This window comes from Camelus ferus, chromosome 10, assembly GCF_009834535.1.
Source record: "Camelus ferus isolate YT-003-E chromosome 10, BCGSAC_Cfer_1.0, whole genome shotgun sequence".
In the NCBI taxonomy this organism is placed as follows: domain Eukaryota; kingdom Metazoa; phylum Chordata; class Mammalia; order Artiodactyla; family Camelidae; genus Camelus; species Camelus ferus.
The window spans coordinates 63265230-63385576 of record NC_045705.1 but is presented as its reverse complement, the minus strand read 5'-3'; the positions used below and the strand labels follow the sequence as shown (position 1 = coordinate 63385576).

The window sequence follows — 120347 nt, the reverse complement described above, 5'->3', positions numbered from 1 at the left end:
TTTCTCCCCAGGGCATAGGAGAGCCTGGAAGGAGTTTTAAGCAGAGGACTGAAGTGCTTGCTTTTGCATTTTATAAAGCTGGGACAGGCAGACAAGTGACTCCCATCGTCCCACCACATCTGCAGATTCCACGCCTATGCAGTCAACCAACCAACCGGACTGAAAATATACTAAAAAAAAAACCCCAAAAAACATAAAGTTCCAAAAAGAAAAAGCAAAACTTGAATTTGCCACTTGCCCAGCATATTTACCCAGGATTTACATTGTATCAGGTATTGTAAGTCATCTGGAGACGGATGTACAGTACACAGAAAATGTGCGCGGGTTACACGAGAATACTATGTTGTTTTATATAAGGGACTTGAGCATTCTCGGATTTTAGTATCTTACAGGGGTCCTAAAACCAATCCACCACAGACTCTAACGGTAGTTAGACAGGGGCGAGGCTACAGGTGGTAAGAAATTGGGGGCTTGGGACGCTGGCAGCAGACACAGGTTGTCTAGGGCCTCTTCCACGATAACGATGAGGTCTTTTGGGTCCTGACCCTCTCTCCATACACTCAGGACTCCCCTCTGCTGACCACTGGGCTCCATCCGCTGGCCCCACCTGAAAAACTAGCTTGTCCAGACTGCACCTAAGAACCTTCGCTGGAAAGTCGGCCAGCTGCTCCGCCCGCTGCCTCAGTCTGTGGCCTCCCAGCTGGGTTGGCCCCAGGCTGCTCTTTACATCAGCCTCCTCTCTGCCCCAGCTACGGACCTCCCAGATTTCTAACAAGCTTCTTTGTCTTTCCCGGCCTCCCACCCTCGGGGTCTGTGCAGCCTGAAAACTCCAGCTCCTCCCTCACTCCTCAGCCGCCTGGAGCAAACGCAGGACTGCGTTTGCGCAGTTCTCCTGCCCCACCCTGACCTTCCTTTCCCCTCCCCCTCCTCTCTCCCCTCACTCCCCGTGGAGGTGTGTGAGATCCACACCGTGAGAGGCGACCCTGACACCAGCCTTCACTTCCACGAGGAGACACCGGCAGCCCTGCAAAAGCAGGCGTGCCACCCTTCTTCCCCATCTCGCGGGGCCAGGCTTCTCCTGATTGGCCGTGGTGGGCATGGCTGAGCTTGGGCTGGGTGATGTGGGCATGCTGTGTGTGTGGCTCATGGCATCAGCTCGTGGGGTGCAACATGAATCATGGTGACAAAGGCCCCCAAAGTGTGTGGGGGTGGGGACCCCAAGGTAGCCTAGGGGAGGGCTGACTCCAGAGACTGTAAATAAATACAAGAATCAAAGTTCAGAAAGGCAGGTGATCTCTTCGAAGCTTCCAGAATGTGGGCACATATCCAGGGGGTCACTTGGAAGGAGACAGCAAGAGACCATGGAAAGCAAGATTTTTCCCCCCAGAGGCCTACAGCCTGAAAGCAGGGACGAGATATTCCACTGGGCATGGTGATTCCAGAGGAGGGCTCTGGGCTGCAAACTACTGGAAGGACCCGCAGGCTGTGCTACAGATGAAAATGGAGCTCAAAGTCCAGTGGGAAAGCAAACAAGCAAAGGCAGCCAGGGCCCAGGGCCCAGGGGGTTAGGTCTCCGGCAGAGGTGTGGTGCACTGGGCTCTCCCAGAGGGGACTCCTACAGGGGAGGTGAGGCCTGAGCTGCCTTAAAAAGTGGGTCTTCCTTTGATAACTATGTACGTTTAAAAAGCTCAGGCTCTAAACTCTTCTTAGAAACAATGAACAGTACGTAAATGTAAATTTTAAAAATATGTGCAGTATATTGTATATATGTGTTTATAAGCAATATATTGTACATACATGTGCAGTCAAATTGTATCAATTCTATCCTAATAAAACTGAAAAATGAAAAAAAAAACCTTTTTGTTAAGTGGGCCTTCCATTCTGTTATCCTCTAACAGCCCAGGTCATGGCTCTTGACCTTAATCTTCTAGAAGAGGGCGAACCTGAGTACCTAGACTTTGAGTCTACATTGCCGGATGGGTTTTCCAGAAATGGCTTTAGGACAAGCTCCCTGATTCAGGGTTGCATCATCCAGAAAGGTACCTGAATCTGATTCAGTATTATTTTTTCCAATTTCTGAATTTCTGAACTCTGATTTCCTGCATGCTTCAGTTTACTTAACTTCAGGGAAATTCCCAGACGCTTAAAACACCAGCTGTTCAATGACAACATCACTTAACCTATTCTTTCCCAATCCCCATCTATGCCTCCTGTCCCATGATTTTTCTTTATTATAATCAGCTTTGTGTAAACCATTTTGAGCTCTGCTTTTTCTCATAACATCATTTCATATTCACATTCCAGCAACAAATTTATCGATTTTAAAGACCACGCTGTATTCCTTCATATGCCCTGTCCTACATTTTCAGCTTGTGTTTCTGCCAGGGCTGACGGCCTTGGGCAAGCCCTGGCCTTCTCTGGGCCTCTCACCTCTTTACCTGTAAAACACAGTGATTTGGAAACTCTAAAGTCCTTTCTAAGCCTTAACATTCCACATGCCTCTGATTTCCCAGTTGTGGAATCCTAAATCGTAACCCTAATAATCCCTAGAAAGGAAAGGGAGATTCAGCATGTGCTGAGAACTCACAATGAGGCGAAAAGGCTCTGAGGAAGAAATGGGTACAGAAAGTGACACTTCTCCTTTCCAGTAAAACACCACCTGAGGCCTGGGGAACTAGGGTGAACTAGGGTGAACTAGGTTCCTTTGTTTGTGGTCCAGGCCGAGCACCCAGCCACACTAGGAAATAGGGGGAGGGGTGCTCTCCCTCCCTTACCCTGTAGTAAAGCCCTAAGGCCTTCCCCTCCCCTCATGACAAAGCACTTTTGGAGTCCAAGCCCAGCCCCTGTGGACCAGTCGTGTGCTGAGTCACGGTGGGGCAGCAGTTCACCACGTCCCCCGCCTCTGCCCCCCTCCAGCTCTCGGGATGAGCCAGTATCCTCCAGAAACAACAGGCCTGGCTCTTCTCTTGCCTGGGGCTCCTCCCTGCCGCTGAGGCGGCTGTTCTGGGAGGCCAGCCAAACTCCCCACCTCCTCAGTCACGAGGAGCTGGGGCTGGAAGGGAGGGGGAAGTGGAATCCTGCTCAACAAAGGTCCAAAGACCGGGCCAGAGCTTCAGAAGAACCTAGAGGCTTGGCAGTTCTGACACCCCAGGTACCAAGAAAGTGTGGAACAGACCCAAGCAAACACACACACACTAGCACAAGATTTCCCTTTCATTCCTCCCAGCCAACCTCCCCCAGTGACCTTCTACATCCTAAGCTGTCCCAGTTTTGCTGTGATGCAGCTGCATGTGTTTAACAAAGCAGGGAGCCAAGGAACTTCCTGTCTGTAACACAACTTACTTCCGGTGGGTCCAACTTCATGCTGGCTCCGTCCACCTCGATATCCAGTCCTGGGGGACCTGAAACTCAGCACATCCAGTATGAAACCAGGCTGGCCTCCTTCAGCAGCCTTTGCCCCCAAACTGCATTTCCTCCTATGTTCCCATTCTCAGTGAAGGCAGCAGCAACCCAGCTGCTCCAGCCAGAAAGTTGGGGGCTCTCTTGCTCACTTCCTACCCCTTACCAACCTCCCCCTCTCCCAACACTAATCAGCTACCTCAGCCCACCTGTTCTGTCGTCCCCATATCTCTCAGATCTGCTTTCTATCTCCTCTGCTCAACGAGAACTAGGGCTGCTACCTCCCAACAGGTACTCAGCCCTCTTTCCTGACTTTAATCCATCCTCCACATACAATCATGCATCCATCGATACATTCAACAAATACTGCACACCAATGCACCAAGTTACAAGCATCTTACAAAATGTTTGAAGTGCAGGATAGAGAAGACAGAACCCATGCCTGCCTTCCGGGATCTTACATATACAGTAACAGGGAAGACAATCCAAAAGTGATTTATAGGTCTACAATACACAGTTATACATATGAATATACATTGTATGGTATGGTTATTAATCTTCACTACTTAAAAGCTACAAATATCAACTCAAAGTTCATCATTTGTATTTTAACTTTGTTTATGGTATCTTTTGTCTTATGGCTTTTCATTTTTGTTTTTGTATGATTTCATTTATATGAAACTCTAGAACATGCAACGTTACCTGGTCAACATTGAAAAATATCAGAAGAGTGGTTGTCTTGGGGGATCCAGGGGAAATCCACTGGAAAGGGATACAAAGGATCTTTCTGGGGTAATGGAAGTGTTCTGCATTTTGTTTCAGCTGTATTCAAGTGTCAAAATGTATTTAATTAAATACCTAAAATTCTGCATTTTATTTAATTATACCTTAATTTTAAAAAATTAAATCACTCATTCTTACAAAGAAAAGAATAGTTTTGTCTGTTTTTTACCTACTTGATTCCAGTCAGCTTCATATTCCAATAACTGTATTCATAATTTTTTTTCTAGATATGCCTCTCAAAGATTTAACTTCATGTATTTTCAATTTTTCAAGCTTTTGTAGGACCACATCCTTTATTCTTTTTCCCTGAGTGCTCTGTCCAACTGAAAGGACTTACTAGAAACTACCTTAATCCATTCATACATTTTAAACTGTGTGACAGCCATGTCCTTGACTTGGTCATTACCCTGAGGATTCATCTTAATCAGCCTTTGTTACTCCAAGGATTTCTCGATTTTCTCGATTTCTCGACTTTCTCTGAAAGTCTGGGGAATTTTGGATTCATGATTTTCCTCTTCATTCCCACTTGCAAAGAGGCCAATTCTGTTCTAAGTTCAACTCTTTCTTGTAATCAAATGCTCCTGATAGTCAAGGCACTCTAGTAACATTCCACTTTGCCATCTTGTTATGTTTTAGAGCTCTTTCAGGAATTGTAGTGTCATTGATTTTCTCTCCTTTGGCAGATTCTTTATTTTCTGAAGATTTTGGCTTTTTTCTTTGGTGCAGTTCTATAGCTGGTCCTTCCTGCTCCACCATCATCTCATGGAGGCTGGGGGTGGGGTCGGGGGCCCCTCTGGCTCCCTCACAGCCCAAGAGTCTCCTGCCCTCCTTGTCGGTGAACCAGTCAGCCACCCAGATTTTCATCTTTAAGTGGTTAAATCTGCCAGTTGGCTTCTCCAAGGCTTTTGACAGCCTCAGAAGAACACTCCCTATCCCAAAATTCTAAAAGATAATCTTCTATATATACTCTTCTAATAACTTTATAGGGTTATTTTTTTAAAGGCTTGGATGTTTAATCCATCTGGAACGTATTTTGAAACAGAGTGAGTCATTTTTCCCCACATGACTATCAATTGTTTCAACAACTCTTGTTGAACCCATTTTTTCTCTCCTAATTTGAAATGCCAATTTAGCATCTACCAAGTTCCCATTATGGGGGTAGGGCCGTGTAGTTGCATTGATCTACTCCTCTCTTCCTGTGCCCATACCAACTGCTTTACAGTACTTCGTAGGACTTTCTCTTTTAATATCAGGGAGGGCAAATCTGTCCTCATAACCATTTTTCCCCCAAGTTTTATCAGCTCTTCTGCACACTCTTCCACATAAACTTTAGAATCATTTGTCAGGATTCCAAAAGACCACTGAGTTTCATAGAAATTGCTTTGAATGTATAGGTTTGTTTGGGGAGAACTGATATCTTTATAAAACTGACACTGGCCATCTAAAAACATGGTGACTTCAGTTATGCAAGTTTTCTTTTCGGTCCAGCAGTAAACATTTAAAGTTTTCTTCACATGTTTCCCATGAACTTTATTCCTAGGTACTTTAAGCTTTTGCTGCAAATATAAGTGCAAATTTTTTTTTCTTTCATTAGGTTTTCTAACTGGTTTTTACTGTTATATAGGAAAATTTTGCATCTGGTGACTTTGTCTCTCAACCTAATAGTTTTTCTAAAGGTTTCTGAGAACAAAACTCACATGGGATTTCTCAGGCTAGAAATCCTTTAGTGTTTCACTTCCATGTCGGTCCAGGATAAAATTTAACCCCTTTTTTACTGCACACAACCCTTCCTGACCTTGCCCCTATACTATCCTTCCAGTCCTCTCCAAGATGGACTTCACGTTCCAGGCCAACACATTTTCTTACAGTGCCTTGGACAGGCCATGCACTTCCACCCCTTACACCTTTGTATATGCTGCTGTCTCTGCTTGGAATTCTCTCCTCCGTTTCACCTTCCTTTTTACTTTTCCTTCAGCCTTAGCTAAAGGGTCACTTTCTTCGGAAGCCTTCCCTGACCTGTATCCCAGACTGGGTAAGGTGCCCCTTGTCTGTGTTCTCCCACCCTCCTTCTTTTTACTTCACTATGCTAGAGTATGTAGCTCTTGCCCCATTAAAGTTTTTTCTCCCTTAAAGTAATGCACATTCATTTTGAAATGAATCAAGACCCAGACATGAGAAGTCGCCGTAATTCCCTCAGCAACTTGTTTTAATATTTTAGTAAAATTCCTTTTAAAAAAAAGTTTTTAAGGTTTGGAAGTACAGGTACACGTTTGTGAACATACTGAAAAGGGTCCTGGGTAGGTCTTCTACGTACTGAAGGACCTGGCTAAGAAAAGGGAACCTCAAGGTCAGCAGACTAGGGGTAGGCGCTGGGCCTAGCTCCTGTTTGCCACCGGCGAATTCACATCCACTCAGTGCCGGGTACACAGCTGCAAGCCACATGCAGTGCCCCCGCCCCTTCAGGGTCCCGCCATCTGTCGCGCACATTCAGCGCCATCAGATTCCCTCCAACGACAACCCCGGGAGTGGCTCCCTACAGGGCCTCCTCAGCCTGAGGCTCCTGGGACTGGGGCCCGATAAAAGAGACCTTTTCAAAATGGCCTCGCAGCATCGTTTCCAGATCCCAGAGCCTTCTTCCCTCTTTCCTAGCCCCCAGGCCTCTGAGTTTTAAGCTACGGCGATTTTCTCAGAACCCATGAGGCTCAATCCCACAACTCCCTCGGGAAGGCAGTTTCCGCGTCTCTCGGGAAACACAGCCCGCCCAGCCTTTGTTGTAGAAACTGCACGAGGAGCCATGTTTGCTTTCAGCAAAAGGCGGACAGGGTGGCCAGAGCCTGAACGGGCAGCCGACCCGCGACCGGCCGTGGGCCCCACCCCGCCTGCATTTGGCCGCTTCCTAAGCTTTGCGGAAGAGAAAGCGAGCCCTTTCCCAGGCTCTGACTCACTCGGCCTCCCAGGGCCCATGTTCCCCCTCCAGGTTCCGTATTTGCAATACGAGGTAATCGCCTCGGGGTGCGGGAACTGCTGCTTTACCGCTCATTTTAAACGAGCCCTTGGCCAATAGTCTCGGGGTGCCCCTTGGGGCCGTCGAATAGCCCCGACGTCCCAGGGGCCAGGGGCAGTTTCCCATCGGTTCCAAGGCCCAGGAGGCCACTGGGGTCTAAGCTCTGAGCTAGGTTTCCCGCCCCCGATCACGTCTTCGGTCCATCCCACGCGCCGCGCCCCAAGCTCCGGGATCTAGCCGCGGCCCCTTCCCCGCCCCTCCCTCCCCCCACCTCCCCAGCGGGACGGGGGGGCCGCGCGCCCACCGAAAGGGGCGGGGCCCTGAGCGGCGGGCGGCGTGATTGGCCGCGGCGGACCTGACGCCCGCTCCGCTATAAGAATCGGGCGACGGCCACCTGCGCCACAGTCTTCGCGGAGAGTCGCCGCGGTTTCCTGCTTCAACAGTGCTTGGACGGAACCCGGCGCTCGTCCCCCGCCCCGGCCGGCCACTCAGAGCCAGCCCTCGCCACCTCTTCACAGCGCCCTCCGACCGCCCCAAGGTCCCCGCCGCCGCTCCAGCGCCGCGCAGCCGCCGCCGCCGCCACCGCCACCGCCTCTTCTCAGCCGCCCGCCATGACGACCGCGTACACCTCGCAGGTGCGCCAGAACTACCACCAGGACTCGGAGGCTGCCATCAACCGCCAGATCAACCTGGAGCTGTACGCCTCCTACGTCTACCTGTCCATGGTGAGTGCCAGCGGGCCCGCGAGCAGCGGGCGCGGCCTCCCTGGGCGGCGGGGCGGGGGTGTGGCTACCGGGAGGGCCCTCCCGCCTCCCGCCTCCCGCCTCCCGCCTCCGGCCTCCCGCCTCCGGCCTCCGTGCGCCCTTCTGGAAAACGGAGGCTACTCGAGATCCCCCAGGACTTCTGCGCAGAAATCCTGAGCAGGTGGCCTTTCCGACTGCCCCCTAGGAGTGCCACCTTGTATGCCAGGGCCGCCTCGGCGCACCTTTTTTTATTTAAAGCGAGCCTAGTTTCCTCCCGGGGTTGCCACCAGTACAATCCTGCAAGTAGGAAAGTGGATTTTCGCGTTTCCATCCCTTCCTCTGCATCCGATCACGTGGTCCGGAGGGGGCGGAGAGGTCCAGCTCCGGTTTCCCTTCCCCCCCGTATGGCGGTGCCTGCTGGGTAATGGTGTCGAGTGGCAACTATGGGGGCTGGGGCGAAGTGGTTTATCTCGTGGGCCGACCACTCCCGAGCAACCGTCTCCTCCTCTCTGCTCTGCTTATCTCTAAGTCCCACTTGAATTGCAGCAGATCTCTAGATACCTCCCCATGTGCTGACACAAAGTTGTCTTAGTCAACCGTCTTTGTGCCTGGGTACTTAATTCTTTATCCTTTTTGTGTCAAAGAGTTGTGGCCCAACTGAACCCTTAGTTCTTGGGTAAGGTCCACCAGCAGTTTTGAGGCCAGGCATTTTTCCATGCAGTAATCGGTGGAATCCGGTTTCCAAAATACTGGTTTTAAGCGGTGTGGCGGGAGTCTTAGAATTGTTTTACTGTTGTGCAAATCACCCAAGAATAGACATGTTCCAGATGGGTCTGGAACAGGCCTGGATTTTATGACTGTCATTCCATTTCAGGAACACCTGAATACAGCAAGGGTCTAAAACGGAATCAAATTTTTCTTTCTACTGTTAATATATTTAATTACATTAACATTGCCCACAACTGTCACCTTGCTAGTGGGTTAATTTTAGAAATCCATCGGTCTGCTGTGAGCTGGCAAGCTCATGTTTTAACATGGATTAATCAGGGAGGAGAGGAAGAAGGCCCTAATAGTGCAGGGTAAATACTCCAGCATTCTCTCTTCAACCACATTTGACCCTGACTGTAAGAACTTCACTTTGCACTAATACAGATCCTTCAGATGGTTCATGGTGGAGGCAATTCCCATGGTATTTTAAATGTTCCTTGTATTAAACTTTTAATTTCAAGGACCACGTTTCATTTTTGTGTTTCAGATTAAAAACTGTCTACTGTTGTGTTCAATTCAGGAACACAACCTGCCTCCCAGTCTCCTTAGGCCCAGACCCCTTCTTGCTGGGCTTTAAGAAAGGAAGCCTTGGTGAGCAGATGGCCTTCCTTTAGGAATCCCTAACATGTTCATGTTCCACTTTAAGTCATACTACTTTGACCGTGATGATGTGGCTTTGAAGAACTTTGCCAAATACTTTCTTCACCAATCTCACGAGGAGAGGGAACATGCTGAGAAACTGATGAAGCTGCAGAACCAACGAGGTGGCCGAATCTTCCTTCAGGATATCAAGGTGAATGAAAGGTCCCAGGTTTGTCATGCCTCATCTATCTGTTAGGCCTCAGGTGTCAGAACTCATTGAGAGGAGCAGTTGCCCTTATCAGATGAGGATGCTTTTGTGCTATTTGGGCCTACCACCTTAAGCTAAAGTGGGTAAACAGTAATGGGCAAGGATGTTAAGTTGGAAGCTGTTGTCAAGGGAAACTTGGATGTTCCTTTTGCCAGAGCGCAGTGGTTACACATTGGGTGCTTGCTGATTTGTGACTGAAGTGGTAGAGACTGTAGATACATTGACCTAACATCCTCTCGTGCAGAAACCAGACTATGACGACTGGGAGAATGGGCTGAATGCAATGGAATGTGCGCTACACTTGGAAAAAAGTGTGAATCAGTCACTACTGGAATTGCACAAACTGGCCACTGACAAAAATGACCCCCACGTGAGTATCAGCAGCCTGGGAGTAAATGCAGGAAATATTTGCCTTAGAGGCTGGGAAAGCTTACCGGTAACTTTCTTCTGTATTCTGTTTTCTAGTTGTGTGACTTCCTTGAGACGCATTACCTGAATGAGCAGGTGAAATCCATCAAAGAATTGGGTGACCATGTAACCAACTTGCGCAAGATGGGGGCCCCCGAATCTGGCATGGCGGAGTATCTCTTTGACAAGCACACCCTGGGAAGCAGTGATAATGAGAGCTAAGCCTTAGGCTGGCTTCCTGGAGCCACAGGGGTGACCTCCCTGGTCACCAAGGCAGTGCATGCATGTTTGGGTTACCTTTACCTTTTCTATAAGTTGTACCAAAACATCTACTTAACGTTCTTTCCTTAGTACCATTCCTTCAAATAAAGTAATTTGGTACCCAGCTGTTGTCTTCAAGTTCTTGGGATGGGCTACAAATGTATCTAGACCATCTTTGTTAACTTTGTGAGTGCCACAGCTCAATCACACTAATGAAAATGAAACTTAGGATTTATATTTATTAAATTCCTTAGTTTGGGAAAGATACCAAGGCTTCAGTTTGTTGAATTCAGACAGGATGTAGGACTTATGATTCTGAATTAGGTGTTTTATATTACATGTTTCCAGCAGTTGTTACCTTTCACAGTTTATATGAAACTAGTAATTTTAGTTACCTTTTAAGCTAACCATTTAATTCAGGCTGTCATGGGGACATATTCTTCAGTGTGGACAGCTATATGGCTATGGCTGGATCAGTGTCCTGCTGGTGTACACGCAGGTAGGACCAGGCCGGTGAAGCATCCCCCTTGGAAATGGGCTAGGAATGTGCTTCATCCCTAGTGAGAATTAGAAAGTTTACAACATGAATATGGAAAGATACCTTCATTTCAAAATAAAAATAGCTGCAGTAGGGGGGCAGAGGTAGAATCATCTTAAATGTTAACCAGTGAGTGGTGCTGGGAGACTGCAGAGCCATCTGCATCCTTGCTGGCAACTACATTAACATCCTTCCCTAAATCGGCCATAGTGATTTGTAAGTTTCTGGCCCTAGAAGCAAGACAGGTGGTAGCCCTTTTCAGTTTTCAATACAACGCTCTGTCTGACCACAGAATAACTGCTTGAGATTCTGAGAATAGAAAGTTACACTTCCTAGGTCGTGATTAGGGGTGGGGTAGGGTGTATCTAATTGGTGAGTGTCCAGGAAATCTGGAATAAAAGGAGATACCTAATGGTTTTGGGACAGCTTTGGGTCTAAGGAAGCAAGAAGAGCTCATTTAAATTGGGAAGTTTTGGTGAGGCCCCCAAAGCAGTCAGGTAACTCAAGGGACCTGGATGCCCCCACCTTACCATCTGCCAGTTCCCAGGGATGCGGTACCCTTCCCAGGAGTGCTTCAGGACCACCGTCAAGGGCTTAGGGCTGTGCTCGTGCGATCTCCCTACTAAGCCTGGGCAGTAAGTTGAGTTCTTGGGCTACAGCCTCGAGCCCTCAGTTCTGCCCCATGTTTCTGTGTCAGCCACCCCTGCTAAAAGTGAGCTGAGCCCATTGGCAACATCAGCCCACCTAAGCCTGGCCTGGTGGTCCTTCAACATCACTCCTGTCAGTGCAACCTCATCTTACACCTGGGTCCCAGAGAAGCCTTGGTGATGTCAGGCTCTTGGGTAGAATAAGCAAAAGTCCCCGACACTTCCCTAGGGCCCTTGCTGTGGCAGCCAGCTGTGTGCCCCAAGCCAGTGCTGGGCAGAGGCCCAGGATGCTCCGGCAGCCATAGTACGAGAATTGTGAAAGAAAGGTAGGCTTCAGAGCAAGGAAGCTGGTGGGGGCCACCCATGGGGGCTGGGGGTTCAGTGGCCCTGGTTTGGGTGGAGGACAGACCTGTTTTCCAAGGCCCAGTAGGGGTCTCCATGATCTTCAAGGATAGTGTGTAGGTTGCTTGTTGATTGTTCCAGATGTGGTTCTCTGAGATGTTCAGGGGCCTCTGACATATCTGTCAAGTTAAACTCAACAGTTTTCCTCCTCACGTGACCCACTTCTGGGTTCTCGGTCAAGGCCTCAGCACTCTCTGGGAGCAATTCAAAACTCTTCTTGGTCCTGGGAGTCGCAGGCTGAAGGCTTTGGTCTTTGACAGTGTCATCTATGCCTGAGACCCTGCGAAGACTTGCTGACTGTCCAGGTGGGAAGACCATAGGGGTGTGGCTGAGGGGTGTCTGTGGGGCACTGTGGTAACCTGACCACCCATAGAGTCCCACAGACTTGAAGGCATCCTCCTCCTTAATCTTCCAGGCCTTGCCATCTTCCTGGTCACTAGAACCATGTTCGGCTCCCCCGAGGTTCTTGGACTGGCCCTCATGGAGAAGGGCCTCTTTCTTGGGCCAGAGTAGTTTGGTCTTTGAGTTTGTCCTGGGGGGCTGGCGGTCGTGAGATTGCAGCCCTAGGAAGCGGCCAATGATGCCCTTGTGAGCACCGTCCTCCTCCTCCTTCTCTGGGTCTGGCTGAAACTCCATATCTGCCTTACCCAGACTGGAAAGAAGCAAGAGACTCAGGGGTTAGTGGAGGGATGAAGGCTGGAAGCCTGGCTTGACTTCTTAACCCCCTCGTCTCCCTCCTGCTGGCCCAAGGCCAAGAATGCACAGCCTCCCTCTGTTCCCCAGGTACAGATGGTCATGTGAGGCCCAGAAGGGACTCTGGGTAAGCCAGGGATTTGTGGTTCCAAGTGGGGAGCAGCATCCACACCCAAGGAGAGAGGTCTGGCTTCCTGGGAGCCCAGGGTCTTTCCTCTGCCAGAGAAAGCCTATCTGCCCCAGAGTGTGGCCTGCCCTCGCCCGTGTCCAAATTCTCCCTGTGCTTCAAGGCCCAGCCCCAGGTCCAACTGCAGGCCACCTCTCAGGCAGCCAAAACTGATCTCTGGTCTATACTCTGTCTCTTCCCAGGGATCCAGGACTTTGTACCTTGTATTCAGAGCTTGAGCCTTTGGTTTGAACTCCCTCACTAGATTGTGCGTTTCTTGGCAGCGAAGTCTATGTGTTGTCATTCTCTGTTATCCACCCTCCCCAGCTGCTGGACTGCAAACCAGGTAGAACTCAGAGGCGACCTCCAAAAATGTTTCTGACTTAAGCAAGCCTCCATCCTTGATCATTTGATCACTTACCCAAACCTTCCACACACCAGTTAGAGACTAGCTAATTCTAATTACGGCTTACTCAGTTCTTAAAAAGAGAACAGTCGGGGAGGGTATAGCTCAAGTGGTAGAGTGCATGCCTGGCATGCACAAGGTCCTGGTTCAATCCCCAGTACCTCCTCCAAAAAATAAATAAATAAATAAACCTAAGTACCTCCCTCCCCCAACCAAAAAAAAGAGAACAGTGCTTTTAATACTGTGGAAGAAAACCTTGATGGTACGGACCCTGACATGCAGCAAACATTCTCTCGAGGCCTCACCACTCTGTCACCCTGGGGAGAGAGGGCTACAGCTTGAAAGGGATGCTGACCAGATCAGGACCCACAGGGGGAAGCTTGGCTGCTGAGGCCTGTGCACTGCAGTAAGAAGTCTACTCAGCAGGTACCTGTGATGGCCCAGCCTCCTGCTCCCTTGCCCAGGGGACCCCATCCACTCCCCATCCAAACATCCCAGCTTATCAGAAAACAGTTCTGAACCAGAGCCAGGAACCAGGCCCTGACACCCCAGCTGCACCACTAATCACTGACTGCCCTCGAGTAAGTCCCTTCTCTCTCTGAGCCTCAGTCTCCAACTCTGGTCACAGGGGACTTAGATTGGAGGTACCAAAGGGCCTTCATAGCCTTAAGAGTCTTCACACAGTACAAGGTAAGGGTTGAGGGTGTGGTGTTGGAACTAGACATACCTGGCCCACGTGTGCTGCTCACTAGCTATGTGACCTTGGGTTGGGCAACTGACTTAATCTCTCTGAACTGGACTTAATTATCTGAAAACTGGAGATAACAAACCAAGGTTATTGGGAGGAAAAAAAATAGCTGAAAAAATATATAAAGAGCTTAATATAACGTCCAGCCCTGACTAGGCACCCACTATGCATGAACTAGTGCTATTACAAGGTCTTGGGCAGGCCCTTGCCCTTGGAGTTTTCTACCCACCAAAGTGGTTCCCTGGCACTTCCTACCTGATGTTGAAGGTGGATCCAAAAAAGGAGGGTCGGCGAGACTGGGCAGAGGCAGCTGTGTAGGGGGGATGTGGTTCTGGCTCGTTCCAGTACATGTCCCGCTCCATGGGGGGCAGGTCCTGGTGCATCTCATCTACAGCCAACAGGGACACCTGGTCATCAGGGACAGAAGGAGAAGTCCAACAGAAAGGTCAGCCTGAGCAGGAGGGTGCATTTGCCAGGTGGCTTGGAGAGCTCATTTCCCTCTCTCTGGGCCTCAGATTCCCTGCTTGTGAAACGGGGAGACTGACGCCTGCCTGCAGCCTCAAAATTCAGGCTGAGAATCCTGTGAGTGAATAGGCCAGGGGCAATTCACTGTGGGGTCCTCCCTACGGAACTGTGGGGTCCCCCTCCCCGGGTCTAGTTTGGGGAGGGTCCATGGGGACAGGCTTTCTTCCTCCCTTCATACCTGCAAGCTCCTGTCCACAATCCAGTTGGTCTCAAAGTCATCATCATCCTCTCCAAATGGGTTGATGAGCTGCTCTGCCACCTTGATAGGGTAGGTGAGGCTCTGGAAATCCTCAGATGGAACCCCTCATAGCCTTGCTCCACTTCTTAAACCTTGGCTCCTGCATTTCCACCCCTCTGACCCCCTCAACAATGCCCTTCCCTCCTGATCAGTGTCTCTGAAGCCACTGCGTATGGACCCTCCTCTCATGGCTGGCCACGACCCTCTGGGCCACGCCCACAGCCGGCTTTGTCCCCGGAGAGGCTTACCTTCAGCCAACCGGCATAGAAAAAGAACTGCAGGAACGTGAAGAGGGGCACAACAAGGTCCATTTCGTGGCCGGGGTAGGCTTTGGCTGGGTTCAGAAACTGCCGCCCAATCAGGCAAGCCAGGAAGAAGCTGTAGACCGCCACGGTCACCACCTGGGAGGGAAAAGAGACGGTGGCAGATATGGGCTGGGTGGGGAACCTGGGGTCAGGAAGGTCCCTAGGTTGGGGGCACAGGCCTTGCTCTGACTTGCACACTCGCGTGACTTTGGGTCAATGCGGTCTCCTCTTTCTTTTTCTTTCTTTTTTTCTTTTTTTGGGGGGATGGGGATGGGGGAGATAATTCAATTGATTATTTATTTATTTGTTTGTTTGTTTATTTATTTATTTATAATGGAGGTACTGGGGATTGAACCCTCCCCACTCTGTGGTCTCCTCTTTAAAATGAGATAATCACACTGCCTCCACTACCTGGACAGGCAGGGGCTGGACACTTTGAACTTGGCACTAGAGCAAACCTGCAAAGTCCAGACCCGACTCCCAGGGTGAGCCTCTTCTTCAGCCTCTAAATGAGCCCTTCCCATCATAGGCTGCTTCCTGAGTCCTCCTAGCCTCAACTTCCCAAAGGGGCTGCTTCACCAGCCTAGTCCTCACCTGAGTGTACACCAGCGGGACACTGATCCAGTCGTAGGCATACAGGTGTCCACACTGACTACGCAAGGTGTTCATTTCCTAGGGGGGCAGGAGGGAGGATTGGGTTTTTGACCACCACCTGCTCTCCTGGGCTCCCCTCACCAGCTCTTCCAGGTCTGGTGCTCATGGTCCAGCCCTGGCTTTGTGGTCATGGCATCTCACTTAACTACTCTGTGCCTCAGCCTCCTCATCTATCAAAAAGGAACCAAGATCTCAGAGGCTCAACTTAGAGAGGGGATGGGAGAGAAATTGGAAAGGGGCCACCTTGGGCTATGGAAGTCTGTTGGAAAAGATCCTATAGTCCCCAGGCAGGCTCTGGGAAGACCCTCAAGGACTCAAGCCTTCTCTTTGGAGGAAACCTTGTTCCACGTGGGACACGACCCTCCCCGCTCCGCAGCAGCGTCATCTGGGTAGGGGGCTCACGTTGAGCAGGCTCTGGAGCAGGACAGGGTCCCGGATTCGACCTTCAATCCAGGCCTTTGTTGACAGGTTGGCAAACCATACCCAGGGCATCCAGAACGAGTTGTGTGGCAAGCTCAGTTTTTCCAAGTGTTTGTGTTCCAAAGGGGTCATAAAGCCTGCGGGGTAGAGTGGAGAAGGCAGAGGGTAGGGGAGCCTGCAGAAGGGGTGGCTGGCCCTGCAGGGCCCAGAGTTCAGGCCCGAGTCCATGCGGAGCCCACAGGGACATCAGAGCTCCTTTGCCATCCTCTTTCTTTCACCAAATAACCGCTGAGTGTCTACTCTGTGCTGCTCTGGGCTGAGCATGCGAGAGGGATCTTATTAACCAGGATCAGGCAAGGCCAGAGGTTGCTGTATAGACCGAGGTTGCTAATGTGCAGACTGGAAACCGGAGAACAGGAACGCGGAGGGCAGAGAGAGGTAGACCCGAGTTCCTCACCAGTTCCCAAAGCCGCACTCTGGCCCTCAACCCTCACTCTTCCCTCATCCCTCAAGAGTCCTTAGCCTTGTCTCAAAGCCCTATCACCCAAAGGTCGGTTCCTGGCCTCTTCCCACCTTCAGACCCCTGACTCCGCCCCGCCCAATTCAGGCTTCTAGGTCTCCACCCGACCCGGCTCCTGGCCCCACCCAATCCTCTGCACAGGGGCCCCTGGCTCTCCCCCCCGCCCCCGCCCCCGCCCCCGTCGGCCTATGGCCCCGCCCGCTGCCCCGCCCGGCCCCGCCCACCTGCTTTCACCAGGTGTTGGGGACTGGGAAAACGCTTGTAGACCGCGGCGCTGACGCTGCGCAGGATGAGCACGTTGCCCAGATTGGCGTAGCGCATGAGCGTGCGCCGCAGCAGCCGGCCTTTCTCGTCCTTGCCCTCGACGAAGCTCGACACGAGGTTCATGAGGCGGTCGGGCCACGGCAGGTTCTCGTACTGGTTCCACCAGCGGGTCACGACCAGCGTCACGTAGAAGCCTGGGCAGGAGGGGGAGGGGGGCGAGGGGCGAAGGCCCAGGCTGCGGCCAGAGCCCAGCGAGGGCGACGCCTCGGTGTCTCCGTCTTTCTAATGGGGATGTCAGGCGCTCGGGATGGGGAGACCATCAGACCCTCGCATGAAGGAGCAAGCCTCGAGTTTTCTCTCTGGGGGCCCCACTGCCTTACCCAGGAATCCGCCAGACCCCTCCCTTCCTGCGCAAGGCTCCAGGGACGACTATCATGTCAGTGCTGCCCTTAGAAAGTGGGGTGCAGAAAGCTAACAGCACGACGTCCTTCCTGACGTCTAACTTCAGTCCCTCTGGCTTCAGGCTCCTCATGTCCCTCAACTACCAAGAGACACTGACATGCCACTGGCCTTGCCCAGATAGCTTCCCCTGATCCTGCCTGTCTGGAGCCTGGAGCAGCCACCCGGACCCCAACACGCAGAAGGGGGAGCTCACCCAGCACGAAGGAAATAGGGATGAGCTGGATGTAGCCATCACAATACAGAGTCAGCTTCTCAAAAATCACCTGCTGTTCGTCAGTGAGGGCCATCCTGGGGGGTGGAGTCAGGGTGGATAAAGATGTGAAGACACTGGGAGGAGATGACTCGAGACTGGTCCCGTCCAGCCTGGCCCAGCGTAGGAGTGTGGCTGCCTGACCTCCCCACTGTTCCTTTCACTGGTCCACCTCCGGACCCTCCTGTGGCCTGAGCCAGGTCCCACTCCTTCTCTGGCAGCCCTAAAACCCCAGTGAGTCCTCTTCTCCATGCCTGGAGGAGACCCCCTCAGAAGGTTTCCAAGGTAGTCCGGCTGAAGGAGTCAGTTTTAGGCACCACTGACCCTTTTAAAGAATTCAAAAGACAGTTGTTTGAAAACAGGTTGAAAATAGAATGTTTGGTCAGGAAAGATGAATAGGCAGAGCGCAGAGGGCTTTTATAACAATGAAACTCTTCTGTAAACACTGTGACGGTGGCTATATGTCTGTACACATTGTCCAAACCCACAGAATGTACACCAAGGGTGAACCCTGGTGTCAGCTATGGACTTTGGATGATAATGGTGTGTCAGTGTGGGTTCACTTATTATCACAAATGTCCCACTCTGCAGTGGGATGTTGATGGGGGGGGCTGTGTGTGCGCGGTAGAAGGGGTGGGGTACTGCGGACTCTCTGTATCTTCAGTTCTATTTTGCTATGAACCTAAAACTGCTCTAAAAAATAACATCTAATTTTTTAAGTGTGTGGGTTCCCTAGTAACAACCAAAGGAAACCAATGTGCTTTGTTGTCAGAATCATCATTATAAACTGAAGAATCTCATGTATTTAATATTTTTCAATTCATTGTCATCATGAATGCTTTTTCCATTTCAAGTGCTATCATATATTCTGTGGTTATATATGTTTTATATTTTATTGTTTAAATAAACATTTTAATTAGAAAAAAAAAAAGTGTGGTCTGGACCTGCGAGACTATGTGGGATTCAGGAAAACAGGCTGAGTGGGACCAGGTAAGGCCTGGGTTCCAAGGCTCCTCCCTGGGTTGGAGGAAAGGGTGTTTGAGATGCTTCTGACCTGCCTTGAGCTGCTCTCCCCACCTGCCTCCTCTTCTCTCCTCCCCAGTCTCCAGGGCTTGGCCACAAGCTCAGCTCAGCCCTATAGGTCTCTGTGCAACGGCCCTCCTGGATGGCTGGGGGCCCCGGAATTTCCCCTGGTACCTGTAAATGAAGCGGATGATGTAGTAGCAGAGCAGGAAGATGAGGAACTCGCCATAGAGCAGCTTGTAGATGCTGCCCCGCCAGCACAGCAGCAGGCGGGAGAAGGAGCCAAAACGGGCATTAGCCACTTGGCTTGAGTAGGTGACAGTCATGGCCAGGCACTGGGCTGTGGCGGATGGGCCTGGGTCCTGGTGGACAGATGAGAGGATACTGATGGGGGTGGGAAGGGACAGGGACCTTGGTCAGAGTCTGTCCAGGACTCATAAGTGACTTTAGCTGGGACCCTTCCCTGCTCTGGGCCTCAGTTCTCCTATCTGGATACTGGGAGGGGAATGGGGTGACCTCTAAGGAGCCAGGGAAGTGAGCTCAGAAGCTGCCATAGCCTTGGTGTGGAAGACACAGAGAGGTCTGTGCCTTTACATTGTATGACCAAAACAACGACAGTAATGTCCATGCACTAGGCTCCATCCTGTATCCCTGTCCCAAGTGCCCAGAACAAAGCCTGGCCAATGGAGATGTTTACTGAATGGTGGCCCCAGGGCCTTTCCACCTGCTGACCCTCCTTCCTGAGGGATGCTCTTCCTAATCTAGCTGTATGGCTCACTCCCACTTCAGGTCACCTCCTCAGAAAGGTCGTCCCCAACCAACCTACCTGGAAATACCATCCCTGTACCACCAGCACTCTCTTTGCCTTGCCTTACTCGATTTTTCTACGTAGCACTTACTGTGTTATACTTGCAATTATATGTTGCAGGCTATCTTCTTGCTCACTGTCTATTCCCTCTTGAGAATGGAAGACCCTATTGTGTTCTCGGAGGAGGTGCTCAGTAAAAACTTACTGAAGCAATGATTGGCACCCCAGCCTCCCCCAACTCACTCTGATGCAGCCATACTGGCTGTCTCCGTGCCTGGTGAACACTAAGTTCATTCCCACCTAAGGGCCTTTGCACAAACAAGTGCCCTCACACCTGCACATGTGCTATCTGTGGGTATCCATCACACTCATGTCATCCACCCCCAAGGCCCTCAAAAGCCCCAGCCCAGCCTGTAGGTAACCCCTACTCACAGGTGGGGCTCCAGGCTGGTCAGGAGATCTCACAAAAGTTCTGGCTTCAGGACTGGCGGGACCCTCTGGGGTCCTGTAGCCAGTGCCTCAGCTCATACTTAGGGGCTGGCACTGCCCATATGTATCCTAAGCGGTCACTTGACTCCCTAAGCCAAGGCCTCCACAAAGGAGCCTTTGTCTTGGCCCCTCCTCCATAATCTTCCCATAAGCAGCAGGCACCTTGGTCCAGCCAGGGCCCCTCTAATTCCTTCCGGTGAGGGAGGGCGGTTGTGGGGCTGAGAACAGGGCTGGAATTGGGGGCAACCCCCCTCCACCATGGGCCCTGCCGATTCTGCAGTTTCCTTGGGGCCCTAACCGCCAGAGATTGAAGGATCTGTTTCTTGACGTCTTGCAGGGTGAGCTGTGGGGAGGAGGGGCCGGGGCCTTGGGCCTCATCTCCTGGGCCAGGCGCCATCCAGAGGCGCCTCTGCCCAGGCCCTGTGGGTACCCAAAAGAACATTGGACCACAGTCAGAAATCCTGGCTTCTAGTCCTGGCTCTGCCACCTGATGTGGTAACCCTGGGTGGGGCCTCTGCTCATCTCTAGGCTTCAGTGTCCCTCTCTGGAAAAGGATGGCGTTGCATTAGAATTCCATCACCTCAGTAAGATGATGGAATTCTGCCTATACTCGTGAGGAGCTCTGATTGGCTGCTGGTGACATCATCGGTTATTCAGGCTGTGATTGGCTGGCAGAATCCAGTTAGCAGGTCGGCTTAGAGCTACGGAAAGAGGCGGGGGGGGGGGGGGGGGCGGGAACGAGGGGACTGCTGTGTCGGGGCCTGGCCTGGTGCGAGATGACACAGCAGCTCTGAGGTTTATGCCGCTGGCTCCCTCCCAGCCCATGCAGTAGTGGAGTGTGCCCGGGTCCCCAAGGGCAGCTGGTTAATACCTCAGCAACTGATTCCATACATTTTAATACATCAGTCCATACGTGAGAGCCCTTCTAAGCCGCTGGAAGTGATGGGTGTCTAGGACATACCTCCTCTTATTTTAAGTGAAAGCTTGAAGCTACAGTGGCCCTTGGTCTTCAGTGACCATAAGAATGGCCTGGAATGTTTACTAAACATGCAGCTTCTCAAGGTCTTTCTCCAGAGTCTGATTCTGCGACCTGAAGGATGCTGCATTTCTAACGAGCACAGTGGGGATTGTAATGCCAGTGGTCTTTGGACCACACTTTCAGGAAGCCCTGATTTACGATATGATTTGAGCCTTAAAATAAATCCACTCCTTCCCTCCTTCACTCTCCCCTTCCCTAACCCCGCCCCGCCACCTGGGCCCCATACTCCTTAGTGTTTAACAGTGCTGAGATTGCAGGTGATTGTTGTACATATCATTTTGCCTTTATAATTCTCTGCCTGGAAAGAAAAATTATTTCACAACAACATTGGGTGCTTTTCCAATCACAGCAATCAGGCCATTACTATTAGAAGGGAGTCTCTTCAGATCAGAGACCATCTTTCTGACGTATTTGCTGCATCCCAGCCGCCCGTTCTGTGGGAGACATCATTCCCATCACTGTCCTTAGCTGAACTGGGGAAAGGGGCAGGTTCACTTGAGCCTCAGTCTCCTCATCTGTGAAATGGGACAATAATTCTCGGCAGCTGCAAGAGAATGATGGATGAGAAACGTTTTAGTCAACTCTCCAAACCAGTCATTCTCGTGCCTGACTGCCTGTTAACTTTTCCAGGGGAACATGTACAAGCCCCTAGTGCCTCTGCCCCACCGCCCAGATTCAGTTGGTCTGGGTGGAGCCCTGTCGTTGGTATTTGTTCTAGCTCCCCAGGTGAGTCTAATGGAAAGTGTGGGTTGAGGATCACCGCTCTGACGGAATATTTCCCTTTTTTGTATTCCCTCTTTCCCCACCAACACATACCAACACTCAAGAGAGAGCTTTCCATTTAGCAGATGATTAATAAATATATTTTGAAATTAATATTGAAATATATGCCTGGCACCACACCTGGCATGGGGATGCTCACTCTGTGTTAGTTGAAATAAATGAGCCACCTGCCTTTGAGGGGTCACGTTCCTGCCTCCCCTATGATGGCCACTGGAGGGCGCCCTTGAATAGCTGACTTTGGCCTGGAAAGCCTGGTCCGCAGGCAGTCTGTGTGGATGGTGGAACTGGCACTGGATGGCACCTTCATGTCCTTGACTCTGACCAGCAGCTATAAGAACCATGAAAGGGAGACACTGGAGTCCTCTCTGTCTTTCCCTAAACCTCAGATTCCTTGGCAATATCCAGCAGGACCAGCTGACTCTGCTGCCCCAGCCCCCTTCCCTTCCACATGCCCCAGGATATCCCCAGAGACACCCCGTGAGCAAGTGCTCCTGGTCCCACCTGAGGCACACCCCAGGTACAAGTCATGGTCTTTTCCACTGGGTCTTGGTCATGAATATGTTCCCAGCCAGCTAGGCATGACTCAGGTATACAGAAAGGCCACAGCAAACACTGATCCAAGCCATGCTTGGATGAAGGGCCCCAGGATTGACCCCTACAAGGATGGGGCCCAGCCTCGTCAGGGTTGGCCTCTTCTGTTTTCCATTCTGTAAAATAACGAGTCAAAAAACCATTTCCAACTCCAGAACCTGAATCTAATCCGACTTCTGCCTCCAAGAATTCATAGATAGCTAAAAACCAGGGACACACTTAAATAGCTCTATTACAGAGTGGCAGGGCCTAGTAGCTGTGCCAAGTGTATAGAAGTCAAGGAAACCTTTACAGAGATGGGAGAATTTGAGCTGGATCTTGAAGCATGAGTAGGAGTTTGTCTGAGTTGAGAAGGATGGAAGAGCATTACATATCAGGGGAACAGCCCATGAAAAGTCACAGAGACATTACTGAGGGACAGTTCAGTATGGCATTATTATCCACATTTTATAGAGGAGAACCCTGAAGTTCAAAGCCAGTGTTGTCCAAGGTAACATGGCTATAAAGGGCTAGATTGGAACTGGAACCTGGGTCTTCTAATTTTGGAGCCTGTGACTTTTCTACCACCCACCATCACCTCTTCAGGGGTGGTCCGTTTCTGAAGGATGGAGTATTACTTGTTAGGGTAATGGTCTCTGTCAGGGTTAAAGGGAGGTCCAGGGGATAGGGGATGCAGAGAAGAGATTTTGCAATAAAGCCCATGCTCTCGAGCCCTCCAGCAGAGAGCCATCTCTGGGGGCAGGCAGAGCAGAGCCAGGCAGATGGGTGGAGGTTCCAGAAGGCAGAATGATATGACTTTCTCAGCTAGGATCACCATGGCAACAGGAGCATCACAGAGGGCCTGCCACTGTGCCCTTCCAGGCCCTATCTCAGCCGGGCAGAAAGGAGAGGACCCAGCTTGGCTGGGGGGCAGTGGGCAGGTGGCCCTGCGGTGGGCCAGCCAGGCCTGGATGCTGCCTCCAGGCTCTGTGTAGGGCACCTGCCAGCCCACACCCCTCTCTTAGGCCAGTCACAGTACAAACAGGACAGAAGCCAAGGGAGAAAAGAAGAGGTCTTGGCACAGCTGGACAGGGAGGAGAAGGGATACTGCCAGCCCAGGGCCAGGAAGCAAGACAGACTACAACACCTCCACCCTGGGGCCAGGCGGCCCTGAAAGGCCAAACAGAGTCATCATTCAAAGAAATGAACACATAACCTGTGGCTCCTGCAGGAAGACGACAGGGACCAGGAGAGGCAGGGAGAGGCTGGGACACACCCACATCCAGCTTCACCAAGCCCAGTCCTGCCAGTGACAACGGAATAGCATACAATAGGCCAGAGCTGGCCCAAGGGCAGATGCAAAGCGAGAGGATTCACCACAGCCTTGGGGAGAACACTGGCATCTCTGAGTTACCCCGTCCCCATGGACTCTGCCCCCCTGAGGCCAGCCAGGTGAGGCACAGACCCTATCCACAGCCCTCACCCCACCAGCTCCAGACCAGGGCTGAAGGTCAGGGGAGGAGGAAGGGGAGCATCCCAGATTAGGCCTCCCCTAGAGAGCTGCGCTGGGTGTGAGAGGACAGGACGCTGTCACACCTTCACTGCAAGTCAGTAGCCTCAGCTTTCCCAATCTGTAGAATTGGGCACGTAAGCAGTTTCATGTACTGTAGACAAATAAACCAAAGTGTGGAGAAAGAAGGTGACTTGCCTTGCATCACAGAGAATTACATTCAGAGCTGAGGTATAAGCAGGTCCCTGTCTAGGTCAGAGCAGCGTGCCCCTTCACTGTTCCAAAAGGTTCCTGTGGTTCAGTTCCACAAGCAAGCACTAAATGCTGGTTGAGATGAGCACAGTGTTGGGCACTATGGGAGGAAAAGGAGAGAAGAAACAATGGTTTCTCCCATGCCTTGAGCACTTACTGGGTGCCAGGCAGTGCACTAGGTGTTTTCTATAAGTGATCTTATCTCATCATCAGGACTGGGGCTAGAGGAAGTGTTATTCACCTGTTACAGGTGGATGTCAAGCCCAGGGAGACGGTAAGTAACATGCCTAAGTCTCCGCTCAAACCCAAGTCTGCCTGGTCCCAAGCCCTTGCAGTAACAACTGTGTAAGCTGCCTCCTGGCCCTTAGTTACTGACCACAGGGTTGGGGTGGGGATGCCTGACAGGGATGCCCAGGAGGGGATTTCTGTACCGAGTGGGCAGTTGGACCAGGCAGCTTGCTTTGAGTGTCAACTTCCAGGAGAGCCTTCCTTAAGAGGTGGTCAGACCCAAGGGCAGTGGGGGAGGTTGGCACAAGGGGTAAGCCACGTGGGTGACTGTCTGCCGGGCCACAGGACCACCAAGCAAGCCGCCTTGTGTTGCCATGACGGGCCTTTTGCACAGGTTGTCTGGCAACCACAGCTCCAACCCTTCTCCATTCCAGGCCAGGGCTCCAGAGTTAGCAAATAAAACTACAGGACAGTCAGTGACATATGAATTTCTGATAAGCAATGAATAAGGTTTTAGTGTAAACATGTTCTACACTACACAGTCTTTTGGGGGAGGGCATCCAGAAACTCCGGTGTTCTCCGTGCTGGCCCCTCAGCTTCCGTGAATTGCTCCGTCCATCCACCCGCTTCTGCTGCTGACCTCTAGAACCTGGCTGCTCAAACAGCGGCTCAGTGCAACAACATCATTTGGAAGCTTTTTTTAGAAATGCAGACTCTCAGGCCTCCACCCAAGACCTACGTATTTAGAATCTATATTTTAACAGAGGCCCCAGGAGATGTGTGTGCACATGAAAGTGTGAGAGGCTTGCTTCAGATTGTAAGAGGGATACGAGAGATTTAACTGTATTACTGATCAGCCATGTTTATTGTAAACAGGAAAATGTAGAGCAGCAAAAAACCCTAAAATCGCCAAAGGTATCATTTTGGTGTATCTCATGCCAGTCTTTTTTTCCCCTTAATATTGAGGTAAAATTCCTATACTATAAAATTCACCATTTTAATAATTTTAAGTGAAAAATTCAATGCCTTTTAGTTCATTCAACCATTCACCACTATTACACAGTACCTATTATGCAGTCACTTCCATTTACCCTTCTCTACAATCCCTAGCAACCATTAATCTGCTGTCCATCTCTATGGATTGGTCTCTTCTTGGTGTTTTATATAAATGGAATCATGCAGTATTTGTCCTTTTGTGTCTGGCTTCTTTCACTTAGCATGTTTTCAAGATTCATCCATTTTGTAGCATGTGCTAGCACTTCATTCCTTTTTTGAGTTGAATAATATTCAGTTGTATGGATGTACCATGATTTGTTTATTCATTCATCAATTAATGGACATTTGGACTGTTTCCATTCTTTGTCTATTATGTATATTCACACACAAGTTTTTGTTCAAACTTCCATCTTCAATTCTTTTGGGTCTCTACCTAGGAATGGAATTGCTGGGTCGTATAGTAATTCCATGGTTCTATTCAAGGAACTACCAAACTGTTTTCCACAGGGACTGTACAATTTTACACTCCCACCAACACTGTATGAGGGTTCCTATTTCTCTACATCCTCTCCAACACTTTTTATTTTCCTTTTTATTAAAAAAAAAATAAAGCCATTCTAGTGGGAGTGCAGTGGTATCTCACTGTGGTTTTGATTTGCACTTCCTTAATGACAAATGATTGAACATGTCATGTGCCTATTGGTCATTTGTATATTTTCATTGGGAGAAATGTCTATCCAAGTCCTTTGCCCATTTTTTAATTGTTGAGTTGTAAGAGTTCCTTTATTCTGGACACTAGACTCTTGTAAGGTATATACGCCTTATATGATTTACAAATGTTTCCTCCCATTCTGTGGTTGTCTTTTTACCTTCTTGAAAATGTCCTTTGAAGCTTAAAATTTCTTAAATTTTGATGAAGTCTAGCGTATTTTTTTCTCTTGTTGCTTGTGCTTTTGGTGTCATATCTAAGAAATCATTGCCAAATCAAAGATTATAGATATTTACCCTTAAGTTTTCTTCTAAGAGTTTTAAAGCTTTAACTCTTCCATTTAGGTCTTTGATCTATTTTGAATTAATTTTTATGTATGTTGTGAGGTAAAGGTCCAACTTCATTCTTTTGGAATGAAGATATTCAGTTGTCCTAGCACCATTATTTGTAATTAATATTTTTATTTTCCCATATTGAATGATCATAGAACTCTCGTTGAAAATCAAGTGACAATAGATGTATGGGTTTATTTCTGGACTCTCGATTCTATTCCATTAATCTGTGTATCTATACTTACGCCACACTGTTTTGGTGTAGTTCTGTAGAAGTTTTGGAATTAGAAAGTGTGAGTCTCCAACTTTTTCTGTCTCTTCAAGATTGTTTTGTCTATTCAGGGTCCCTTGAAATTTCATATGAATTTTAGGATCAATTTGCCCATTCTTGCAAGAAAATTGCAGGTGGAATTTTGATAGAGGTCGCATTGAATCTATAGATCATTTTACTTTTTGTTTTTACAATATTGTAATTACAATTTTCACTCCATGAGCATAAGAAGCCTTTTCATTTATTTAGTTCTTTAATTTCTTTCAACAATGTTTTGTAGTTTTCAATGTATTTGTTAAATTTATTCCTAAATATTTCACTATTTTTGATACTATTATAAATAGAATTGTTGTATTAACTTAATTTTACGATTTTTCATTGCTAGTATATAAAAATACTGATTTTTGTATGTTGGTCTTATATTCTGCAACTTTGTTCAATTCATTTATTAGCTATAATAGTTCCTGTGTGGATTCTTTAAGAATTCTCACACGTAAGATCACGCTATCTGTGAACAAAGATTGTTTCACTATTTCTTTTCCAATTTCGATACCATTTAACACTTTTTTTTTCCTTGCCCTGGCTAAAACTTCCAGTAAAATGTTGAATAGAAGTGGCAAGATCAGACATTCTTGTATTACTTCTTATCTTAGGAGGAAAGCTTTCAGTCTTTCACCATTAAGTATGATATTAACTTTGGATTTTCACAGATGTCCTTTATCAAGCTGAGGAAGTTCCCTTCTAGTCCTAGTTTTATGAGTGTTTTTATCATGAAAATGTGTTAGGCGTTTTTTTCTCCAACTTTTTTATTGTGGTCAAATACGTACAACATAAAATCTAACACATTAACCATTCCTAAGTGTACAGTTCAGTGGTATTAAATATACTTATAATGTTGTACAACCGTCACAACTATCCATCTCTAAAACACTTGTCATCTTGTAAAACAGAAACTCTATACCCATTAAACAATAACTCCTCACTCCCCCAACCCCTGGCAACCACTATTCTACTTTGTCTCTGTGATTTTGGCTACACTAAGTATTTCATAACAAGTAGAATCATACAGTATTTGTCTTTTTGTGACTGGCTTATTTAACAGCATAATATCCTCCAGGTTCATTCATAAGAGTGTTGGGTTTTATCGAATTATTTTTCTGCATGAATTGAGATGATAATGTGGTTGTTTTTCTTAATTCCTTTAATATTAATATGATATATTGCATTGATTAATTTTTGTATGTTGAACCACCCTTGCATTCCTGGGATAAATCTCATTTGACCATAAAACATGATCCTTTTAGTATGTTTCTGGATTCAATTTTTTAGTATTTTGGGGCTATTTAGGGGTAGGAGGAGAGGGGTTATTATGGGATTATATGAACTCATGTGTGTGAAACTTTTGAAAATTGTAAAAGCACTATAGAATTTAATGAATCTGTCATTCAATAAAAAATAAAAAAGGGAAAATTTTCTGAGGACATTTGTATCTATGTTCATAAGGGACATTGACCTATAAATTTCTTTCCTTATGATGTCTTTGACTTTAGTATCAAAGTAACATTGGCATTATAGAATAAATTAGGAAGTACACCTCTATTTTTTGGAAGAGTTTGAGAAGGATTGGTGTTAATTCTTTTTTTAAATGTTTGAGAGAATTCACCAATGAAGCAGTCTAGTCCTAGGCTTTTCTTTATTGGACTTTCTTTTTCAGTTACCAATTCAATCTCTTGTTATAGATCTATTCAGATTTTTATTTCTTCTTGAGTCAGTTTTAGTAGTTTGTATGTTTCTAGGAATTTGTCTTTTTCATCTAGGTTATCTGATTTGTTGATAAAAAATTATTCATAGCATATTCTTATAATCCTCTTTATATTAATAAGATTGATAGTAATGTCCCTCCATTCATTCCTGATTTTAGTAATTTGAGTCCCTTTTTTCCCCCTTGGTCTAACTAAAGTTTCATCAATTTTGTTGCTCTTTTTCAAAGAAGCAATTTTTGTTTTCACTGATTCTCTCTGTTGTTTCTCTGTTCTGTATTTTCTTTATTTCCACTCTAATATTTATTATTTTCTTCCTTCTGGTCACTTTGGGTTTACTTTTTTCTTCTCTTTCTAGTTTCTTAAGTTAGAAACTTAGGACAAGACTTGAGTAACTGGTATGAGGTTGGAGACTCCATAGCCATCTTGCTCCCAAGAGGGAGCACCAATCTGAGAATACAATCAAGCCAGGATGAGGACAAGAAAGACACTGGATCTGGAGGACAGTACTTAGCCCCTAAATCAGTCCATGTCTGAAGCAAGTTCTGCTCAGACACTCAAGTTACATGAGTCAATAGATTTTCTTTGGGCTTATTAAAAAAAAGAGATCTTTCTTCTTTTTAATATAAGTGTTTTCAGCTAGAAGTTTTCTTCTGAAAACTGCTTTTACTGCATCTCATAAGTTTTGGTATGCTGAGTTTTCATCTTCATTTATCCCACCTAATTCCCCTCATGAATTTTTTTTTTATTCATTGTGCATTTGAGCGTATTGTTTAATTTCCACATGTATTCAAATTTTCAGTTTTCCTTTTTATTAATTTCTAGTTTCATTTCATTGTGGTCAGAGAAGATACTTCATATGAGTTCAGTATTTTTTAACTTATTGAGACTTGTTTTGTGGTTTAAGTATGGTCTCTCCTGAGGAATGTTTCTTGTGCACTTGAGAAGAATGTGTTTTCTGCTGTTTTGGTGTGGAGTTAGGTCTAGTGGGTTTATAGTGTTGTTCAAGTCTTCTATTTCCTTGTTTATCTTTTGTGTAGTACACTTGATCCTTGAATGATGCAAGGGTTAGGGGTGCTCACACCCCATGCAGGCAAAAGTCTATATATAACTATAGTTGGCCCTCCGTATCCAGAGTTTTATATCCACAGATTCAACCAACACATATTGTGTAGTATTATAGTGTGTATTTATTGAAAAACATCCACATATAATGGACCCACATTGTTCAAGGGTCAACTGTAGTTCTTATCCATTACTGAAAGTAAAATATTGAAGTCTTTATTATTGTTGAAGTGTCTATTTCTCCCTTCAGTCCTGTCAGGTTTTGCTTAAAATGTTTTGGGGCTCTGAAGTTAGATGAATGTATGTTTATAATTATTATCTCTTCTTGATGGATTGAGACTTTTATCATTACATAATGTCTCATAATTTTTGCCTTAAAGTCTATTTTTTTATATTAGTACAGCCACTTCATCTTTTTGTTGTTGTTGTTGTTATAAATCTTCATCTTTTCTTTCCTTTCACTTTCAACCAATTTGAGTCTTTTGAGCTAAAGAAAAAAAATCTTAATAATAATAATAAATTTTTAAAAATAAAGAAAAGTCTTATAGACAGCAGAGAGTTGGATCATGTGTTTTTTAAAAAATCCATTCTACCACTCTCTTTTAATTAGAGAATTTAATCCATTTATTTAATGTAATTACTAATAAGGACTTACTTCTGCCATTTTGCTATTTATTTCCTATGTTTTATGTCTTTTTTGATGTTGTTGTACCTCAATTCATCCAATAATGTCTTCTTTTGTGTTAGGTATTTTCTAGTGTACCATTCTGAGTCCCTTCTTGTCTCTTTTATTAAATATATTTTATATATATATTTAGTGGTTGTCCTGGGAATTACAATTAACATCTTAATTTATAACAATCCAGTTGAAATTAATATCAATTTGCTTTCAGTAGTATACAAAACTTGTGTTCCTCTACGGCTCCTTTCCCTGTCCTTTACATTGTTATTATCACAAGTTACATCTTTATACGTTGTTTTCTCATCAGCATAGTTATGTAGTTATTGTAGTTGGCTTTTAAATCATATGGGGGAAAAAAAGAAGAATTATGTTCTAAAAACACATCAGTGCTGACTTTTATATTTACCTATGAACTTATTTTGGCCAGTGTTCTTTATTTCTTCATGTGGATTTGAGTCACTGTCTAGTGTTCTTTCATATCAGCCTGAAGGACTACCTTTAAAATTTCTTGTAAGGAAGGTCCAAGAGTGACAAACTATCCCAGGTTTTGTTTATCTGGTAATGTCTTCTTAATTCCTGAAGGATAATTTCTCCAGATATAAAATTCCTGATTGACCTTTCCAACTTCCTTTCAGAACTTCAAATATATTTTCAATAGACTTCATCTCCCTACTTTTGAGCCTCCAAGATTTCTGATGAGAAATCAACTATTAATCTTATTGAGATTCCCTTGCACACTTTTGCTGTTTTAAGGATTCGTTTTTTTTGTTTGTTTGGGCCTTTTACCATTGAGTATTTCTTGGTGTTCATCTCTTTGGAGGTTATCCTAATTGGGGTTAATTGAGCTTCTGGGATAAATTACATCTTGGGTCAAATTTAGAAATTTTCAGCCATTATTTCTTCAAATATTCATTCTCCCCATTTCTCTTCCTCCTCTCTTTCTGAGACTTCCATTATGCACATGTTCGTATGCTTGGCAGTGTCTCACAGATTAAGCTTTATTCATTTTCTTCATTCTTTTTTTTTTCTTTCTTTCTTTCTGCTTCTCAGACTGGGTAATCTCAATTGACTTATCTTCTGGATGCTGATTCTTACTCCTGCCTGCTCAAATCTGCTGTTGAACTCCTCTAGTATCCTTCAATTCTAGAATTTCTATTTGTTTCTTTTTTATAACTTCTGTCTCTTTATTGATATTCTCTATTTGGTGAGATATAATTCTCATGGTTTCCTTTGGTTCTTTGCACATGGTTTCCTTTAGGTCTTCGAATATATTTTAAACAGTTGATTTAAAGTCTTTGGCTACTAAATCCAATGTCTGTACTTCCTCAAGGACAGTTGTTTTTCCTCGTGTTTAGGTCATTCTCTCTTGTTTCTTTGCATGCATCATAACTTTTCTAAACTGGACATTTTTAGTACTATAATGGAGCACCTCTGGAGATCAGATTCTCTACAATGCTAGGGCTGATTCCTGCTGCTTGTAGTAGAAACTGTTTGTTAGTTTAGTGACTTTTCTGAACTTATTTTGTAAAGTTTTTTTATTGTCTGTGGCACTGAAGTCTCTTCCATTAGCTTAGTGGTCAATTAGTGATTTGGCAAAGATTTCCTTAAATGCCTGGAACAACAACAACAATCTCATTCTTTGCAGATGAGCCCTATGTGTGTGCTGGGACATAACTTTAGCCCTCAGCCAAGCAGTTCACAGCTCCGCCTTGACCTGCATTTCCTGCTCACGCAGAGCCCGAAGGTCAGCTGGAGGTGAGACGCTAGGGCCTTCTCCTGTCTTTTCTGAGCATGCATCCAGCCCTGAGATGGACTTCTGTTCCCGGGAATAGGTTGGCATTTTTCAAAGTCCTTATTCCGTAAGGCCCCTCACTCCTCAGCCTTTCCTCCTAAGCTTTTTTTGGTTGGTTTGTTGTCTTCTCCAAACTTTATCCTTTGTCCCAGGTGACAGCTTCTAATACAATTGCCTTTATATATTTTCAAGAAGTGCCCCCCAAGGTAGTCACCTCAGCCCTGGGAGAGTTCTAAGCTAGGCAAACTAAAGGCAAGCCCTTTGAGCCAGACCTTCAGGGAGCCGCCAGGGAGGTCAAAACAAAAACCACAGCTATTTCAGCAGAAGGTCCATTCTGCTCCCTCTAATACTAGGAATTTACACCAGGAATGCAGGCTGTTGTCTTCAAGGCTGCTCCAGAGCTGGGGAGTGGGGGATAGGCCAGGGTAAGTTAAAATATCATGCAGTTCTCTTACTGAGTTTCAGCTATTTATTTCTTGGTTAAATGTTCACCTGGTTGCTGTAAACTTTGTTTCCAGAGTTCTGATAAAGCTGATTCTGACAGTTTTACCAGTTTCTTTTTCTTAGCTTTTTTCTTGGAGTTCCCTACTCCATTTTCACTGACACCTTCAGTCTTTTTTTAAAAATTGAGGCAGAGTTGATTTACAATGTTGTGTTGGTTTCAGGTGTACAGCATTCAGATCTCTATATACACATACATATTATTTTTCAGATTCTTTCCCATTATCGGTTATTACAAGATATTGCGTATAGTTCCCTGTGCTATACAGTAGATCCTTGTTGTTTATCTATTTTATATATAGTATATTTTATATATAGTAGTGTGAATCTATTAATCCCAAACTCCTAACATATTCCTCCACCTCTTTCCCCTTTGGTAACCATAAGTTTTGATTTGTTTTTTTAATGTTTGAGTCTGTTTCTGTTTTATAAATAAATCCACTTGTATCTTTTTTTTTCATATTCCACATACAAGTGATAACATTTAATTTTTTCTTTCTCTGATTTACTTCACTTAGCATGATAATCTTTAGATCCATGTTGCTGCAAATGGCATTATTTCATTCTTTTTTATGGCAGAGTAATATTCCTGTGTGTGTGTGTGTGTGTGTGTGTGTGTGTGTGTGTGAGAGAGAGAGAGAGAGAGAGAGAGAGAGAGAGAGAGAGAGAGAGGACACATCTTCTTCACCCAGTCATCTGTTGATGGGCATTTAGGTTACTTTCATGTCTTGGCTGTTGTGAATAGTGCTGCTGTCAATACTGATGTGCCTGTATCTTTTTAAATTAGAGTTTCTATCTTTTCTGGATATATGCCAGGAATGGGATTGCTAGATCATATGATAACTCTATTTTTCTCAAAATAGTCTCAGTACTGTTCTCCATAGTGCTTACACCAATTTACATTCCCACCAACAGTGTAGGAGGCTTCCTTTTTCTCCACACCCTCTGCAGCATTTAATATTTTTAATGACGGCCATTCTGACTGGTGTGAGGTTATACCTCATTGTAGTTTTGATTTCCGTTTCTCTGATAATTAGCAGTGTTGAGCATCTTTTCATGTGCCTGTTGGCCATCTGTATATCTTCTTTGGAGAAATGTATATTTAGATCTTCTGCCCATTTATTGATTGTGTTCTTTGTTTTTTTGATATTGAGCTGTATGAGCTGTTCATATATTTTGGAAATTAAGCCCTTGTCAGTTGCATCATTTGCAAATATTTTCTCCAAGTCCATAGGTTGTCTTTTCATTTTGTTTACTGATTTCCTTTTTTTCTTATAAAAAATTTTTTTATTGAAGTACAATTACAATGCGTCAATCTCTGGTGTACAGCACAATGTCCCAGTCTTTCACATACATGCATATGTTTTCATATTTTTCCGTTAAAGTATATTGCAAGATATTGAGCATAGTTCCCTGTGCTATACAAAAGAAACTTTTTTTAAAATTTATTTTTATATATAGTGACTAACATTTGTAAATCTCAAACTCTCAAATTTATCCCCTCCCACCTCCTTTCCCTGGTAACCATAAAATTGTTTACTAAGTAAGAGTCTGTTTCTGTTTTGTAGATGAGTTCATAGTGTCCTTGTTTTTCAAGATTCCACATATGAGTGATATCATATGGTATTTTTCTTTCTCTTTCTGACTGACTTCACTTAGAATGATGATCTCTAGGTCCATCCATGTTGCTGCAAATGGCATTATTTTAATGGTTTCCTTTGCTGTGCAAAAGCTTATAAGTTTGATTAGGTCCCATTTGTTTATTTTTGCTTTTATTTCTTTTGCCTTGGGAGACTGATGTAAGAAAAAATTGCTATGATTTATGTGAGAAAACATTTTGCCTATGTTCTCTTCCAGGAATTTTATTCCATTATGCCTTATATTTAAAACCATTTTGAGTTTATTTTTGTGTATGGTATGAGAGAGTGTTCTGACTTCACTGATTTACATGCAGCTGTCCAGCTTTCCCAACACTTTTTTTAAAACATTGAGTATTTTTACATAAAATAATTATTTGGTACATAAAATTTTGCACTGTTTTTTCCCACTTAATGTCATATCATAAAAATTTCAATTTGGGGGGAGGATATAGGTCAGTGGTAGAGTGTGTGCTTAGCATGCACAAGGTCCTGGGTTCAATCCCCAGTACCTCCATTAAAAAACAAACAAACCAACCAACCTAATTCCTCCCTCCAAATAAATAATTTTTAATTCTAGTTATCTATATTTATAATTATTCATTTTAGTAGTTCATTTATCAGATATTTATTGGGTACTATTTATCTAGTGGTCACTCTTCAAGGACCAAGTAAACAGCAGTGAGTAAAACATTGTCCTGCTGTCATGGAGCTTACATTCTAGAAAGGAGAGAAATACGAGGCATATAAAGAGTCACTTTTACTGCTGTGTAATATACTAAGAACATAAGTGTGATAGTATGAAAACGGTCCCAGCAAAGATATCAGGTCCTAATCCCTGAAACCTATAAATGTTACCTAATATGGAAACAGGGTCTTTGCAGACATGCTTAAGTTAAGATCTTGAGATGCGGAGATGATCAGCTTTATTGGGGTGGGTCTTAAATGCAACCTCATGGGTCCTTATAAGAGGGAGGAAAGGGTGGTTTGACATGTACAGAAAAGGAAAAGGCATATGACAATGGAGGCAGAGATCAGAGTAAAGCCAGCAGCCACCAGAAGCTGGAAGAAGCAAGGGATGGAGAATTCCCTGGAGCCTCGGAAGGGAACACAGACCTACAATATTTTGACTTGGGCCCACTCATACTTAATTTGGGGATTTTGGAATTTTGGCCTCCAGAATTGTGACAAATAAATTTCTGTTGCTTAAAACTGCCTAGTCTGTGGAAATCTGTTACAGTTACCATAGAAAGCTAATACAGATTTCTGAAAATGAGAGCAAGGTGCTACTGTAACAGGTAACTAAAAATGTGGAGATGGCTTTGGAATTGGGTAATGGGTAGAGGCCGGAAGAATTTTGAGAAGCACAACAGAAAAATCCCAGATTGCCTCGAACAAACTATTGGTAGAAAACTGGATGTTTAAGGCTCTGCCAGGGAGGGCTGAGGACAAAATGAGGAAAATTTAACTGGAAACTGAAGGAGGTGATCTCTCTTATATAGTAGCAGAAGTCTAGCTGAATTGTGTGGTGGAAAGCAGTACTTTTAAAGATGTGGCCTGGTTTCTTCTTGCTGATTACAGGAAAATGTGAGAACAAAAAGATATTGAGAACACAATTATTATGAAAAAAGGAACTGACACTTGATGATTTTGGAAATTTGCTGCCTATTTAGATTGCAAAAGATGCTAAAATTAGGCAATGTACGTTTAGAAAAGTGTGCTCTAGAGAGAAGGCCATGGGTGTGGTAGGTTTTGCTAGTGTTGAGGATTTTAGATGTATGATTCATGGACCCACTCAACCATCTCAGCAGAAGCCAGGAATAAGAGAGGGTATTTTCCAGGAAAGATCTGTGGGGGACTCTTATTTAAATGACGTGAGTCTCTGTGACATACAAAGGAGAACCATAAAGCCTTGGAGAATGTTATACCACAGAAATACTGCCAGCTTGAACTGGAAGGAACAGAGGCAAGGAAATGAAGGAAGGCTGTTGGACTCCCAAAATTCTGCAGGAAGGAAATAGGCTTATAAAACTCAGCTTCCACCCTGTGCTTACCTTTATGAAACAGGAAGAATTACTCAAAAGGAAGAGCCTCAGGCCTAGAAATCAGAGCTAAGGATGCAGAGGCTGGAACTGGGAATGACAGATTATTCCTAGGCCTTGGAAAATCTAGTGAAATTTGCCCTTCATCTCTTCTATTTTCTCTTTTTCTATAAACATTTCTAGGAATGTTTATAACTATTATACTATGCCTGTCCCACCATTGTATCTGGGGAACAGATCACTTGTTTTCAGTTTTACAGCTCTAGGGATGGAAAGGAAATTTTTCTTCAGAGCAGAGGATACCCAGATTCCCACCTGCACTTGGTTTAGATGATGCGATTAGAGATTTCGAGCTGATGACATTTAGATGAGATTTGGACCTGAGTTGATATAATGATAGATCAAGACTTTTGGAGATACTGGGATGGGATAAATGTATTTTGCTTGTGTGACAGAATATTTTGAGGCCAAAAGATATCAGATCCTAATTCCTGAAACCTGTAAATGCTACCTCATATGGAAACAGTCTTTGCAGATGTGATTAAGTTAAGGATCCTGAGATGTGGGGATTATCTTGGTTTATCGGTGTGGGCTCTAAGTGCAATCTTAAGAGGGAGGCAGCAGGAGATTTGACACAGACAAAAGAGAAGAAGGCAATGTGAAGATGATGGAGAAATGGTGAGGCCACAAGCCAAGGAATGCCAGCAACTGCCAGAAGCCAGAAGCAAGGAACAAATTCTCTTCTAGCCTCCAGAGAGGGCATGGACATCTTGATGTCTTTATTTTGGTCCAGCGATACTAATTTTGGATTTCTGGTCTCCAGAATGTTGGACGAATAAATTTCTGTTGTTTTAAGCCTCCGAGTTTATGGCAACTTGTTACAGTTGTTCTCGGAAACTAACGATAACACAATACATTTATCCAGTCTCTGTTCATTGGACGACTGGGTTGTCATTATGAACAGTCTTGTACATGTTTACATGTACAAATGTGCTACAGTTGCACCAATTTACACACCTACTAACACTATACGTCCTGTTGATTCCTGTTTTGTTCATCATTTGGCATTATCAGGTTTCTTAGTTGTTGTCGATCCTAGTATGAGATGGTGTGTCATTGTGGTTTTATTGGAGTTTCACTGATTGCCAATTTTATTAGGCCTCAGTATTTTTTCAAATTCTCATTGGCCATTTGTAATGCCTCTTCTGTGAAATTGCATGTTCAGGTCTTTGCCCATTTTTCTAATGAATTATTTTTATTGACTTACGAGAATTTCTTTTAGAGTCTAAATGCTAAAGTTTTGTTGGTTTTTACTAGCTGTTCCTTCCAGGATTTATATATTTTCATATCTCTAAATAATGTGTATACTGACAGCTTTTTATTTATCATTTAATTTATTGACTTCTTATTTAATAGATAAGGATTTAATTCTCTGATACCACTGTGTGTTAAATCATACTGTTTAAGGGAATATTTGATGTTTACATTTTTGTGTCTTCTCAAATATTATTCACAGCTGAGCACTAATAAGATTATATTTTGTACTTTCGGCTTTCCCTAAAGTTAGTAATTGTCATGTTTTTCGTTTGTTTGTTTTATGAGGGGGAGGTAATTAGGTTTTTTTATTTATTTACATTTGGAGGAGGTACTGGGGGTTGAACCCAGGACCATGTGAATGCTAAGCATGTGCTCTACCACTTGAGCTATATATGCCCCCGCCCTGTCATGTTTTTTCTTTAATTGTTCAGGTTTCATTGTCCCTATTGCTAATTCTTCCACACTTTCCAATATCTTCAGTCATATCAGTTAATCTATCCATTCCAATGATCTTTCTTGGAGACATTATTCCTGGTGAGCATCATTCTCCTCTGTCTGGTCTGGTTCCTCTCCATGCTGCTACACAGCCATTGTCCTGGGACTTTGCTGTTGACCTTGGAATAATCTTTCTCATTCTCCTGGGTTGGAGTCCTCGTGTTCCTGTATCCCTTGTCTTTCATACAGTTAACTCTTCTGTCTTGGTGGAATACACCCTGTAATAGTTGATTAATTCAAAGTGGTTGTACAGTGGCAGAAGGTGATGACTCTTCTTTACATACCAGCTTCTTGATCTTCTCTCTTCCAGTTTGGTCTGATTGCCATCTTTGCCTACACAGGATCCCAGCATCTGCCCTCACGATCAGCCTGAAGATTCCCTTCCCCTTAATCCTATGCTGGCTTTCTAGTCTCCTGACCTATAGAGTATTTTTTTCTCTTGGTTCCCCCTTCATTTTGTTGGAGTGCATCCTTCAGTGGTTTGTGAGAAAAAGAGTATGTAAAAGTTAAAGTTTTTGAGACCCAGTGTATATACTTGAATAAAAGTTTGGTTGGCATCGAATTCTAGATTGGAAATAATCTTCAGTCAGAATTTTGAAGGCGTTTATTCCCCATTGTTCTCTTGTTTCTGGTGCTGCTAGTGCGAAATCCAAATCTATTCTGATTCCAGGTCCTTTTCTGAGATTTGTGTGTGTGTTTCTGGAAGCTTGGAAGATCTTCTTTTTGTCCCCAGTTTCCTGAAAACGTACACCGATGCAGCTTAGTATTTTCTTTGAGTCTACTAGGCACAGTGTGGACCTCTTCATTTTGAAAAAAATCATGTACTTCAATTTGGGGAAATGATCTTGAATTATTTACTTGATGCTTTATCTCCAGTTTCTTCTGTTCTCTCTGGAATCTTTACAATGCAGATATTGAGCTTCCTAAATTTCTCCTGGAATTTTCTGATTGTTTTTCTATTCTTCATTTCTTTACTTTGGGGGATATTCCCTCAGCCCTTCCTCAGCATTGTTCATTTCTACCATCATGTTTTTTGGTTTGTTTGTTTTTTAAATTAATTTCCATGAGTTCTTTTTGTTCTCTCAAAGTTCACTTCTATAAAATCATGTTCTTGTTTCATGAATGCAATGCCTGATTTTGCTCTCTCTGAGGGATATTAATGGTGGGTGTTTTTCTTCTTCTTCTTTGTCTCAGAGTTTCTGTTTCCTGCAAGTTTTCTATCTGCTTACTAGGTTTGATTCCTTTTGTGTTAAAGGTTCTCCTTAGCTGTCTAATAAGTGGTTTTCATTGCTAAGAATGGGAGCTTAGAAACTGATGGGAAGCTCTAAGCATGCTGAGTTGGAGCTTTACAATATGGTGCTCTGGCTGGGCATTTCGTGGGTCACACTGGTCTTAGGGGCTTTAGCTCTCTCTTCTTGGACTGGTCTGTGTCCCAGGGAAGGCTCTTCCAACCTGCTGCCTGGAAAGTGAAAATCTGGCTGTCACTATTCTGGTTGCCAGGTAAGGAAGAGAGTTGGGGTGGGGTCTCAGTGTTTCAACTTGTACGCAGTTACTTAATCCCCTTAGTCACTTCCTGGCCCAAAGACTCTCTGTTTTACCATCTCCAGAGAATGAATTTTCAGTCTTAGGCTAGACTCAGAAAGGAGAATTTGCTCAGTGGCATGAAGTAGGGGAGGGGATGTAGGATCAAACGGCTTTTCAATCGGCTTTGATCTAAAGCTCCACATTTTGGCCTTTACTACCAATGCTAGGGGTCTCTGTAGCTGCCAGTTCCTGATTGTTTGCTTCCGTGACCTACTCATCATTGGGACAGACTTGTTGATACCCCATCTTATAGTGACGGGTTTGTCTAATTTCCCCCGTCACGCTAATGATCTTTGCGTTAAATATTTTTAGACTATTTTATTAGGCACATATTAATTTAGAATTTGTTATATCTTTCTGGTGAATTTAATTTTATTTTACTTAACTTTGTCATCACTTTGTTATTGCTGCGTAGTGACCATTTCTATGCTTAATAAATAATGCTTCTTGTCTTAAAATTCAGTTTTTATTTTTTTTTTGGTGGGGAAGGTAATTAGGTTTGTTTGTTTGTTTGTTTGTTTTTAAATGGAGGTAATGGGGACTGATCCCAGGAAGTGGCTTTGGAAATCTTGGTAGACAACAGGTCCTCAAAGAATCATGGCCTCTCTTTGCAGGATGTTCTTTTTCTGTAGCAAGAAAGTTCCTCACTGCTCCAAGTCTACCACATGATAAGCAGCAGAAATTCTCCAGCCCATTCCATACACATCCGTAGGAGCCTTCTTTTTTGCCGTGTAGTTCTGATCACATCATACTCCTGCTTAAACCCTTCAACAACTCTCTTCCATCCTTAAGTATCAAGTTTGAACTCCTCTCCCAGCTTACAAGGCCCCACGTGTTCTGGTCTCTGACTCCCATTACAAACTCATTTCTTTCAATAGTCCCCCTTTCCACTCTCAAACTCTTTCCCAGACCACAAGTCTAGGTTAGGAGTTCTTCAATGTACTTGTCATCCTTGTACCTGTCACACAGTATTACAATTTGATGTTTGAACTTACGGTTACCAGGAGGTAAAGTGGGGGTGGGGGTAAATTGGGAGTTTGAAATTTGCATCTCTTGGGGAGTGATGGAAATGTGAGCTATCTTGATTGTGGTGGTGGTTTCATGGGTGTATACATCTATCAAAATTCATCAAATTGTACATCTGAAATATGTGTAGTTTACTGTACAGGAATCATACCACAACAAAGGTGTTAAAGATAAAATAATAATAATAATAATAATAATAATAATAATAATAATAATAATAATAATAATAATAATAATTCGATGTTTGACTCACCCTACACACTCCTCCCCCAAGCTGTATACTTCATGATTGCAGAAACTTGGTCTTGTCCACTAGTATTCTCTCTCGGCACCTCACCCAGCTGCTCATTAAATATTTGCTGAATGAATGAAGCACATTTACTGGGCTCCCAGTATTTTTCTTATTGATTTCTTGAATTCTTTACCTTACAGATGTTAACATTTTGCCATTAGCTGGGAATATTTTCCCCAGCTATTTGCCTTTTAATTTTGGTTGGTTTTGGGGATTTTTGAGGGGTTTTTTGGTGGAGGGAAGAACATAGAGAAGTTTTAAATTTTAATGTCAGCAGATCAATTGACTTTTTCTTTTGAGGTCTCTTCAGACGTTTCTAAGCTTAGCAAGTCTTTCCCTCTCTGGATATTTGATAAGTGTTCACTTTTATTTTCTGTGTACACTGCTGTCAGTTTCATCTTCCCAAAGCGCGGCTCCAATCATGTCACTCTCCTGCTTAAAAATGTTTAACTGCTTCCTTGGAGCTTTTAGGATAAACTCCAAACTCTTTAACTTGGACCCCAGGCTTTTCATGACTCATCCCAAGCTTGCCTGTATAATCTTTTCTTTACTGTCTCCCAGCTTAGCCTGAATGAAGTGAGGGGATTCCTTTTCCCTGCGCCCTGCTCTGTCCCACCTCCAAGCCTTTGTTTCTGACGCTCCTTCTATATGGAATGCCCTTCCTCCACTTCTATATATTTAATAATTATTATATTCTATATATTAATAATTATTTTATATAATAATCCTGCTTATTCTTCAAGCCTGGTTTTCTTTTTTTTTTAACCATTTTTTTTTTTTTGGCAGGAGGAGGTAATTAGGTTTTTCTATTTAAACAGAGGTACAGGGCATTGATCCCAGGACCTCATGCGTGCTAAGCACACACTCTACCACTGCGCTATACTCTCCCCCTATTTTCTCTAAAAAGCCTCCTTTACCCCTCCTCCTGCGAAGATGAATGGTGGAGGGGTAAGAACATGAGTTTTCAGAATCAAACAAGTCTGGATTAACATCCCAGTTCCTTCACTTGTTCACTGCTGCCAAGTCCACACCTCAGTTCCCTCATCTTTAAAATGGGAACAGAAAGCAATGAAAGGACCACATGGGTGGTGGCCAAGGTGAACTAAAGTCTGATACCAAAGATCCTAGCATGGTCCCCACCCCATATGCTGCCATACTGGAAGGGAGTCACCTTCTGGCTACCCTGGGGTCATACCCTCCCCCTCTACTCATATTTGTCCCTCAAGGTTTGGCTGGTTCTAATTCCATTAGGTGGCTGAGCTTTCCTGCTCTGGAGCAGGGAGTGGGCAAACAGGTTCCACTTCAAGAAATCCAGCCCCGGCCCCCAGGCACCTTGGTGGGACTCTCACACCCATCTGGGCCCAAAAGAATCCCCTTTCCTTTCTTTGGAATTTCAGTGGTTTTGTCCCTGGGAAATATTAAGTCTCCTAAGAGACCTGCCATCACCCTCTGCCCCTTGCCATCAGCACCCAGGACGATGAGGAGTCAAGTAGAGTGAAGATAATACTCCCAATTTTAAGGTGGGTAAACTGAGGCTCAGACTGTCTTCCAGATCGTTGGGTCTAGAATTGGTGTGTCTTCTTAGCCTTACTCAAGGGGCTCTGGGAATCTGGGGGGAACTCTGGCCCCAGAGTAGGAGATGGTGCAGGAATCCTGGTGCTCAATGGGTTAATGCCACTCTCAGAAGCTGGCAGGGAGGCTGGCGGGGAGCTCAGTGTCTGTATCTTGTGAAACTAGAGTCCAGCACTTGAGTAGGATATTTTGCCTGTGTTGTTTGGGGAAGGATGACAATTCACTGGCTGGGGTGGGTGTGTGTTCTGGGGGCTGGGGGTGAGGGTGGGGACAGTCTGGACAGTGAGAAGAGCAAGCTTAGGATCAGGAGCCTTGGGTTCCAGCCCAGTTCTACACCCAGCATGCTATGTCACCTGGGACGAGTGCCTGCCCACTCTGGACCCCAGTTGCTTTCTCTGCAAAATGCCAGTCTTGGTAGACAGATAGATCACAGTCGTGTTATCAAAATGCCATCCTGGGCCTGGGCCTTCCCTGAGCCCAGGCTTTCCCCTGGGCCCGACTTCACCCAATTGGCCCCAACAAAGCTCTGACACCATTCCACTGCCTCCGCCCTCTGTCTTGTCCTTCTCCCAGGGGCCTGGGCTGACTAACCCCCCCCCCGCCCCCACCAGTACTGGGGCTGGGCGGGCAGCGGTATTGGTCAGGCCTGATTGGGGGGGTGGTCAGCAAGCCCACAGATGACCTCTTAAGCCCCTTCCTGCAGCCAGCATCCTCTATTCCCTCCCTCTTGAAATGGAGCTCAGGGATCCAGGGAGGACTCTCCCTGCAAAACATTCCATCCAGTTGTCCAAACACTCTGCACAGCTGGCGGAGGGAGGGGCCAGGGCCCGGCTCTCAGGGAGCCCTTGGGCTGTTGTTTTCATGGAAGTGGCTGAGTCCTCATTCAGAGGGCCAGCCCTGGATGCCCTGTGGGGATTCACAGGGCTGAGAGGATAAAGGAAGAGCCTCCCCGACCTGCACCTTGGGGCTTGCCCAAGGCCTCCCCAAGTGCCCAGCCCCCAGTTGGGTAGAGCCAGGTCTGCCTGACCAGGTGTGCATGGCCGCCTTATGCCGGGAGGTGGCTGGGCAGCGAGCTCTGGCTGCCTTGTGAGCATCCCCTCGTGACTGAGCTATGTGCGGTGACGGGGGAAGGGCAGGTGGAGAATGACACAGAGATAGCTGCTCGGGAGGTGCCTTAGGGCAGTAGCTTTTACTGGCAAGCGGCCCCAGACCTGGCTGCCTCTTGGCTTTGACTCACCAGGGACCTGGGATGAGTGTCTGAGCCTCAGTTTCCTCACCTGCTAACAGGAGGTGGTTGGGCTCCTTCTGGCCCTGATTTTTCTAAGTCACAGCCAAGGACAAAGTTCCCATAGCTCCCCACGCAGCCCCAGCTATGCCTAAATGTCCAAAAAGTATCAAGATTTTCTAAATAGTGCCCAGAACCTCTTGGACTCAGTTTCCCCTCTGAGAGGATGGCTGGGCTTGGCAGGGAGGCACCAAGGCTTCCACACTTGTCACCAGCCAGGCTGAGCCCCTCCTCCTCCCTCCATGTCAGGGGTGATGGGGAGACCCCTCCCTCCTATTTCACACTTCCTGTTTTTCATTAATTGTTTCCAGGTGGGCCCAGAGGTTGCCCTGCAGAGGAAGGTGGAGGCCCTCGAGGATTTAGCAGGGGGATGAAGTGAGGAGCAAAAACAGGAAGGAGGTGGGAGCAGGCCATGGAAAATTCATTGCCAGGAAAGAGAGGCCAGCATCTGGTTTGCATTAGGCTGGGAGAGCTTCGAAGCCCAAAGCCTGAGTGGGAGATATCCGCAGGGCAGGCAGGGTGTGACGACTAGGCAGGAATTGGCAGCTTCTCCCAGCGGGAACTCTGAACTCAGAGGCTGACAGGAAAGAAGAGGGAAGGCGAGGGAGAAGGAAATAGGAAACTCATTTCAGTCTCCATGGTGACTGACACTCCATGAATGTTACCTTCTTTGATAGTCACAACTTCATGGGGTGGGGGGCGGGGAAAATTGTTCCCATTTTCTACTTGTGAGAACTGAGGCCCAGAGAGGTTAAGTGACTTGCCGGAGGTCACACAGTCAGGGGATGGTGGAGCTCGGATTAGAATTCAAGCCAAATGAGCTGAAGTGGAACATTCAAGGCATCCCATGGGTGCACTGAGGCTGATTGTGTGCCAGGCAAGGGGGCACCACGGATTTGGTGATGAGCATGGGCCAGCCTCTGCCCACGGCTTACTTAGTTTGTGTGAGGGGTGTCTGACAGTGCCATGGGGCTCTTGTCATGACATAAGGTGGTCCACGTGTCAGAGGGCTCCAACCCAATGTCTGCAGAGGAAAAAACCAAAACACAGGGGAAGACTTCCTGGAGGAGGGGGTATGAGCAGAAGACAATTTTATCTGAGGGCTTGGGATGGGGTGGAGGCTGCAGAGAGTGGGAACAGTGTGAGGAAAGTGGGGGGGGGGGTTATAGGGCACGTCTGGGCAATAGCAGCTGGCCTGCTGTGCCTTAGAGGGTGAGGTGCCATTTCATAGTTAGGGAAACTGAGGCACAGAGAGCCTAATGTGCCCAAAGGTTCACAGTCTGGAAGTGGGGTTGAATCCAGCCTGTCTGATTCCAGGTCTGTGTTCCTAACTGCTACACAACTGGTCCATTTTTGTTGGTGGTTGAAAGTTTTAAGGGTGTTTTGAAGCCAGGGACCACGGGGAGGTGGGGGACCTTGCCCAAGACCACACAGCCAGCCAGTGACAGGGCCAGAGCTGGACAGGCTCTTTCCAACTTGCCAACCTGGGCGGGGAGAGGACAGGCAGCCTTGTCCCATGGGCTTAGTTAAGCCTGGGGCCTTGGACACGCAGAGGAAGCCTCCCATTTCCCTTCAAGGTATCTCAACTTCCCTGGCTCAGGCAGGAAGGAGGGCCCAGCATTCTCTGCTGCCCGCTGAGCCATGGGAGTTAATAATTACTGGGTTTAAGGAGATAGAGGTCTGTCTGGGAGGCGCCTCCCTCACAGGCTGCTGCTCCTCGGAGATAGCAAAGGTTAGTGTGAGTCTCAGCCTGGGGGTGGCGAGAAGGCTCCCGCCACCTCCCCACCTGGCAGTCTCTAGGGGGACTCTCGATCTGGCCCACCAGCCATGGACGCTGCTAATGAGCGCTCTGAGTGTCCTGCCCGAGGAAAATGTCCCGTGTTCCTGGCAGTGAGCTCAGGGGCTGTCCGCTATGCCCCTTCAGGTCTGGGTCCTGAACTTGAGGGGCACTTGGGAGAGCAGCCCTGGGCCACAGACAGGTGAGCTAGTGGCCTGGGAGGCGGAGGGGAAGGAGGAACCTTGTCACTCTGCAGGGGCCTTGGGGGAGGGATGAGAAGCGGGGCACTGGACAGTGGACTGGCATAGAACTATGAGGATATCATGAGCCTCCTTCAAGGTCAGCACCAGGGGTGGCCCTGATTGTCTTGTCTAACTTGGTTGTTGTAAGATGTAGAATCTAAGGCTCAGAGAGGGCAAGACACTCATCCTGGGTCGCACAGTGAATCGAGGGCAGACTGAAGTCCAGAATCAGGGCCTGGGTTGTTGAAGCTGGCAGTGTCCTGGATGGGTCTGTGGCCAGGGCTGCCAGGCTGCGGATGGCCAGGGTGAGGGGGGAAGTTTGGGGAGGACAGTGGCTTGGAGGCAGAAGACACACCTTTTATTTTTCCCTCCCAACCTGCCAACCTCCCAACCTAGTAGGGTCCCCTTGTTGCATGTAACTGCCATTTCCACAGAGCTCTTTGGTTTCTGGGCTGTCTTTTCAGAAAACCGGTGTAAGGGGTCTCAGCCCCACCATCCCTGGCTGTGTGGCATCAGGCAGTTTTCTTAACTTCTCTGAGCCCGTCCTTTTCAGCTAAGGAGCAGAGCTCACTGGGCTGTGGGAGGAGCTAGTGAGGCCTTGAGAGCCCAAGGTAAGAGATCATGGGATATTTTTGGCTGGTAATTGGGGTGGTGACAGTGACCCCACACTTGTCTTTTGAAGCCTCACTCAAGGGCCTTCCAGCCCACTAGTCCTCCCGGGCTGAGGACTCTTCCTCTGGGCCTGTAGCCCTGGGCTGATACCCCTTCCATCCCTTATCTCCCACCAGTCTGGGTTACCACGACTTGGACCAGGTCTTATCTCCTGCCCGGGCTTGTGAAGACTTGGAGGGTAAGCGTCCTGTCCTGAGCTCCTTGTGTGTCATCCCCTCCTGGTTCCCCTAACAGTGAACAGAGTAAGGTCCAGGAAGACAGCAGTTGCTCAAGACTTATCTGGTGAAGGATTCGTCAACAAATACAGAATGACATCTCCTTTGGGCCAGACCCTAGGCTAGGCTGTGGTGGGTGGAGAAACACAGCTCCAAGGAGGAGCTGGTCCCTGCCCTTGGGAAACCACAGTTGTGGAAACAATGGCCCTGCAGAGAGAAGGATATGGGAGGCCTGGGCAGAATGAAAGGGATGTCACAGAGGGCTGGTGCAGGTTGCTCACTGAGCAAGGTGCCAGCCACGGGAGCATGTGAGCATTACATCAAATCTGGTCTGCCCTCCGCTCACCAAGTCCTGTACCTTGGCATGGGCCATGTCCCCCAAGGAGAGGAATATTGTCCTCTATTTTGAACAAGGACATCATTCATTTAGTAAGGTGCACCCTGGCTGAGAAGTGGCCCTGGAAGTGGAGGTCCTTGAGTATCTCCCCCACTGCCCATCTCCCCACCATACTGGAACCCCAGGGGGTACAGAGCCTGTGTCTATGCAGTTTCCCTTTGGGTCCCCCAGTCCTTGGACGGCCCATAGTTTGTGCTCAGAAGGGGTGGTTGAATGCGTGCACAAATGAATGAAATGTGTGTTCCCAGATGAAGATCTGACAAACTTAAGCCTGGGGTCCCGACTCTGGATCTGAGAGTAGCACCTGAAAGGGAAAGTACCTGCTCCCAGACTCCTAGGCCTCCTCTAGATATGGAGGGTGGGGGTCATGGTCTCTGGCAAGAGAGAAGCAGGGTTATGCTCTCACTGGTTGAGCCCAAGGCTGAAGTTGAGTCAATGGTCAGGACTCAGGAGAGGTCACAGAGGGACAGAGGGGCTGAGGGACAAGGAAGACCAGTGATCTAGCATCCAAGGAATGGTTTTACAGACGTGGGACCTAATAGGTGTGTATATGGGGTGGGGAGGGCGCATTCTGGCAGAGACTAGATGGTGGGCAAAGGCAGGGATGGGCAGAGTCTGTTCAGAGCAAGAAGGGTGGCCCCTGGTTGGGAGGAGAGGCTGGGGCTGGAGACTTGGGGCCAAAGGTGGGATCTCCCACAAGATAAGCCCTGAGGAGGAGAGAGAAAACTTGTTTGGGGGTCAGCCCCCCTTCTCATCCGGAAGGATGTTGCCGGGAGAGACACAGAGCAGGGAGCCCAGGGAAGGAGTGCCAGGTTAGGGGGTGAGAGCGTGCCTGCTGGCCTTGAGAGACAGTCCGCTAAGAGTCAGGGAGCTGAAAGCCAGAGAGCCACTGTAGGTTCTTGGGCAGGGGTGGCCCTGGGAGGGTGCAGCGTTGTGCCGCGCGGCGGGTGATTGGAGGGGAGTCAGCTGGGAGCGTCCGGGAGCTGCGCTGGCCGCAGGATGATGGGGACCGGCTCCTCCCCCACTCTGGCCGTCGCACTGTCCCGGGGAGGGCGGCCGGAGCGGGACTGGGCTCCGAGCGCGCGCGAGCTCTCGGCGTCGGTGGCCGGAGGGGCGGGGCTGGGCACGTGTCCTCGGGCCACCCCTCGGCCACGTGACCGACCGAGGGCAGGGTCGCGGCAGGCTTGGGGGCCGGGGCGCGGGCCGGGGCCGCACAGAGGGACAGGCAGCGGGCAGGACTGACAGGCGGCGGGGCAGCCCGGCGGGCCTGGGCGGAGTCGGCGGCTGGCGGGGACGCGGCGGGGGCGGCGCGGGGAGATCGCGGCGGCGGCGGCGGCGGCGGCGGCGGCGGCGGCGGCGCGTGGAACCGACTCCCGGGCGCCCCGAGGCGCCGGGATGTGGAGCGGGTAGGTTCGCGAGGGGTCGGGACGCTGCTGCCTCCCGGGGTGGGACGTCGGGGAGGGTGGGGGTGGGGTCCTGGGAGTGTGTGCACCCCCACTGGGAGGTGCTCTGCGCCTCTATTCCTGCCCTGTTGGAAGCACGAGGACAGGCAAGGCGACTCGCAACTGAAGATGGAAGGACACTCCGCGTGGAGGTGTCAGGGGGTCTCTCTGGAGGCAGAGAGTGCGAAGGGTGGGCTGCAGACCGTCCTGCCATGACAGCGCCAACTTCTAATTGATCGGAGAGCAAGTGAGCTGGGGTAGGAGGGGTAGAGTGCAAGCCGGAATAACTCTGCTATGCACCTAGAGAACGGGAACCCCCCCCCCCTCCAGGCTGGGTGAACCCTCTAAAAGCAGTGCATTTGGGAAGGGGGAGGCTGGGTCTTTGCCAAGGTCACTTGCAAGTTGGTGAACCTCCATCTAAGGCTCCTGGCGCCTGCTGGGCTCAAAGGTGTGGTGTGGGACTTCCCTGCAGCCTGGACCAGGGCAACACAGACCCTGGGCCCTGGGTTAGTGGCTTCAGTACCCATATCTGTTCACTGATTCTCACGGGTGGCCCCAGTCCCTGGCCAACCTGGTGTGGGACCCTTTCTCTGTATGTGCTGTGGTCTTTTCATGCAGTTTGGTAAACACTTCTTCCCCATGGCCTGGGAAGATCAGGTCCTAGAGGAGATGTGGCCAGAGTGGGAGTGGGTTATATGTATTCCTGTAAAGAACTGGGCCAGATGGGAGGTCCCAGGACAGGGCTCCTTCTCAGCCACAGCTGGAGAGTGAGGGACACCCCAGTGGGGAGGCTGGCGGGCTGGAGAGTTCCGATACAGGCTGAATCCGCCTTACTCCATGGCACCAAGCAAAGCATGAGCTGAGATGCTAAGGGAGGCATGGAAAGTCATCCCCAGCAGGGGCTGCTGGGAGAGTGGGCTCCTGGTAGGGGTGAGGCGTGAAGAAGCCCTAGACACTTAAAAGGAGAGAGTTAAGTGGAGCCTGGATTCTTTGGAATTGTGCCCTGGGGGAAGGAGACTGAGTTTAGGGAGAAAGTGGTTGAGTTGGATTGGTGACATCCGGAGAGGTTAAGGCGATCCTGCCTGAGGTTAATTGTCTTTGAGGAGCTGGGGGAGGAAGCTGGTGACCCCTTGTGTTGGGTACACCCAGGCAAAACTCAGCCACCTGTGTGATCTTGAGAGTACAGCCTCACTTCTCTGGGCCTCTAGGTGACATGTGTGGATTGTGGTGGGGAAGTGATCCAGGCCCAGAGATTGTCCTTTCCTGGAGGCACCCAGGCCAGGGCCAGACAGACAAGTCTGGGGGCTGCTGGTAGACGGGTGCTGACTTTAAAGAAGGGATCAAAAAGTCCCAGGACCTTTCTGGATGGATCAGGCTGCCAAGTCGAACCCAACTCAATCCTCAATATGGCTCACTTCCTGGAGGTAGATTTGGATCCTCCAGGACCTAGCCAGGTGCAGAGCACGTAGTGGATGCTTCATACGTGCAGATGGAAGGCACGAGGGGCAGAGTGAGGAGCTGGGCACCTGGGGAACAAGAGGTAGAGTTTGGGGGTTACCTTGAGCACTGCCTTTTTATGGACCTCTCACTTGAATATTGTTGGAGGCAGGGATTGAAAGATCAGGGGCCAAGCTGCCAGCACCCACTGGGGGACTCTGTCCTAGGAGCTCACCCAGACTCCAGCAGCAGCTGGGAGGGACGCTGCTCGGGGTCACACTTGCCCAGGTAGCAGACAGAGCTGCTGTGATAACTTTGGGCAAGTGTATCCTTGGGATCCGTCCTCCTAGACTGGGAGGAATCTGGCTGAGCAGTCGGTAACCCTGGCTAAGCCTCTCATGACTCTAGGGCTTGGTTTCCTCATGTGGAAGATGCCTGAGATAGGATTCTTGGATGACTGCTCTGTTAGTGGCTGGGTCAAGGTGCCAGCTCGGCTTCTTGGCTCTAGACCAAGGGCTGCTCCCCTGGGGTGGGAGGCAGCGGCAAGACTTTTCAGGAGCTCAGGTGGACCTGCTTCATGGGGACTCCTTGAGTGTGGGCCCTGAACTCTGAATCCAGAGACGCCTCCCCACAAAGCAGGCTGCTCCCTTCCCATCCCCCACAGCATCCCATGTCCATAGTCTGGGGCACCAAGCCAGCTCCAAGGTGATGGGGTGGGCAATTTGGGTACTTCTGTTGCTCACACAGTGCTGGGCACTTGCGACTTGGTCCTCAGAGGCCAGAGTTTGGGTTCTGGGCTAGTTTTCTGCCACTTGGTGGCCAGATGACATTGGTGTAGCCCCCAGTCTGTTTCCCTGTCTGTCAGATCATGCCTGTCTCTAGGCAGGGACAGACTGTTGGATGGCCTGGGAATGAGAGAGACCACCCTAACCTCCTAGGGATGGGGGACTGTGTCGTTGCTGCAGGCATGGTGCTGGGGAGCTCCAGGGCTACAGATAGGCTGTGTGATCTTGAGAAAGTCACCTTAAGGCTCTGGGCCTTGGGCTGGCTCCCGGTGGAGGCAGGGCTGGCTTCCCTTCCTCATCAGGGCAGAGGCTGGGCTGGCGGGCCTGGGTCTGTGGCAGGAAGAGGCTTGGCCTGGCCCACCTGCTTCAAGGGTTCCAACCATCCCGAGGCTGTTCCTGGCCTCCTCCTCCCTCCTGCTCCGTGTTCCTTGTAGGAACAAGGCACTGCTGCTGCTCCAGCCTCCCGTGCACACACCTACCCTTCCTGGAGTGGTCCAGACGCACCCTCTCCTACCCCGGGGGTCCTACTCGACTCACTTCCCTGGACAACACCATTGTCCATTCTTCTGGAACCCTCAGCTCCTCTGTCACCCATCCCCTCATCCAGGCTCGGGCTGCAGCTGCTCCCTGTGGGCTGCCACTTCCCAAATGCTTCAGCCACCCCCTTCTCTTCCCTGAAAGACCCCTTCCCAGTTCCTCATTCCACTCACGGGCACTACTGTTCTCATTCACCTTGTTCTTGGTTTGTAGTTATCTTAACTACTGCCATTTTGTCTTGTCCCCCTCTCCAGCCCCTGGTCGTCCCATGATTCCCCCGCCAAGTCTTTCTCTGTGTTTCCCCTCTGCCTATCCCCTCCCAGGCCAGAGCCTACCCAGCTAGAACAGCAGCCGTGGGTGGAACCCCACCACCACCACCGTTCCCACACTGCCTCAAACTTCCTCAAACCTCCATCTGCGTCCTGCCTCACTTCTCTGAAACCACCATTCATCCCCTTTCCTCCTGTCCTGACTCTTCTGGGTGACAGTTCACATGACACTAGAGCCTGGTTTCTGGGTTCAGGTCCCACCCTGCCACTTCCTCATTGTGTGTTCGCCAGATCGCCACCCCTCTCTGAACCTCGGGCGCCTCTTCATTCAAACTGGGTTGGAGAGAGCCTCTCCTTGTCGCAGTGTAATGAGGTGCACGCGTGATGACATCTGTGGAGTGGGGGGCTGGCACAGATGGGAGTGGGAGCTCGGGAATCTGATGTTTGTGGGTCTGGAGCTGAGGACTTGGCCACTCTCTGTGGGCTGAGCTTGGCTGGGTTTGCGGGTCGGTCAGGGAACCAACACAGGAAACCTTTCCTGGGACCCCGCTGGCCCCTGGACGAGAGTCACTGGGCTTCAGCCTCAGGGCTCTCAGGGCTTACTGGGCTGCCTGTAAGTGTGTGAGTGTGATTCTGAACCCGGCCCCTGCGCTGCGGCACTGTCCCGGAGCTGGGCCCAGGTCGGGGTTCCTGCAGACCAGACAAGCTTCAGCTGCCCTGGAGCCTGGGCTCTGTGGCCCGAGGCAGAAGGTGAGGGTCCCAGTGTGAGCCCTGATTCCTTTCTCTCCCCTGGTTTTCAGAGTATCCCATGCTGGCTCCTCCCCCTGCTTGAGTAATGAAGCCGTCATGTCTGTTAGCACACAGGAGGCATCTTTAACTCAAGGAGGTGACCTGGGCACTGGTGGGCAGAGAGGGAGAGGTTCAGGGCATGGTAGGCTGGCTGGGCCAAAGCTGGAGGAAGGTTCACAGGACCGGATTTGGGCCCTTCTGGCCCTGGGTGTGGCCTCCGGGCAGGCCCTCCTCGTCCAGTGGGGGTTGCTGGGTGACTGGGGACCACTGAACCCAGAGGTGGCCCTCATGTTGCCATGTTTCGTAGATGGGAACAAAAGCCCCAGGGGCCCTCTGAGAAAGGGCCTGGGGGTTGCTGCTTTCCCCCAGCCCTTGTGTGTTTCCTGGGGAAGTGACCCCGCAGCGCCTTTCCTGTGTGAACTGCCCTGGGCTCTAGGCAGGGGAGCCGGCTTCGGGATGGGGATGTTGGCTGCCCCCACCTACCCGACCTTGACTCTTACTATCTCCTGCCGCTGAGCAGACCCCTCCGTAGTGGCATATCCTGGATGTTGGACTCTGTTTCTGTGGGGAATGGGGACTGAGAAGGTTTGAGCAGAGCACTGTGGACCTGGACTAGGGGCCGAGGGAGTAGGCATAGCACAGAAGAACTTGATAGCTCATGCGTGCCCAAAGAGTGAACTCCCTCCACCATAGATGTTCACGCCCAGGATTTTGGGCCTCTAAAGTATGTAGAAGATAATGGATTCTGAGTTGGCTGGACCCAAGGGGCCTGGGGTCTCCTCTACTTCTGAAATTTGAGTCACAGGAGCTGGCCTTATGGCCCAGAGTGTAAGCAGGAGGGTCTACAGATTCCAGCTTCCCTCCCAGTGCAGAGTGGGCCCTTCTTTCCCTCCTGCTTGTGCACCCCCGGCCCAGGCATTGGGCTGTTAGGGACTCCCCAGCCATCCATGCTTTTTGCCATGAGGATTTATACATTGGGCTTTTCCACTGGGGAGAGGGGGACGAGGAGGGAGAAGGGGAAGGTATCACTGGGACTCTGTCTCAGGCCTCCCTGGGACAGTTTCCTCTGGCTGCAAAATTGGGCCCCATCCCCCTAGCAGTGGGTTGAAATGAGAACCTGTTGGGAAAATGATGGGAGCTGTCTGGCCACACCCCCAGCCCATGCCCTGGGGACCAGCAGGAGAGTGTGTGTCCTTCACTGTGGCCAGAGGCCAAGCCCACACCTGTGGACGAAGCTTATTATTCGCGGGAGGTGTCTGGCTGCCTTGTTCCCCTAGGCAGGGGATGCAGGTGATGGCTGGGGTGGTCCTTGCCATGGGGCTGGGGATCTGAGACCTGGGATCCTGCCTTGTGCCCTTTGCTGTCCCTGGAAGTCACCCCCTGCCCTTGGCCTATACTTGTTGCTCATTCTATCGTAGTGGGCAGTCCCGACGTGGGGTCTGACCCCACCAAGCCTGAATGACTACTTTGGCCATCTTCTCCACTGAGGGGACGGTACTGGACTGCAGGCCTCCAGTGGGGGAACCTCCTGAGGGCCCACAGTTTTAGCTGCAGGATCCAGAGCCTGGGCAGACATGATGGGGGGCGGGGTAGTGGGGGTCCCTGCCAAACATAGCTGCAGACAGTCCACTGTTCTCCCCGTGCCTTGTCCAGTGACTCAGTTCCATTCTTAGTGCGCTTCCTGCAGGTTTTACCCCCAACCCACAGATGGGGAGGCAGGCTGAGAGAATTTCAGTAACCTTCCCAGGGGCTCGCAGGTACCAAGGGTCGGAGCCTGGCATGGACCCATCCTTGCCCGACTGGCCTGTGTGCTCAGCCACAGCCCCCCTGCCGCCAGCCCTGGCCTCCTTTCTCGGGGGCAGTTTCTGGGCCGGAGCAGAGGCTGAGAAGCCAGTTCAGGCTGGAATTGGGTCAGATTTCCCTGCGCAGCTGAGGAAGAGCCTCCTGGGTACCCCTGGACCCAGTGGCCCTTGATCCAGAGGCAGATGCACGATGCCACCGCCCACCCACTGCCCACCGCCCACCGGTCCGCTGTAGCTGGGGAGCTTTGGGAGCCTGGGCTGACGACCTGGCCACCATTCCTAGCACTGCTGCTGACCAGCTGTGTGACCCTGGGCAAGTCCCATCACCTCTCTCATCTGTAGAATGGAGACAATACCACAAGTGCAGCTTCTGTTTGTTTGTTTGTTTTGAGGGGTAATCAGATTTCTTTTTTTTTTTTTTTAATGGAGGTACTGGGGACTGAACCCAGGACCTCATGCATGCTAAGCACACGTCTGCCACTGAGCTATCCCCTCCCCTCCTCGGCTGAGAGTTTTAAGTGAGATAACATGAGCAGAGCACCTGGGAGTCCCCTGGGTGCAGACTCAGCCTGGGGCCACCACAGCGCTGCCACAGCTCCTTAAGCCTCAGGGACCCGCTGGCCAACAAGACCCCTCAGACAAGGGTATTAGGAAAGATCCCTGTCCAGCATAAATGCTGTTAATGCAGTGATGGGTGTGTGTTCCAATTTTAGTCGTCAAAGCCTGCGTCCCTGCTGGGCAGGACCCAGCCCGAGGAACCCAAGACCACACTCGGCTAGTTCCAGCAGAGGGCAGGCTGGGTTGGTGGCTGGACTGGGCCACTTGGAGGGCTGGGAATGGGTTCATTGCTAGGGTCCCTGGGCACCAGGTCCTTTTGTGTTACCGAAGGGGAAACACAAAACATAGGGGGCTGCTTAAGTGATGGTCCCTGGGTCCAGAGGACGGGGAGGAGGGACCAGACCGCAGCCCTGTCTTTCCCATTTCCTCTTGGCAATTCTGAATTCCACGACCCCTTGGACTTGTCTTTCCTCCCTCCTGTGTGGGCCCCTCTGAGCCCCTTCCCCTCCACTTCCCCTTTCGATCAGCAGCCCAGCCCCCCACCCTCAGTCCAGCCACTGCAGCTCAGAAGCTGCTGGCTCAGGAGCCGCCAACTTTTGCTGAGTGAGCGAGTCCAGAGGTGCTGTCTTGGCACAAACCACCACTGCCCAGCCCTCTCCTTCCCCCACTCCTTAGGGTCTGCTGCGAAGAGGGGAGCGTGGACAGGCGGGGGGCGCCCTGCACTGCCTCCGGGTTCCTCAACTTCAGGGAGAAGAGTGTCCTGAGGCTCAGAGAGAGGGGAGTTTGCCTGAGGTCACAAGGTGGACCAGTGGAGAACTGGGATTGCTCCCCACAAGGTCCAGAGGGCAGGAAGTGGGCTGCCTTCCCCGGGGCCATTTGCAGAACCTTCCTGCCTGAGCTCTGCCTGTCCCCGCTGGTCCTTCCTCTCTGGTCCACCCTGACAGTAGCAATGAAGGCACTTCCCACTTAAGTGTCTCGTGTGCCAAGGCTTTCTGCACATCTCTGATCTAGTCAGTGACCCCTGTGGTAGGGCCGTTTGGATCCTCCCCATTTTAAAGAGGCGGAAACGCAGGCCCTCACCATTGATGCATTTACAGTATCTGTTGGGCGAACCAACAGGAACACCTGCTGTGTGCTGGGCACCTACTGTGGGCCTGGGCTGGAGCGGGTGGTTGACATAGATGAATGAGCCCTGTCCTTGCCCCCAGGGGACCCTGTGCTTGGTCATTCTGCCCTTGTGACAACCCTGGTGATAGCCTATTTTACAGATGGGGAGACTGAGGCCCAGAGTGGCAGGTGTGTTGCCTGGGCTTGGTCCCTGGGCTCAGCTCTCCAGGCCTTAGGACCCCACCCTGTATCTGCTCTCTGCCTGGCAGCCAGCCCCACCCGGACGAGGGCCACCCGCCACCCCTGGAAGCTGTCCCAGTCCCCTGGAAGAGTGTGGGCCCCTGCAAAAGCCACAGGGAGTCCCCGGGAGGCCTGGCGGAGACCCCTGCAGGGGAGGAGGTGCAAGGCGAGGAGGGTCCTGTGGCTACCCGGCTGGACGTGTCGCGCCTGCGCAGCTCTTCCATGGAGATCCGCGAGAAGGGCTCGGAGTTCCTGAAGGAGGAGCTGCACAAAGCCCAGAAGGTGGGGCCTGGGGGTGGGGTGGGGGGCCAGGGGCCGGCCTGGGGAGACGTCATGCACCTGTCAAGGCCACTTGCATGCCAGGCCTGTGCTGAGCATGAGGGCAGCACAAACAAAGGGGAGACCAGTGCTTCCTGTGACTTTTAATCGACTTTTAGAAGTCCTGACTCCAACCTCATGCTATAAGCTAAATGGAAAACACATGGTAAACTGTAGGGCCATGGAGGAAGTCAGCTCCAGAGGCCCACGGAAGATGACCCCAGGGAATGGGGCCTGGTCAAGTGGGCCTGGCGCCCCCAGTGCCAGGCCTGGGGTCCCCCAGTGGGGCTGACGGCTCTGTCCCCTGTGCCCCCCAGGAGCTGAAACTGAAGGATGAGGAGTGTGAGCGGCTGTCCAAGGTGCGGGAGCAGCTGGAACAGGAGCTGGAGGAGCTGACGGCCAGCCTGTTTGAGGTACGGGGCCTGGGCGCAGGCTGGGGAGGGAGTCTGCAGGGCATCTGTCAGCATGGCCCCACTCACTTGGAGCCTGCCCTCTTCCCAGGAAGCCCACAAGATGGTGCGAGAAGCCAACATGAAGCAGGCAGCGTCAGAAAAGCAGCTGAAGGAGGCGCGGGGCAAGGTGAGGCCCTCCTACCTACTCGGCCAGCCCAGAGCTCCTGACCCCCTCCCAGCCCTGCCATTGGCCAGGGGATGGATGCCGGTTGGGATGGGCCAACCAAGGCCCAGAAGGAAGGGACAGAGGCATCTGAATGACCCCGCTGGAACACAGCCCGCTGGGGTGGAAGTCCAGCTCCCTGGGACCCCAGCTGTGCTTCTGTTGCACCAAGGAGATCTTTCTGGGCCCTTTCTGGGTCTGGGAGGATCTTGTAACCGTTGTAGTTTCTTTTCCCTCCTCCTATGTCCCCTTTGCAAAGCAGAAACCTCAGTTTGGCTGTATGAGCCTGGGCAAGGAGCTTTAGCTTTCCAAGCCTGTTTGCCCATCTGTAAAATGTGTGGGCTGGGCTGTTCCTGGCTCCTAGGGGCCACTCAGTGGGAGACCCAACCAGCTCTCAGACACGTGTATCAAACAGAGTCCTGGCTATCAAAGTGACCTAAGCCAGGCCATGTCTTCTTTCTGAGCGTCAGTTTCCTGATCTGTAAAATGGGTATCTCAGCTCCCACTTCAAAAGCTGTAACAGGTAGAGTTAGGTACTAGTCAGGGTGGGCCATCCTGAGCTGGGGTGACAGGTGGTGGCAGCCAGGGCAGAGTCAACCCTGGGCTAACACTTACAGCCATCTCATTCCGGCCAGATCGACATGCTGCAGGCAGAGGTGACAGCCTTGAAGACACTGGTCATCACGTCCACACCAGCCTCTCCCAACCGCGAGCTCCACCCGCAGCTTCTCAGCCCCACCAAGGCCGGACCCCGCAAGGGCCACTTGCGTCATAAGAGCACCAGCAGCGCCCCCTGCCCTGCTGTGTGCCCTGCTGCAGGACACGCCCTGGCCCCGGACAAGGAGGGCAGAGAGGTGAGAGGCTGCGGGCAGACAGTGGACACCAGAAAGAGAGACAGCGCCCACTGTCAGCCGGGCAGTGATGCCCAGTGGGGACCTGCCTGACTCCTGCTGTGTGACCAGGAGCCTGTCCCACCCTCTCTGGACTTCTGTGTCCTTTGGCTATGAGGGCTCCTTTGGGCAGGTTCCTTGTGATATGAGGTGTTTGGCCCTCAGTGGGGTACATGGGGGTCTGGTCCAGGCTGGACAATGAGCTGCAATGTCCTTGGCTGTGGGTCCTCAGGAGTTCACTCAGGGCTGCGCCCAGTGAACACCCATGAGGGATGTAGTGGGACTCAGCTTCCTGGGGTCTCTGATGCCAAGGTGGCCCCCAGCTCCATCCTGCCCCAGGCCTCCGGAGCTTCCAAGGAGGAGGCACGGGGGGGGCCTTCAACCCTCTTCTGGCTCTAAGCTTCCAACTGGACACTAACATCTCCTTCCTTCTGTCTCTGTGCACCTGTCTGTCTGTCTGCCCTGTGCGTCCAGCCCGGGCTGCCCCCCCTCCTCTCTCTGCTCCTCTGCGTGGTCCCCAGCAGGGCGGTTCACCTCACCTACGAGCCGGCCTGGCAGCTCCCACCTGGTGAGCTGCCTGTGGGCCCCACCTCTGCCACCTCTCTCTCCTTTTCCCGACAGGTAATGGCTCCGGAGAGGGGCCGCCCCGCTCCCGCCCACCCAGCCTCTCACTGCATGTGCTCCGGGGGGGCGTGTGTCTTTCCTCCCGTGTACCATGCCTGTGTGTGCTGCGGGTCCCGGCGTGTACCCGTGGGTCCCTGCGGGGTCACTCTTCAACTTTTCCTCCTCAAGGAGGTGGGGAGGGTCTTCAGGACGAGGCCCCGGACCCAAGTCTGTAATTCTCTAGTGCCGAGAAACTGAAAACACGCCTGAAAGTGCAACTTTGAATTCTGCATTCTCGGTGCAGCGACAGGAGATGAGTTCTTTGGGACTTGGCTCCCCTGCGTGGTCCCCACTGGGCCTGCCCTGCGTCCTCCCTGGCTCCCCACCACCTTCGGCTCTGCCTGTCTCTGCTGTGCTGGCCCCCAGCACCCTAACCCCCACCCACCCCCCTCGCCCTCCCCTACAGGTGGATGCGACCCTGTTTGCAGAGTTCCAAGCCTGGAGGGAATCACCTTCCCTGGACAAGACCTGCCCCTTCCTGGAAAGGGTGTACCGGGAGGACGTGGGCCCCTGCCTGGACTTCACCATGCAGGAGGTGAGGTGGGCAGAGGGCGGCCAGCTGGGGAGGGGAGGCCGGCCCCCCAGCCAGGGACCAGCCTCTCACCACCTCACCCACCGCCCTGCTCTGGAGCAGCTCTCGGCACTGGTCCGGGCCGCCGTGGAGGACAACACGCTCACCATTGAGCCTGTGGCTTCGCAAACACTGCCCTCAGTGAAGGTGGCCGCTGTCGAGTGTGGCCGCACCAAGTAAGCTTAGCTCTGCACCCTTCCAGGCCCCTGGGAAACCCCTGCGTAGCCTTGGGCCCCCGCCAAGGGGGTGGCCTGGGAGGACTGAGCCTCAGGCCTGCCTGCTGGGGCCTGGTGTGGGTGGGCCAGGGCACCTCACTGGGTGGGGACTGTGGCTGCCCCCACGCAGGGCAGGGAGGCATCTTTGGTAGAAATTCCTGCCTTTCGTCACGGAGCCAGGGTCTCTCCCTTCCCGGCTGCCCTGACGTGCCTCCCTCTCCCACTCCCTCTCTCCCACAGTGGGTTCCGGGCCCCGATTGACACGTAAGTTATATTGGTTGTTGGCTCTGCCTCCTGCCAATAACCGGACAGCCCTGGCGTCTAGTCCTCCCTGCTTCTCAGCTGGCTTTGGGCGGGGCCAGCAGCCAAGTGAAACTGCCACAGTGTGGAGAGAGCAGGGACTGGGGAGCACTTCCCCTCAGCAGCCCAGGATCTGGCCTGAGAGGGAGGTCCTGGGGTGGGAGCCTTGTCACTGAGGGGAACATTTGAGCGGGGTTTTGAAGGATGAATAACAGTCTGCCAAGCAGGGAAGGACCTTTCAGGCAGAGGCAACGGGATAAGTGAAGGTATGAGAAGCCAGAGTATTAATGGAGACTCCCCTGGGTTGGTGGGTGGAGCATTTGAGTGAGTGGGCAAGGAGCTGGGGCTGAGGCCACAGAGGGTGTTTGGGGCCAGAGTGTAAAGGGCCTCGAATGAGGCTGGGGCTTTGACCCACTAGACCAGAATTTCACAAATCATCGATAAATGTTCCCTGAAAAGAAGGTTCCCAGGTCCAATCAGAGAGACACATTGAACCTGGAGGCAGCAAAGGCTCTGATAAGTCCTGCAACCAAGGAGCCTATTTATCCTTCATTTACTCGGGATTCTCCATAGCCATTTCCTGGGCAATAAGAAGGCAGCAGGGAAAGATTGTGGGCTAGATGTGGATTTTTGAGGAGCCCTTGGCTGTAACAATAAAGAGTAGAGATAAAGCAAAAGGCTCAGTGGAAGAGAGAGCAGACTCCTGCTTAATTGGGGGAAGGGGTGACTGGGTCTGAGGGCCCCAGTAAAGTAGGGGGGCATTTTCAGGGCCTTCAGAGGGTGGAGCTTTGGTACACCTGGCATGAAGCTGACCAAGCTCCCCTGCCCACCAAGGGTGAGGTGAGGGGCTTAGGGATGGGGTCCAGCTTGGTTAAAGGTCCCTCGCAGGGATTTCCAGGACTGCCCCTACTCCCGCTTGGCCTGGCTGCAGACTCCTTGGGACGCCAGGGGAGAGGATGTCAGGCCCCACCCTGCTGTCTGCCTGCCTGCCTCTCCCTCTATGGCCTCCTCCTGGCTGCCGCATCCTCCCTGCATGAGCTGAATGGGCAAGCCCCAGTCAGCCCCCACAACCCCCTCTGCTTTCCCCTAGTACATGTGCCCTGAGTGGGCTGGCCTGTGCCTGTCGCCACCGAATCCGGCTTGGGGACTCCAAGAGCCACTACTACATTTCGCCATCTTCCCGAGCCAGGGTGAGTCATCCAATGGGGGAATTACCTGGCTCCTTAGGGCTCCCTGAGCTGAGACTCCAGTCCCCAGGCCTAGGAGCACAACCTCTATCTCCAGAGTAGGGCAGGGCACAGGCTCAGAGAGCTGCAGAGATTGACTTGGGCTACACAGCCAAGCCAGGTGTATTGGTTTGCTATTTCTGTGCAACAAATTTCCATGAACTTAGTGACACTCATTTATTATCTCAGTCTCCCTGGATCCAGAGTCCAGGCACAGCTTAGCTAGGTCCTTTGCCAGGGTCTCATGGGCTGCAATGAGGGTGTCAGCAGCTGCGTCCTTTCTGACGATCAGGGCCCCCTTCTGAGCTCACATGGCTCTTGGCAGAAGTCAGTTCCTTGTGGTTGAAGGACTGAGGTAGCCATGTTCTTGCTGGCTAAAAAGTAATCGTGAAAATGACACCCATCACCTGTCATTTAAAGTAACCTAACCAAGGGAACCACACGGAAGTTCAGGTTAAAGTTCCAGGCTCCTGACTTCTGGCTCCAGCTCCGTCCGGCCCCAGGTTTTGGAGAATGTTCTGAGACTTGTCTGTCACATAAAGCTGACAGTCAGCTGTGGGTGCTGAGGGGCCTCCAGGAATCCCAGCTACTGTCCTCACCTGCCAAGTGACCCAGGCTGGATCAGGGGACCTACTGAGCTGGGATGAGGGTGAGGTGGTCCCCGTTCTTCTGTCCCTTCAAAGACAGTAAAGATGATTGGAAGAAACAAAAATTTGGAAAACAATGAAGCTTGGTGCAAAGTTGACACAGTGTGGACGGGCCCTCTTAGAGGAACCATCTCCTCCCCTTGACCTCCCAGAGGCGCCTCCTGGGACTAAAGTGGACAAATGGCCCCCATCATCAGGCACCAGACTGACAAGCAAAGGCAGCTTATCTGGTCCTGAAAGCTTCTGCAGGGTAGCCCAGCATGATGTCCTGGCCAATCCCACAGCAACAAGCTGGGCCCCCATTAGAGACAGGGAGTCTGAGCCTTAGAAAGGAGAGGGGGCAGGGTGTAGTTCCATGGTAGAGCGTGTGCTTACATGCACAAGGTCCTGGGTTCAATTCCCAGTTCCTCCATTAAAATAAATAAAATAAACCTAATTACTCTCCCCCCCAAAAAAGAAAGGAAAGAGGTATGCCCCAGGCAACTCATCCTAGACCCAGGTCTCCCCTTTCTGAATCCAGCCTCCGCCCTGTGCATCTGTGCCCACGGCCTTGTTCGATGGCCATTGGCCCTTTGTGTTTTCTGATACCAACACCGGGGATCCATGCCAGACATTCCCATGCCAACAAAATGACATCTAGAACGTCCTATCTGCCAGGCCTGTGTGTCCACGCTGTGCTGGGCAGAACTGGGTAGATGAGAAGGGTGTGAAGTTTTAGGATGTGGTCTCCATCCTGAAGAGACCACGGAGTGTGGAATCCACAGGGAGAAGAGAGTTCAGTCCCCAAGGAGCAGCACTGGGGGGAGGCCCGCCACTCCTGTCATCCCCTGCTCCCGTGGGGCCCACTGGCCACTGCACATCACCATGGCCTGAGATGCGAGCTTCTCCTGTCCTGCTTGCACCCCACGCAGCCCCTCCTCGGCCCTCCCAGGTGGCACTTCGGCCACGCTGGGTCAGTCCCCTGACCTGGCTTTCAAACCTCCCTGCCTCTGACCCACTTTGTCCTCCTGGCAAGGGCTCCTGGGTGTTTGAGGGCCTATCAGAAGCACCGCCTCACCCTTTGACCGTCTCCGCTCCCTGGCCTGTGGCCCACACACACTTGACATCCCTCCCTCAAAGCACTTGGATATTTAGCAGGAGCAGCTGTGGGCACAGCTGCCAGCCACCTCCCACCCTGTCTTAGGTTGGGTTCCCTAGAAGCAGAGCCTAAGATGGAGATTGTGTGCAATTCTCAGGAGGCGAGTGGGAGAAGCAGAATGGGGTGAGGGAAACAGGCGAAGGTGTGGCCTCAGCTAGAGTCTGGCTCAGCCTGATCCACAGGGACTGGAGCCCAGAGTGGGTTCCACCCTGGGGTGGGCTGGCCTTTTACATCTCAGATGTCAGTCAGTCATTGGTTGAGGCCTGTGGGGGTAGAGGGTACAGAGGGGCAACACTCTGAACAGCAGGGAGATGGGGCCCCAGCCTGCAGAAGTGGCCAGGACAGTGCACCAACAGCACTCTTTCCACGGTATGAGAGTCTTCATGGCCAGGCTGGGGGCTTCAGGCGAGGGGCTCCAGGGCAGCCAGGTGAGCACCTTCTGATCCCCTTGCCTTTCCTGGCATTACAGATAGCCCCTGGTAAGGCCTGGCTGGCCAAGGCCTCCAGCATCCAGGGCAAGCAGGCCCCTGGTTGGGGCGAGGGTTGGGGGTGGGGGACCAGGGAAGTGGATTCTTGGCATCCTGCCCAGTTTATCTTCCAGCTCGGCCACTTACAAGTTCTGTGACCTCCACAGTTGTTGTTAGGTCGTTCTTGGAGCCCCCGTTCTCCCCACGTGCAGCATGGGAATGATGGGCATGTCTGCCTCGTAGGATACGCCTACTTGAACTACTTGATTACGCTTAATTGTTGCTATCATTTTTTTATTAGGTGTGATAGTATTGGGGCTGTTAATTACAGTTTTAGAGCCCAGCTCTGGCTCTGATGTGGGTTTTCCCGCTCTGCCCTGTCTCTCGTCTGCGCTGGTTTTTTTTTGCGGGGGAACCCCAAGTATGAGGCCGGCGGATCACACCCTGCCCCCTCCGCCCACAGATAACTGCTGTGTGCAACTTCTTCACCTACATCCGCTACATCCAGCAAGGCCTGGTGCGGCAGGACGGTGAGCGCCCCCTGGTGGCTGGCGGTGGGTGGTGCCCTGGAAGGGGCGGGGCGGGCCAGCGGCGGCAGGGCCAACCCCAGAGCTTTGCTGCCCGGGTCCGAAATGAGGATTCTGCGAGCGGGAAGGTTGTGGGTTAGTAAAGGGCTCGTGAACCCCTGTTGTTGAGTTCTGTGGAAAGACTAACAGCAGAACGGTCCTCTTGGGCCCTGCCTCACCAGGAAAACAAGCCTGACCCCCCGCGTTCCTGGATCCAACTGCTTTCTCCTGCCCAGAAACCTTTCCCAGCCCCGGGGCCAGTAGGGACTGCATTCCTGTTACTGGCCTGGCATTCGAGGCCCTACGGAATCTCCTCCCCTCGCAGTGTGGTCGCCTGAACACAGGCTCATCCACCTCCCTGGTACCCTTGCCTGACTTGAGTCCGTCCACCCATTGTCCCCTTGCCCCATTCTGCCAGCAGGGGATGGACTTTGAGGGCCCTGATTGACGCTTTGGATCTGTCTACTCTCTGGGTCGCTGGAGAGCCCGGGGAGATGGGGTTGGAGAGCATTTGCAGCCTCTCAAGTGTGTGGCAGTGGGTACATGAATGCCCACGTCAGGCTCTGGGGGTGACCGTCACCTCCATCTCTCCCATGTGTTCAGCACTCAACAGTTTGCAAGGCCTCAAAGTGGAGCCTCAAAGAGGTCCAGCCACTCACTAAGGCCATCGATCCTGGGAGACTGGGGAGCCTCAGGGTGCCCATTAGCTGCCCTGCCCAAAGCCAGGGAAAGGGGCCAGGCCGTCTGCTTGAGGTGATCCTGAGTGGTCACTGAGCTGTCCACGCTCTCTCTGCCTGCAGCGGAGCCGATGTTCTGGGAGATCACAAGGCTGCGGAAGGAGATGTCGCTGGCCAAGCTTGGCTTCTTCCCCCAGGAGGCCTAGGGCATGGCCCAGGCCTGGAGTGGGGCTCTGAGCTGGAGCCAACACCCACTCCATGATAGACAGACATACAGCAGGACAGGGTCCTTGAGCCAGCCCTTAGCCAGAAACTGAACAGAAGGACAAATGGCCAGGCAATGGAGGCAGCGCCGAGCTGGCACCAAACGTCCATCCCTGGACAGGACCTCAAGAGGTGACCTCTCTTCCCTAGTGGTACTACAGCCACTAGGAGACTTTCAAGAAAGCACCAAAGACCAAGGAGCTTGGAGCCATACAGAGAGGCTCAGCCCTTGGGAGGGGCCCCTGGGGCAGCCAGCACCCCCTCCCCAGTCCCAGGAGCTGCTGCCTGCAGGCGCCTTGTTGGCTGGATCTCAAGGGTATCCGACAGGCTAGTTCCCAAGTCCCTGGGCACCAGCACCCCCTTGTGGCCATCCTTCACCACTTTCCCAGGAGGCCTCCGCATCAGAAAGCCCAGCAGGCCTGCAGTCCCAGGTGCCCACGGGGCCGCAGAGTTGTGACTGCCAGGGCCTCCCTGGCTGTCTTCTACTCCATCCTATGTCTGCCTGAAAACTGCCCCCAAATGTTCTCAAGATGTAGCAGGGTCCCTCTTCCTGCCCTCCCTCTCAACCTTCCCCCTCCCCTCCCCATCCGAGCCCTATGCTGAAGAAGTCCTGCCCCCACCGCTCCTGGAAGGATTGGGGCACTCATCTCCCAAAGTAAAACACAGTGGACGCCCTGGCCTGTTTACAGCCGTGGATGGCCATCCAGAGAACAGGGGCAGAGGGCGCCCTGCACCCAGGACTGGGGTGGGGTGGGCAGGCCCCGGGCCCCTCCTCACCTCTCACAGCCTACTCGGTACCAGGGTCCAAGGCCAACCTGGACACATCCCTCACCACGTCTGATTTCCTCCTCTGAACGGAATGTAATGCGATCTCTATTTAATAAAGGACGGCTTTGTTGGTAGAGGCGGGGTGGCCACGAGCCTTTACTCCTGCGCCCTGGGGCTTGGGCCAAGGCTTGGGCCTCTGAAGGAATGAAACAAAATCCTTTCCTCGCCCACCCTCGTGCTTGGGATTAAACCCAAATCCTGAAGGGATTTCTGCAGGGAGCATCACTGGAGTCCTCCCCAGGGTTCCCCAGGGCTTGGGTTACTGGAGGCTGAGCCTGGCTTCCTCTCCATGTGGAGCTGCTTGCTGTCAGGAGAGTGGGGGCTTTGCCGCTGCCTCACAGAAAACCTTGAGCAGATCCCCTTCCCATCTCCCTGCCTAGTCTAACAGGAGCCTGGAGCTCAGTCAAGGTGTCAGGGCTGCCGAGCACACAGGATGAAGGCAGGATTGATGACCGGTGATGTCTGCCAGCAGCACAGGCAGGGACTGTAGTAACCCTGACTCCCCCATGGATTCTTAATGAGGGACAATAGTGACAGGTGTTAGAAGTTGGGGTGGCCCAGGCCCCTGAAGTCCTGGGTTGCAAGCCCTTTAAATAAACAAATTCACTTAATCCTCACTGCAGCCATCAGAGGTACTAGTTCTCCCATTTTGCAGATGAGTCGACTGAGGCACCAAGAGGAAACAGTGGCCCCAGGATAGGGATGAACAAGCCCAGTTCCAGAGCGCATAGTGTTGGCCAGCATCCTAGACTCTAAGAACCAGAGGGGAGAGTATGGCTCAAGCGGCAGAGTGCGTGCTTAGTATGCACAGGGTCCTGGGTTCAATCCCCACTACTGCCCCCTAAAAGTAAATAAATAATGAATACACAAACAAACCTAATTTCCTCCCCTCCCCCCCAAAAGAACCACTGCTGAATTAGGCCCTTCCCTGTTTTTCTGAGATGTAGAAACTGAGGCTCGTGGCAGAGCTGGATTTTAATCTAGGTTTGGTGCCCAAATTGTACCCCATGAAAGCGCCCCTACCCCTGATCTGCAGGCTTCTGGGGTTGGGTTGGGGACGCCCCAGGACTTTTGCTTTTGGAATTGGGAGGGGAAGGTTAGCTGACAACAGCCACACAGGAGCTGTTCCTCTTAAGTGAATTTTCTAGATAACCCACTCAGATGGCCACCACTTAGAAGCCAGCACCAACCACAGCCACTGAGCCTGAGCCCAGCCCCACACTGGCCTCACACACTGCACTGCTGTGTCACATTTTACCATCTGTCAAGCCTGTCTTGATTTGGTCCTGCCAGGGCTGTGTACCTGGGCAAGTTTTTCCTCTCCGGGCCTCAGCTTTCTCATCTTTGAGTTGGGAATATTGGACTGAATGACTTTTCTAACTCCTTCCCTTTTTTTTTTTTTTCCCATTCATTTTGTGGTTTAAAAAGACATAAAATTTACCATCTTAAAAATAAAGTAAAATGGGGGGTGGGTATAGCTCAAGTGATAGAGGGCATGCTTACTATACACAAGGTCCTGGGTTCAATCCCCAGTACCACCTCTAAAAATAAGTAAATCTAATACTTCCCCCCTCAAAAAATTTTTAAAAAGTTAAAACAAAAAATTAAGACAAAGTTTACTATCTTTAAAATAAATTTTAAAAAAAAGGAAAAAGGTTACTCTCAACCATTTTGGATTGTGATTTGAGCGTACAGTTCAGTAGTGTTACGTGAACCAGATCTCCAGAACTTTTTCACCTTGCAAGTCTGAAACTATATACCCCTAAACAAGTCCCCACCCTCCACCCCTGGCAACCACCATTCTCTCCTGTAGGTATTTTATATAAGTAGAATCATGCAATATTTGTCTTTTGGTGACTGGCATATTTTACTCAGCATAATATCTTCAAGGTTCATCCGTGTTGTAGCATAGGACAGGATTTCCTTCCTTTTAGGGCTAATTAATATTCTGTTGTATGCAGAGACCACATTTTGTTTATCTCTTTATATTCATGGACATTTGGGTTGCTTCCACCTCTTAGCTATTGTGAACAATATTGCTATGAACATGGGAGTACAGCTACCTCTTTGAGTCCCTGGATTCAATTCTTTCGGATATTTATACTGAGGTGGGATTGCTGGATGATATGGTAGTTCTATTTTTAATTTTGTGAGGAACCTCCCTAGCATTTTCCATAGTAGCTACACTATCTGACAATCCCACCAACAGTGTACAAGTGTTCCAATATCTCCAGATCCTTGCCAACATTTGTTTCGTTGTTGTTTGGTTTTTTGGGTTTGGGGTTTTTTTTTGTAATTTGGGGGGCAATTAGATTTATTTTATATATTTACTTATTTTTAATGGAGTTTCTGCAGATCGAACTCAAGACTTCGTGCATGCTAGGTGCACACTTTACCACTGAGTTTACGCCCTCCCCTCTCCGTTGGTGTTCATTGATAATAGCCACCCTAATGTCTATGGGGTGATGTCTCAATGTGGTTTGGACTTGCATTTCTCTGATAATTAGTAATGTTGAGCATCTTTCCATATGCTTGTTGGCCATTTGTATGCCACACCCTCTTGTTTTTACTAAGGGGTATTCTAAGGAGCTCTGCTGCTCCATCATCGTGATGCCTTCGGAGAGAGTCTTTCATGGCTGGTAGGGCCACAGCGCGTCAATAATTCATTTGAATAATAACTCTTCACTGATCAGTTGTGCCCAGGGCCTCATAACCAAGCTCGCAGCGTGGTGAGCTTTGACTCAAAGCCAAATCGTAAATTTCTGACCTGGGACCACTTTGTGTGTCTTCTGCAGAACCAATGACGGGGCTTTGTGACTGTTCTACCTGCTAGGCCCAGAGCTTTTTTGTAAAGTTGCCTGATTGGGCCGCTGCTGCCCCTACACGGCTTGCCCTTGCCTGAGCCCCCACTGGCACAAGCATCACTTGGCTCCAGGACCGTGGCTGGCGGCACCATAGTGGGCGGAGACTTCTGTGTGTCTGAGATGCCTGTGTAGCAGCTCAGGGCGCAGAGAAGCCCAGCAGCAGCTGGGACAGGGGCTGGATTCAAGTGGTTTGAGGGACTTCCCTCAAACCTATGTGCCCCCCCCCCCCAAACTGCTCTAGCTGGCAGATCCTCTTTTGCCTTTTGGCTACTTCTCCCCTCCCGTTGCCTAAACCCAACGCCATGACAGTGGCCCCACGGCAGCTCAGGAATGTCAAGTGGTACCTCTCTCTTTCCAAGCACTCTAAGAGGCCTCACTGTCCTGCTGGGGGTTTGGATGGACAATGGAATCCCAAGTTCCTCCAGGGCCCCTGATTCCAGGAAATTTGCCGGGTCCACTGCATTGAAGCCCAGAGAGGCTACGGAAGGCCCTGAGGCCCGTGGAGAAATGTGGGAGACTGAAGTTTAGGCTGTGGGGAGGAGACACACTTCAGGCTTCGCAGCAACACAACTCCATGTAGCAGGAGGGCTCAGCCACCTCTCTCCCTCTGTTGGGATGAAGCAGCTGGAGGCAGTGGTCTAGTCCTGAGCCTATTTACCTCCTATGAGATCCTGCACAGGTCTTCATCTTCCGCATCTCTCTGGGGGCAGCTGGGGGCAAGTGGAGGTTCTAACCCACCCTAATTCCCACTACCTCACATGAACTGAGATGAGGTTGTTATGGAAATGACAGGCCAGCCAAGAAGCAAACACGACTCGGAGGGTTGGAGTACTCAGGTTTTTTACGCTGGCAGGCTCAGAAGGGCTATCCCTCCGGGGCTCTGAGCACCTCTAAGAAGTGTAAGTGAGGTTTTATAGGGTAGATTACAAGCTTGGGGTATATTGGCCAATAAGGCGCAAACAGCTCAGCAATATCACAAAAGGGAAGCAGGGTATCAGTAAACCAGAACTTACCCAATAAGACCTGATCAGTTACCGACACTAATTAAACTTAGATTTACGAGTAGGCCCAGCAGGAAGCAGATCAGTAAACTGACACTTAGATTTACGAGTTGGTCCAGCCTGGCTTTTCCTTCTCAAGGTCAAGGCCCAGGGAAAGGGTCAAGGGTCAGCAGCTGACCACCGAGGGCTACTGAAGACAGGGTGAGGGCCATGCCTCCTCCATCCTTGTGCCCATGTGTGAACATGATAGAGGCAGGGGTATCTGAAGTCACCTCCAGGCTCAACTGCCAACCACACTCCTCTACCCCAACACATGCTCAGGGAAGGGGTTTGAGGACGCCTCAGTGGAGAGAGCTCAGGCAGCCCACAGCTCTGGTGACAGCAAGGCCTTACTGGTTGTCCTGGTAACAGAAGACAGGTGCTCCTGGTACCAAGGAGAACCCAGAGGCCCCCTCACCCCTTCTTTGGACCCTGGCCCACCTGTCCCACCAATATTAGTGACAATGATTTCCTACAAATTGTTAAACCAAGATAAAATTTAGGATTCTCAAAGTGTGTTCTCCAAACCAGTACATCAGCATCACCCGAGAACTTGTTAAAATGCAGTTCTCCGCCCCCAAAGCAGACGTGCTGAATCCCATTCTGGGGGTGAGCCCAGCAGTCTGTCTTAACAGGCCCTCCAGTGATTCTGAGGTGCTCTCAAGTTTGACACCTGCTGCCCTGTAGTATAACCTTCATCTCATTTCATTCCAAGTCAAGTGTGAATTTTTAACTTTTAGAAACAGGTATCTTTGTCTCAAAAAAAAAAATGTAATCTGGGGAGCAACCTACACTCTCAAAAGGGATTTAAGTGAAAAATAAGAGAAGGTACTATCACGAGTAAGCCAGCCAGCGGAGCATCAGCATCCGGTGAATGACAGCACCCCACTCCCCACTCAGGTGCTCCTGCTCTTCTTCCCCCTTCCCCGGTGGCTACCCTGCAGCATCCCCAACCCTGTAGCCCCGACGGCAGGAAGTCCAACGACCTCCCCAGATGATGCCCTCGTGGGTGGGGGCTGCCAGGCCAGTAACCTCGGCCCGATGGGGAGGCCTCGCTGCGCCGATGTTGGGGACCCGTGGTCTGAGAGCTGTTTACTGTCAGCCCAGGGTACTGTCCCCACCTCTGTGTGCTCAGGATTTAACGTTCTAGGAGGCGCGGCCGGAAGCCCATTATTCGCAGACTCGGTTGTTCTGGGGGTCCCACCCGGAGCCGACTGGGCCCCGCCCCCGAGGGCGCGGCAGACCCCGGCTCCTGCCCCGCCCCACCGAGACGCGAGCCAGGGCGGGGTGGGGGTGGGGGTGGGGGTGGGGGTGGGGGGGCGGCGGGTGCGGACAGTGCTCCCAGCAGGCCAGGATGTGGTGGCCTAGGAGTCTTGAGGGCGGGGCGCCCCCGCCTCGACGCCGCCCGCCTCGCCAGCCCCGCCGGAGCGCGGTGCAGCCAATGGGGGCCGAGGCGCTGCGCCGGGATTGGGGCGGGCGCGGGGACAGCGGCGGGAGGGGGCCGGGGCGCGGGGAGGGGGCAAGGCGAGCGCTGTCAGCGCGATTATAAGGGAAAAGTTGCCCGCCGAGAGCCGGGCAGGCGCACGCTCGTACGGCGGCCGCAGCGGCTGGGCGGGGCCGCGGAGCAGCGAGTGGCGGCGGAGGAAGTCCCCGGGAACGCTCCCTTCAGAGTCTCGCTCCGGCCTCAGCGAGGTCCCGGGTTCGCTAGGACTTTTGCACGCAGTCATGGGTGGCGTCGGGGAGCCCGGCCGGGGGACCCGCGCAGCCGGGGGCGCCTCTGCCCACCTTCCGCTGGGAGCAGATCCGCCCGCACAACCTGCCGGGCGACAAGTGGCTGGTCATCGAGCGTCGCGTCTACGACATCAGCCGCTGGGCACAGCGGCACCCCGGGGGCAGCCGCCTCATCGGCCACCACGGCGCTGAGGACGCCACGGTAAGGTCGCCCACCGCTGGCAGGGTGGAGCGTGGCGCTCGCTAGGGCCTGCTCCACCCGCCGGGCCGTAGCATCCTTCCTACTCTGTGACCTTTGACCTCCTGGCTAGGGACCCAGAGTTGGGATGGACTAGCCGGGGCTTGATGTGGAGTTAAGAGGCGACGTCCTGGCGTGAGGACCCGCAGACCAGGCCATGGACCAGGGCTGGGCTGGAACAGATCCATGCGGGGGGGAAGGGGCTCTCAGAGGTGGGTGTGTCATGGCAGCAAGCACTTGCCCTAGATGAGAGTCCTCCCTAATTCTCTGAGGTTCCTCCTCCTCCTCTCCCAGACCCGATTCCTCGTGCTGGGTGCTTGCTGGATGCCAGCGGTAGGGCGGGCTCCCCACAGGCTGGCAAAGTGGTGCCATCAGTGGCTGGAGGCTGGGCAGCAAAGCTTGGGCAGGGCCTGGAGGTCTGTGGCTTTCCCAAGAGCTGCTGTAAATGGCGCTGAGGGGCAGTGACTCACCTCTCCTGGGCTGGCAGCTGCATGTGGGAGAATTTTGCCAGCCAGGCTGGGAAAGGCCTCATCTCGAACCATAGTCACCCCAGGAACAGGCTGGCTTCTGTAGACCCCAACTTCCCCTTTCCAGCCATGTCTAGACATGTCTTAGTTAAGGAGGAAAGTGGTCTGTCCAGTGGGACCATTTGGCAGAGCAACTATCAAGACGAGACTCCTACCAACCCCTTTCCCACAGTCCCCCATCTGGACAATAGGACTTGGGGCCATGATACTCTGTCCTTGACCATTCAGAATTCTGGGTTGGTCACACTGGGTATCAGGAAAGTCTTTGAGATTCCAGGAGAGGAATCCCTAACGGGCAAACTTTAGATAAGAAAAGAGATTATGTCTGATCCCTGAAGGGGTCAGTGTCCCTGTTGCTGGGACTCTCTGCTCCCTGCCCGCTGCCTTCTCCCATGGGTTGGGCGAACTTCACGGGACTCTTTAGGGGAAAAAGTCTCTCTTCCTCACTTCCCCTCACCCCAGGAAGCTGAGAGGTTAGGATCAGAAACCTCCCAAAATTCTAGAAACTGACAGAAAGCCTTGTGCATGGTGCTGAGGGGCCAGGCGGTGGCCACGGAGTTGAAGCTGACTGTGGGCCAGTGAGTGTGTGAGTGTGTCCAGGCCCACACATGCGTGAGCGCTGCACATGTTTGTGTGTGTAGTTACACGCGTGTGCATTGCTGCCGGCGTGTGGGGGGATGTGAGGTGTCAGAGCCCCTCCCCTTCAGCCGGGCTGAATCCTGGCCACCCCTCCAGGATCCCAGGGGTGACTGCTCTGGCCTTTTTCAACCTCTGACCTGAAGGACAGGATGGAGGCTGGTGAGAGGAAGACCATGGAGGGTGTTCATCGCTATTTCCTGCTTGGTGCCTAGGCCCGTGCTGGGGGTCCTTATGTGTGGAAACCTCGTTGTACCTTTAGCTCTCAACCCTGAGACCTCCACATGCTAGTTTTCTCATTGATTCGTCATCAGTAAGGTCTGTTTTCCCATTTCCATTAAGACACCCTGTCTGTTCCCTGGGGCAGGGTCCTGGCTCTGCCACTGGAGGCTCTGAATGACCTTGAACCAGGCATGTCACTCTTCGAAGCCTCAGTTTCCTCACTTGTAGAGTGGGAACAGCTGAGACAGTGAGCCGGCTAAGGGCAGGACTGTGCCTTCGCAGCTCTGTGGCCCCAGAGCTGCCACGTAGTTGTTCCAGGTCACTGTATGTTGCCTGCTGATAAGTGTGAGTGCTCTGCAGACTGTAGAGTGCAGTAGACAGCCATGGCATAGCCATTCCTTTGCTGAGTGACCTTATCTCATTTATTCATGTCTGTAGCAGGAAAGAGTTGTGCTAAACCATCTCTTAGCTTCCCCAAGGCCCCAAACACTGGGCTGGAGTTGCCAGAAATACCTGGTCTGTTCAGGCCAAAGGGGCTTTGAGGAAGCTGGGGTTGGGGGTTGCCAGTCTTTGTCCATGGGGGCCCAAAGGGCAGAGCAGGGATTGGATCAGCCCAGTGCCCTGTGTGGTCCAGCCCAGACCGCAGGCGCCTCATCCCTGGCCCTGGAGCACAGGTGGGGGACAGCCGTCTGGCCAGGGCTGTATTCCTGCAGCCACCCCTTACTAGCCCCTGCCGCCCATCAGCTGTTCTCATGTTTAGGCGATGGAAGCCTTCCTGCCAGGAAATTCCCAGAGTTCCTGTACCATGAAATCAGCTTGTGGCCATCCTGGGATACAAAGCCGGGTACCCTGGGGAGAGTGCTCTGGGCCTTGGGCCAGGTTTGTCTAAGAGTCATAGATGGCCTGTGACTAGTGAAGCCAGCCAGGAAGGGGTGAGGCCCAGCCACTGCTGGTCACGGGTGCACCATGGCTGTGCGCCGAGCACCTACTGTGTGCCAGGCTCCGAATTCACTGCTTGATTTATAGATACTGCCTTTTACCCTTCAAGAAACAAGGGACAGGTGCTTGGTATTGTTATTTCCATTTTACAGATGAGAAAACTGAGACTCAGAGAGGCAAAGTCACTGAAATTAGGTGCTAGGTCTGGGATTTGAATCCACAACCCAAGCTCTGAACCTCCTGCTCCACTGACACTGAGCTGTTTATTTCATTCATTCACTCTTCAATTATTGAATCATCAAATGCATCAGCAGATATCCAATGAGCATATCCTATGTGCCAAACTCTGTTCTGACCTCTGAAGATACAGCTGTGAATGAAAAATCTGCGAGGAGGGAGTTCCCTGGCAGAGGCACCAGCTGGGGCAAAGGCTCAGAGGTGGGACTGAACTCCGTGCATTCAAAAACCAGCAAAGCTGTCAGTTTGGCTGGGGTAGGGCAGTGAGAAGGGCAGGCAGTGAGGCCCAGAGGTATCAAGGGAAGCAGGACTTTGGTTTTATTCTAAGGGGAGCGTGGAGGGCAGAGCAGGGAAGACAGGGGAATCTATTTAAAAGGATCCCAAATGAGGAGGGGGAAGGCAGAGCCTCCGAGGAGAAGGGTGGTTGGGAGACTAAGAGATGATGGGGACTTGCCCTCCCCAGGGCAGGCCACTTGGAAGAGGTGGCCGTTCACCTGGGTCCTGAAGTGCAGGTGTGTCCAGGATGGGGCACATTATGCTGTGAGCACAGGTGCCCCAGTGGGAACCATTAAGATTTAGCTCATGTGGTCTTCAGACAACAATCTCAAGAGGCAGTCCTAACGTGAGCCCATTTTGCCGATGCTGAGACTGAGGCTGAATATGGGTGATTTAAAGGGACCTTCTTGGAACCTTCAAAGATCAGGGCCTTTGTCGTTGGGCTTAGAGGGTGGGGGTTGTATCTGGTGAGAGTTAGGGAGGAGCAGGACTGGGCAGATTCTAGGCTCTGGAGTGAGGGTGGGGCCGCAGAGTGGGGCCTGGCCATGAATGTAGACAGCCTGGCTCCGGGGCCCACACTGCTTCCACCCACCATGTTGGCTGCCCTGAGGGCTGCCTGATGGCTGCTCCCCATGAAGAGTGACCTCTCTGAGCGTCATAGGAGACAGTTCTGTAATGTCCCTACCCACTCAATACTTCACGCAGGGTTGAGGGGTGCAGTGCCCGAGCAGAGGCATCAGGACTATGTAGAACTCTGGGAGCAGAGATATGCAGGTAGCCTAAGCACCCTGGCAGCCTCCTGCATTCCCCACCCCAGGGCGCGCAAGCTGCGTGGGTTTCTTATGAGACAGCGGGAAAGAGCCAGAGCTCAGTGGTGGAGAGGACCCAGGGCCAGAAGGCCTGGCCGCTTTGGGCCATCATCGCTGGGTCAGTGACACCTGTGAGGCCAAGGGTGCTTGAAGGAGGATCCCCTCCACCCCCACGCCCATCACCAGGGGTGCTGGGGGACTCGGGGGGCAGCTTCTCAGGGACATCTGTCTTTGAGCTGGGCTCTGCTGCACAGGCAGGAGTTGCATGTTCCTGTTCAGAGCTGTGTGCCCTTTGGCCTCTTTGTGCCTCAGTTTCCTCACCTATAAAATGGGGATATGATAGTACCTCCTCATTGGCCCTGTGGGGAGTGGCCAGAAGAGGACAGGAAGGAGCATCTGACTGCTGGGCTTGAGATCCTGTGTTATCTTTCCCCCGGGGAGAGGGAGAAAGGGACCAGTTCCTGGGTGTGTCCTTTGAGGCATATAGCCCCCCACCCCCATCTCCACAACCCACTACTGCCTCCCCAGCCGAGGCTTAAGGAGCAGACCCAGACTCCCTGAGCCCCCAGCAGCCCTGCTCCATTCCCTCCCTACTCCACCCGCTTCCTGATCTGGAACATTCCAGATTCTTCCGGAGAGTGACCAGAAATGGTCCCCACCCCTACCTTATCCCTGGAGTGGAAGGAGGCTATCAGCCCCTCCTGCTTCTCAGCCTCAGGCCGGTCAGGCCTTGACTGGCAGGGTCCACCTCCACCCTCGTGCCTCTTGCCTGTGGCCCGAATCTCTGGCTGGACCCAGGAGGAGGGCATGGGAGACCACAGGGAGGAGACTGGGAGCTCAGCTGGAGCTCAGCTGGAGCTCGCTGGACGCCAGGCCCTTCTAAGTGCTCTCCCTGCACTGCCTCAGTGCTCTAAGAAGCCACATGAGATGAGCATTTGTGGTTCCTGACTTACCGAGGAGAAAATGCAGAATACAGAGGGAGTGTGACCTTGTCTGCAGCTCCACGCCTCCACCCCTAAGTGGTGGCTCAGGTTCCATCCCTGGCAGGCTGGCTCCCAAGTGCCCCCCACGGCTGCCCTTCACCAGCTGCTGCACGGAGCTCACAGCGGGTCTAGGGGACAGGGCAGGAGCCACTCCAAGGCTTCCAGGGACTGATGCCAGGAAGGGTGGTGGCTGTATCCTGAGAGGGCAGGGACGTCGCAGAAGTTAGACCCGGGTTTGAATCCCAGCTCCGCCACTGCAGACTCTGCCCTGGGCAGCTGTCCCCACCACTCTGAGCCTCTGTTTCCTCCCCGGGAGGATGGGTCAGACCCCTGGCTTGTGGGCTGTGGAGGCTTGACTCCTGTCCGCTGATTCTCACCTTTCGTCCAGCCCCTGCTCTGTGCAGAGCTCTGTGGACACCGCTGTGAACAGGGCCTGTCCCTGTCCCCGCAGTTTCCAAGACCTAGAGAGAAGCCCCGAAGACCACCTTCCACTCATTAGGTTGGGGAGGGTCACAGGGGTCACACTCATGCCCCTGGGAGGACATTTCCAGGTGCACCAGGGATAGGGGAGGGTGGGGCCTCCCATAGTACTGTGAAATTTGGTCAGTGAAACCCCCGAAACACCAGGACCACCCTCCTGACCCCCACAGCCCAATCTCAGAGCAGCCAAGGCCTTGGCTATTCAGGATGGTGACCAGCCTCGTGATGAGGACCCCGTCACCCACCCACCTCGGAGACTCACTGCCTCCCCTCTGACCAGGAGTAGCTACCCTGGGGCTACAGCCAAGTGGCCACAAGCACAGTTTTACAGTCAGACCAAGTTCTGGTCCAGCCTCCATCAAATGGAGCTGTGTGACCTTGGGTAAGTGGCTCAGGCTCTCTGAGTCTTCCGCCCAGCTCCTGAATCCTTAAGCAGAGGCCCAAAGAGGACTGGGTCACATGGCCCCAGCCAAGGTTTCAGAAAAAAACTTGTTTGCTGAGGTTCTGGTCTGAGGCCAGGGACCCACCTTGTTGGGACTCAGAGCACAAGACACATAGGCTCAGCGCAGCCCACCCAGCCCCACAAGGCTGAGCTGCTTTCCAAGGAGCTGCAGCTCTGTCCATCCCCTCCCTGTAGCTGGAGACTTGTTCTTGAGCTCTGAGATGTCCCCACCTGGCCCTGAGGGGGCTCACACCACCCCACATCACTGCAAGGAACAGACCTGGCTGGAGGTCCCTCAGGCAGGCCTGGCTCTGTCCTTTCCCTCAGGGCGTCTCTAGGCCTGTCTTTGGTGCATCAGGACCAAGGGAAAGGCATCGATGAGGTGGACCTGTTCCCACAGACTCTTAGCTCAAGGGCACGGCCCTGGAGCACCTGGGGTCCACTTGGGGAGGAGAGAGAGGAGGCCTGAGAGGGAGGAAGTCCTGGGGCTGCAGCCTCAGGACACACATCAGTTCTGTGAGTTTGTGGCTAAGTCTGGGTGTTCTCATGGCTCTGCCTGTGTGTGTGTTCCTGAATGTGTCTGTGTGTCTGAGCCCTGGTGCTGAGGCAGGCTGGTGGTGGTGGCTGCATGTGTGAAGGCACATGCTTAAGGCACAGCATTTCTGTGACATGTGTGTGCCTCTGGTGTCACACTCTGAGCGTGCTTGTGCACCTCTGTGCATATGTGGTCTCCATGTGCCACCGGGGTCACGGAGGGTTTCAAAGGAAATGAGAGAGAGTCAGAGTCAATGCTCGTTCAGCCTTAAAAAGGAAGGAAATTCTGACACACGCTACACATGGATGGACCTTGAAGACATTGTGCTAAGTGACAAGTCAGTCACAAAAGGACAAATATTCTATGCATCTTCTTCTGTGAGGTCCTTAGAGTAGTCAATTCATAGAGACAGAAGGCAGAGCGGTGGGTGCCAGAGGCGGGGGGAGGTGGACGTGGGGAGCGAGCAGTGTTTAGTGGGGGCAGAGTTCCAGCTGCAGAGGTGAAGATGTTTTGGAGATGAGTGGTGGCGATGGTTGCCCAACAATGTGACTACACTTGATGCCATTGAACTGCACACTTAAAAATGGTTAAAATGGTAAATTTTATGTATGTTTGACTATAATCGAAAAGAAAAAAGTTAATGCTCTACACCAGAGCCAGAAAGGCCCTGGGGTCTTGCCCCTTTGACTTACCCTCTCTGGACTTGCCTAGTTCCAGGCAGGAGAATGGACTCGCTCAAGGTCACAGTCAGCAAGGTCAGCTGAGCCCAAGAGCAGTCTTCCTTCTTAGCCCCCCTGGGAATGTCACCTGCACCCCGCCCCCCGTCCCTGGGCCCTGGGCAGCTTCCTGTGGGGCCAGCCTCCCCACCACCCCTCTCTCCCAGGGGTGCTGCCCCTCCTTCAAGGCTGTTCCCTGGAAAGGATGAGATCTGTACCTATTACAGCCCCCTCCCCTGTCATGAGCTCCAAGGAGGGACCCCAAGTCAGCCTTCCCAAAGGCCTAGGTTATTCCAGAAGCTGCACCCTCTGAGCCCCCAGGTCCTCAGGTTGCCCTGGGCCAGTAAGATCACAGGCAACAGGAAAGGGGACCTCTTGGGGAACCCTGCAGATGTGGCCTCTAAGTGGGGACGGGAGGGGCCTAAGGTGTTTCCGTCCTGGGTCAGTGTGGAATGTGCGGCAGTAAGTCCAGGGACCCGGCTGTTGGCTGTCACAGCTGTTTTAACTCCCACCAGAAACTGGTAGGTTCATTAGAGAGAGGACAATAGGAAACACAAAGGTGTTCCCTCTAGCAGCCAGCAGTCACCTCCCCTCAGAGAGAGCCTCTGAATTGGGAGTTTGGGATCGGCAGAGACAAACTGCTGTGTACAGAGTAGAGCAACAAGGAGTGTAGCTCTGTATCGCACAGGGAACTGTATTCAGTGGCTTGTAGCGACCTCCAATGAAAACCGAATGTGTAACTGAATCACTGTGCTGCACGCCAGAAACGAATACAACGTTGTAAATCAACTATACTTCAATTAAAAAAAAAATCAGCAGAAGAGCTGGGAACAAGCCTGAGCCAGTGACACCAGGGCTAGATCAGGAAGACTGAGTGAGCTCCAGGCGTGAAGTTCAAGTTTACTCACACTGCAGATCTGCCTGGTGGAGGAGGTGGGAGGGGGAGGGGGGGTCACTTCCTGACTGGTCCCTTTCTCCAGCCCTTTTTTTAGTTTTTTTTTGGGGGGGTGGTGGTAATTAGGTTTATTTATTTATTTTTAGAGGAGGTACTGGGGATTGAACCCAGGACCTCAGGCATGCTTAGCATACACTCTACCGCTTGAGCTATGCCCTCCAGCCTCCAGCCCTTTATCTTTGCCAGGGGGGTCTCGCTCTTCCTCTCACCCTTTCTCACCCCACCCCCACCTATTTACAGAGAACCACAGGAATGTTAGATTGTTTGTTTACTTTACTTTTTAAAAAATTCTATTTTCCACTCCCATTTATAATATCAAATGAGTTTAACTATTTGAGCATCTTCCTTGCAAACCCCCCGAGAATTCACGCTGTGTGGCCCTCAACTGATTTTTGTTCTCCCAGTGGCCCTGTGGTCCTCAATTACACGTTTCCCCACTTATACTTTACCTGCTAGTTGTGTTTGTGCAAGCTGGGTACATCTATGTTTGTGACGCACTAGAAAAGCATATGATTTCAAGAAAGCTTTCCAGAGATCTTTTTGGAAAAGTCCAACCCTTTGATGAAAGGAATCAGAGTCTTCCAGGGAGAACTTTCTATAAATCCAGATTTTCACACACCCAACCAGGTTTGGAGAAGGGCACCATGGCGGGGTGAAACAGCCAGAGCCTGGCAATTGAGGGGTGCCTGGCGGGGCACCCCGGGGCTGCGGAGGACCAGGGAGAACTCAGGGGCAAGGCTGACCCGTGTGGGCCTGTTCTGTGACTGCTGAACAGCCAGCTGCCTGCCCTTCCATCAACAATCCTACCTTGTCTCTGCCTGCCTCTGGGTGCTATTCCAGCTGCCTGCCTGTCTGCCTGCCCTTCCATCAACAATCCTACCTTGTCTCTGCCTGCCTCTGGGTGCTATTCCAGCTGCCTGTCTGTCTGTCCACCTGACTGTCTACTCTCCTTCAGGACGCCTTCCATGCCTTTCACCAGGACCTCAGTTTCGTGCGCAAGTTTCTGCAGCCCCTGCTGATTGGAGAGCTGGCCCCGGAGGAGCCCAGCCAGGACGGACCCCAGAATGTGAGCAGGGCCATATTCTGGCTAAGCCCCCAGTGGGGACTGGAGGGGTGGGAGGCATTGCCAGCAGCAGCTCCATCCGAATCACCCCCAGGGGCCCAGGACCGAGGCTGGGCTTGCCATCCCCTCCTGGGCAGATGTTGAGGGCAGAGCTGTAGGGACACCTGTATCAGTACTTGCTAGGGAATCCCAGGCAAGCCCCTCTCCTGCTCTGGACCCTGAGACCCCATCTACAATGAGAATTTTGATGAGCTGAGCTCTAAGGGTTTCCCTACTTCTCACACACCCCACACCTTTTGTTGGGGGAGCCTTCACTGATAGCCAGCGACCCAGCTCACACCCCAGGCTGGATGCTCTCATCCCTCCATCCCCTTCTGCCAGAGGCCTTGAGCTTGGCCCTGGGGAGGAGTGGCTGTGGGAGGCTTCTGGGGATGACTGGGAACTCCCTGGCTTACTCAGCTAACTGGCCACTCCGCCCTGGCAGGCCCAGCTTGTCGAGGACTTCCGAGCCCTGCGCCAGGCTGTCAAGGACATGAAGCTGTTTGAGGCCAAGCCCGCCTTCTTCGCTCTCCTGCTGGGCCACATCCTGGCCATGGAGGTGCTCGCCTGGCTCACCATCTACCTCCTCGGCCCCGGCTGGGTGCCTAGCACCGTCGCTGCCCTCATCCTAGTCATCTCCCAGGTGACCCCCGCACTGTCTTGCAGCCACCTAAACGGACCAACAGACATGGGGCCTGGTACACACAGACACTCAGGACATATTTGCTTAATGAATGAATGAATGAATGAATGAATGAATGAACAAATGACCAGCCAGAGTCCCATAAGCCGTGTATCTGTGGGTCGAGCTGCATTTTAAATGAACTGAGGAAGCGCCTTACTTAATAAACTCAGAGGGAGCCCAGGCCCGGGAGCCAGAAGGCTGGTGTCCACAGTTCCACGACAGACTTGCAGCCCCTCTACCTCCCAAACTCAGTTGTCCTTGTCTCTTAAAGAAGGAAGCCGGCCCACAAGGGTCTAGACTGACGTGCTGGCTATGCGTGTGCCCTGGGAGCGGGGAGGGCTTGCTGGGGCTCCAGGGCTGAGCCCCACGTGGCTCCCTGCCCCAGCTCCTGACCCTGCCTCTCCCCAGGCCCAGAGCTGGTATCTGCAGCACGACCTGGGCCACACCTCTGTCTTCAGGAAGTCCCAGTGGAACCATGTGGCCCAGCAGTTTGTGATGGGGCAGCTGAAGGTGAGGACGGGGTAGGCAGCCAGGGTCTGAGCTTGGGGGACTGTGCTGGGTCTGCCCAAGTGGGCCAGCATGGAGTGGTGGACACGGCCCGGCTCCACCCCTGAGGCCCCCCTCCCCTGCAGGGCTTCTCTGCACACTGGTGGAACTTCCGCCACTTCCGGCACCATGCCAAGCCCAACATCTTCCACAAGGACCCAGATGTGACCGTGGCGCCTGTCTTCCTGCTGGGGGAGTTGTCCATCGAGGTGCGTGGGGAGGACGGGGACACACTAGGGCTGGACCTGCAGCTGAGGGGAACTAGGCCCCAGCCCTGGTTCCTGACCACGCCACCTGCTCTAGCTCCAGGCGGAGCCCCTGCCCCAGGAGCACCCCCTCCCCACCTCCCAGCCTGCCGGGGACGGTGGGCCCAGGTGCTAGAATCTAGAATCCAGCTTGGCCCTCAGCCCCCGCCAGCCCCCTGACCCTGCTGGGGACGAGGAGGGCCCGGCCAGCTGCCCTCCCCAGCGGCCGCCTGTCTCCACAGTATGGCAAGAAGAAGCGCAGATACCTACCCTACAACCGCCAGCACCTGTACTTCTTCCTGAGTGAGTGTCCGCTTGTCCTCCCGGGGACAGGGCCGGGGCGGCGCCATCCACACCACGTCCACCGGTACTGGACAGAAGCCGGCACCTCCAGGCCTCTCCCAGCCTGTCTCTGGTTGCTCCGCCCACAGCCCGTGCCCACTCCCATCACCAGGCCTCTGCCCCAGCCGTTTGTCCACCCAGGATGCCTTCTGGCCAGAGACAGCCACAGCCTTGCCCAGGGCTTTCAGAGTTCCTTCGTGCCCTCACTTCAGGGTGACCCAGAGTCCTAGGGCAATTGTTGGGCCAACAAGGGTGGGGATATGTAAGCTGGCCCCTACCTGCTAAACAGACACAGGAGGCGCCGGGGCGAGGCTCAGTCGCTGACAGACTGAGTGTGGACCAGACCTTGTGGGTGATGCGGGGTCTCCCTAGCCAGATGAGACCAGCACTAAGTCCCACTGGCGTTCCTGGAGTAGCAGAGCCCCACTGCCCCCCACCCCGCCCAGCCTGCTCAGCGCCCCAGCCCTGTTCCTGAGCCTCCTCATGCCTCTCCTTGCAGTTGGCCCGCCGCTGCTCGTTCTGGTGAACTTTGAAGTGGAAAATCTGGCGTATGTGCTGATGTACATGCGGTGGACGGTGAGTGGGGGCCCTGCCCAGGTCCCCTGGGCATGTGACTGTGGTGGCAGGAGGGGGGGCAACAGAGGGCAGCCCTTGTCCACCAGTGCAAACAGGTGTGCTTGTGTACAGGTGACGGGGTGGTACATGTGTGTGCAGGCGCACAGGGGGAGTGGGTGCGTGTGTGTTTGAAAGGGGAGAGTGAGTATGTGCACCAGGCAGGGTGTGGGTCTCATGATGGGGTGTCCTCCCTGGGGGTCAGGATCCCAGGCATCCCTCCAAGGCGTTTGGTCCCAGGCAGGGGTTCCCCCATCTCACACCCCTTCCTGGCCCCTTCACCTCCGTGGTCAGCCCCATGAGGCTGGCAAGGACTCTGTGCCCTTACCCGGCTGAGAAAACCAGGCCCAGAGTGGAGTGAGGACATGTCCACCCAAGGCACATCAAGCAGAAGGCTGGATGACCCTGGTTCCCCCTCCTGGCTAACTCGAGTCCTCTGCCCTCCTCCACCCTCCTCTGCAGGACTTGCTCTGGGCGGCCAGCTTCTACGCTCGCTTCTTCCTGTCTTACATCCCCTTCTACGGTGTTCCTGGGGCGCTGCTCCTCTTTGTGGCTGTCAGGTATGGCCAATGCCAGGACAGCAGGGAATGAGGAGCTCACCCACAGGCGGTAGGGACCCTGACCTCAGCCCTCCATGTTCCTGTCTACAGGATGGGGACAACAGTACTGTCTCCCTGGATGGTTGAGTGGCGGGATCCCGGGGGAGGCAGGTCTAGGGGAAGTGGCCTAGCTCACAAGTGGCCCTCTGGGTGTCCACCCTCACGAGCAGGGCTGCTCTGGGCTCAGCCCAGCAATGGGCCTGCGCTCACTGGTGCTTGATTGAAACACCAGCGGGAAGGGGCTGCTGCAATCCCATTGTACAGATGAGGAAGCTGAGGCCCAGGTCCAAGTGGTGAGCTGGACACGGGGCAGTGCCTGAGCCTCCCCTCGCAGGGTCCTGGAGAGCCACTGGTTCGTGTGGATCACACAGATGAACCACATCCCCAAGGAGATTGGCCACGAGAAGCACCGGGACTGGGCCAGCTCTCAGGTGAGCTGGAGGTGGGGCTGGGGCCCCAGCTGGGAGGGACAGGGGCCCCGATGGGGCTGCCAGGGTCAGGGGCTGCCACAGGAGCAGGACTCCATGCCAGCCTCCCTCACCTGTGCCCCGCCCACTCCTGGCAGCTGGCGGCCACCTGCAACGTGGAGCACTCGCTCTTCATTGACTGGTTCAGCGGACACCTCAACTTCCAGATCGAGCACCAGTGAGCACAGGCCCTGGGGGCCCACGGGGGTGGGAGTGAGGCCTGAGCCCCTCTGCCCGGTCTTCCCCCCGTGAGCCCTGAACTTCCTGGAGGGCCTGAGGGAGGTGGTGAGCAGGGCCCAGATCGCAGTGGGGGGGTGCCAGCACACGCTCTCCCCTCGCAGCCTCTTCCCCACAATGCCGAGGCACAACTATCACAGGGTGGCCCCACTGGTCAAGGCTCTGTGCACCAAGCACGGCCTCAGCTATGAGGTGAAGCCCTTCCTCACCGCCCTGGTGGACATCATCAGGTAAGGGCCCTCTGCTCACAGGGGCTTCCCCAGGGTCCCTGCCCACCTTCTGCCTGGTCAGCCTCGTCCTGAGCTCCCACCTGGCTCTCTGAGCCCACACGGGTCACTCTCTAAGAGCTGGTACTTAAGGCCTTTCGGATCAGTTTTTCTGTCCTCAGCCTGGGCCTTCCCTCCCTTCCCAGCATTTATTCACACAGCCAGGATGTAGGGACCCCCTGCCGTGGGCCCAGGCCCCGTCCTAGGTGTGCTACGAACACATCAGTGAGCAAAACAGGCCGAGATCCCTGCCTTCCTGGGGTTGACGTCCTAGAAGGGGAAACAAAACAAGCAGTTAAAATAAGTAAATTTCAGAAAATGAGAGAAGGAGAGAAGTGCTTTGGCAAAAACAACACAAAACCACAAAACCTGAGGGTGGGGCAGGAGAGGGCATGGTGAGTGCCAGGCTGGGTTGCAGTTTTTAGTGGGGTAGCAGGATGGGTGGTATTGAGAAGGCAGCATGTGAGCAGAGACAGGGAGGAGGAGAGAGGGCAGGCCACGGAGACATCTGAAAGAAGATCATCTGGGGCAAGGGAACAGCTGTGCAAAGGCCCTGAGGCAGGAGCATGCTGGTGTGTGGGAGAACCACTGAGCGGAGGAGCAACACACAGAACGTAGATTTTGGAAAGCTGCTCTGACTGTGGGAATGCACTGATGGGGCCGAAAGAGCAGAGCGAAGTTTCCTGTAGCTGTCCAGATAAGGAGTGGTGGGGCTTGGTCCCAGTGGTAGCCTTGACAGTGAGGGACAGAGGCCAGATTCCCAGCCAAAGCTCTTCCACCTCTGTGCCTTAGCACATGCAGTTCCCTTTATTTGGATTCCCTTCATTCTATACTGGTATTTGAACTCCTGCTTCTCCTTCACGACCTTTCCCAGTGCAGTCCTTGGACCCCTTGCCACTTGGCATGGCCCCTTTAGAACATGGGGTTTTCCAGCAAATTCTTGTTATTGCTGGTTTCTCTGCCTGATGTGAGCCTCCTGGTGGGCAGATTCCATGCCTTACAAATCTCTGGGTCACAGGGCCCAGCAGACGAGGCAACAGAGAGAGCTGGGTGAAGGAGAGATGGCCCGCCCTGGCTTCTGCCTGGATTTGGCCTTAGCTATGCCTCTCCCCTGACCCAAGGTCTAGATCCCACTCCATTTAATGAGTGTAGCCTCCTCTCCCAACCCTCCCCTCCAGCCCCACCCAGCTGCCTGCCCCAGGGGAAGGGGACTCATAGGGAACTCGGACATTTCTACTCACACTCATCACTTTGGAGGGAGGGGGTTAGTATCTTGCAATCGACTCTCCCACCCCTGCCTCCCAGGTCCCTGAAGAAGTCTGGCGACATCTGGCTGGAAGCCTACCTCCACCAGTGAAGGCAGCATCCAGGGCCCCGGCAGTCACTAAGCTGCCTAGGTGGGCTCCACAGCAGTCCCCAGCCCGGCCTTGCCTCAGCCTGCGGCCCCTGCCCACCCTCCTGGGCCCCTCCCCGGTCTGCTCCACAGCCCTGCGGCCCTGGCCCTAGGCCCAACAGGACCAGGGCTAGGGGGGTGGTATATAAAGTCACATGGTGAGCATGGCATGTTTTCCTAGAGAAAAATTTAGGGAAAGCTGTTATTTTTCTATAAAAACAAACCCAGATATATTATGGAGTGGAGTATTGAATTTGTATGATTTTTGGAGCTGGAGTCTGCCCGAGACTCCCCGAGAGGAGTTGAGGCCCTTGGGCCATCAGACTGGGTGGGAGGGTGGGGAGTGGCTTTCTGAGTTCCCCTCTTCTGGGCGGGGGAGCTGGCCTCTGCTCCAGGCTTGGATGCCCTGAGGCCCTGGTCTCTTCCTTTCTTCACCTATTCACCAGCAACTGTGGCCGGTCACATTGGGCTCCCCTCACTTTACTCCACAATGGGACAGGGGTTGTCAGCCGGCGAGGGCCAGGGCTGAGGGCCGTGGTTGCAGGTGCCCCAGGTGTACTGGAGGAGAAGCCCCTATGTCTTGGATCTGTACTGGCCTCCTGCAGCCTCCATGCTGAGGGGCTCAGAGGGCCCACAGGCGGTGGGCCCCCTGCTGATCTCAGTACCACACTTGGCATCACACTGGCAGGGATCCAGCCTGGCTGTGCTCAGTGGCCCGCAGGAGGTGACACCGGATTTCCTCCACACCTGTCTGGGGCCAGGTGCTTGCCCGCAGTTGCTGCAGAGAAGGAGTCAAGTTGGACCCCTGGGAAGCGGCTGTTTCCGTCCCTGGGATCTGAAAACAAGATACTTCCCTTTGCTAAGGCTTGGGCTCCTCATCTTGGAAAATGGGTGTGGCTGTCCTGGGCCTGTGGCATGTGGACACTTCTGGGGAGGGCTTTGAGTTGCCCCTTAGAGCTTCCTGAAGGTGGGGAGGGAGAGCTGGGCTCCTGGACCCCTCTGCTCCTAGTACCCACACACTTCAGCTGCTCCAAGGTGAGCGGAAGCTTCCATTTGAAGAAATGTCAGCAGCTTAAAAAATAAAATTGAAATGCTGAGCTAGGATTTCTCTGAAGGACCTTCTGGAGTGAGAGCCCGAGCTTCCCCACCAGCTGCAGGATTGTCCCCCATGCTTTGTCAGGGCGCCCATGGTCCTGGACTGGGCTCCCTGCAGGAGGTGGAAGGGGTGCAGATACTGCATTTCTTATCTGATCTTTCCGGGGACCACCCAGCCCCACCCTGACCCACTCCACGCAGCTCCTACCCCCTCTTCTCTGGAATCAGACAGCCAGGGGGAGCGCCCTGCCTCTGCCTGGACTCAAGGCTCTGTGACCTTGGGGAAGTTGTACAACCTCTCTGATTGGTAATACGCCTTCCTAGGGTGACGGAAGATAAAAGGGATGCTGTGTGGAAGGCTTTTTGCTTAGGGCCTCCAGCATCAGGCCTCAGACATTTACTTTAAAATGTTATGCATTAGTCCACCGCCCTGGGGCCACCACCTGCTCTCAACTGGGACGAGCACTTGGCTGCCTCCAAGCCTGTTTCGTCCTTGAAAGGTACTTCCAGCCTTGAAAGCAAACTTAGATCCAGAGCAAGTCCCAGCTTCAGGGCCTCTGCATTGGCTGTTCTCTTTGTGAGTCTCCTTTCCTGCGGCCACCTGCTGACTCCTGGCACCTTGTGTACCCTGGGATGGCAATCCCCTGAGCAGACAGTCCCCTCATGCCTTTCCTGCGGTGGTTCAGATGCCCTATCAGGGAAACATTAACACCCTGGATCCCAGGACAGCCGTCCCCACCCAGCGGGAATGCTGCGCCTGCAGTGCCGCCCAGAACCTGAGAACTCGCCGGGCCAGTGACCACGTCTGGGGCTCCAGGTCCACACACAGCCCAGGCTCCTCTGCCAGCCCCTCCTCTGGGCCTGGCACCCGCACATGCCCATGCCACCCACAGAGCTGATACCCTTTTATCAGGGTAGCCACCTCACTATGGGCGAGCCCTTATCCCCTCCACAGGGGCTAACTCCCTGCATATCTCAACCCACTTGACCCGCTCCACCCACTCCAGCCAGTCTGACCTTTGACTTGATAGGGTGGGAGGAGTCCTTGGTCTGGGAAACAGCTCTTCCCTTGTCGGGGGTGAAGGAGATGGCCAGGCAGAGTGCAGGGTGGTGAGGAGCAGGGACCCTGATGCTTGCCAGTGTCCTTTCCCACTGGCCTCAGCCTCCCCTGTGAATGGAGCTTTGGTCCTGTGATCCCTTGGGGCCTTGCATGTTAGGATGTCACGACTTTGGCAGAGGATGGGGATCAAAACCCATGATTCTGCTTTTGGGGCAAGAGCCTCAGCGGGGTATGGGGACAAGAGGGGCAATGGGCAGAGAGCAGGTATGGGTGTCCCCAGCTTCTTGCCCCAAGGGTAAGACCTCAGGACAAGGCAGGGATTTGGAGGAAGAAGTTACAGAAGATCCAGGTGCCCATTGACCTGGGGCAAGATTTACCTGGTGCCCTCATGGCCGCAGCAGAGTCTTCCTCACCCCTCTCCCCTCCACCCCCCGCCAGACTCCAGATCCTGGTTGTCACTGGTGACAAACCCTAGACTTACAGATGGCAGAGGTGCAGGGGTGTGCATGCACAGGTGCCTGCGTGCATGTGTGTCTGTGGCTGTACTGTACCATCCTGGGAGTCAGGGTGCCAGGCCCAGCCCAGGTAGGAGGCAGAACATAGGCACAGGTAAGAGGGACTGAAGGTATGTTCCACAAGATCTTCCAGGCTCAAAGGCCTCTAATGGGCATCGGGGCAAGGCCAGGGGCTCACAGCATCCTTAGAGCCCTATCGCCCAGTCCCTTCATTGTATAAATGAGAGGGCTGGGGAGGGCAAATGACTCACCCAAGGCCACTCAGTGAGCCAGGGGTTGTCTCTACCTCCTGGTTTGGGGCTTCTGGAACCCTGGGTCCTACTCCAGAGTCCCTGTGCCCCTGGGGGGGATCAAACACACCCTACCCAGATCAGCTGGCTGTCCCTGCTGACTATCCTGAGGTCACAGGCAGAGAAAGAGGGGGGACAAGGGCCTACTCTGGTGCCCTCTCCAGCCCTGCTGTAAGATGCAAAACCAGGTGGGGGGCCCCTGAGGTGCTGGCCCCACTGAACCTCCTGGCCCTTCCCTGGCACGCCCAGCTTGACCTGCCAGCTGAGCCAGTCCAGAGGTGGGTGGTCAGAGAGCACTGTAGGGGCCACCAAGAGGCTAAGTGGCACATTCCTTTGGCCTCTCCCCAGGCTTGGGTGTCAGACAGCCCTAGGACCCGCCTCCATGCCATGGCCTACACCCGTAACACTAGGCTGGGATGGCACAGGCCCAGTTGTGGGCACCAAATGTGCCACTGCATGGGCACAGGGGCCAGAAGACAGACTGGTCTCTAGAGCTTTCCTCAGCCCCTTCTGGGGCTCTCTGTCCCTAGCACTCGGTGCACTAACCAGGGGAGTCCAGCAGAGGCCAGTCGACCTGAGCCCACATGTGCCCACAGCTGGTCCCAGGATGAAGATGAGGAGAGGGATGGAGAATGAGGATGTCCGCAAGGTGGCGTGTACCAGTCCCTTGCCCTCCAGAGACCTTCCAGAAAGCCCCACGTGGCTCCAGTGGCGGTGGGTTTTTGGGAGCTGTGGAGAGTTCCCAGGAAGAGGAAGCAGGGCCATTTATTTGGGTCACTTGCCTAAAATTCTTGGCCTGGAGTGCACTTCAGGGAAGAATAAAGGAAATTCTCTTCTGAGCAGGAGTGTAGGGGAGGGGGAAACAGTGGCACCCTCCCTGGTGCCCAGGCCCCTTCCTCCATCAACACCCAGCCTGGCATCAGGCTGGCGCTAATCAAGGAACTGAGAATAAAATTAACTTCTTTTATTTCCAAAAATGTAGGTGGGGGAAGCAACATGATAAAAATTAAGATCAGTTCCCTATGGATCCATTCCGCCTCTGGGGAGGGACAGTGGCCCTTTGGGCCAGCCAGTTCTCAGCCGGAGGGCCTCAGGCGCGTCCATGTTGCAACAGCAACTCGAAGGTCTGTCACAGGAGGGCTGGTCCCTCCTAGCTGGCCGGAGCTGGGGGAACAGACACCCTCCCCTGAAAGCCCCCACTCCGAACTGGTTCCTGTCCTATCCCGCCCCCGAGACTACATACTGGTTAGTGGGTTAATTTCCAAATGCAGCAGCGCTGGGTCCTCCCAGTGGCGCCAGGCTCCGCACCCTCCCCTCTCACTTTCCTGTCCCCTCAGCTGCCTGGCCTCCAGCCCTGACCCCTCCTTGTCCCACTTGGTCCTCATTAGGTCCCCTCCCAAGCCCCTGGATCCTCAGGGTCACCTTCTCTAGGACTTCTTCCCTCTGTGCCCCGTGGCCCTCCTGACAGTCAGGGCCACCATGGCCCCAGTGAGTGAGCCCAGCTCAGCCCACTGCAGGGCCTGGGGAGGCTTTGAGGGGCAGGTAGTCAAAGGCAGATTGTCACAGGGCCCAGTCCCACTGCCCCCATCAGAATGTACCTGTAGCAAAAGCTTAGAAAAACCAGGAAAAGACACAAGCACGTGGAAGACCACGAAAGAGCACGTCCGCTGGTAGCCGCAACCCGAGGAGGGGCTGTGATGAGCACCCCCCCACTCCAGCGCCCTCTTGCGGCCTATAGGGCCCAAATGACCAGGTTCTGGCTGGCAGTGCCTGGCAGGTAGCGGAACATTTGGGGGGAAAGTTCTGATTGCTTCGGAATCTTAGGCCTCCCAACCAGGACACACATCTGAACAGGGATAGGGAACAGGGCTGAGCCTACAACCTGGCCGCTGCTTCTCCTGAGCCCATCTGTGGCCCTGCTCCCTGGGACCCAAGGTCACAGGCTCTGGAGATGGGATGGAACTGTCCTGGAGTCCTGGGTCAGACGGCTCCAGTGGGCCCAGGAGGACATTTCCCTGGTCCCTGAGGCCTGAGCTGGCTGTGCTGCAGGCAAAGGGAGCCTGGAGTCAGGGCTAGGGCCCCAACATCTGAAGAAAAAGCGGGGCCTGCAGGGATGCCCCGAGTACTGATCTCGGCAGTGGGAAGAAGCCCTCAGGCGCAAAGTGCGCCGCCCCATGTAAGGGCAAGCGGTGGGCAGCTGGCAGAGGGCAGAGCCGGGCCTGCAGGGCCAGGGAGCCATCCTACTGGCTAGGACCCAGCCCCTTGGACCTCAAGAGCATCTGAGGGAGAAAAGAGGGTGGGGGTGAAGCCTGGAGGCCAGGCCGCAAGGGGGGGTCACAGGCAGCCCTGGTGCACCTCTGGTCTGGCAGCTGTTCAGGGGCCAAGGGTGAAGGCCGGGTTGGAGCCACCTGGCTCTCTGCTCCTGGCTGGGGAGAGCCGGGCTGACAGCACAGGCCCCATGAGGAAGGGTGAAGGCAGTGAAACCAGACAGCAAAACAGGAAAGACCAAAATCAGAGTCTGCAAGCCAGCATATCCCACAGCTTCACCATACCCCTCAGAATAAAATCCCACACTTCCCTTTGACCATCACCCCCACCAGCTCCCCCTTCCCCATGGGTGCCCTGAGGGCTGCAGCTTCATTTAGTGGAGATAGGCGTCCAGCCACAGCTGCCCAGACTTCTTCAGGGACCTGGGAAGAAAGGGGGAGGGACAGTCAGGGACCAGGACACAAGAGGCCAAGGCCTAGGGATCCCTGGGAAATGGGGGGTTGGGAGTGTGGGTGCCTCCTCTCAGCTCTCAACCTGCAAGGGTGTTAGCTCAGGGCTCCCCAGGGGACCCCATGTGGAAGGACCATGGGAAGGTCCTCATCCAACCCAGAGAGAGGTCAGGCAACTGACAGTGAGGGCGGGCCCTGGTGGGGACACCAATGCCAGAGGTGGCTGGACCTCTCTTGTCACCATGGTCTCCAGCAGGGATGGTCCCAGAAAGGTGCATCTCAGTCCCCTCCCTGTGCCCCAGGGACCTCAAGGGGCCCTGGCACCCAAGGGCCCCCTTACCCGGTGATGTCCTGCAGGGCCTGCAGCAGCGGCTTCTCCTGGTACTCGATGCCGTGTTTGGCGCACAAGGACCTCACCAGCGGGGCGACCTTGTGCAAGTTGTGCCGGGGCATAGTGGGGAAGAGGCTGGGGAGAGCGTGGGGGGCCCTGGTGTAAGGAAGTGCCTATCTCCTCCCCTGGCCTACACAGAGGCCAGCCAGGCCTGGGAGCCCTGTCCATCCCCCTCTCCCCATGTGCCCACTGGTTGGGGGTAGGCACACGGGACTGGCATGTGGAAGGCGGAGGGCTGGGCTCCCTGTCAATAAAGGGACTGATCACCCCAGCCTGCTAGGTTCACACAATCAAGGGAGATGCCAGGCCACACGTGAGGGGGTGGTCAGCACTATGACCACACGGCACAAGGCACGCGAGCCCCTCTCCTGGCCTCAGCAGGGCTGGCCGCAGGAAACATGTTCAAGGGCCAGTGGGAGACCTCACAGGGGAAGAGAGGCAGCCCCCATCTGCCCACCTCTGCCCAGGTGGGTCTGGGGCCCACTGCCCCCCACAACAGCCCCCACGCCTGCGCTCACTGGTGCTCGATCTGGAAGTTGAGGTGCCCGCTGAACCAGTCGTTGAAGAAGGACTGCTCCACGTTGCAGGTGGCCGACAGCTGTGGTGGGGGAGGGGGGTGAGTGGGCGGGAGCAAAAGCACGAAGGGCCCGTCTCCTTCCCACAAGGCCCAGCCTTACCCGGGTCTCACTGCCCTGCCCAGATTCCCCACTAGTCGCTCCAAAAGCTTCCTGCCACCCTTTCTTGCCCAGCCCTGTGCCTCCCAGCACGACGCTGGGTCCACCGGGCAGCCAAGTTTCTGAAGGCCAAGGACATGGATCTCAGTCCAGGCTCTGCAGGGCCCCGTGGCCAGCTTTCTGGCCACCCTCACCTGGCTGCTGAACCAGTCACGATAGGCCTCGTTGTCAATATCCATGGGGATGTGGCTCATCTGCGTGACCCATACAAACCAGTGGCTCTCCAAGAACCTGGAAGCGAGCACGGCTGGCTCAGTCTTCATGGTGCCCAGGCACCTTGTGGGAACAGAGCCTCCCTCCCAACCCGAAGCAGCCCAGGGCAGGCGTGGGGGGTGAGTGCAGCCCCTGATGAGGCGCTGGGGCAGGAACTGGGGACTTCTGAGCCTTTCCTCGCAGGCCTTCACATCAAAGCCCCCATCAACGCCAGCGCTTGAGGGACCAAGGATTATTAACCAGCAAAGCTCAGGCACCTGATGAAGTTGAGGAAAAGGATGGATCCCAGGAAACCATAGAAAGGGATGTAAGTGATGAAGAAACGGGCATAGTAGCTGACGGCCCAGGCCAAGTCCTGCGGAGAGAAACACGGTTAGATGTGGGAGTGCCCCACTCTCCCTGGGATGGTGTCCTGACCACAGATGTGTACACAGCGCCTCACACTCACCGCTAGGCAAAGGTGGCCAAGAAACCCCAGTGGGCCTTCAGGGAGCTGGGCACCAGGCCCACTGAGGACGCGACACCTGCCAGCACAGAGTGTGCGCAACACTCCAACACTCTCTACGTCTAGGGAAATGCTGAGTGTTTCAGCAGACCGAGGGATGCTGTATGCTCTGCGTTTTAGGGAAACAAACAGGGATGGGGCCCAGCAGATGCGAGCCGAGGGGCAGCCACAGGGAAGGGCCGGGGGTCAGCAGCCCTTTCGTAGTCCCAGAGATTCTAAAGGTGGATTTACCATCTGCACAAAGCCCCTGACATCTGCATGCTCACAACTGCACAGCAGCATCTAGACCTCCTCCTGGCCACTCACACCAGAATGATAAAGGCCGGGGACGCCAGACGTCGCCTACCTCAAGGGCCTCCCAGCAACCTCTGACGCTACTGGCCTTCTTCCCAGACCTGATTCTCCTCTTGTCCCCTCTTCTACTCTGCCCTCACTTCCTGGGCAAGCACGTCCCCTGGCTGCCTCTGCTGCTCTGCCCGCCATCATAGCCTTGTTGGCAAGCACCCAACCTCCTAACGGCCCCTCAAGGCCATGTGCTTCTGCTGGACACAGCAGTAGCCTCCCACTGGTCTCTACAGTGACCATCTTAGCTCCAAGAAGACGATCTTCCCCTGCAAAGCCCTCCCACCCCACCCAGAATAGCTCACGGGGACTGGGAACCACTTTCTCCTCAGCCACCCCGCCCCAGCCTGTTCCCACCTCAGGGCCTTTGCACTGACTGTTTCCTCTCCCTGACCACTTCTCCTCCCCACAGACTCGGCTGGGTAGTGATCAGAGCACAGGCTCCAAGTCAGGCTGCTGGGGTTAATTACAGCTTCACCCCGATTCTGTGTAGTTGTCAGTAATCTGAGCTGTGTCTGCTCCTCCGTCCGCACAGTGGGGAAAGAACATTCCCCTGAGGTTCTACGTGGCTTGAAGTTGTTACAACGGTAAGCACAGCCCACAAGTATGAGCTCTAACAACTCCAGTCTGGTCCCTGAACTACCGTGCCACCAGAGATCTTCCTGACATGCAAACTGGATCACATTATTGCCATCCTCAAAGCTGTCACTGGCCTTCTTCTCCACTGAGTGACAAAGGATAAAAATCAGCCCCTGGGTAGGACGCACAGGACCTTTACATGCCTGCCCACTGGCATGGCCTCATCTGCAGCCAGCCAGTCTCCAGAACTCTGTGCTGCCCGGCCAGGCCGTGCTGCGGCGCCTGGGCTGTATCCGCCTGGAGGCTCTTTCTCCCCTTATCTGCTCGGCAAACTCAACTTTCAAACGAGCTCTGTCCAGTTAGGCTCCACAAAAATTCAGTGAATGCCTTCTCTGTGTCAGGGGCTGAGTTAGGTGCTGGGGGCAAAATGAAGCCCCTCAGAAGCCCCTCATCTATAAGGACAGACTTATACAGAGATCCCTCCAATGTCATACAGAAGGGGACACATTATTAAGGGGTGATGGGAGCATGGCGTGAGCTCCCAGCACAATTCTGGTTTAGGAAAGGTCTCCATCAGGAGGTGGTGCTTGAGGTGGGCCAGGATACACCAGAGGTGAGCCAAGTGAAAAACAGTAGGATGGATGTTTGCAGAATGACGACAATACAAATGAAAGCCCAGAGAGGCGATCGGGCAGGGGCTGTGTTTAATACATTTTATATGCTCCATATACTCCAGCCCAAGAAGGTAGGGCCTTGGCCACCTGCCCTCGGTGAGAGGTTGAGGCCAGGTCACGTCCATCTGGGGAGACTGATCTCTGCCTCGCTCGCAGTGAAGACTCATGGAGAGAACATGGTCCCATTTGGATCATAAAATCAATCCCAGCCAAGTGGAAGTGAGGAGATTATGTCCTTTCAGTAGCTCAGGGATGAAACGATGATGGACGCCCAAACCAGGACCCACAGCATTGATGAGGGGGTAACAGATTACAGAACTATTTAGGAAGCAGGGGCAGCTCCATCTGGCGACTGCTTGGTCATGAGGAATCTAGGCTGGTCCCTGGTGTCAGTGTCTTGTGCTGAGGAAAAGGGGTCAGGGGAGCAGGTGGGGAGGGGAACCTGAAGGGCCGGTAGCGGGCAGAGGGCAAGACCTCGGGGCTGAGGTGATCTTTAAGGGGGTAGGAGGAAGCAAGTATTTTCAGTTCTGCTCCTACTTTTCATCACATTCATTTAAATTCCTTTTTTGTGTGCATGTAGTGCAGTAGTAGGTACATATGTAACTTTAAGAATATATTTTTGTTGTTGTTGATGGAGGTACTGGATGGGATTGAACCCAGGACCTTGTGCGTGCCAAGTATATGCTCTACCACTGAGCTGTACCTCCTCCTGGTTCATGTGTATTAACAGGAGTTATGCTTACTTATTTTTGTGCAGAGTGATTATGTGACCCCAGGACCACTGGCTTCAGGGGGTACGAGATGAAGGAGGTACAGGAAAACAGATGGAGGAGAACCAGCAGAGGTGGGACTTGGAAGCTGACAGGGAGAATTTCAAAAAGGAGCAGTTAGTGGTGTCAGATACAGCAGACCTCCAGGAAGCTGACGGTTAGCATGTGAGTCTGGACAATGCTCAGTTGTGGGGGGCTGTCCTGCACACAGTGGGATGTTTAGCTGCCTCCCTGGCTAGATGTCCACTAGACGCCAGTAGCTCTCCATCCCCGCCCTGAGCTGTGACCATCAAAAATGTCTCCAGATATTGCCAAGTGGCCCAAAAGAATCGCCCCTGTTGAGGAACACCACCCCATGTTACAGCTGCACGTGGCCCTGAAGCTCACTGCTACTGTAAATCAGAAAACCACAACACAGGGATGCCTCTGCCCCGTGCCAGCCCCTGAGGGGAGTGCTGGGTCTGGTGCCAGGCCTGGTTGCAATCAGCCAATGTTTTGCAGAAGGAGCCCAAGCTTGAACCTTATTCCCTGGCACGAGAGCCCTGCCCTGAGGGCCCTGATCAAATTTCCCTGGCTCTGCTGTCTGCCCCATTTGGATACATAGTCTGATTCCCTTTTCTGCTGTCCCTGTTTAATACTTCGTTCTTTAGGGAACAAACACAGTTTAAAAAAATTTTTTGAAGGATTAAAAATTCACGTCAGGAGTCACCTGCCAGAAAAACAGATGATTGTGCCCCCAGGAGCAGCACCATGATCCTTTTCAGCTGTGACCCCTTCTAGGGCCCAGGTGATCCCTGGTGGAAATACCACAGGGGTAGGAAATTAGGGTTCAAATTCCCACCTCTTAACTGATCCAGAAACCTCTTCCCTCCGGCCCATACCTACCGAAACAGGATTGGTTAAACAATATAACGTAGGCAACAGTGGTTAAACGATGTAACTGTTCCTGAAACACAGTACTAATTAAAAAGTATACCTTACAGGTTTTACTGGCACAGGGCTTGGCAGAGAGTTCAGAGTCACACCTCCTCTCCAAACACCCCTCCTCCACCTGAGCCCCAGGCTTGGCCCTCTTAACATAATTAGTCAGCACCTTTGCCCATAAAGCCAAGGAGAGAATGTAAAACAAAGTACTTGGAAGCCCTTAAACTGTTTTACAAACATGAGGTCCTGCTATTACAGAGCGGAGGCTGAGGTGTGGGAGAAGCGCCGAGGCTGCGGGACTGGGAGGCCCTTGTCACCTTGGGCAAATCTGCAACTCTCCAAGTTTCAATATCCTCATTTATGAAACTGGGTTAAAAAAAAAAAAAAAAAAAAGACCAGCTAAGTGACTATCCACTTGGTCCCAAGGGCAGGGGTCCTGTTCCTGTCCCAGTGAACCCCGCTCTGACAAAAGCAGGCTCTGCCCAGGGTGACTGTCCCACCTAGGGTGTCCACTGTGGGCGCACTGTCATCTCTGCAGAATCAGGCCTGCACACCTACATAAAGCCTGCGCCCCTTGCTGCAGGGCCGTCTCCAGGGGCCCTTGCTCTCTCTAGGGGTAGAATCCAGGGATTCCACCAAGCCTGGTGTTATGGGCTGGACCATGTCCCCTAAATACGTGTACGTTGAAGTCTTAGTCCCCAGGACCTCACTGCATGACCTTACTCAGGTCAGTGCCCATGTAATTAGTTAAATGAGCTCATTAGGACTGGCCCTGATCCACCACGACTAGTGTCCTTATACAAAGGGGGAAGTCTGGACACAGACACAGAAATGCAAAGGGAAGATAATGGATAGGGGAGACTCAGAGAAGACGATGGAGTGTCCACCCACAAGCCAAGGAGAGAGGCCTGGGCCGGACCCCTCCTCACAGCTGTCAGAATGACCAACTCTGCAGACACCTCTGTCCCAGCCTCTAGCCTCCACAACTGAGCCAATACAATTCTGTTGTTTAACAGACGTGCCCCTCACTTGGTGGCCCTTTCTTCTGCAGCCTTAGTAAACTAACACGCCTGTCATCTCACCCAGTGCCTGGCTCCTCTCCATGTGCCACCCAGAATCCGTTCACCGGGTCTTGGAGGTGGGAGTGGAGCCTTAGATGGGTGGCCTCTGCACTCAGCTCTCATCACATTGCCTTCAGAAATTTCTGAGGGGGCCATGCCAAGGCAGTGGCTTTCTCAGTGGATGCCCTGTGTTAGGGTTGGGGTGCTATGGCCTTGCTGGGTCCTGGTAGCCTCAGAGCAAGTCCCTTTCTGAGACTGAAAGCAGCCATCCCAGGAGGAGACACCTGGGGCCCCACAGGCCCCACCCGCCCCAGTCACCCTCCTCCCCCCACTCCTGGGCCCCCTGGACTCACCACCCAGTCTTTGTGAACAATCATGGTCATGATGATCTGGTACTGGAAGTATATGGGGATGAGCAGGGGCGGCCCAACTGCAGGAGAGAGAGCAGAGGTGCTTAGAGTGGCCTGTCCCACTGTCAGGGTTAGGTGACAGGGAAGAGCCAGGGGCAGAACACTGAACATGGCACCAGCTCTGCAATTCATGGGCAGAGGCAGCTGGGCCTCGGGGCCCGGGATGGGGCTGGGAGCAGACAGCACCCACTGGCACCCTGCCCAGGATCAGGGAGTGTGGGACCCTGGGCAGGTGCCTGCGCCTCTGGGTCCCTTCTGTATTACAGGCCAGGAGGGGTTTGCCCAGGATGGCTGCTGAGGTGTCTTCTCCTCTGACAGGTTTGGTGTTACTTTCTGGGTCTGGAAGGGCATCAGGTGGGAGGGGAGAGAGATGCCACAATGGGCTGAGAAGGGGGTCCGAGGTGTGGTTATGGGGGTCCAGCACTCACTCAGGTAGAAGTACTCGTGCTGGTGGTTGTAAGGCAGGTATTTCAGCTTCTTCTGGCCGTACTGAGGAGAGAGCAGAGACCATGAGCACCCAGCATCCCTCAGCCACAGGCTCCCATGCCCTCCTCCGCATGCTCTGCAGCCACGGTCCCCTCCTCCTGCTCCAGGACCTGTCTGTCTGCACCCTGAGCCCCCAAGGCTGGGCCCCTCTGGGCTCCCGGCTGCCCCGGGACTTCCTATGCCTTCGCTGCTCCTGCCCAACCTGAGCTAGGTCCCCTGCAGGCCTCAACTCACACACTCTGTGAGCTGAGGCTCAAGGTCAAGTCGCCGCCCAAGCCTGGCCCCACAAGAAGTGGCCTGACTGGGACCCGAATCCAAGAAAGCTGAGAGCCCATGGAATAGGCACAAAATAAAAAGTTTGCTAAGCGAATGCACAATTCAACAACTCCTACAGCAGGCACGGGTACCCGGAGGGAGCTCCTTGGCCAGTCTTCACCCCTTTGGGAGAGAGAAAAGCTCCTGGATCCCCCTGAGGAGATCCCTGGAGCCCGCTGTGGCTGGGAGAGCTCAGGTAAGAGCCTGGGAAATTGTAAACAGTCACCGGGCAGAAAGCACCAACCTCTGCAGAGCCTCCCATAATTTCCAGGCTGAGGTTTTTCACTTGGAGGATGCCAGCAGGCCAGGAGGTCACCATGTCCCACCCAGGAGACCCAGCTGCCCAGACGTTTGCATAAGGAGAGCTGGCTAGGGCATGGGCAGCCTCACTGTACAGAGCAGCACTGGCTGCACTGAGCCTGAAGCAGAGGGGAGCTGTGGCCTCACAGGATTCCTGCAGCCCTTCCACTCCAGGGACCAGCCCACCCTGCTTCTCAGAGACCGAGACCCAAAGATGCCGCTCACAGAGGGGCGCCTGCTCTGGCCTGCGATGGTGGGGGCTGTGCAGGGTGGCCTTGGGCTCTGCCTCTCCCCAGCACTTAGACCCTGCACAGGTCACTTAATCCGCCCGAGCCCTGTTTGGCATCCAAATCACTGGTCGTTAAGGGGAGCCAAGGGGCATAAATGCCACAGGCTGACCCCTGGGACACGCACCTCATCTGCCCCTCCTCGGTTCCAACGGTCAGTGGCACCCTCACCCAGTGATGTCCACGCCTGCTTATTGCAGCTGGGAGACCAAAGAAAGCTGCAGATGGAGAAACCCTGCACGTCCTCTATGCTGATGCCCCTTTCTCCAGGTGAGAACACAGAGTGGGAGCCCATTGTCAAAACCATAGGGAGGGCCCAGAGACTCCCGAACGGAGGGGCCCTGGCAGGAAGCAAAGCCAAGCCTGTCCCCAGGACATGCAGCTTGGCACCAACGACCGTGGCCACAGCACACCGGCCGAGGCATCACCAGAATCGATTCCCTTGTTCCATGTAGCCTCCTGCGCCTTGGCAGGGGTCTCACTTGTTCCCAGAAAGTTATGTCCTTTGCATGAAGACTGTCATCAAGGCCAGGACTGAGGTTGGCCTTGGAGCGGTCCTAGCCAGGTGGCTTCAGACACAGTCTCAGATGAATTTCCAGAGGAGGGAAAGACTAGAGGCACCCCCTGAGCGGCCAGTCTGGTGGTCTGGGATTCCAGGGAGCATGTGGTCTACAGAACAGGCTCCTGGTTTCTGCTCTAACCTCCTCCCAGACAGGAAACAGGCCTACCCTGTGTCTGCGGGCCTCCCGGGCTCCAGACAGGAGCCCTCCCCACCACATCTCTGCTGCAGGTCATCCCAGGGGACAGCCTCAGGCCCAGAGGACACTCTCTACTCTAGGAGTGAGCACTTAGGGTGGCCCAGGCAGGCCAGCAGAGGCCAGAGGGTCCCCAAAGAATGACTCAGGGATGGGTGCATGTGGACAGTTCGTTTGAAGCTGCATTTGCCCAGCAAACACCTTGTTTGCACTTATTTACGGTGCCCATTAGGGGGCGACGGCAATTCTGGGGCTGACGCTCCCCCAGCTGCCCCCGCCCGGTCAGCACTGCGGCTCCATGTATGTCCCTTCAAGGCCTCAGACTATCCCTCGGGAGCTGACCGGTCCCAGCCCTCGGGCTGCGGCAGGCCTCTCTGTCAGCCCGGGGCTTCCCAGCCTTCGAGAGGCGGGGGCTCCAGGCTTGGAGTTACTTCAGCAAATTGCTTCACTCCCCACTCCCCGCTCCACAAGCTTTGGGTTCCCTGTTTGTCAAGTGCAAGTACGATGGGTCCTTCACAGGGTGGTGGAGGGTCCAGACGATGGCAAGGCTATGAAAGCACTTCAGGATTGTGAAGGGAAGGCCAGTCACGGTGACACGTGCGCCGGTGGCTGGTGACACGATACGTCACGCAGCATTTGTTCCCATCTCAATGACCTCAGCTAGCGCAAGGCCGCCCGCCCGTCAAGGTACAGCTGCCCCGGGGCGCTGGCTTTCCTCTGAAAACCAGGAAGCACAGCTGTGGTCGCGGGATGCCAGACCAGGCGTGGAGCGGCCTTCTGGCTCTTGATTTCCACACGCTGAGCTCTTTGCAATGCTCAGTTGTAGGTCAGGGCGCAGGGAGGAGCAGGGAGGGATATTTTAGAATGTACCAAGCTAGCAGGACGGGCTCCTGGCTTCTTAATTCATCAGGAAGCTGGGAGGAACCAACACACACTCTCCCCTTATGTCCAGCAGATGGTGGCTTCTGGCAGGACCTGGGTGGTAACGCTGCCTTTTCTAGCTGTAACCCTGAGCAAGTTATTCCACCTCTCCCAGCCTCAGCTATTTCATCTATAAAATGGGTTTGATGATAGCTCCTTCCTCAAGCAGGATTAAGTGATGTCCCACATGAGGTACTCAACACAACCTGGGCCCAGGGACTCACTCAGCAGGAGTCAGCCTTCCTCCCCACCAGGGGCCACAGGGCCTGGAGGACCCACATGTGCCTCTGCCCTCCAGTAGGGTCGTCACACATCAGGCTCGCTTTGACATGTCCTCAAGCTGAGGCTGAAGGGGACACAGGTCAGAAGCAGAGGGAGGGAAAGCACTTCCAGCCCTGGTGGCCTGGTGTCTGGAGACCCACAACCCTGGGCCTGGGCTGGCCGACCCTCCTGGGCTCAGCCTCCCCATAGACCACAAGGCCAAGCTTGGATTATGGGCTGAGGGGCAGCCAGGGGCATGTGCAGGGGGCTTTTCAGCTTTGAAACAAAATGTCTGAGGAATGACAAGGGCCTTCATTGCCTGTTCAGGGTTGGGGGAGGGGAGCTGTTGTAAAGCCCAGACCCTGCCTCAGGGAACCTACATCTCACACACACACACACACACACACACACACACACACACACACACACACACTCTCACACACACAGAGAAATGAGGAACATGGCCAGGCAGGCATGCGAGGAATGGCAGGACTCCAGCCCAAGGGTCCTGAGAGGAGGGCCATGGGTGCCCCAAAGGAGTACTGGCCACTTGGCCTGTTCTCAAAAATCTGCCTAAAGCAGGAAGCCTGGAGGCTCAGCTCAGACAGTCAATGGGACAGGAGAAGCCTCCCAGTTGGGTGGAAAAACAAGATCTCAGGCGGGGGGTGGAAACACTCACGGCTTCTGAGAGCCCATTAACAGAGCTACAGGGATAATGGCCTCACTGGTCCCCAACATGATATGACAAAAGGGGGGTGGGGCGCAAAACAAGATTGCCCTTGACATCACCACTATTTAACTCTGTTCTGGAAGTTCCAATAACGTCATAAAGACCAAACTAGAAGTAAGAGTGTAGAGCTACTGCAATTTAGAAAGGGTCTAAATTTTCATTATATTTTTAAAGATATGATCTACCCAGGGAATTCAGAAGAATCAACTGAAAAAAACAATTGGAATCACAGAGATTTAAGTGGACACTAGCTGCACATAACTAGGCAAATATCAAGTTTTCCTGAAAACTGGAGAAACCGCTATCATGATGACAAAGAAACAAATTATCTAGAATTCAACTGAGACACCCATGAGACACACAAAGAAAAGGTTAAAACCTTTCCCAGAGATTAATGGAGAAAGATGCCATATTCCTGGATGGAAAGGCTGAATCTATAGACATAAATCCTTTCTGGGAGGGGTAAGTCAGCCCATGAGAAGCTTACAGTGAGCTAGCGGGGGCCACAGATAGATCGGCGTGACGCCCGCATCACCCAGGCAGCGTTCCTCACAGGGACACTCAGCCCAGACCAGGCGCTGGGGTTCAGGGAAGAACAGCCTCCCACGCGGAAGAGGCGATGTGACCCAGGAGGGGGCTCCAGGGAAACTGGCTGACTTCTGAGAAAAGTGAGGCTAGGACAACTTAGTCAAACCCCATTTGGCAATAGTGAAACATTCAAAAGTGAAACCAGAAACATTGAAACGATGTGTGAAGGAAGAACTTTCTAAGCATAAAAGAAAGGTCTCTTTCAGACAGCATGGTCTGGTGGACACTGGGGTGTGGCCCCACGAGGAACCCAGAAATGGCTGGCCTTTCCCCCACCAGTGTGGGAGAGAGGGGATTTCACGGAGCACTGTGGCCCTGGCTGTGGTCTTTCAAATGCCACTGGCTACTACTGGATGACCAGATCCCCAAAACTTCCCACTGCACCCTCTGCCCAGAAGCCGGCATTCGAGAAGGGGATGTTGGTAGAGACTGCACTGGCTACCACGCAGAAAGGAAAGGCACCTTCTCGCCAGCAGAGCTGGTGAGACTAGATTTTGTTGTTAGGGACACAGAGAACATTTGTCAGGCCAGCCAACAAATCTACAACATGAAGCCTCACCCAGAAAGGGAAGCCTCTGTCTTCTTATCAGGTGGACCCAAGTTAATCAGCTCTACTACCTAGCCACCTCAAATCAAAGCCAGCAAACTGTCTCCTAGAAAGAAAACGCAAGCATGGATTTTGGCAGAGAATAAAACCCCTGCCCAGCTGGAGGCTCCATGCTTCCGAAGTGCTGAACTTTGGCTAATTCCCTCAAAATTGACTATGTCACAGAAAACCCATGTTTCTGTTCAGATATTCTGTCGGGTGGATGTGAAACGGGAGAGGGGTTGCTAATTGAAGGAACAGACTCTCTCCTCCCCGTGTTCCAAGCCTTGGATGCCAACACTGCTGGGAATATGGCCGATTCAAGACACTGCTCCTTACCGAGGGCAAAGGTGCCTCTCCTGACAAATGCTTAGACTCCCTACAAGGTCACACTTAAGATCTACATAAAAGCAGCAAGGATCTTCTAAACTTTGGTTTACATCATCAATGTATTTCTGAAAAGTAAAAAAAAATACGGTTTTTTTTTTTTACATAGAGGCTCTACTTTTTAAAGAACGTTAAACAAGGACACTGTTTAAATTCTTTAAGTGCACTGGGGGTGACTTTATTAAAAGAATTAGCAACACCAAATTTTCCTGTCTTACAAAATAGCGTGGGTTACGTTTCGGTATAGAAAATACAACAGAGCACTGGACAGCACCAGGTAGAGGCCAATGCACTTGGACTCCCGGAAAGAAGTCCACATTTGGTGAGGCCGCAAGTTGCAAAAAAAAATGCCTATGTTTAAGTTTTTATTGTTAAAAAAGATATGTGCATGTTTATACACACACAGGAAACATGTAGAAGGATTTATAGTATGTTGTCAACAGGGGTCACCCTTGGGGGTGTGACACCAGAGGCAGAAGGAAGATGGCAGAGATCATAGGAGATTCACGTCTTAGTTTTGTCTATTTCTGTATTATTTAAGTGCTTGTAACAGGTATGCTCTATATTTATAATAAAAAATAAACTAATACAAAAACAGGACAGCGTGATAGAGTGGAAGGAATGGCCTAGCTGTCAGATCTGGGGACTCATCCAAGAGTCGTCACCATGTGACCCTAAACCCGTGCCCTCCTCCCGCTGAGCCTCACTTTGCCTCTATGGTGAAACAGGTGGGACCAGACCCTGTCAAGGTCTCTCCCAGCCTCTGGTACTCTGACTCTCCAAGTAAGATTTTCTTGAGCTAGTGTTTGGGGACCAAGCTTGAGCCCTGGAATTGTGCCTTCCTGCTAAACTGGAAAGAACAAGACAGGAGATGCTCTTCATCGGCCCACAGGAGGCAGGGAGGCACCTAACACTCTGATAAGGCGTGACATCTATTATTTACACAGGAGGCCGTTCCACAGAAATTCCAGTTTGAATAATTCAGGGCATCCAGGAAAGGTTTCCATGTAAACATCAGGCAAAGATGTGTCTGTCTGATGACTCTCCTCCCTACCAGAAGCCTTTGCTGATCCCTGCTCAGGCCAAACAATTCCCATGTCGACGCCCTCCCTCCGTCCCCTTCATCGTACCTCAACGGGCTGCCGTTCTCCCAGGACAAACAAATGCAGCATGTTCACATCTGGATCCTTCTGGAAGATGTTGGGCTTGGCATGATGCTGGAAGTGGCGATGGTTCCACCAGTTGCCAGAGGCACCCTGTTGGGAGAGGAATGGGGGTGAGCAGTGCAGTCCTTGAGGGGACCACTTCCTAGCACCTTCAACATTCAGGGCCGACTCTCCGTGACACACGCCTCGGGCCCTGAATGCTGGAGGTGCTAGGAAGTGTTGCTACCATTACTGAGTCCAGAGTTGACCAGCCCCTGGACCAGGACTTCTGAACTGAGCCAGGTCACTCCATCCCCCCAGGCCTGTTCCTTCAATCATAAGATGGTGCTGAGGATGGACAGCATGGTAAGGGGCTTTAGCAGCTGTTGGGGAGTCTCAGATCTCTGTCAACCCCAGACTGAGCCTCCACACCCATTATCCTCTGTTCATCTCCTGTGTGCACGTGTTGTACAAGGAAGAACATTTCTCTCTGTTTCAGGAACATTGAGAAATGGTGCCTACCGTACGACCCAGCATTCCACTCCTAGGCATGTGCCCAAGAGAAATGAAAACACGGCCACACAAAAACTTGTGCGCACACGTTCCCAAGAGCATTATTCAAAATAACCAAACAGTGGAAACAACCCAAATGTCCATCAACTGATGGATGGATAAATACAACACGACAGACCCATACAATGGAAAACTTTGGCCTGGCCATAAGAAAGTACGAGGTACTACAACATGAGAACCTGGAAATCAATGCGAAGTGAATGAAGCCAGCCCAAAGGGCCAGGTGTTCTATGGTTCCATTTATACAAAGTGTCCAAAATAGGGAAATCCATGGAGACAGAAGGATGAGTGGTTGCCTAGTGCTTAGGTTGGGATGAGGGGGTTGGGAGGTGATGGCCAAGAGGTGTCAGTTTCTTTTTGGGGTGATGAAGATGTTCCAAACTTGATTGTGATGGTGGTTGCACAAATACACCACAAGCCGTTGCTCTGTATACTTTAAACGGGCAAATTGCATAGTATGTGAATTATACCAAGAAAGCTTTTTTCAAAAGAACAAAAAGGAGGGGGAGTGGGTATAGCTCAGTGGTAGAGCACATGCTTAGCATGCTCAAGTCCTGGGTTCAATCCCCAGTCCCTCCATTAAGATAATAAAAACAAAATAAAAAATAGAAAAATAAAAAAATCACACACACATACACCAAAGAAGACCACAAGTGGTCCTTGCTCCCAAAGGGCCCACTGAGAGGCAAGGGACAGCCCAACAGCTAGACACGCCACTGCTCTCAGGGCTGACAGGTGAGTCACATCACACACAGAAGGCCACAGGGAGGGCTCCATAAGCAGTCACTAACAGAGACAGGCAAGAGCTTCCTGGTTCTAACAGGTGAATGCAAAATGATGCTTCTCAGAGACAAGAACCATTACATGAGTATGTCTTTCAAGGCCATGAATTTCTGTCTCACTCGTTCCAGCTCTGGAAACATTTTAAGGGCAAGTCTCTCCGCAAAGTCATGCAGTGATGCAGACAAGACTCTCCTGACTCTCCGGCATGAGGACTTCACTGGGGCACTGCTGCTGGATCAATCAACACTTTGGCCAAGTGTCGGGAGAGGTACAAAAAGGCCTAACTGCAAAAACAAACACTGTACTTGGAAGATGTTTTGGCACAAACCCAGTCTCTATTCACTCAGTGCCACAGGCGGGAACAGCTCTGAGCGGCTGTGGCCTTCGCGGTGACCTCAGGCCCCAGGAAGCAGGAGGGATTGAAACCCAGCAGAACAAAAGAACGTCGGCCAATGGGAGCTGAGAGGATTGAGAAATCAGATGGCACATTTACCTCTCCAGCCAAGAGGCTGAATTCCTGGCAAGAGTGCAATGGAGTCTCTGGCACAGAGAAATTAAGGGGCAAGGCAGTTATGAGTAAGGAGGTTTAGACTACACCAACCAAGAGAAGTGTGGGAATGAACAAACGGAGGAAGGACAGGCTGTGAGCCCCTTGGGGATGAGAGCCGGCGAGGTGGGGCCGTCCCTGAACTTGGCATCGGGTGTAATGATGAAACATCTTTGGATGGCACTGTTCTCTGCTGCAATTCTCTTCCACTGCTCTTCACTCGGCAAACCCTGCATATCCTCCATGAACCCTGCCTCCTGGGCACTGGGAAGTCCTGTCTACCCTGGAATGACCCAGCGCTGTGCTCTCGGAATGTGGTGCTGATGCTGCCCTGCCTGCCCTGGGGATGAAGTGGGGAAGAAGGCAAGCCCTTGTCTAGTGAGGGAGAGTAGGGTATTACCCTACCCTATGATGGGGCATCACCCCCAATATGGGGGCACCACACCTGATAATATGGGGCATCACAACAGTGTGGGCGTCGCTCCACACTGGGATGGGGGCATCACACCACAGTGAGATGTGCCAGTGGAGCTGGAGAAGTTTCAGGAGGCCACTTAGGTGAACTGTCCTTGGGCTGCAGGCTGGGCAGGAGGGAGCTGGGCACAGTGAAGGTGTCTTTTCTGACAGCGGGAAGAGTCTAGGTGAAGGCCTTGGGGAAAGGGGAGTGTAGACTGTTCCAGAAGCCAAAAGAAGGCCCTCTTGGGCCAGCAGTGCTGGGCAGAGCCATAGCAGAGCCAAAAGCAAACTCATCAACAATATTTTCAAAATCTACCCTTTGGCTCACCTTGTTTTCCACTGAGACAACCGCCAAGTTTCATTTCTCTCAACCAAGGGTCAGTCTTAAATAATTTTTAATTAATTTAAACTGAAGTAAAATAATAATAAATTGTTTTTTATAAATGATACACTTAAACTTCATGTTGGGGCTTTTAGTTTTTAAATAGTTTTCAACTACTTTAATGCTCTGGGAAGAAAAATCATCCATTAAAAAAAAAACACATACAAATACATATGTAAGGTAAAAGTTTTCCTTTTGCTTCACATTCCAATACGATTCAGCACAGCCCTGATCTTCATTTTAACTGCTGGTATTTTGTTCATTGTGGATTTCTTTTTTTACATTAATTTTGCCTTTTTTAAAAAATATTTGCATTAAATAGTTATTTATGTCAATTACTGACTCTTTCTGGTGTCCCCTTAAAATCTGAGGCCCTGCGAAGTGCCTCACCCGCCTCACCTTAGTCCTGGCCCAGGACAAAGCTGCAAAAAGGCTGCGGGTTCCAAAGATTCCATCTCCACGTGCAGGGTCTAGATGGCACGTGCAATGCCTAACAAGTTAAAGAGTTTTAAGCAGAGGTTCGACCTCTCAGAACTGTCACTGTAGAAGATCACCCTTCAGTAGGATTGTCCACCGGAAGTGACGTGGGCTGAAGGAAAAGGGGAGGTCGGGAGTGGGGCGCTCACATGTGGACTCCTACGGCAGGGCAGGCCGGCAGTAAGAAGCGGGTCCCAGCCCTTCGGGGCTCCCGGCACCCTGTTCGCTGCCCTCACAGCTATGCTAGAGCACCCCGAGGAGCGCCCCGCAGCCAGCTCCTTCCTGCCCCAGCAAAGGGACCCGAGAACGGCTGCACCTACAAGACTTGTCTGCAGCTGTGTGGCCACGGGATGCCAGCAGGACTTCAGGAAAGCTGTGACCCTTCTGGCTCTGGGGCACCCTGGCTGAACTGCTCCGCCACGCACTAACTAAGGACACAGCCAGCAGGCGGCTGGCAAGCCCTGGGCAGAGCCCATGTCCCTGACTTCCTCTCATCTCCCTGTCACCCAGAGCTCCGATTTCACAAGCCAACATTCGACAGGGGGGCCAGTCCTCTGTCCTTGTCATATTCTGTCTGACACAAGAGCTCTGTTCCAGGGCCCCTCGAGGACTGAGAGCCATCACGCAGGAGAGGCCCTCCCGGCTCCTGCCCAGAATCTGCAAACAAGACACAGTCCATCATTGTTACACGTGTGGGGATAAAGCAGGTCGGGACTCAAATGTTACTTTCCAATTCTGAGGAGGGTTTTCTCCGACAGAAAAGAATATAAAATGAAACAAAGCATTCTACTATGTGCATCTTCTCCCTTCACCCCTGAAATTCTGGAAAGAAACCAGGTTCTCAGACAGCTCCAGGCTCAGGGCCAGGCAAACTGCTCCCTGTGGAAATGGTTACTAGTTCAATGGTGGTTCACCCCCAACCTGATCCAGAGCCGGCAAGCCAAAGGCTAGAGGCATCCTAGGTCACAGGGGGATAAGCTTAACCCAGACATCCAGCTCTTCCCAAGCCAGGGTGGAGAGAAATGGAAGTCTCCAGGACAACGCCTTTCTTAGGAAGCAGCTGGATGCTGTTGGGGTACGTCTGGGGTGGAGGGTAATACGCTTCAAAAAGAGAGTTGGCAAGAACTTATGTCCAAAACCAAGGAGAAAAAGTCCATCAGATCAGCCCAAGGTCACTGGCAAGTCCAGCTAGTCTTTTTTTTTCTTTTTTACAAACTTGGCCAACCTATTAACACTTTTGCAGGTCTGCCTCCTTATCTTCTGAGTTTTAAACAGCTCTTGTCTTTTGGCTGAGTTGATCATTACATTGTTTGATGTCCCTTATCTAAAGACTTATATGATGGCAATATTTCCTCTCCAGCCCCATGTACTTCCAAAGTGTATTTGAGATGGCTTCTGATAAAGGATTCATATATAACAGAATGGTTATAATAAAGATAAAAGCGTCAGTGACATAGACTGGGAGGGGAGGATATGGATAACGGGAAGATGTAGATTAGGGACAGTGCTCTTCCACATTTTGCTTTGCGTTTCCTGGCACCCAAGGAGGGAAAAAATAGAAAAGAAGAGGAACACAATGTATTAAACAGCAAACACTACCCTGTGAAGGAAAGTATACCAATTCATCAAGAGAGACTGCTTCTGTACTGGCCTCAAACTGAAAGGGGATTATTAGTAAGTCCTTGCTTAGGTAAGAAACGAATATCATCAACGGAGAAGCGTGTGCCTGTTTTTATAATTAGTACACTGGTTCTGTGTGTCTAATGTGACAAGGCTTGGAAGGTCAGAGAAGCGGGGGATTGGTAGGTCCTGGTTTCAGAGTAAAGTGAGATAGTGCTGCATCAAACGCTAACTGACGGGACGGACACCCATGGTGGCTGACAGTTACCTTTAAGTGGCCTATGGTGAACTTGTGGACGATGTGGTTCCACGTGGACTTCTTGTAAACAGAGAGGTGGCCAAAATCGTGTTGCAGCCATCCAGCTTGGGCCTGGGGAGAGAGGGCCATGGATGCTTTCACAGCATCAGCACCCAGACACCAGGCCTCTGGGAGTTGGGGGAGTCGGGGGTGGGGGGAGGAGGCAGGGGCTTCAAGTGACAGGTGATGGTGTCACACCTCACCTGAGAGGCAGCAAGAATAATGGCCGTAATGATGGTTGGAATCCAGCCATTGCCAAAGTAGAAGACGGTGAACCACGCAATGGTCTCCATGACGAAGATGTGGGCCAGGAGGAGGAGGAAGAACAGGTGGTTGGCCTTGAACAGGTTCATCTGCTCAGCAGTCTTCCTCAGGGCCCGGAAGTCCTCAGTGATCTGCGACTGTGAAGCAAGAACACAGGAAAGGACTCAGCCACCCAGCCGCTTGGGAGAGGACCAAGCCCAAGTCCCGCAGGAGCCCAGCCGCCGTGCATGACCACAACAGCGGCCGCTACCATGTGTCTGTCGGGGCCTGGCACAGCTCTGGGACTGTCCGTTTGTCCACAGCCAGTTAAGATGCAGAGAAAGGATTTAACTCAAATTATAAAAGCTTGCATTTTGCACACCCATATTCACAGCAGCATTATTTGTAGGAGGCAAAAGGTGAAAACAACCCGAATATCCATTGATGGATGAATGCCTAAACAAACTGTGGTCTATACATGCAATGGAATACTATTCAGCCTTAAAAAGGAAGAAAACTCTAGGAGGGGAGTGTATAGCTCAGTGGTGGTGTGCTTAACATGCACGAGGTCCTGGGTTCAATTCCCAGTACCTCCATTATAAATAAATAAATGAAAACCCAGTTACCTCCCCCCTAAAAAAACCTGAAATAAAAAATATTTTTTTTAAAAAAAAGGAAGAAAATTCTAAAAAAAAAAAAAAGAGAAAATGCTAAAAAAAGAGACACATGCTATTAATGAACAAGCCCTGAAGACATTAAGCTAAGTGAAATTAAGCCAGACACAAAAAGACAAACACTTATGAGTCCCCTTATATGAGGTACCTAGAATAGACAAATTCACCAACAAAAAGTAGAATAGTGTTTACCAGGGGCTGGGGAGTTAGTCTTTAATGGGGACAGAATCTCAGTTTGGAGTGATAAAAAAGTTCTGGAGGTGGATAGTGGTGACGGTCACAAAACAATGTGAATGTACTCAATGCCACTGAAAACTGTGCACTTAAAAATGGTTAAAATGATAAAATTTACGTTATGTCTGTTTTACCACATTTTTTTTTTAAAAGGGGTCTATTTCCCACTATCTGACACGCATTCCTTGCTCTGGACACCACAGGCAGGGGGCACTGAGTGGGTACTGGGCATGTGGTGCCAGGTGTCAGAGGCAGAGTCGAGGGTGGCTCTGGGGAACTAAGGGCATCACTTGGAGAAAGAAAGAACCTGGGAGGCAGGGCAGGGCAGGAGGGGGGAGAAAGTGGAGGCCAGGGGGCTCAAGCCATCCACTGGGATATGCCCAGGGTACTCTGAAGGGCAGACAGGCATACGTGGAGGAAGCCAGACCTGGGAGCCTAGGTGCTAAGTGGTGGAGGATCTGAAGAGGGCTATAAGCCCAAGTGAAATGTGGGGAGCAAGATCAGGAAGGGAAGCCTGCAGGAGGGGAGAGGAGGAGCCTGCAGGAGGGGAGAGGAGCTGCCTGCCTGGAAGGGATGGAAAATACAGTTAGGATGGAATCCCGGGTCAGCTCCAGGGAGGGGGAAGCCAAATACAACAGCGGGGAACCAGAAAAGAGGGAAAGACCCTGTGCCCAGCCTGGCTCCACTGAGGCCCCAGAGGTGGAGAGGTTGGGAATGAGTTACTCCAAGGTGGGGGCCAGCAGAAGGGGTGGCCCACAGGGCCCGCAGAGGCTCCAAGTCCTCCCTGACCCTAGGAGATGGGCAGTGGCTCCCCTTGGTCTGGCATAAAGGCTCCTTTGCCCCATGCCCTGCACTCTCCGTGTCTGAGTGGGGACCTGACCCCCTATGCCAGCAAACCCTCCCTTCCTTTATCCCTCCGACTCACGTTCTTGCTGTGGTCCTGGCTGGGCTCCTCCGGGGCCAGCTCACCGATCAGCAAGGGCTTCATGAACTTGCGCACGAAATCAAGGTTGCGGTGGAAGGCGAAGAAGGCATCCTGGGGAGCAGGGGTGCAGGTAGTGAGTAGCAGACCCCGACCACCGCCAGCGCTTCTGCCCTGGGGAGGGCAGGGCTCACCAGCAGAAACTCTGTCCCACTCAGACACCAGGACACTGAACGATACGGGGCCTCCCATGATCCAGCCCCAAATGCTCTCTCAGCCTCATCCCAGCAGGTGGCAGGGTCCCTCTGTGCCCAACTCAAATTGGAGGTGCCATCTGGGGCTCCGCCCTGACAAGAGACCCCAGAGCTTGACAGAGGTTAGGTATAAACACCGCATAGTCCTGCAGCGAGTCAGAAAAATGCGCCCCTCTAAGGACGGGCACCACAGAGGCCAGAAGCCACAGTCTTTTGCAGGCTGCCTGGTTCCCTGCGAACTTCACCACCTGCTGCCCCCACACACTGCTGTCAACAAAAAGAACAACAAGAACAATGCACCTAGATCATGTTAAATCAAAAGCAGATGCAGAATGAGGTAAAAAGCATTTCTGGGGGAAAACGTTTTTTCCACAATTTAAAAAGGTATGCAAATAATTACAAACATTATGAAAGTATTTTAAACTATTATGTGTTAAGGTGGTGGCGCTATGCCTTGCTTTATCTTCATTACTTTCCACACGTTCTCTGACATTGCAGTATTGCTTTTTTTTAAACGTTGGGCTTTTTAATCTTTTTATTTGGATTATAAATAATGTGCATTCGGCAAATTTAGAACATGTACACAATAAAGAGGAAAATGAATACCACCGTTGTTTCCAGTCTTTTTTCTATACATGTTATATATAATATAAAACAAATACAGCAGCTCCATTAGAGATGAGGCGACACTAGGTCCCCCTGATGGGACATAGTGTGATGTCCCAGTGATGAACAATGTTTACCTTGCATCAAACCAAGTTTCAAGGTACATCAACTATATTTCAATTTAAAAAAAATTTTTTTTGAAGCTCTGAGACTTTGCTAGGAGAGAGTAACAAGTCTAACTACACCATGAGAAACTATTAGAAAAATCAAAGTAGTGGAGAAAAGTGAGGGTGCGTGTCTGTGCTGGGGATGGGGGAAGGTGGGGAGGATTAAAGAGACAGAAGAAAAAGTTATTAAAAACTGCAATGCTTGATTTGAAAGACTCATTTGGAAGGAAAAAAAAAAAAACCCAGCTCAGCCCCTAGCGAAGTATCTCACAAGAGTACTTGCCAGTCTTCTCCCGTTTCCTTACTTCATCCCTGGCATGAAGTCCTTTTGCCTGATCTTTATTCTATTTGTGTCTAGAACAGACTTACAAAGCAACACTTTGTGCAGAGGAAAACTGGGCCCAGAGTCTTTAAAAAAAAATGTCTGCACCCCACTCCCCCTACTCCCCAAGAGCTGAACAGAAAGGGATGGTAGCAGAGGATCAGAGCAAGGGTATCTTCAGAGGAGAGATGGGCTGCTATTCTGGAGGCCCTGAGTGGGCAGTGAAGAGCCTGGGGTCCACTCTGGGCCAGCAGCCCCACTCCAGCCTGTCTCCTCTGCACATGAGGACCCTCCTAGCTCCAGTGCTCGAAGGTCCTGGGAAAGGCCCCGTCAGGAGCCAAAGTCAGGGCCCAGGCATTGGTGTATGGTGGCGAGCACAGCTGCCTTCCAAAGTCAGCCTAAAAAGGTCCTTTCGTTGGTCCTTACATTAGATCATGGCTTTTGAGAAACCAACTGCAAGTCCCTGGTAAGGTAGTTTCCTGAGGAATAGCTGTTTCTGATAATGAAACTCCCCAGTCTTCACCGGGGGGCAGTCTGTAAGTGCGCCCATCGCTCATCCAGATCCCGCTGCCCCTACCACGTCCAGGTCACACCTCCAAGTCCCTGCCTGGGCTGAGGAACCTGCTAGAGCCAGGCAGATTCTTGTCCTGACTGAGGCCTTGCCTGGGCCGTTTCCAGAGAGCTCTCAGGTGGCCTCAATTCCACGCGCCAGGCAGGGAGCCAGGAAGGTTCTTCTATTACCTCCCAGAACCCTCAAAGCCCCATTTGACAGATGAAGGTACCACAGTGCGGGGAGGTGACGGTCAAGTGGCAGAGCCAGGGTCAAATCCAGGTTCACCTGACCCAGGGTCTGTGTCCCCTCATGCCACACAACCACACACAGGTCTAAAAAGCCAGACGCTGCTGAATTGCCTCATTGTCTGTAGTAGATCTGGCAGCTTTCCGAGCAGGCCTGGTGGAAACCACCCTTGCTTGAATCCACCGAGCTCGTTCCCACTCCAGGGCCTGCGGCTCTTCCTTCTGCCGGGAGCCCTGCTCCAGCGGGATCCCTTGGCGGGCTCGCAGCCCACCACCCTACCTGAATGGGCCATCTCCCAGCCTCACGCTTTCTGGGACATTGCCTGGCTTTATCTTCTTCATAACAGCTTCAAAATTACAAGCTGTATTATGCGCTCACTTCTTTGTCATCCTGATTCATTCTTTATTGAATATAAGCTCCATGACAGGGCCAAGCCTGTCTCGTCCGCTGCAATAACCCCAGTGGCTACAGCACTGCCCAACTGGGGCTTCCAGGACTCGACAGCTGTGCACTCTCTAAGCCCAGGGGCCTTTCCTACTGTGAAAGCATGTTCAGACCCTTTGGCCATTTTGCACAACCTGGCTTCTGCTTCGGCCTCTGGGACATCTTCGCCTCCTCCAGCACCCACATATCAGTGGTGGCGGAGCTGCCACGTGCTGAGATTACACAGGTCAGCCTCTGACCTCCGGGTTTTGTGTACATAAGCCACTAATTTTTCACTAATCACCAAACTCTGTGAGGCGGGTCCCATTTTAGAGATGAGAAGAGAGGCTGACGGAGGCGAAGTTATTCATCCATGGTCACACTCCAGGTATGCCTAACTCTGCTGTTAGTACAAAGGCCTCGATCAAAATGAGCTTCCGCCTCCTGAGAGCTGATCATCTTTTGGGTCTCCCCCTTCAAAGTGTCACAGATGTGCCTGACGAACTTGCAGAAGGTTCCCAACAGCTGCTTAGTTACAAAAGTGTCTGGCTGGTGCAAGGTAGACCAAGGGGCAAGGCAAGACAGGGTCAACCCAAACTGACTTTTGAACAAGAACTGCAACCAGGCTCTATCCTCATCTGACTGAGAGATTGAAGCCAAACACTTTCCAGAAAGAAGGTTGGGGATGCAGGTGAAGGGGAGGGAGTGACCAACGGTTGGGAGCGGAGCAGAACCACCATCAAGGAGGCAGGTGTGTGTGTTTGGGGGTGGGGAGGTCAGGCTGAGGACACTTAAAGAATCCCAAATGAAAGATCTTCACGTGTTCCTGCTCCTGCAGGATCACCCAGCTCCCATGCCAGCCGACTTCTGCAGGAAGAAATCTCCCTGCCTGACCCCACCCTGAGTAGAACTCACAGCAACTCCTCCTGCACCGGGCAGCAAGAGCTAACTCTTGTTTCTGGCTACATCCACCTTCTCTGCAGAGCAAGGCTAATCCTTAATCCAGCTTCCCACATCCTGGTACTTGGCCAGGGATTGGGGAAGTACAGGAGGAGCAAGCTCAGGTCATACAAGGCTGCAGGTAGCAGCTCTGGGAACCAGGACTCTGGAGCAAGAGGTTAGAGAAGGAGAGGCAGAGGAGGGACCCTGAGTTCTCAGCTGGAAACAGGGACGCTGACTTCCTTTCCACTGCAGAGATGCAGGCAGGGCGGGAAAGTGCCTTGTCCTCTGCAAGGGAAAGAAGAGATGGAGGCTGGTGGAGTGGTGCTCTGTGGCCAAAGGGACCTTGACGAGAGCGTCCTTGCAGATGCCAAGGACAGGCAACCTGGGCGTGAAGGTATTACAACAGGAAACACATCTCACCAAAGTTACCAGGGATGCTGGGGCTGGGTACTGGATCTTTCCTGAGGCTGCAGACCGCAGGAACTGGACTGCTCCTAGCTGAGGGGGTGGAGCTGCCTCCAGGCAAAACCACAGAAGGGATTTCATGTGCAACCAATGCCTTCTACCTTTGGCATAAATGAGGTCACCAAGGTTCCTGTTTCAAGGGCTTGCTCTTTTGCTGCTTATGGAACTCCCTCCTCTGCATGCTGAATATGCACACTTGTGCACAGGAGGCAAAGGGACCCGCAGCAATGATCCCTCACACCTGTAAAGTGTTCTGAAATTTAAAGAATGATCTCACTCACAGCCTATTTGAGCCTAATAATAACCTTCCCATTTCATAGACCTGGAAAGTGAAGTTCAGGCTAAATGTCCTGCCTAGAATTCCTAAAACTGGGACTCAGAATCAGGTCCTCTGCCTCCAAATACCATGGTCTTCCTGCCCTAAGGAGGCTGGAGATTTGTTCCATTTTCAACCTGTTGCCTTTTCTCAGGAACAGCAGAGGAGCAGGTTAAAATATGGAATGAATCCTGACCTCTTCTTGCCTTCCCTGGGTTCTAAGAGGCAACTGATGCAGACAGGGCAGGAAAAGTTGCCAAGGCAATGGGTGGAGGAGCTGGTGTCTAGAGGCAGAGGGTCCAGATTCAAGTCTCAGTTTGAAAGGAGAGAAGCAAACCCAGCAGATATGCTGACTATCTGTGTCCAGGGCCAGCTCGGAGCCATAGAGACACTGGAAGAAATGTGCCATGAATCTTTGTTAAAAGATTAAAAGTTCTGCAGCGGTGGAACTCTAAAAGATGAGAGACATCCCTGGACACAGGTGAGGGCTCCTTCTGCCCACAGCAAGGCAAAGACCAGAGATGTGCCAGAGGACCAGAGGGGAAGAGACCCGGGGTGGAAATAGGAAGGAAGGAAGGGGGTTGGGGGAGGAAGGAAGGGAAAGTGGGCTGGGAGGTCTCTGTGATGGCAGATCCTGAGTCTAGGTCCAAGGGCTGCCAATAGGTCAAGGTTTTTAAATCCAAGAGCAATAAGGGCTACCACCTACAGGGCTGATCTGAGCACTAAATGATGTGATACTTACAAACGTGCTTTGAGAGTTGTAAAAATTTAGTTTTATTTTTTATTCTTGCAGGCAAGGCCAAGTTCTAACCTCTCTAGAAAGACCAGATGACAACAGCACTTCACTAGGCTGTCCTGACTTCTGAGGTCTTTTCTTTAGTAACAGGAAAATCCCCCACTGAGGCCCCAGATTATCTGGCTTCCTTGGTTGCCAATCTCTTGTGAGGATATTACTTCATTGCAATTGGCTCTTAACAGTGCATTTGAATGCTCCTGGGTATCAGACCTCTATCTCCTGATCAGTCCTTCCCAAACTTCACATGATCCATAAATACTCTCCTTCAACCCAGGCTCTGAGGTTGAAGTCCCTGCCCCAAGGGTAAAGCCACCTGCTCAACAGCTGGAAAACAACGAGTCAAAGAGCCTCTCAATTCCTAGCCTGTTTCAGCCTCTCTCAAGTCCCCTGCCCATAGACCCCAGACTTCCTGTGGCCTTTTCCCTACCTGGTTCCAGATAGTAAAGAGAGAGGGAGAAAAAAATCCAGTTGTCCACCATTATCCAGTTATATCCCCAGTTAGTACATTTCATGCTCAGAAAGTTTTATCTTGGGCCGCCCCTCTCTCTCCCTCTTCGGTCACTCTGTCTATGGAGTGTGTACCTACTTTTAATCTGAGCGCCCAATCCCCATACCTTGTGGCCTTTCTCTTGCCTTTCAATGTATCTCTCTGAATAACTCTACCTTCACTCAAAAAAAAAAAAAAAGTATCTTGGAAGGCAGCAAGCTTTGAGCATAGAGATTGTCTTTACGTCTTACTACACGAAATAGAGCTGGCATAGAGTTTTTGAAATTTCCTCCAAACCCCTCTTTGCTTAAGTTACATTCTAGCTAATAATCCTCACCCCGAGGCTCACCTGTCTGATAACACTCTGTCGCATTTATCTAGTTCTTACAGTTTATGAAATGCCTTGCCACATAACAAAATATATTTATTTAACACTACTAAATAATCAGACTAATCCGTTGGATTTGACTTTTTGGTGAAGGCCCAACCAGGGCAGGAATCTTTAGATTTTACCCATGAAATCGTGAACAGACTAGCACAAGTCCAGCAACATGGAATAGCGGAAAGACCCAACCAGGAGTCAAGTCTTTTTCTGGGTAATTGTTCTTACTCCACCTCCTTACAGAGTTATGGAAAAGTCTCAGTGAGCTAATACACTGAGGATGCTTGAAAATCGTATACCCATCTAAGTTATGATCAGTATCACCAGCCCTAAGGGCTCAAGCCATGTTCGCAAGCAGGTAAAACAGGATGGGGCCAGAAGCTGTAGGCACTATCAGTGACCTACTTCATCAAAGCGGCGAGCCAAGGGACCACTAAGATTATAGCTGCCCGGTTTGCCCCCCACCCCTAGGGTATGCCTGTCCCAATGTGAAAGACAAAGTAGCAAGATCAAGAGTTCCACCAACTGACAGGGGCCCATACTACTTGGACAGCAAAAGCCAAACAGCTGAGCATGCCAGACCTCCAGGTGGAATGAGCCTTGTCAAGCTGATCCCTCCCTATTCGCCTTTGCGGAGCTCTCCATCCCACCAGACTTTTCTGCCACCAGGAGAGCCCCCTTTCTTTCCTCCCTGCCTCTGTTCTTTTCCCGCTAGCTAATTTGAATCCACAGAGATCCTGCTGCACCTTAAGGAAATGCAAGATTTCGGATTGGGGGTTGGGGTGGTGTCGTGGGGGTGCTGTGTAAACACAGAGCTGCACCTTTGGAGCATAAAGGTGAAGGGAAGATGGGCAGCCCTGGCTTCGGGAATATCCCGGAGCCCTACTACCGTTAAGAGTCCAAAAGGAGGTAAGAGCATTCCTGGCAGGATTTAGGAACAGAGGGCCATTTAGTTGAAGTCCCAGAGTAACCTCGGGTGCAGCTTGACCTACTGCCAAGCCAGTCTAATGCTGCCAAATCGTCGCGTCTCACGGTCCCTCTCTACCTGGGCTTTGCAAACTCCAGCCCTTTTTCTTTTCCACCATTTCCCACCCAGGTCCCCCAAGAAGGCCAACCCTTGCAGTGGGCACTGGTAGTCTTTTGAGAGCGTGGAAACAAGAGATACCAGGCGGTGTCTCCGAGGCAGCCATTGCGGATCTTCTGAGACTGGAATTCAAGCAGGAGCGAACCCAGGCTGGGTCGAGCTTTCCTTCCCGGCTCTCTAGTCTGGCTGGAGCCTGGGGGACGCGCGCGGGGTCCCACACCTGGCTCCTCTCTCGCGCCTTTTCGCGGAAACCAGGGGCGGCCATCTTTCGCGCTGGGGGCGCCAAAGCCCTAAGGTCCCAGCACCCTCTTTGGGGATTTCCTGGCTTGGGCTGAACCCTGAGTAAGGAACGGACGCACGGTCCCAATGCGCATCCGGTAGGTCTTACGCGCTTCTCCTCCCGGGCTCCAAAATCCGACCCCCACAGCACGTTGGCCCAGCTGTCTTGGAGGACGAGGATTCCAGGAGGGAGAGGAGCGCAGTAGGCACTTCCCATCCCTCCAGGACGCCCCAAATCCACTCAGCGCTGGAGGCCTTGTTTGGCGCCCTGTTGACTCCCTCCTGCAAAGAAAGGTGGCGAGAGAGGCCCCAGATCCTTACCGTAGCATCTTCCCCTGCGTAGTGCCCGATGACCCGAAAGCCCCCCGGATGCCGTCTGGACCATTTGGTGATGTTGTAGACTTTGCGGTCGATGACGAGCCACCTGTCCGTTCGCAGGTTGTGCTTCTGAATCTCCTCCCAGCTGAAGGTAGGCATCGGCGCCTCGCGCTCGGTAGCCCCTTCGCCCTGGTTCCCCCCCTTCCCCATGCTGCTTGTCTACTAGTTGTCCAGTTCACAGCATTGGGTGCGCCCAGGGCCCTCCTAGCTTTCGGCTTTTGTCTTCTCCTACTCCTCCTCCCACCGCGCCCCCTCCCCCAGCCTCCTCTCCTTCGCCCTGGAGTATCCCTGCCTACCCCCAGGTCTCCCAGTGCCCCTAAGCGGTCCCCTCCCTCCTCCCCTCCCTCCGCCCACCAGCCCCTAGTGGACTTTTGCCTCTACTAAAAACTCCCGGGTAGCTCAGGGAATGGAAGCCTCCTCCAACCGACCCTCTGGCTCCCCCCGCCCAGGGCTCTGCATCCTCCCGCGTTCCCCTCCGCCTGGGTTTCCACAGTGATCAGCAGAGCGCCTGCACCAATCCGGGCGCATCGCCCCGCCTGCCATTGGCCCAGGAAGATCTTTCGAAGGCCAGAGGGCTGGAGCGGCGGTCCCCCGCTCCCCCGCCTGCCCGCCCACGCGGAGTTGAGCCCATGCCAGGAGACCAATTGTGTGTCCGAACTCCTCCCGCCGCCGATCGAGCCCCCGGAGCCCGAGGAGATCCCAGGGGAGCCTGGAGATTTTGCAGGGGGTATGGAGGCTGGGTTCGGAGCGCCGCGGAAGCGTGGGCGCACGCCCACGCCCGGTGCTCCAGGGCGCTTGCACCTGATGCCGGCACAAAGAGGGCCTTGCTGCCTGGCGCGCCCGCGGTGGGGACCCCCCAGAGGCCAACGCGGCTGGCTCCCCCGCACGAAGGCGGCGCCCTGCCTCTAGGCTGGCGAGTCCCATCCTGCACATTGTCTGCGCTTTCCAGATTGGTGTCCTCCTACAGCTTCCCTGAGGGAATGTGCCCGCCTCTGGCTGGCCCAGGGCTCTGAGCCCTGTAATCAGTGGCTCTTACAAAAGAATTACAGAACCTCTGCTGTGCTTTCCCATGCTAGGCTCCATGGTTGGGGGAGTGGGGACGCCA

At 52.1% G+C, this 120347-nt stretch overlaps 5 protein-coding genes across 12 annotated transcripts; 3 read left to right on the top strand and 2 right to left on the bottom strand.

Annotated features, from left to right (window-relative positions):
- The first annotated feature begins 7558 nt into the window (after nt 1–7558).
- On the top strand, nt 7559–10340 carry FTH1 (ferritin heavy chain 1). Of its 2 annotated transcripts, none has more exons than XM_032489584.1 (4): nt 7559–7911; nt 9344–9490; nt 9792–9917; nt 10013–10340. In XM_032489584.1, exons 1-4 carry the CDS (start codon nt 7798–7800, stop codon nt 10175–10177), a joined length of 552 nt encoding a protein of 183 aa, XP_032345475.1. In that variant the 5' UTR covers nt 7559–7797; the 3' UTR covers nt 10178–10340. The 2 variants fall into 2 exon arrangements, with proteins under 2 accessions (XP_032345475.1, XP_032345474.1); XM_032489583.1 differs by having other exon boundaries at nt 7570–7911; nt 9344–9508.
- A 1373-nt stretch (nt 10341–11713) lies between these two features.
- BEST1 (bestrophin 1) lies at nt 11714–18803 on the bottom strand. The gene is made up of 9 exons (XM_032489582.1): nt 18652–18803; nt 17398–17492; nt 16703–16936; nt 15941–16095; nt 15479–15556; nt 14828–14980; nt 14520–14600; nt 14072–14223; nt 11714–12455 (listed from the first exon to the last, which is right to left on the bottom strand). The coding sequence occupies exons 1-9, from the start codon at nt 18801–18803 to the stop codon at nt 11780–11782; spliced, it is 1776 nt and encodes a 591-aa protein (XP_032345473.1). The 3' UTR covers nt 11714–11779.
- A 29090-nt stretch (nt 18804–47893) lies between these two features.
- On the top strand, nt 47894–65242 carry RAB3IL1 (RAB3A interacting protein like 1). 7 transcript variants are annotated; one of them, XM_032489577.1, is made up of 11 exons: nt 47900–48223; nt 55813–56065; nt 56419–56514; nt 56603–56680; nt 57352–57570; nt 58676–58804; nt 58904–59016; nt 59296–59319; nt 60446–60545; nt 63297–63363; nt 63582–64176. In XM_032489577.1, the coding sequence occupies exons 1-11, from the start codon at nt 48213–48215 to the stop codon at nt 63593–63595; spliced, it is 1104 nt and encodes a 367-aa protein (XP_032345468.1). In that variant the 5' UTR covers nt 47900–48212; the 3' UTR covers nt 63596–64176. The 7 variants fall into 7 exon arrangements, with proteins under 7 accessions (XP_032345470.1, XP_032345467.1, XP_032345468.1 ...); XM_032489575.1 differs by lacking the exon at nt 63582–64176 and adding an exon at nt 64200–65242 and having other exon boundaries at nt 47911–48223; XM_032489580.1 differs by lacking the exons at nt 47900–48223; nt 63582–64176 and adding exons at nt 48361–48506; nt 64200–65242.
- Nucleotides 65243–70590: 5348 nt separating this feature from the next.
- FADS3 (fatty acid desaturase 3) lies at nt 70591–85528 on the top strand. The gene is given in 13 exon segments (XM_006173196.3): nt 70591–70820; nt 70822–71005; nt 79754–79864; nt 80346–80543; nt 80994–81095; nt 81218–81340; nt 81619–81679; nt 82218–82294; nt 82793–82890; nt 83264–83360; nt 83495–83574; nt 83738–83863; nt 85205–85528. Coding segments are annotated over 13 exon segments (1332 nt in total). The 5' UTR covers nt 70591–70797; the 3' UTR covers nt 85257–85528.
- Nucleotides 85529–89201: 3673 nt separating this feature from the next.
- FADS2 (fatty acid desaturase 2) lies at nt 89202–119578 on the bottom strand. Its single transcript, XM_006173184.3, has 12 exons — nt 119186–119578; nt 111546–111656; nt 109673–109870; nt 109440–109541; nt 104319–104444; nt 98001–98061; nt 97516–97592; nt 92565–92662; nt 92229–92325; nt 91879–91958; nt 91310–91435; nt 89202–90942 (listed from the first exon to the last, which is right to left on the bottom strand). Exons 1-12 carry the CDS (start codon nt 119390–119392, stop codon nt 90894–90896), a joined length of 1332 nt encoding a protein of 443 aa, XP_006173246.2. The 5' UTR covers nt 119393–119578; the 3' UTR covers nt 89202–90893.
- Nucleotides 119579–120347: the final 769 nt, after the last annotated feature.

Excerpts from the sequence above, each read along its gene's own strand:
- FADS2 (XM_006173184.3), bottom strand. The coding sequence starts at position 119,392 with ATGGGGAAGGGGGGGAACCAGGGCGAAGGGGCTACCGAGCGCGAGGCG. Across the intron at positions 97,593-98,000 it reads GCACGAGTACTTCTACCTGA|TTGGGCCGCCCCTGCTCATC; the intron begins GTGAGTGCTGGA and ends TCTCTCCTGCAG. Across the intron at positions 92,326-92,564 it reads CTTTTCCTCAACTTCATCAG|GTTCTTGGAGAGCCACTGGT; the intron begins GTGCCTGAGCTT and ends GCTCGCTTCCAG.
- BEST1 (XM_032489582.1), bottom strand. The coding sequence starts at position 18,803 with ATGACTGTCACCTACTCAAGCCAAGTGGCTAATGCCCGTTTTGGCTCC. Across the intron at positions 14,224-14,519 it reads TTGTGGACAGGAGCTTGCAG|GTGTCCCTGTTGGCTGTAGA; the intron begins GTATGAAGGGAG and ends CCTGATGACCAG. Across the intron at positions 12,456-14,071 it reads GGATCCACCTTCAACATCAG|TCTGGGTAAGGCAGATATGG; the intron begins GTAGGAAGTGCC and ends GCTTCTTTCCAG.
- RAB3IL1 (XM_032489575.1), top strand. Across the intron at positions 56,066-56,418 it reads AGCTGCACAAAGCCCAGAAG|GAGCTGAAACTGAAGGATGA; the intron begins GTGGGGCCTGGG and ends TGTGCCCCCCAG. Across the intron at positions 59,017-59,295 it reads GTCGAGTGTGGCCGCACCAA|TGGGTTCCGGGCCCCGATTG; the intron begins GTAAGCTTAGCT and ends TCTCTCCCACAG.
- FTH1 (XM_032489583.1), top strand. The coding sequence starts at position 7,798 with ATGACGACCGCGTACACCTCGCAGGTGCGCCAGAACTACCACCAGGAC. Across the intron at positions 7,912-9,343 it reads CCTACGTCTACCTGTCCATG|TCATACTACTTTGACCGTGA; the intron begins GTGAGTGCCAGC and ends TTCCACTTTAAG. Across the intron at positions 9,509-9,791 it reads AGGTGAATGAAAGGTCCCAG|AAACCAGACTATGACGACTG; the intron begins GTTTGTCATGCC and ends CCTCTCGTGCAG.